This window comes from Pungitius pungitius, chromosome 18 (assembly GCF_949316345.1).
Source record: "Pungitius pungitius chromosome 18, fPunPun2.1, whole genome shotgun sequence".
Lineage (NCBI taxonomy): Eukaryota > Metazoa > Chordata > Actinopteri > Perciformes > Gasterosteidae > Pungitius > Pungitius pungitius.
Window position 1 is genome coordinate 7,144,395 of NC_084917.1, and position 109,105 is coordinate 7,253,499.

At 43.3% G+C, this 109,105-nt stretch overlaps 11 protein-coding genes across 23 annotated transcripts; 5 read left to right on the top strand and 6 right to left on the bottom strand.

The window, feature by feature from the left end:
• The first annotated feature begins 530 nt into the window (after positions 1 to 530).
• Positions 531 to 17,554, top strand: LOC119226230 (protein FAM222A). 3 transcript variants are annotated; one of them, XM_037483909.2, is made up of 3 exons: positions 531 to 836; positions 8,636 to 8,804; positions 16,212 to 17,554. In XM_037483909.2, the coding sequence occupies exons 2-3, from the start codon at positions 8,675 to 8,677 to the stop codon at positions 17,552 to 17,554; spliced, it is 1,473 nt and encodes a 490-aa protein (XP_037339806.2). In that variant the 5' UTR covers positions 531 to 836; positions 8,636 to 8,674. The 3 variants fall into 3 exon arrangements, with proteins under 3 accessions (XP_037339806.2, XP_037339807.2, XP_037339808.2); XM_037483910.2 differs by having other exon boundaries at positions 8,639 to 8,804; XM_037483911.2 differs by having other exon boundaries at positions 531 to 618.
• Positions 17,555 to 20,125: 2,571 nt separating this feature from the next.
• Positions 20,126 to 22,149, bottom strand: LOC119226231 (glycolipid transfer protein-like). Its single transcript, XM_037483913.2, has 5 exons — positions 21,940 to 22,149; positions 21,514 to 21,572; positions 21,248 to 21,381; positions 21,002 to 21,152; positions 20,126 to 20,819 (listed from the first exon to the last, which is right to left on the bottom strand). Exons 1-5 carry the CDS (start codon positions 22,040 to 22,042, stop codon positions 20,637 to 20,639), a joined length of 630 nt encoding a protein of 209 aa, XP_037339810.1. The 5' UTR covers positions 22,043 to 22,149; the 3' UTR covers positions 20,126 to 20,636.
• Positions 22,150 to 22,216: 67 nt separating this feature from the next.
• git2b (G protein-coupled receptor kinase interacting ArfGAP 2b) lies at positions 22,217 to 35,137 on the bottom strand. 3 transcript variants are annotated; one of them, XM_037483905.2, is made up of 20 exons: positions 34,905 to 35,137; positions 34,236 to 34,369; positions 34,004 to 34,116; positions 32,949 to 33,054; positions 31,591 to 31,677; positions 31,355 to 31,485; positions 30,359 to 30,453; positions 30,206 to 30,251; positions 29,626 to 29,674; positions 29,447 to 29,519; positions 29,250 to 29,347; positions 29,022 to 29,133; positions 28,401 to 28,552; positions 28,157 to 28,309; positions 26,610 to 26,822; positions 26,358 to 26,453; positions 25,682 to 25,764; positions 24,929 to 25,084; positions 24,486 to 24,549; positions 22,217 to 24,288 (listed from the first exon to the last, which is right to left on the bottom strand). In XM_037483905.2, the coding sequence occupies exons 1-20, from the start codon at positions 34,954 to 34,956 to the stop codon at positions 24,079 to 24,081; spliced, it is 2,223 nt and encodes a 740-aa protein (XP_037339802.2). In that variant the 5' UTR covers positions 34,957 to 35,137; the 3' UTR covers positions 22,217 to 24,078. The 3 variants fall into 3 exon arrangements, with proteins under 3 accessions (XP_037339802.2, XP_037339801.2, XP_037339805.2); XM_037483904.2 differs by having other exon boundaries at positions 29,626 to 29,677; XM_037483908.2 differs by lacking the exon at positions 26,358 to 26,453 and having other exon boundaries at positions 29,626 to 29,677; positions 34,905 to 35,135.
• A 1,213-nt stretch (positions 35,138 to 36,350) lies between these two features.
• Positions 36,351 to 47,924, top strand: sgsm1b (small G protein signaling modulator 1b). Of its 2 annotated transcripts, XM_037484910.2 has the most exons (25): positions 36,464 to 36,596; positions 36,731 to 36,774; positions 38,494 to 38,569; positions 39,333 to 39,495; positions 39,686 to 39,838; positions 40,105 to 40,172; positions 40,260 to 40,402; positions 40,488 to 40,619; positions 40,767 to 40,891; positions 40,987 to 41,054; positions 41,149 to 41,312; positions 41,450 to 41,579; positions 41,898 to 42,024; positions 42,102 to 42,166; positions 42,270 to 42,415; positions 42,505 to 42,633; positions 42,730 to 42,903; positions 43,069 to 43,140; positions 43,556 to 44,764; positions 44,853 to 44,977; positions 45,107 to 45,189; positions 45,291 to 45,400; positions 45,489 to 45,585; positions 45,693 to 45,860; positions 45,974 to 47,924. In XM_037484910.2, the coding sequence occupies exons 1-25, from the start codon at positions 36,590 to 36,592 to the stop codon at positions 46,060 to 46,062; spliced, it is 3,867 nt and encodes a 1,288-aa protein (XP_037340807.2). In that variant the 5' UTR covers positions 36,464 to 36,589; the 3' UTR covers positions 46,063 to 47,924. The 2 variants fall into 2 exon arrangements, with proteins under 2 accessions (XP_037340806.2, XP_037340807.2); XM_037484909.2 differs by lacking the exon at positions 38,494 to 38,569 and having other exon boundaries at positions 36,351 to 36,596.
• A 539-nt stretch (positions 47,925 to 48,463) lies between these two features.
• Positions 48,464 to 52,208, bottom strand: srsf9 (serine and arginine rich splicing factor 9). Of its 4 annotated transcripts, none has more exons than XM_037484917.2 (5): positions 52,042 to 52,208; positions 51,031 to 51,331; positions 50,655 to 50,872; positions 49,347 to 49,519; positions 48,464 to 49,266 (listed from the first exon to the last, which is right to left on the bottom strand). In XM_037484917.2, exons 2-5 carry the CDS (start codon positions 51,186 to 51,188, stop codon positions 49,039 to 49,041), a joined length of 777 nt encoding a protein of 258 aa, XP_037340814.2. In that variant the 5' UTR covers positions 51,189 to 51,331; positions 52,042 to 52,208; the 3' UTR covers positions 48,464 to 49,038. The 4 variants fall into 4 exon arrangements, with proteins under 4 accessions (XP_037340814.2, XP_062414774.1, XP_037340815.2 ...); XM_062558790.1 differs by having other exon boundaries at positions 51,031 to 51,435; XM_037484918.2 differs by having other exon boundaries at positions 51,031 to 51,207; positions 52,042 to 52,204.
• A 616-nt stretch (positions 52,209 to 52,824) lies between these two features.
• On the top strand, positions 52,825 to 60,262 carry prodha (proline dehydrogenase (oxidase) 1a). Its single transcript, XM_037484912.2, has 14 exons — positions 52,825 to 53,481; positions 53,595 to 53,803; positions 55,003 to 55,037; positions 55,569 to 55,715; positions 55,831 to 55,895; positions 56,246 to 56,362; positions 56,474 to 56,553; positions 56,702 to 56,783; positions 56,983 to 57,075; positions 57,304 to 57,450; positions 57,600 to 57,775; positions 57,879 to 57,977; positions 58,223 to 58,311; positions 58,832 to 60,262. The coding sequence occupies exons 1-14, from the start codon at positions 52,936 to 52,938 to the stop codon at positions 59,020 to 59,022; spliced, it is 2,076 nt and encodes a 691-aa protein (XP_037340809.2). The 5' UTR covers positions 52,825 to 52,935; the 3' UTR covers positions 59,023 to 60,262.
• A 111-nt stretch (positions 60,263 to 60,373) lies between these two features.
• On the top strand, positions 60,374 to 64,121 carry gal3st1b (galactose-3-O-sulfotransferase 1b). 2 transcript variants are annotated; one of them, XM_037484914.2, is made up of 3 exons: positions 60,374 to 61,254; positions 61,872 to 62,014; positions 62,095 to 64,121. In XM_037484914.2, the coding sequence occupies exons 2-3, from the start codon at positions 61,893 to 61,895 to the stop codon at positions 63,242 to 63,244; spliced, it is 1,272 nt and encodes a 423-aa protein (XP_037340811.2). In that variant the 5' UTR covers positions 60,374 to 61,254; positions 61,872 to 61,892; the 3' UTR covers positions 63,245 to 64,121. The 2 variants fall into 2 exon arrangements, with proteins under 2 accessions (XP_037340811.2, XP_037340810.2); XM_037484913.2 differs by having other exon boundaries at positions 60,374 to 62,014.
• A 41-nt stretch (positions 64,122 to 64,162) lies between these two features.
• LOC119226705 (cytochrome b-c1 complex subunit 9) lies at positions 64,163 to 64,978 on the bottom strand. The gene is made up of 2 exons (XM_037484924.2): positions 64,688 to 64,978; positions 64,163 to 64,493 (listed from the first exon to the last, which is right to left on the bottom strand). Exons 1-2 carry the CDS (start codon positions 64,826 to 64,828, stop codon positions 64,443 to 64,445), a joined length of 192 nt encoding a protein of 63 aa, XP_037340821.1. The 5' UTR covers positions 64,829 to 64,978; the 3' UTR covers positions 64,163 to 64,442.
• Positions 64,880 to 67,082, top strand: zmat5 (zinc finger, matrin-type 5). Of its 2 annotated transcripts, none has more exons than XM_037484922.2 (6): positions 64,880 to 65,018; positions 65,549 to 65,722; positions 65,916 to 65,978; positions 66,080 to 66,160; positions 66,475 to 66,583; positions 66,692 to 67,082. In XM_037484922.2, the coding sequence occupies exons 2-6, from the start codon at positions 65,596 to 65,598 to the stop codon at positions 66,837 to 66,839; spliced, it is 528 nt and encodes a 175-aa protein (XP_037340819.1). In that variant the 5' UTR covers positions 64,880 to 65,018; positions 65,549 to 65,595; the 3' UTR covers positions 66,840 to 67,082. The 2 variants fall into 2 exon arrangements, with proteins under 2 accessions (XP_037340819.1, XP_037340820.1); XM_037484923.2 differs by having other exon boundaries at positions 64,887 to 65,018; positions 65,552 to 65,722.
• A 1,377-nt stretch (positions 67,083 to 68,459) lies between these two features.
• On the bottom strand, positions 68,460 to 81,362 carry cabp7b (calcium binding protein 7b). Of its 2 annotated transcripts, XM_037484920.2 has the most exons (6): positions 81,183 to 81,362; positions 80,598 to 80,708; positions 70,869 to 71,012; positions 70,632 to 70,744; positions 70,064 to 70,211; positions 68,460 to 69,975 (listed from the first exon to the last, which is right to left on the bottom strand). In XM_037484920.2, the coding sequence occupies exons 2-6, from the start codon at positions 80,704 to 80,706 to the stop codon at positions 69,848 to 69,850; spliced, it is 642 nt and encodes a 213-aa protein (XP_037340817.1). In that variant the 5' UTR covers positions 80,707 to 80,708; positions 81,183 to 81,362; the 3' UTR covers positions 68,460 to 69,847. The 2 variants fall into 2 exon arrangements, with proteins under 2 accessions (XP_037340817.1, XP_037340816.1); XM_037484919.2 differs by having other exon boundaries at positions 80,598 to 81,362.
• A 14,419-nt stretch (positions 81,363 to 95,781) lies between these two features.
• On the bottom strand, positions 95,782 to 99,765 carry LOC134107219 (uncharacterized). 2 transcript variants are annotated; one of them, XM_062558878.1, is made up of 2 exons: positions 97,462 to 99,765; positions 95,782 to 96,066 (listed from the first exon to the last, which is right to left on the bottom strand). In XM_062558878.1, the coding sequence occupies exons 1-2, from the start codon at positions 99,763 to 99,765 to the stop codon at positions 95,782 to 95,784; spliced, it is 2,589 nt and encodes an 862-aa protein (XP_062414862.1). The 2 variants fall into 2 exon arrangements, with proteins under 2 accessions (XP_062414862.1, XP_062414861.1); XM_062558877.1 differs by having other exon boundaries at positions 96,024 to 96,066; positions 96,597 to 99,765.
• Positions 99,766 to 109,105: the final 9,340 nt, after the last annotated feature.

Sequence of the window (109,105 nt, forward strand, 5' to 3'; positions counted from 1 at the left end):
ATATAAACTAAAAAAAAGGTTTTGAAAACAGATTTCACAAATATACACAGCCAATGTTGACCGACTATTTTGAAATTGTGCCTACATGTTAATTCATCTGAAAGAGTAATAAAACAGTGATAATATCCCACTTCGGAGGGGACTTTTGAGGAACTGAAAATATGTCTCTCGTAGTAATAAACACTACACAACCACCAGCCTCTCCGGGTGACTGCAGCACAGCTGGACAAACATCTACTGTATAGGGGGGGAAAAAAGCTTTTTCTCATATCGATCGGCTTGCGTTTGTGTTTCGATCGACACTCACCCGACTGTCTTTTCCCTTTAAATGTTTCCGCGAAACAGCAACGTGCTTACTTTGACGGGTTTTAGCATCGCGCCGGATGCCGCCTTCTCTGCCTTCCGATTGGCCGAGCCGTGGGAATATTCAAATGCGGCCTTGATTGATTGGTCCAGAGCCGGTTTCCATTGCGCCGGGGGGGGGGGGGTGTAGGGGTGTGTGGGGGGGGGGGGACTCATTTCCATTCCGACATCACTCATTGCCCGCACACACACAGCCCGTCCGAGCTGCCGAGATGGGACCCAGGCAAATACGCGTAAAGAAAAGCCCAATCGGAGGTATGATCTCTCCATGTGACTGCTGAATGTGTCGCGGGAGTACAGTCAACGGAAGCCGGCTCCATCGATGGATGAGCTTGCACCTCCGGAGTTTTCGCGAAATCGGTGGCAAGATTGCTTTTTGCAGAGGAAATACGCCTTCCGAGCCGGAGAACCACCAATCAGCCGCGGAGAAAGATAACCAAAGATAAACAAGCCTTATGATAAGACACAACTCTGTAAGGCTGCTATGTTTCTCCTTTACATCCTTCATGTTTCAATGCACTGTGTGTGTGTGTGTGAGAGAGAGAGAGAGAGAGAGGGGGGGGGGGTGGTGGTAACTGTAGCTGTGTAACTTATCGATAATAAGTGAGACAAATATTTAGTGTTTTTAAGATGCCACATTGTGTGGCGCATTGATTTGAAGTGCTGAAGTGGGGAAAGATGCGCACAGTGCGCACTAATGGAGCGTCTCGCCCTTACTGTAGATCAGCGTGCGTCTACTGCCTAATGCGTATTTATACGGGCCGGGGCCAACTATGAGGTTTGGCATTATATTCCCTACGTATAGTAGTTTAATTTATTGAATGGTAGAATAAAACCTACATGTATTCAACAGTTAAATAGAGGAAATATTATCCCGAAATCGGGTACTTCAATATGAGTGGACATTTGCTACAACAATCTGTAGTTTATTTTCTTTCTTCTGGAAACTACTCTGTGTTGATCCAATTTCTGTAGTCTCATCCTTTCCATTTGGCATTTGCGCGCAGTGGAAAGGTCGCTTTATATGTCAGCGTCTCGGTGGATGCGGGAAGTGCTTTGAAGTATATTATCGGTCATTCAGAGCTGAGTCAGAAGGTTTCCATTTCTATTGTCTAGAAGCCGGAGGTGGGATCATCGCACCTCACTGCACCGGTGGCAGCCGAGGTTGAAGGTTAGACGCAGCAAAGAGGGGGCCTATAGATTATTGGCCAGGTGTGAAATTCTACCCCGCATGCTTTTTTTCCCCTGCTTGTGCCAGATTCTTTATTACCAAGAGAGATGGGATGTCACAGCCTCCCACCGGAGGCAGAGGAGGAAAGCCTGCAAGCCCCCTTCTTTTCTCCTGGCTGTTTTTCTTACCAAAAGAGAAAAATAGCTCAACCCCCACTTGATTTATTTGCACTGTGAGGCATGGGACTCTCAGGAATAGGCTTATCTTTCTTTCTTATGATTTCCTTTAATCATATTCAAATTGTGGCTTTGGCTTTCCCCCAGGGTCATAAATTTAATGTTTTAGTGCCATTTCCCTCTTTAATCGTAAAGCATATTGGCATGTAGTCATTATAAAAGGTACAGTTTGGCCCTTGACTGCTCTGTGCTGCATGTTTTTCATGTCATGGCGTTTTAGACATCAGCGTCCTTCTTCAATTACAGAGTGTAATAAGTAACTTATATTTGGTATATATTTGGTTTGCACCTTTGAAATGTGCTTTGCATCGACCTGCAGTCGTTTGGGAGGCTGGTGAATTGCGTCGCGTTGTAAGCAGTCAATGTGCAGGTGTCCCATGGGGGTTTCCCTCTGATCTCGCATCACACCCCAGCAGTAATTCCAACTCGGCGAAGGGAAGGGATTTGTCATTCGGCCGCCTGCTTCCCTTTGCCTTCGCAGGAGCGTAGCTGAGCTCTGATTTATTGTGAAGTTTCCCCAGGCTCGCTCAATCTCCATGCCTACCGAATTACTGAATGGAGGAAACGGCTCTCCACGAGAATGACCTTTTCTTGGATGACTATTACCCGGTGCAAGGACGGATTAAGGTCATGCCTCTTTCTGCCATGTCACTAAGTACCTCATATTTAAGGCTTGTTAAGGGTACAGTGGGCTTTTCAGTTGTGGATTAGTCAGTGGTTTGGACTACTATAATGATGTATATATGGAACCAACTTCTGTTTTATAGAAACAACGTCAAAGGCTTGGATGCTTTGCAGTTTGTCTCGTACGGCCTTTATAATCACCCTTTTTATCTGCTAAAAGATGTCATGTGTCATTACAGGAAGCCTACCGTCTCTTGAAATCTGTCTAATTGGTCTTTTCAGTCTAATGGGATGAAGGGGGGGGAGGAGGACAGGGGGTTAAGGGTGGGAGGTTAAGGACCGGGCCTCCGAGGTCATCGGGGAGGGGGGCAGTACCGCAAGTTTATTTGGAGCTCCGGTCATCTCTGTTTTGTCTACATGATGCCACTCAGTCATTACTTTGAATTAATGATTAAGACTTCCAAATTGCATCTGATGCGTCATCATCATTTGCCCTCGACAGAACGGCTTTGAGATGATGACATTTTTAGTTGGTCCAGAGATCAAAGAACATTTTTTTGTTTTTTTCCTGAAGCATTTTGATGTTTCTGTGATGCATGGTAGAGCACGTATCATTAGGTTATCTCCCACATTGCAGGGAGCATTTTCTCTACAGTTTCTAATGAGTTTCATGTTGGCTTGGAGATTTTAATGACTTGAATCATTAATGAATGAATCGGTGACCCTTAAAAGCGGAACAATAAACAGCCACAGGACGGAGGGTTTAGTTTATTGTGAAGTCATTATTGGTTTCAACAACAGTTGATGAGAACAGGAGACGTGAAAAGGATTCAAACCTTATCTCTGAGTTGACCGACATTGAATTGAAAATCCTTTTTTCCTTTTTTTTTTTGAGAACAGCTCATCTTTCCACAAGACCTTCAGCTCCCTCTTTTACCATCTGTTATCTTTTAAGTCAAGGTTTTTCTAAAGATTGGACGGCATGGCTCTCTGACAGTGTGGCTCAGTGTGCATCCTGGGAAAAGGATAAGATAAGGCTCTGTTTACCGTCTAATGCCACCTTGGCATTGGACAGACTTTACCCCGTGCTGCGTGTTTCTTTTACCTTGGCAGCGTCGGTGGGCGAGGGCGGCTTTTGGTCAGTCCAAGGCTTTCTACTCTTTACCGAGGCTTGTTGACAAAGATAAGACTCAATTGTGCAGCCCGGCTGAATTTGTTCTCAGCATCTGAGTACAGTTAAAATCATTGTTATCGTCTTCACACACACACACACACACACACACACATAGCCACGTTCAATAGAGAAAAAATATTGACATTGTTTGTTTTTGATGGTAAGTTAACCTATATGATCATCGTTCTACCAACACCGCTGTTAAAGACTCACAAACAATGGCTCCACTTTAACTCCCTAGTAAATGATTCATTATTTGTCAGAACTGTAAACAAAGAGTCGTCCTGCTGGTCTGTGGCTGCTGCTGAAATGAGTCGTGAGGTCTCTGATCCCGGGGAGTTGGACTGTCATGTGTTTGAAACCATTTATTGCCGCAGTGAAAAGATGTTAAAATTCCATTCGAAGGTGACATTTTTTCACGGAGGCTTTCTTTGCACGCTAAAAAGATATTCAAACGGGCTTTTTTGTCTCTCTTTTTTATTTTGATTCCCCAAATAATGTTAAGCTTGACACAATATTCAAGTAAATAATGATGTTCAAAGTAGTAAGTAACAAAATACTGATTGATTGATTTCCCATGGATTTAAAATACATCAGCAATGGCATAAAGTCTTGATATTGTATGTATTGTATGTCCACTAGTTTGATTTCTACACACATTAGCCTTTTCCCAATTGTGTGTGTGTGTGTGTGTGTGTGTGTGTGTGTGTGTGTGTGTGTGTGTGTGTGTGTGTGTGTGTGTGTGTGTGTACATGTTTCAGAAGTGAAGTGAAGAAAATATGTGTGAAATGCTTTAGAGGCTGTTCAAACATATGAGTTGTTTTTCCTGTTCATTTACAGACTTTCATGTCCTCAGCTTAATTGTAACACACTTGTCTTGCGATGGCAGAAATGCTACATGGGAGACACTGAAATGTTAATATCTTTTTCCCAGACAGCCAGTCATCAAGGCAGGAGGATTTACAGCCAACTGAAGGCTCTGGACATCTGTTTGAATATTGCCCGGCGATTGTATTTACATACATTGTGTATAGGAAAGGCTTTTTAACACAGTTGTAAAACCTTTCAGCTAATCTTAATGGAAATGAGGCTCATTGTTATCAGCCGCGGGCCTCAAATGTTCTTGCAGCGTGGAGCAGAGTGGCTCCCGGTTGTTTAGTTATCCCGTATGTGGACCTTTGTGTCCTTTCTTTTCTTTTTCTCCACAGAAGGAGAAGAGAGAAATCTGGGTCTCTCTTATGTGCTGCTCTGATACCAATTATGCAAACTATTATAGAATTTAACCAGGCCAGCTCTTATCGGCTAATCCAGAAGTAATAGATTCTATTAAAAATGTATGAGGGGTTTGGGGGGGGGGGGGGGGGTCTGTGTGTGTGTTGGGGGTATATACAGATGAATCCAGCAGCTGCTGCAGCACTGCTGTCTAATTCTGTCTGTATGTCAAACTGCTTGTCTATCTCCATTACCTAAACAGGCTTCTACAGATCCTAACTTGAAGACAATATAAAAGCCATACGTAATATACAATTAATGATATACGGAGTGGATTGCTATTCAAGGTCCATGTCATGTTAATTCTAAGAGAAGCACCTCTTTTCATCTTCCATAATGGCCAATTGCTCTTTGTTAATCATTTATTTCCTCCTAAATTAGGTTTCTTTTTTTCTTCCTTTGTGCCCAATCCCTTTTTGCGCTTCCGCAGTTTCTCAGTGGAAGGAAGGAAAAACATTAGCATAGCACTCACATGCTAATCCACCCAGGGAGTGAAAAGGGTGCTTGTTCTTAGACCTTTTTCATTATCATCTAATTATTAACTGAGGATTCTGAGAACTGCTAACAGGAGCTGAGATGGTAGTAGGGAGGGGTGTGTGTGAGCGTTGGGTGTGTGCAGCCCCGGTGCGTATCTTTTTTTCTGTGCATTTCCTGTTTGTTTGAAGGGAGGCTCTGTTTGCAATTTCTATCTATTTATCTTGCGATGTCGCACAAACTCGTATAACGATTGCAGAAGGTTATACAGATTCTTTTGTCTGAGTCCCTGTATAATTTGGGGTATTTTTCTGGCTTTGATGGATATTATTGTGCTGCTGCATTGTGCATCCAAACAAGGGAAAAGAAAGGCATTACGCATAAATATAACAATGGTAGTTGATGCCGTGAATATCTTAACTAATTCAAATAGCTGAAGGGTGCTGTTTTTGCTGAACAGATGTCATTACAATTTAGTTAACATTCAAGGAATCAGCGATCTGGTTCGTCAGCTAAAGCAGGGGACACATTTGGGGTGGGGATGCATTTTACACACTGACAACGACATGGGAAGAGGTTTGAAAAGGACTTTTATCTGCCAAGACATCCACGGGGGACAGTTGGAGGGAGCGAAGCACACGGTCTTTATCTCCCTGCCAGGCCCTCAGTGGACCACATCATGCAGCTTATCAACGGCATGGATGTCGCCCGAGAGTGGAAATGATTAGACGTCCCCCAGATTAAACTTTGTGCTTTTTTTCCACGTTGTGCGTGTTCGAGAAGTCCTTGAAAATGTGAGCCTGGACGACCTGGAAAGTCCCAAAAAGCCGTTGGAGCAAATGTGAGAAGTGAGACACCTCTGTCACAATGTCTTGTGCACTAATTGGCGAAGCTGGTTAGAGGAAAGAGGAACCACTGACCACTGTGTTAAGGTTGCTGACCTAATTGGCTGAGTTCTACTGTATGATACATACAGACATTTTCAAGATTTTTTTTAAGACTTTGCAGTTGCCCTTATCGGTTGCATTATTGCAGCCACCCTGTTGTGAGATATTCTGATATGATATTGTAAAAAAAATAAAATATATATATATATATATATATATATATATACTGTATATATATCACTTTTTTAAAGAGCAGAGCGTCTTATTGTGGGCAGGGGGAATTGCATTGCTTGTTAACTTAGCCCAGATATTATCTTGCATTCTGGGATGACTTTGATGTCATATCTCTCTTCCCATTTCTGGGGTAATTATACTCAAGTTGGAAGCCAATTTTATGCATAAGTTTTCCCAAACTCCCTTTAAATTTAAATTTGAGATATTGGGATGAAAGCCACCATCATTATTTGCACTTTATGCATCATTTCTAACCTCTTTTTATGCTTTCATTTTTTTTAAGTCACTGCTGGCTTCTCTTTGAATTATAATGCCCCCCCTTGATGTATTTTATTCCAGCGGCAAATTATGGGAGTAATGGAAGGTATTCCAGTTCGCGTCTCATTTTCTGCTAGTGAAGGGATTTCCCCGGAGAAGCCTTTTCTCCCTTGTGTTCCTCCTGCATCTTGAGCACCTCCCCCTTGACAAATGTGTGGTAATGGAAAAGTTGTTGTGAAATGGCCATTATTTTCTAAATGGAATCTGACCAATTCTCAGGCTTTTAGCTCTTCAGATGTGTGTGCTCAGGTGAGACAGGTTGCACTGAGCATTTTGAAGTGGGCTTGTCACTAAGGGACAGATGTTGAGCGGAGGAGGGGGGGGGGGGGGGTGCACACCTAAAAATGGGAAGACTTAGGAAATCTTTATTCTTGTTGTTGTTGTTGGCACCTGAGTAAAATGAAAACCACTCTCTCCATTCTTCCTTTTGAGCAGAAGCTAATCATGTCTCGGCACCTCGTCAGTGAAGAATCTGTTGTGAAGTGTGAAGTTGACTCGCTTTAGCTGCCCTTTACACAAGAGATAGAAGTGATGTGACATTTATGTGCCGCTGTCCTGTTTTTGTCTTGTTGGGCGACTTCTGCATTGCCACCAAAATACAGTGTTTCTTTCCATATGCATTTTCTGACTCTTGCTAGCGTTACACGTTCGTGACGTGGTTTTGCATAGATTGAAAGTCACCTGATTCACACACAATAGGAAGTCTTTTTTTTTTTTGGTTGCCCATGGTTTTTTTTTTAGTTTTGCGGTGCTAGCATTCAAACTTGATGACTCTCTCACATAATCAAAGAGAATGTTAAATGTGATCACTGAAATATTCCCTCAATGCCCGGCTTTATCCCAAAATGATTGCTTCAATCAGCACATCTGTGGTGAGGCGCCTTCCCTTTCAGACTCATTTCCTCTGACAATTCGTAATATTGTAAACAGCGAAGCCCGTCTGAGGGAGTGAGCTGCATTTTGGCTTTCACTGCTGATCAATACCGCCATCAATTTACAGAAGAATAGACCCAGGTCTAAGGGGCGAGTTAAAAACTGAAACACAGAGCCCGAGGCAACAGGAGGCCCTGTAAATGATCAGTGTGATTGTACCGGACGGAACAAGGCTGATAACAGGAAGGAGCCGTCACGCCAGCTAGGAAGAAGGAGATGAATTTGTCATTAAATGACATGACTTTTTGGGAATGCACGATCTCAGCGGTTCTTACAGAGGCGCCGACTGTACATTACTATTCTATAAAGTACTGTTTGCAGAGTTTGAAATATAAAACCTGCTGGGGTAAGATGGAACAATGTATTGTGATTATAATAATTTTGTAGAATATAAAAGGGGGGGGGCTCCTCTGAGATTCAAGTGTTTTCTACCAGCAAGATTGCTGCGTTCATTCACATCCAACTAATGGCTGATGCAATGTGTTGTGTGTATCTCATATCATTTGATGTCCTCCCAAAATTAAGGTGGGCATCTACCCTCTGTCCAGTGACCTGGGACACCATGTGGCCTATCAAAGCTATCCCAAAAATCAAAAGACCAATTGGCTGCACCAGTTCATCTAATGTTGATGTTTTTTAAGCCACTCTAGCTGCGTCACTCAGTCTCAGTGTGTCAGTTGGTCCACCGCGTTGATCCACACCAAAATATCTCCCCTTCCAGCCATCGGATTGATTTGTCAAAAATGTTTCTTGTTGTTGTTGTGACAAAGTTGACATGTCTGTTGTTTTTTTGAATGGCTTTCACAGCAATGAACAACATCCCAATCAGCCTCAGCTGTATTACGTTCTAATGCCCCAGTTAGCTAATGGTGAACACAGTCCATGTGTGCCTTCTAATGACGTTAAGTGTAGCGCATGTAGAGTTGAAACCCGTTTCCCTTGATTCCAGCAGGTTCACCCCGGCCGTGTGCAGCCCTAGATAACGATCATGCTGGCCTGTATCCAGAGACGGCAGAATCTCTCGTTGCAGAATCTGGCCTGCGTACCCAGAAGCCTTGATGGTCCACCACCGGCGTTGCTGCTGTCGGTTCCACCACTGCAGCCGTGCACCCACAAAGGTGAGTTCGCACCGCGCATGCGAGGACATCCGCTACTGCACAGACACAACAGCCACGTTGCACAGTTTAGTAGTGGGATCTCCGTCCTGATCCTGACCTCTTGATCGAGGATCTTTAGTCGGTGCACGGTTTTATCGGCTGTGCTAATTACAGATGTCCCGGAGTTTTCTAGGATTGGAGATAATTGGCAGCCCCCTGATGATAACGCCTGATGTTAATTGGGCCACTAATCAGAGTGCATATGCATGCAGGTCAAAGTGGACTAAAATTACAGAGTTAATCAACTCACATATAGGGTAACTAATCATGATTGGTGCAGAACATGCTCGGTGCCTGTGTCGTTTGCCCTTCATCGTGACTGATTATATACTGCAGTCACTGAAAGGTTGAGTGGGTGTCTCAACCTAACGTGGACTGACATTTGCGATTAGATTTAATTCAATTAATTGTTCGAATGTGACTTGTTTGTAGATTTATTTAGTAGTATGAAACTAACGTCTTTATGTAGGTTACTTCCATGTTATGTGTTCTTTTTATTCTTCTGGACCTTCTAGATGAACATAATAAGATCATAGTAGCACAAAATGCTATTCTGCTGTGGCTTTAACCAATTGCTTCAAGATTTTGCTGATTCCATCACTCTGCAAATGAACCTTTTTTTTAATCAATTGGTCACTTTTAAAGATGCTAATTTTGGTGTTGCAGTCCGATTGTGTGGTGTTGTAGAAGCTGACGAGGATGATTGTAAATTAAATGAAACAGATCAGCTCACACCATGATCTCATACAAGTAGCTTGAAAGCAAAAATATGCAAATATTGACGAGTAACATTTCGCAGGACGAATTACGTCAATGTGGCTATCAATGTTAGCTTGGTCCGTATGCACAAGTCACATTAGTGTGGAGACCAGGGTTACCTTTTATGACTCATGTTGCCTGGCAATGTTTTCATGTTGTCATCCAGGATGTCTTTGTTTACGAATTCAATTTTCCGCTTAGTATCTGTTACACGGTAATTTCATGATGGGGTAGAAAAGTAAAAAAAGCACATTGTTTTTAGATCACCCTGCCATGGTCACATTTCACTGACACCCGCACACACACGCAGGTGTTTTGATTTATTCTGGGTAATTGGACCTATTCTCTGGTGGACATGTGTTCTGGGCATAGGTCAACAGTCTGCAATTAAGGAGAAAGGTTTTTGATATTTAACCTCAACATCCAAACAAAACCCCACCTCCAGTTTACCGTCCCCTTGGTTCTCGCTGCCTTCTCTTTATAAATCTACAGCTTTTCCCGTACATTGGTCCGAGAGATGCATGCATTCATACCCACTCAGGCATCGCCTTATTGGCCAAAATGAGTGAAAACAACTGTCTTGCCGAGGTGATGGACCGTGGAGTTAATTAAAAAAACTTGGAACATGGATCGCATTATTACTTTCTATAGTAGTATCCAAACAGTATGTATGCTATATGTTCCCATATGGTAAAAAAAACTCTTTATCTCCCATCTTTTTCCTCGGGTGAAATGCCTCCTCCATTTTTGCCATTAAATATTAATTGCGAATCAATGGAGCGCTTGTCTGCTAAACGCTGGAACAGAAGGGCCCGGTTGGCCTCAGGCAGAAGCGGGGGGTGCGTTTCTCATCCCGTTTACCTGCAGGCCCTTTCCACCTCCGTTTTTGGAGTTTTATGTACTGTGACTGTGTGCAGTGCAGCCCCCTCCAGCTCCAGCCTGACATTTCCAGCCCCAACCACAGGGAAAAGACCGCTGATGGGAGCTCGGCCCGTGTGGCCCGGGCTTCTTTATTAAATGAGTCGCAGTTGGATTGAGCTAAATAGAGACGGTCTTTAGTCACCGCTGCGCTCTCTCGAAAGCCGATTCCATTTTTAGCCATCACTAAATGGAAGGCCATGAAGAAGAGGACATGAAAGCTCTCAGGCCCGCGTGAAAGATTTCTGAGAAACGAGCTTTAGGAATTATGCGCTGAAAGTCAATGAGAGCCGTTCTCTCCTCTGCTGTCGGCTTGAAACCGGGGGCCACTAATGCTTTTTCCCACGCTGCCGGCCCCCGCGCTCGCTTTCGCCTCCGAGAGGGTCAAGTTTGCCCCGAGCTGGGCCAAGCGGCACAGAGACAAATGAAGAGTGACACTGGGTGCAACGGAGTACTCGCCCAGAGCCCCTTGGAGGACACATAACTAAGTGTCGGGCCCCGAGGTTACTCTGTTCCATGAGCACCCTTCATGTATCACTGACAGGGAAAGAGGGAGGCTTGTGAAAATGGGCTGAATGAGTGAGTCTATCTTTATTTTTTTTAAGGAATAGAGGGGTTAGTGTGAGATTTAGGAGCGTATACGCTGTCGAGAACTAACTTTAACCTTAACTTTTTAACCGAATGGGAGATAATTATTGAGGCAGCCTTATATGTTTGTTGACATAAAAAAAAAACGCTGCTGATACTGCATCTTAGTAGTTATAAAATGTATTGAACACATATTAACTATGAGTGAAAGGACTCTAATATGTGAGGAGTCACTCAGTGACCACCCCGTTCACTATCACACATTTACTACTGTATATGGTCTGCAAATTCTGAATGCTTTGTTGTTGCTGTTGGGAACAATACCTGGTGCCATAGCTGCCAAATTATGTAAATATGTCCCAGAATGGGAGAGCAGGTTTTATCTTCAGATTTTCATTGTGTTACACGGCACAGCATTTTAGCCGTGGGACTGAATGTTTCTCATTGAAATCCTCTTTGGAAGTACTTCACTTCTCACCTTTCATTTAAAACACACAGCCTTGTGCCTTCTAATGTATCATCAAAGAGCGCCATGATTTCTAACATAGCTTTTCATCTTTTCCATTGCATGCTTAACCTGTGGAGTTTTTTTTTTGAAAATGCAATTCACAGAAGTGCTTTGGCTATGAATCACTTCCATGGTGAGAATGTCAGTTTCCTCTTCAGATTTAGACTGTATTGAATGAACGTTTGGAATGTGATTGCAGGATGGAAATGACTAAAACAATCCATCACAATAGAGAACAATATTCATTATAATTTGCATATACATAACATGGTTATTATTAGTAAACCGTTTTGACTTTTATTGCCTGAATTGAGAGGGAGAACACAGCAGATGCTAGTTTTGCCATCGCTGCTCTGTCTAATCAACCGATAGTAAATTGCTGTACCTCGTCTCGCGGAGATGAATGAAGTCAAGGCCAATTAATTACATGGTCCTAATGACTGGGCGTATTGACCCGACTGGGTGCACAGAGGAGGTTGCCATGGCGACAGAGGCATAGGTTTTTAATTTGTTGTGAACGTGCTCCGTTCAGCCGCTGGTTATTTTGGTAGGGCAGAGTATTTTAAACATCCAGATTACTGGTGTGCTAAACAAGTATTTGTGCCTGCTGAGAAGCCCTGTTCTGTAATTAACTGCCAGTTGTCAGTGCCATGTTCCTGCTGAGGATTAGACTCTCGTAAACATGTTATCTCACTAAAGTGTTTCACGATAAGTCTTCAGCAAAACATCAAAGACCTGTGGGATTTTTCGCCCGGCTGTTTAGCCGACATGTATGGATATTAATGAGGAATTACTTCTACACTTTTTTTAGGTTTATCTCGCGTGGGAGTGATATGTGGTGGTCATTCTAATGGCTTTCTTATGTTAGCCTGGGGCTAGTTTTGCCCATAAATTAGTGATTAAATGAAACTGCTCTGAAACAATGAGGTCTGCTCTCTAATCTGGCTGGAAATAGCTTCAAGTGTGACCACAGGAAAAAGATTAGCCAGTTTAAAGTGGGAGAAAGCGTCGAGTGGGATTGTATGGGGGTGGTATCAGGGTTATGAAAGACCATTTGGTAAGTAGCCCATGTGTTTATCCCTCCAGAATATTCCCATGCTAACATTTGTATAATCTTCATAGCACACAAACACACACACAAACACACATAATAAATTAGGCCCGGTGATTGAGAGTTTATAATTGCCCCCCCCCCCCCCCCCCTCACCTAACCCTACCCCCAACTGTGCACGCCCCCTGCATGGAAAAAGGAAATCAGGATTAGGTGTATCCTGTGAAAGTGGGCCAGTTCCACTCAGCGGGCTGCCACAACAGTTGAGCAGCATGTTTAATGCATTGTGTGGAGCCCCTTTCCAACCGAGAAAGAGTTTAAGCCCGACTGGTGGGACCATTAAATCTATCCATCTGGGGCCGTAGATGACACATCATTGTCATTATGCAAATGTGTGAGGAAGAAAAAAATAAATATATATATATAAATATACAAGGCTTTTTTGATCCTACATAACCTACTTCAATCAAAACCCCAAAGTAGGGGAAAATGATAAAGGTCAACGAATTTGAATTTGTAAGCACCGCGTGATGCTTTCAGGCACGACTGTTTGCAAAAAGCGTCCGGTGTAATTTTCTGTGCTGTTTTCGTCTGCCTTGTGCACCTGTGCTCTCTGTCGGGGCTGAGGAGTGCAACGGCGTGCGTGCGGTCTGCAGGTCCAGGGTGATTAAGTGCTTAAGGTCAGCCCGCTAATTATCCCGCTGCCGCTCCTTTACCTGACAACACGTAGCCGCCAATTTCCCGTTGTCATGTCGACAGCCTCATATTTGTTTCCATTTTCCATTTTTATCGTGCACCACTGAATTTTGTCGGTACTACAGTGCCTCTCGGGTTAAACATGACAGGAAACCATTTTGCAAAGAGACGATGTGTGGTTGACCAATCACTCCAAAAGGGACAGACTGCTGCTCGAGGCTTGTTTTCGTTAACGCACAGAGGACGACCGGTTTCAGTTTCAATGTGCTTATAACTATGTGCTAGAAATCCACTCAGGCAAACCTACTTTAAAATTAGCATAAACGGTTTCACCTCCTAAAGGCAACATGATAAATGGAAACAGGTTTGAAGATTGCAACTCAGACATTTTCATCTGCTCTGACAAAATATTTCCTGGATTTACTGCCGCATATTTTCGAGCTGCAGTTCCAGATGTCGGAAAATGTTAAAGTGCCAGAAAGCTGACTGAATGTCATTTCTGCAGAACACTAATAAGTAAGAAGCCGGGGGTTTTGGCTGCAGTTGTAGTTTTATTTGTTTTCTGGATGAAGGCCAGAAGTTAGCTGTGGAGCGACAGTTGCACCTGTGTTAAAACGCACTCCCTTTGAGGCTGCAAGAAACCTCCTCAGACACCTGCGGAAAGCCATAGAAGCGGTACTTAAACGCCCCTTGCTAATTATCACTCTCGCTACGCATGTGCACGCATGTAGAGAGTTTGGGTGAGACGGCTCCTGCCTCCTTGGTTCTTCACAGTGCCAGCTTGTAATTAATAAACCACACCTGGAACCGTGTTTCCCAGGAAGCCACAGGAAAGGGAACGAATATTGTGAAGAATGACTTCCATGATGGACTTTTATTTCTGCTCACGCTTGCTTTGCTCGGTTTGAAGCCGTTTAACACCGCAGATAGCGTTGAAAGTCCTCAAGATCAAAGCGATTACCCGTGGTTGTAATTTAGAGGATGCTGCTGGTCGCGGTGCTTCTTCCATTTTAAAACGTTTCATTGGTACTGTCAGGATCAGCATGAATTATCCCTTTTTTTATGCATTTGCATCAGTAGTGGTCCTCAGATGATGGAAATGTGAACGCTGAGTAGGGAAGGCTTATTTACTAATTAGGTTGCCATAGCGCCACGTGAAGGCCTCCGCAGTTGGAGGTGCAGCTGTGTTGTGTCTCCCAGGTTCTGACAGGGCTGTAATCTCTGGACTAACAATACCAAAACCCCTGTGAAGATTTGTTAGGATTCAAAGTGTTTGAAGTGTTTATGCAACAGCGAGCCAATCGAAGCATGCAGGGTTGGAGGCCGAGACTTTACCGGAGAATGTTTGCTAAATGATTTGCTATCTTTGGTGACTGAGAAATATTGAGAAATATTCTCCCAAGCGGAAAAAGGGACAAGATTTATGAAGCGGCGTCAATGCTCATTTGTTCTCATCTAAGCTCCTTTCAGGTGGATTTGAAACGTCTCCTACATATCTTTTATTTATCGAATATTCAGCTTTTAGTCAAAGGCCAGAACCTGTTACAGCTTCTTTTTTTTTCCTGTTACCTCTTCCTTGCAGTTTGAACACCTCTCCAACAGACGTTATGCTTTTCCTACAGCAGCACTAAACTGCGATACATAATAAGCAGTGTTTTGCTTTGTTGTATTTCACTGTAGAATTCATTCATGCCCCTGGCACCATGGTGCTGTTCCTTCGGCTCCGCTGGGAGTTTGCTGGATGGGTTGAACACTCCACGTTACTTCTTTTCTCCATTTTAAACACCCAATTTCTTTCTTTTATGAGATGGATCTTGTAGATTGAATCATTTTCACAGTCGGGAGGCTCACTGTAGGGCTGAAATGAAATGAACTCCCAAATCAATTTCAAATGGGATCAACAAGTGAGCTCTCCCCTGCATAGCTGGAATTGGATTTGTTATTGAAAATGAAATGAAATGTTTTGTTTTTATTTTTATTGCAGATTACGCCCTTGTTCTTTTGCCCGCTATGATTTCCATCGATCGAGGTTAATTTCAGCGCCTTTTCTTTTTATGTCAGTAAAATTGTCACTCTGAAAGGTGGCGGTAATTTCTACCAGGTGATTTATTGTTTTTAAATGGGCGCCTTTTCCACCTTTCCTTTGTTGCCAGGAGTTAAGCACCCATGAAATTGCCCGAATAATAGTGTTTAAATCCAATCTTAGTTTGTCCCGTCAGCTTTCACACAATTCAATCAGCAGTGCTCTTGGTGATTGCTTTTTCCCTCCGCAGCAACTTTTCTTTCACAGTTTAGGCCCCAAGCTTTTACAGTACGATCGCTTCAGGTTCCTAAAAGCATAAAGTGACCCACATTTCAAAGGCAGGAAGTGAACTAGCGATGCGCAAATATTTACCAAATGTTACATTTAGCATTTTGCCAAAATGTGGAAATAAAAAAAATCTTGAACGATTCTTTTGATGAGGTGTTTTAAAAAAAGAAAAGCTTCTAAAAATATATTATGTTGGAGTTACTACAATAAACTTCCGCTTGGCTCTTAAATGCCTTTATGTCACCAAATAAAACTCATTAGAGCCATTACAGTAAAAGCAGGTCCCCCTTGCCAACTCCTGTCTTTTGATTTCCCAGTCTAAACCACATTTGGGTTGAACTATGTCTGAACAAATTTCATTAAGCACTGATCAAACAGAGCTGGGGGTGTTTCCTTCCAGAAAACGAGTTTATACGACAAGTGAATGTTCGCTATCATTCCCTAAAACAGTTTTTCGATTAAAAGGAAACAGAGAACACGCGATTTCTCTCGGCCGCTCTCGGACTAATGAATGGTTTCCGTTTTCTTTCTTCTCAGGGAAGCCAGCCTCCATGATTTCTCGGTACCCTTCTCCTGCAGAGTTGGATGCTTTTGCCCAGAGGACCGCCAAGAGCCCGCTGTCCATCAAAATCTTTCAGTCCGAGGTCCGGGTGCCACAACACAAACAGCTCAACAAAACGGTCAACGGGTTAGACACCACAGGCCAACACCACAGCCCCTACTCGCACCAGTACTCTGGAGGCCACCAGGGGCTGTTGGCCGTCATCAAAGCCTCTGCGGTGGTCAAAGGGCTGGTGAAGAACTCCGAGGGCAGGAGGACTAAACACGCAGGCGCCCATACCTCTCTGCTGCCGTACGATAATCCTCTGAACAGCGGCTACCCGGCCAGACACGGGCACAAGGCGTATCACACGGGCTCGTGTAAGCCGCGCGATGTTCCCGCTGAGAGCCTTTGTCCCGGCACGGGGGTGGCCTCCAGAGACCAGAGCCTGGCCCCCCAGTCGGAGCTGGCGGAGGTTCAGAGCCTGATGAGGCAGATGAGCCGAGTTCCCCACAGCCAGGCCCCGCAGCTGGGGGGGGAGGCCCGCGCCAGCCCCTCCCTGCAGGCCGTGGCTGCGGTGGCGCACTCGGACGCCGACTTTGCCCCGGGGGTGCCGCCCCAGAGCGGCCCAGCGTTCGCGGGGGCCGTGCTGCCGACGCAGAGCGCCGACGCGGCCAAAGGGGGCTACTTGGAGGAGGGAGACTACGCGATGTGGCAGCACAAACATCAAGTTCAGCTCCAGCAGCAGCAGCAGCAGCAGCAGCAGGCGCCCTATCAGCAGGCAGCAGTGAGGATGTACAGTCTGAGCAACGGAGAGTCCCCTGGAACCTGCCTCCGCCTGCCACGCTCCTCCTCCCAGCTGCCCTACAGGCCTCACCGGGAGCCTGCCGGCGGGCCCGCCCCGAGCCACGAGTTCCCCGTCGGACGGTACTACGCCCCCCTGTGGGAGGGCGTCGTGGCCGCCCCTCGCGGCGACCGTTACGCTTCTCAGGTGCTGGAGACGGGCGCGTGCGCGGCCAGGCTCAGGGACCTCGGGCCGCCCCACCCCCGGCTGCAATTCGCCGCGCCGGCGGGGCGCCAGCCGCAGCTGCACCCTCCCATCCCTCCCCACGCCCGGAACCAGACCTACGGCACGGACCAAAACCTGTGTTGCGGGGCGCGCGGCCCCAGCGCAGCAGTGCTCAGCAGCAGCCTGCAGTCTCTGGAGTGCCTCATCAGTGAGATCCAGCCTCCCTGCATCAAAGAGCGCATGCTGGGCCGCGGGTACGAAGCCATGGGGATGCCTCAGCTCCTGGAGCACCAGCAGCAGGCCCACATCCAGCTCCCCGTCTACAGATGAGGCGCGGCGGGGCGGCGCCGAAGAGACGAGCCTTTTAGGGATAATGGGAGCCCGGTCAGTTTAGATGTCTAGGAAAACGAGACATGCCTTTTTTAGTCGGTGCATTCAGTCGAGATGTGGAGGAGGCGTTGAAACGGTGAGCGATAATCATGAAGACACAGAGTTGATCTCGAGGACTCGTTTTTAATATTTTATACATGAAATGGCCATTCTATATGCCTGCTGTTCCTCATTTAATGCTGATGCTGAGCACTTAATCAGAATTTCCCAATATATTTGAACACGAACTGTATATTTTGCGGGTTAATACAAAACAAATTGCTGAACAGAAATAATCATCGGTGCCCTTCTGAAACATTTATTTGAAGAAGGGTCGTTCGTGACAGATTATTGTGAATATGTTCTATCTTTTTTTTCTTGTTTTTATACATACAATGGCTTATTTGAACATTACTCAGTTATGAATTGAACTTTTGGTTGTCTTCTCTTTCAGTGACTGTGGTAACTTCTGTAGAATGATGCAAATTTCCTGGCCTCCTTTTGAGGAAGATTTTGATCATTTGTATACAAATGTGAATTTATTCGGTTTTGTTAAGCAGCCATATAGAGTTATATAAGCATCCTGATTGGTTCAAAGTCGTCCTGCTCAGTATAATGTATTGGGATTGTCGCTTATCCAAACACAACAGGCCAAGCAAGATGTTCCCTTTGGTTGTGTTTTTGTTTACCTTTTTTATTTGAAGAGGACGCTTTGATGAAATATTCTCTGGAAGGTTTTGACACTGTTACATAATGCCTCGGTATAGATGAGTGCCATGTTGCCACCTTAATCATTTACATTATGTTTGTTGTTGTAGGGCTATATTATCTCTGATGGCGTGAGACGTATGACTGAGTCGTTTTCTGTGTGTCTGCACTGGTTATGTGATACTATTTATTTATGTCGGCCTAATGAGTCATATGGCAAACCGTCTCTATAATTATGAAGTGCAATTATTATATATGAACAGGTGCGCGCTCTCCGTGACGTATGTTGTTGAAATAACTACATTTTGCATTGTATGACCCTAATCCCTCAGCCCTTTTGCCTCTTCTTAATAAGGATTGTCAAGTAAATGGAATTTTCTAAAACTCAGCACACAGTTTGTGTTATTACATATCTTGTCAAACTTGCAGCTGCAAAGATGCGTTTATTGTATTCATGAATGTGCTAGTCGTGGAAAGATGATATTTTTCTGGTTTATTGCAAGGGGATCTAAGGCTTAACCACCTGGCAAGTCTCATTTTATAAAGATCTCTCTTTTCATGAGGGAGCTCATGTATATAATGTGATGTAAATCAGTTCTTTGCTGAAAGATATTGGATTGGTTGCCCTATAAGTGCAAATTTTGTTATCATAGCAAATTACGTTAGTCGCGATGGATGGCCAACGTTAGCCATTGATACTTCAAAATACATGTGTAAATGAATATATATAGGCACTTGCCTTTGCTTATATTACACTTGTATATATAAAAAAATGCATTATTTTCTCTAATTGATCCACAACAACGTTACCCAATACATTATGTAGAAATGGGCTTGCTGGCACCCAGCTATTAAATTGCTAATCTTAGACAGCTGCAAGCCTGCCAGCACATCTTCTTTTGCCTTATTTGTCCTCCTAAATTGGATGCTATAGCAGTAATGTGGTTTCGGTCACCATAGAAATATAAAACGCTCCCATCTCAAGTGGTCCATTACAAAAAAAAAGGTAGATGCTGTGAATAATGGCTTTGGATGCACTTCTGGGAATAAACTGCAATATTCAATTGATGACCTCATTGCATTCAGTTAAAAGGCTGCGGCTTTGTCGTTGAGGCATTGTTGTAAATGATTTTCCCATCTTGAGCCTACTTTGTCCTGTCCTCGCTTGGAGCTTTGCCATCTATCAGTCAGGCCAGACCAGACCAGGCCAGACCAGACCAGACCGCTGTACTGATAGACCTGCAGGATCACAGACAGGCTCCTCTGGCTCAGAGGCGATTAGCTCAGGCTCCTGTGGGAGAGGAACCAGAGCCACTTTGGCGTCTGGGACACTCTGCAGATAAGTCAGTCCGGGCAGAGGAAAAGGTTGATCCAGAGGATTCAGTGACATAAAGAGTGAGGGGTTTTTCTCCTCTTCACTGCAGTGGTGAAAGCTTTACAAGCAATCACCTTCAGGAACATTAAAACATGAATCAACTGCTGTTCGCAAAGACCGGAACTGTGTCTGCATTGCTTATAACGTATAGTTTTTACCATAAAATATTTTATCTAGTAGTTCGAACACAAAATGTGATTAAAAAGAACAGAATTAAGTAAACAGCGCCACCTGGAGTAGAGTCAATGAACTGTAAATCAATAGAGAAGCAACACAAATTCATTCATAGTTTGTAATCCACTCGCTGTAGACAGCCTCTCAATAAGTGTTCACTCACAAAAAGTTGCTACAATCCAAAACGTATTAACAAATGTGCACGTGAGGCGCCTTTTGATGCGATGCTTAGAAGTCTGTTGAGAGAAACAAACAAAACACACCCTGAGACTCGACACGGCCTGAGGACAAACGGGCTCTGCTCGCTTTTACTTTATTGGGAAAATATAATCAAAGATATTTATTGAAAACATTGGGTTTTTTTGTACAGTTAAAACAAGGCACACGTGGATTAATGCACAATGGAAATATGTACTCTTAATTGTTTTTGATTCAGGGTTAACAGTGGAGGAAACTCCAGGGCTCAGGAGCCAGACAACGTCACAACGAGAACAGAAATAGTTTCTTGTGATAACAATGTTCACAGTTGTGTTTTCTTCACTTGATGGGAGAGGTGAAAAGACACCTGCTAATGTCATAAATGAAGCCCCAATCCACAAGATACACAAAATCGTTTTGCACTATATATTAGATCACAAAACATAATCACCTAAAATGTTTGATTTTAAGGCCTGAAAGCCAAATGTACTTTTAGTATATTTAGTAAGATAAAATCAAATAAATATCACGTCAATGAGAAGAAAAAAAAAACCCATCGTATTAAACACCTGAGAGGTTTACCGTGTGTCAAACGGTGTAGTCCAGCTCGGCGTTCAGATGCGTGTACATGTCGTAGATGGCGTCCACAGTGGCCGTGTAATTACCAAGGAACTGTCGCACATTTGCCATGCAGTCCTCCTCTTTTACTTCCTCTCCTTTCGACAGAGCTTTGAGGAAGTTCGATTTGTAAGGAGCTGCATGTAAAGCTACCTGCAACGACAAACAAATACATTTTACCCGATTTAAATTTAAAACAAATGCATAGTTAAATGCAGGGGTACGGCAACAAGGTCAACACCTAAAATATAATACAGTGGCAAATAATGAGGGGTTTCACACAGTCCAAGATACATAGTAACATATTTCAAAAGGAAAGGTGATATTTTCCTTACATTAAAAATCTTTTGAACCACCCAGCCATGGTATTGCTTCAGTGCCTGTTCATATGCTTTGGTGACATTCACCCGAATATGGTTGGGGTTGTTCTCGTCCCTCTCTCCATCTGCCAAACTCTGCAGCAGGATCTGTATGAAACGGAGACCCCTGCAGGAGAAGCCCGGGATGATTTCAAACAGATGAGTGGCTGAAAGTTCAACACAGTGTGACGTCACTCCACAGTGAGATCAGGGAGTGTTCACCTTTTGAGCCACATCAGAGCTAAGGTTGCTCCGACTTTGGGCCATTCTGCCGGATGGGCTTCTCGCTCTGCCTCCACAATGTCCTGCAGGGTGACGTACTTTGCAGGATCCTTCAGATACACCCCACGAATTTTCTGAAATTGCATAATCGGATTGAGTTTAGGTGTACGGGGGGGGGGGGGGCATCATTATTGAAATTACCCCAACAATCTTATTTCAACACAACAGAGCACTAACAGAGGCACGCAAAACGGTCTGTATCTTACCTGTATATTGCCATTCACGTCCGATTTAATGACTGAAAATACGTTTGATCCCAAGCAATCTGGAAGAGGAAAAAAAAGAAAGAAAGGCAATAAAATATGAATGTACTTCCTTACAGGTGCCCAGCTAAGCGTGGAGGATGAATATACCCCCCCCCCCCCCACATACAACCCGCGCGGGGGGTGCAGAAAATGCATACAGTGTCTTGCACAATGGGGCCAATGTGCGCTCAGTTCAATGAGTAAACAAAGAGTTTCTCTATAAGCTGAAGCGCCCCAGCGGTCACCGACACCGAGCAGCTCCGCCGCTACGTGTGAAATGACCACACGCTGCGAACCGCGTCGCCCGAACACGTCAGCGAAGTAGTTCCCGTAACGCCGCGCGATTATAGACGTAAAATATATGGACATATATTTATATACACTCACCGAAAAACGTCGGAATATGCGAGACCGTCTCCAGGAACAACTTGGTGTCTATCGCCTTGTCGGGGGGCAGCTCTTGGAATCGGTGGTCCAGCAGAAGCGACATGGTTCCCGCCGTGCGAACAGCTTTCTGCCGGAGAAGGAACCCGGAACTCGTGCTGCGAACTCGGCCCCCGCCCCGTCGCTGCGGTCCCCGCTCACCCGCAGGTGGGACGGTGCGCGCGGGCGTGTTAAACCCGTTTGTTTGTACACAACTCAAAAACACGAGAACGGAGTCCGGTTGAGGTATGAAGTATGCTTTATTTGAACCTAAGGCAGGGAGGCAGTTGTAGGCTCTACAGGGAATGCAATGCCAAGGTTGAAACCAGAGGTGGAAAGTAACCGAATACGACTAACAGTTCACTTAAGAGTCACTTTTCATAAGGGGTTTTTATGTAGTTGTGTTGGGTACTTGCTCATTTCAAGGAAAAACGTACACTTTGAAATGATAAATAAAACATTTTTTTCATCTATAAGCACACATTGCTTAATACATTTCTGTGAGTAGTTGAGAAAGTAACCTTTACTTGGTCTGTTATGAAGCCCTATGGGAACCAATATTAAATGTAAATGATGTGGAAGGAAATGGGAAATTATCTGAAATGCTTACACAGTTTAAGTACAAAACGTTCTTGAAATTAATGAATTTGAGAGAAAAAAAATGCAAAAGGCTGTGCAACATTACATTGTCACAAAACAGTAGACCATGAGTAAAGTTGTGCTATTATAATATGTACAGACGAGGATTTAAAGGCAGTTAAATACCCGCCCATGATTGCTTGGAGACTATTTTTCAGTCCTTTGACAGCCTGAGAAATCTCACTCATTTAGAACTGGTCACTCACTCAAAGATTGAACTCTACTCCCCTCATGCAGCGTGTTCTTGGTTCTCTTTCCACCCCGGTTGAAACTTATCTGGCTCACAACAACGGGTGACACTTGAGAGCTAAGCTCTACCACAGGTACAGGACCTTAGTGGGCACAGTTAGTTAAACAGCAAACGTAAACCCCAGCCGTACGTTTGTGACCACAGGTAGCATCGAACACACTGGAGTTACAGCACCACACCAAACACTCACTGCCAGCTGAGACGTCCCAAACCTCAGGAGAAAAGTTAGTCTGTGAGGAGCATCATGTTAAACAAAAGCTTATGAAAATAAACATTGATCTGTGTTTTTTAGAGGTATGACATATAGTTTATAAATAGAATAGTATTTTGGGTTATTTTGATAAAGAATTACATGGAATTACATACATCTTATATATTTGCATAATGCTTTTAAAATTGATTCAAAAAGGGATTTCACACAGGGCCATTGAGGCCATTACTGTGACAACAGCGCGCACACACACACACACACACACACTATCAGAAGTATGGTTGTAACATTATAACTGCTGATACTTTCCAAAACAATAAATTTGGCTGCTGGATGGAATGTTTGCACACTCTTGGTACTGCTGGCCTTACATGGAGCTCAATGCACTGAAGAGACTTTCAAAACCACAGTTGCTCACTAAACAAACATTTGAACTCGAAGCAAGTGGTATAACTATGGTTCAAGATTAAAATACTGTCATTGCATCTTAAATATATTTAAAAACGGTTAAAAGGGGAAACTACGCTGAAAGGATGAAAGTTAATCTGCTATGACCTTGGAGGCCAGGTGTCTCGCGGCTTTTGTCCTCCGCGGCACCCCAGACACCCGACCTCAAGAAGCTCAGACGCTGACATCTATGTGGAAAAGCACGATGTGGAAGGCTCAACCTCTTGCTGTTGTCATTCTATACATACACAGTGGATTAGTGCTGGATTTTTGAACAGTTATTTCTTTGTAAGGTAAGTAATCATGACAAAATTCAGTCCTACGGCTTTAACAAGTTCACTCTATATGATGATCAAAAATAATGAGAAAATAAATGATTTTAATCTTCGTTTGTAGGTCGCAGCTTTTAAAAAAATATTTATTCACGGAATGTATCTGAAAGCTTACACTGATCAATAAGGGAAAACAAAAAATAGGGTTAACACTGACTAAATTGAAATGAGCAACTTATTTGATGAATACTTTTGGGCGTATTGGGATTGTCTTCACGGTTTAACTAGTTATTGTTTTCTTTGGTTGTCACAGTAACAAGTTGCTTGGCAGCTTTGGCAATGTCATAGGCGCACTGGATGACCTGCTGAGTGACCAGCTGGATGTCCGACGCGCGAGGGTCGTGCTCCGCGGCCTTCTGGCACTCTCCGTGGAGCCGGCCGGCACTGGAGGTCAGCAGGCACAGAGCGCCTCGCACCGTCTCCGAGGACGGCCTCTGTGAGGAGAAGGAGGGAGGATGGAGACTCAGCAAAGGCTCGACACGACCACCTCCGTAAATAAACCCTCATTGGGGTCAAGGGCCTTTGTGTGAGTGTGTGTGTGTGTGTGGGGGCGGTCATAAAACCAAGGTATCCAATTTCAGACATCCACTTTGGTTTCAAGCAAACAACAAATCCCTTGATTGCACCTTACCTTGGGGAACAGGGCGGCCATCTCGGTCACAGCCATGCAGATCTTTTCTGAGCACGGCAGGAAGCTGCATGAGGGAGAAGGAAAAAGGCTGAATGGGTGATCACTCACTCCTGGGCCATGTATAGAAACATCAATACATCGTGAGAAGAGGCATTTGCCAACAGTAAACACCATTCATGATTTGAATACCGGAAACTGCAGGTTTTCTTCCAATATGAAATGTCGTATTCCGCCGCATGGCCCAATAACACATTTTTTAGCAGTTGGGTGAGGTCACCAGCTGGGGGTTTTGCCATAACTTGGTTGATCAAAAAGCAGCTCGCGAGCAGAAAAAGTGTGGCCACCCCTGGTCTAAAATATGGACCTGGTCTCTGGGAGAATAAGTGAGAAATGGAAGTCGAAAGGTTTGATACTTCGCGCTCATAATATCAATCACAAGGTACCTCTCATGTTTGGTCTCCTGGGCGGCCCTCAGAAGCTCCTGTATGTTCTTGGTGATTTGCTCCGTCTTACAGATGACGTCCTCTGTGCATGGCAGGGTGGCGTCTGCCTCTCCCTCCTCCCCTGGCTCCACTGCTTCAGAGGCTGGAAGTGGGCCGCTGTAAATGAAAAGGCAAAAATATTTTACCACTATTTGACAACTCATACAGACACAGGTTTATGTACTTAGAAAATACAGATTATACTATTGGGTTTTGAAGTGTGAATTAAGCAAAAATAACTATATTGTGTAAAAAAAAATAGAAATGGAGTCTTTAATTTGCTATTGCAAAAAAGCAGCACTGATAAGGGCTGGGCATTATGGGGATTTACTTGAGACAGGTGCAAGTTAGATATTAGTTGATATGCGAACTTGGTCCTACTCCCTAGACTCTTCCTAAACATCCGTCAGAACTAATGTTAGTCAAGCTTCCTCCTCTTGTCATCACCTTCAGCATCAGAAACAAAGAAAAACGTTAACCTTTTTAAATGCATTTCTTCCTCCATTGAGTGAATACTTTGTGCAACACGAAGTATGAATTTAAAGAAACAATTGTTTATTCTTTAGACATTATTAAATGTGAGAAAAAATGAACTGACAGTTTCTTTGGGCTGTATGATTGGTGAAAACATAAAAGCAACAATTAGATATCGAGTGTTGCAATCAGTGCCATCTCTGCAACAGGTGGGTACAAAGTGTACACAAATGTCCTCACCCAGTGTCCTCCAGTTCGGAGTGGTTTGGCGTGGTGTCGTAATCGCTCTCCAGCATCATACTGTGAGCTTCCAGACTGCAGCCCTAAAGAGACATCAGCCAATTACAGTCAGTCAAATACAGCATATATTGGGTTTGGCTAGAACACACACGTTGTTACCACAGCAACTGTCTGCACATACAAATCAGAATCATGCATTTCCGACAGTTCATACCATCAGACATTTGGTTTGGAAGCAGATGAAGAGGAAGAGACAACCAGGCCATCGTGGTGTAACGGCCTGCACTGCAGTGGATGCGATTAGTAGCGTATGAAGTCCTGATGTAAACTTTGGGTGCACTTATCAGCGAGCTAGGATTAACCAGCACTCTGCGATTAGCCAGGTCATCTATCTTTCAGGGATATTGGACTCCGCCATCTAATCATTCAAAAAACAGCCACCATCACTTCTTATGTGTCCTTTGAGCCAAAGCAGCTCTGTAGCCGTTCAGACAACCGAAGCAGAGGCACTGTTGTGCATGCAGGAAGGCAGGCAATCCTCGATAAATAAAGCAGTTTACAAAAGACACAGGTCAGGAGAGAAGAGACTGCGAAGGTGAAGCAGGGGGACAGTTTTCACCGCCCCCCGGGGTCTGCGTCTGAACCGAGGGCGGGGTGGGGGGCTTCTGTACTTAACCCTTCGAGACCGCTCATCCCACGACCAGGACAGGGAAGAGGAAGAGGGGAAGGTAGGGAGGGAGGACGCAGCCGTCCCCAAAGGACCCCTCCCAATCTAGAAAGTGGGGTCAAACCAAGTTCAGCATACTCTATTGAGATGCAATCAATCAATGAAATCAATGGGGGGAAAAAAAAGCCAGTCCCAAGCCAGGCACCATTTCTTTGTTACTTGATGACAATCCAGCTAGAACGTCGGCGGCGCCGTGCTTACATTGGTCGGGATGGGTTGTAAAACGACCCCGCCGTCGCGCCGACACGCCGCTTCGACCCGGTGGGGGTGTGGCCTTGGGGACGAGCCTGTCTCGTACATGGACATGGCGCGGCCTCCGCGGGGCGGCTGTCGACCGAAGGGCCCCCGGAGGGGTTGCTGTCCGCCGGGGGGTTGCCATCGCAGCGTTGTATTTTCAGTCTGCAGGGAGTTCAGCTGCAGAGAACAAAACGGCTGTCAAGTCAACTATAGGGTGGTCGGGGGGGTTCCGAGAGACATCAATAATAGAGTAGTTGCGCCTCTGGAAGAAGTGCAGCTCCTGTAGGTGGAGTTCTTATCACCTTTTGTTTTGGGTTTCTCTCACAAGGAAAGGTTTGATTCTTTGCTGACAGCCACCTCTGAAAGTGAACCCTTGAGAGACTGCTGCACATGGGGGTTGCACTTATTTACACCAGCAACACTCGGAAACAAAGCAAAGCATTGGGGGAACAATATTGGTTCTGTTTACAGTCAACAGTTACGGCCCATAGTGTGTGACTTATGTCGTCAAGAGAGCAGTGCGTTGTGATGGCACCGTCTCTCAGCCAGACGAAGAGAGAATTATATTTGGCTCTGGAGAGTTTGGGTGGCAGGAAGAAAGCCAAATCAAATGCTGCCTTCTCCCATAATGGATCCATAGATCATCAAGCTTGTTTTTTATATTAACAATATATTTTCTCAGGTCCCTAAGATAAAAAGTTGGAAACATTAGGTGCTCAGGTATTGAAGTGCCTATTAGCTGCAACTAAACAACTAATGCAAACAAAGATCAGATCTTTGAAGTTTTAATCTGTAGTTTGAAAAAAAATAAAGTATAAATACATTCAAAGCAGAAGGCAGAAAAGGAACTGTAAATGTGAAAAATAAGTCTTTCCAAAACAAAATAATGAATTTAGTGGAAATATATTTTGTGAAAAGTGAAAATGTTGCCAGGCTTTGTGTGTTTCTCTGAATAACCAGGATGCGGTTTCCAGAAATCTTTACCTAGAAGGATTTCCATAAAAACCCTAAACAGGACTTTATTGAATTTAACTGGACCAAAATGTATTGACACTGGTTTTGTGTTGCCTGTGCTTACTACGTGCTTTGTGGAGGCGTCGCAGATCTAATTGAATGATTGTTTTGTAATGCTGAGTATACCATTGTTGATTATTACTTGATATATTCAACTTCTGAATCCCCCCTCTGGTTTAGACTACAAAGAACTAGGACACCAGATCATGTATTGCCGTTTCATCGGGCAGCAACGCAGAGGAAGTCCAAAGATGACTCATAACAGAAACGTAACCACATCCACTCATCTACTCAAAATCTAGTCTTTTATGCAACTACATATTGATATCCATTATTCATACAGAGTTCTGAGAAGAGAAGACGTTATGTCTGAAACCATTAGAGGATCTAGTCTAGAGCAGACTCAAATTTAAAACTAAATGTTTTTGATCAACAAATCCTGAATGTTGCATTTGGTGCACATCATCCGCAGTACGAATCCCGCGCCGTTTACACACCTTGCTCTGCATGCTGCGCAGCTCGTCGCTGAGGTGACAGTTGACTTTAAGGAGCTGTTGAATTTTGGCCTCTGAGGCGTTGAGGGCGCTCTTCACCTCCAGGAATTCCTGTACTGTGATTGGTCCATCGGAGAGGTCAGATGACTCAGAACTCTGGGGAAGAACATGTCACGCGGGGGAGGCATTAGATCCGTTAGAAAACATGAAGCGGAAGACTTTCTAGTTTATATCTCAAGTCATTAACCTTGGTCCTTCTATCATTGCAGATGTCCCCACAGGTGGCCTCCTGCACCGGGTCCTCGTCAGATGCCACACTGTCGTAATCGGGCTGGTCATTGTCCTGGCTTTCACTGTTATGGCAACTGTCTATTCCCTGAAGGATCAGCTCCACACTTTCTGCCGGCACATCGGCAGGAGGAAAAAAAGCATTAGAGATCAAACAAGCCCTGCCGGCTACAGGCTGCTGGATATGGCAAATAGCTTATTTGCATATTTCAATTTGACTGAAAACTCAAAAATCTGCACTAGCTCGCAATCAAAAAGTGTGGGATGTTATCTGCTATCATTACAGAATCTTTCATTAATAAATCCGTATTTTGGTACCTATCTGTACAATTAAATGTGGTCTACATTCCAGTTGTGACCTACAGAGCTGAACCATATGGTCAACATTTATATGCAAAATTCCACACTGGCCTCCTGAACCTTGCAACAACCAATTCAAGCTGTCTTCAAAGTTTATTCTCAGTATTGTCTTTGGTGTTAATGCTAATGAACACATTTCACATAAAAAATGAATAAAACAAAGTATATTATCAAGGTAAATCAGATCTGCTCAAAACAAAAACAGAAGTATACTCGGTACCTTTGGGACTGTCGCAGGAATTACCCCACTGCCGCCGTTTAGCATCAGTCAGAATATCAATAACCAGGGTGGCAAACTCATGAGCACTAAACCTTGCCAATTTTTGACGACCCTGTGGGCATAAATGGATCAAAACATATAAAAGGACAAACATATGGCATCAATGTTGAGTCCACTATCTAAACAACAAGTTAAAGTTGAGATGCGGGTGCTGGTCCGATCACTCGCCTGGTTTCTGGTGGAGGAATATTCTGGATTGACGGGCAGAAAAGGCACAACTGTGGTGTCCGTTACCAGAGTGCTGTGGTTCTGCGTAACCAACCACACTGAAAACAATTTAAAGACATAAATATAAGATCTAAATCAAAATGTAGGCATAAACAGAATTATTTGTTTGCATAACTTTAAGATTCTTGAAATTTCACCTGCGTCTGTTTCTCTTCTGTCCACTTCATCGTAAACATCCATGGCGAGTTCTTCAAACTGATGGTTACTTAGCTGGGGAAAAAAATAACTCAGAATTTCCTTCACTTTTCAAATACCGGATTAAAAAATAAATACATCGGACTCTCAGAACCTTGAATCACGTGTAAAAATGTCTCACCGACTGGAGCTTCTTCTTTGCAGCTTTTGCAAACTCTGACAAATCCAAGCTGCTGAGAGCAAACACAATGAATCCATCATTTCCCCGGCATCAAGGTTCCACACCAACAAAGAGAGGAAACGATGGCAAAACATACTTACTTATTTCTTATCCATCAAAAGAATGCAGCGTTGGATATGATAAGCATAAGATTGTAATTATTTTAAGTACAACAAATAGCATGGACAGGTAGCTAGCTAGGAGTCAGTCGGAGCTTACTGTACCACCATTTGTCTTACTGTGTATTAAAAGATCTGCAAAACAAGGAGGTGCGAAACAAAATCCAAATATGACTTCAACTAGAACTGCCACCTTAAACTAGTCGAGTCTTAGTTCACTTCAATCTCTAAATGTCAACGTTATACATAAGAATTCTCTAGTTATGAGTCAGAAAGTGTTGTGAAAGGTCACAGTATCTTTTGATCACCCAAAATCTAAATGAGTTCAACCGGATGCAAATAGGAGAGATTCCCTCCAAGCTTCCCTGATGTTTCGTGTTTACAAGAGTGTACAAAGACGGGCAGATGAAAATATCTGTTACCTGTCTGCCATCTGTGGAATAATGAAGTGTTGTCCGTTTTTGTGATCTACAACAAAACAAGAGTAAGAGTAAACAACTGCAACAGATTAAAACATTTTTTTAAACACACACACATCAGCTCTACAATGCCACTCAGCAGCTATCCTTCCTTACCTGGTCTTCTACCACAAAGGTAAAATGTTAAGCGGTCAGTGAGCTCATATTGGATCTCCACCAGCCTCTCTGCCAGATCCTGATGGCCGGCTTCTCTGCACACATTAGGAACAAACGGTCACGATTGAGGAATAGGCCTCTGTTCAGGCTACAGGGTGCTTCAGGTCTGATCCCTTTAAATGAGCCGGGTCAGAAATGAGAATAGAGCTGGAGCAGGTGCGTGGCTGTTGCCTGGGACTGACGAGTCATCGTGTTAGACACCACCAAGCCTCTGCTAAATCAGTAACACTAAACAAATATCTTTTTTTTTTTTTATGTCCAGGTCTTGGTTCCAACTTTTCAGAAACTAGTTGAGCTAATTCGGTGGGAAAACGAATGATTCGTTCCGTCCTCCTTTGCCTTGTCTGGTCGGGCTCGTATTGAATTTCTCAGGCCGACGGGCTGCCACTGGCTCACAGTGCAATGCTCATTGTTGTGCATAGCACGCAGAATACTTCTGCTCCCGGGGTAACTGGGCGTTTTCTAGCAGCTTTTTTTAACCTTCTGTTACTTCCCTTTTCAGTCAGAATATACATCATTTCCTCACAGCATTGAAATATATTAATAGTATGTCTGCTATGCGCGCAGTTGTTTTTTCCTCTGGACAGTACAACAGTGTTCAACCTGCAAAGGATGTGTATCGTTTCCTGCCACTCGTGAGCTGGGCTGTGTCTGTTCAGGCGATGCCTGCAGCCACACTTAAGGTTAGTCATGCGAACAGTAATGTAATGTTTTCTACATAACCTCACAGAGAGATTTAAATACAGTCTTCAAGCCCATAAGATCTATAATGCTGCACCTCTAAAAGAACATGGTGTTCTTAACTTGACACAGTGTTGGTCTTAATTGCCTACTAACCACTGCTTATACCTGGTCAACAAATCTAGTAGAACCAAATAAAAATGATAAAATGATTCCTGATCAGCAGAATTAATAACATGGCCCGTTTTTTTTCACCTTGCATAATCAATGGGGGTCTTTCCACTGGAGTCCAGGGCCCCGGGATCAGCTCCATAAACCGCCAACAGTTCAGCTTGTAACATTTGGCCTGCTTTTGCTGCTATGTGTAGTGGAGTGTTCCCTTTCTCCTGCAGTCCCAAAAAAACAACACAATGATAACGCGTCAGCATTATGTCACCGTTAACAATGCAACCTCACAAAATATGTTTTTTTGCTTATTCCTGGACACCCACTGGATGGAAGAAGTTGGCCTGTGCTCCCAGAGATAAGAGTCGTAGGCAGGTCTCTAGATTTCCAGTCCGAACACTGGAGTGGAGTTGCTGAAAGGAGAACAACAAGTAGTTTGATTGGATCATACATAACAGATCTGATAGTAACTCTCTCCTGGCAGGTCTCGCCATTCAACGCCTGCAGCTCATCCAGAATGCAGCAGCGCGACTGGTCTTTAACCTTCCTAAATTCTACCACACTACTCCACTCCTCTGCTCTCTTAACTGGTTACCAGTAGCTGCCCGCATCCAGTTCAAAACAGTGGCGCTCACGTACCATGCTGTGAATGGATCGGGTCCAGTCTACATCCAGGACATGGTCAAACCCTCCATCCCAACCCGCACACTCCGCTCTGCAAAGCTGCTTGTTCCTCCCTCACTGAGAGTAAAACACTCGACAAGATCGCGACTCTTTGCTGTCCTCGCTCTGAAATGGTGGAACGAGCTCTCTGATGACATCAGGACCGCAGAGAGCCTTCACATCTTGCGACGCAAACTAAAGACACACCTCTTCAGACTACAAATCGGCTAAAAACACTAACATATTGTAGCGCTTAAATTATACGTGTGATGGCTCTTATTTATAGCAAGTTGTTGTAAATCGGCTTATTTAATGAAATTGCACTTTGTTGTTTCCTGTTCTTTTGAGTTTGTATCCTCATGGTTGAAATGCACTTATTGTTGCTTTGGCCAAAAGCGTCAGCTAAATGACATGTAATGTAATGATAGACCCGCCCAGAAAAGGGTGACAGATGAGATTTCCTTGCTGGAAAAAAAGAAGTTTGATGATTGCAAGTATGGGGTTTTTATATATATATATATATATACAGTATATATCGTAAAAGGTGCACTGACAACATGTCTTCTGTGCCTACAACGTTATGCATTTCTCTCTTAGTCAAGCATGAATGATTATTGAAATGACCATTATTACTATGTTTATAATCCAGAGCTAAAATCTAAGAAAAGACATATTATCATATATGACAAAGCCCTAGCACGACCATTAGATGAAAATATGAGTGGCAGTATGCCTCATCAACAGTGAATCTATCAATTAGTAGATCTAACCCGCTCTGAAATTTATAGGAAGTTGTCACATATGGGGTTTAAAACAACAAGAAGATATATTATGCAATGGTAAAGCAAGTCACTGGAAAATGTGCCAATGTTGTGGCTTTATTTTACCATGACAATAACAGTTAGGCTCCAGAAACTTAAATGCCTGGGACGATGTTGGGTTATTGTTACATATAAAAGTGATGGAAAATGAGGAATGTAGAGAAGTCAACGTGGAATTAAAAAATAGAGCCATTTCTTACCTTGCTGAGGTCTTTTGCGGTAACACTGTCATCCTCCCGACAAGGCATCCGATGGACGTACACCAGCATCTGATATTTGGCCTTGATGAACTCTGTCTTGTTGGGACTGGAAACAACAAGACTTGCTCACATCTAAAACCAGGAAAACTGACGTTCTCAGCTGTTTTTTGACAATGTGAAAAACATCAATGAGAGACATTGGAATTGGGGATCTCCTGGTGTCTAACGTTGAAATCAAACAAAACCTCTCCCTTTGAACAAATACATTCTGTGTATATATTTATCTGTTGATCTCGGTAAAGACAAATGGGAGGGTCTGACTCTAGCAAATTACACAACTCTGCCCCAATAGTTCAATCAGAAACTACACTCCCCTGCGAAGGGGACTTGTCTTTTTAAACCTGCAACTATCCTTCAAGTGCTAAATTTAGGTCAGACGTCTCAACTGTCGAAACACAGCTTTATTTCCTGAGTCACTGAAAAAGGCTCTTATAGCTCTGTGAAAAAGTTCCTGCGATGGAAACCCCCCCCCCAATAGAAAAGCCTGGGTCTTGAATCCTCTGTTAGCTGCCTCCATTTGGTGCAGTCCGTACTCTGTTTTCTGTCTGCAGATTGGATGCGTTTACTCCCAGTGTGACGGTCGGGTTCAGCGTGGCTGTGTTTACATGCGGCCGACTGTTTATCTTCACTGCACTAGCCACACCAGACCGACCCAAGTGTTTATACCAGGCAGTGGATGACTACATCACATCAGGGTTTTTTTTCAGTACATACTGTTTGTTTGAAAAGGCATTTTGGAAAAACTAAATGTGTTTGTTGATTGTTTGTTTAAGTAAAAAGCGTTGGCTATAGCATTTACTGAACATTCATTGGGTGGTGTGTTTCCCATCTGCATGTGACCAAGTCCCTTCATTCCTTAAAGTTACTTGAGAATGACTGGCCACGAGTCGTGTTCATCATGGTACAAAGGGCCAATTCTGCATGCTCACTGACCTTAACCGCGAAAACCAATAACGCCAATAGAGCTTCATATCAAGGCGCACACGAGCACTTACTGAACTCTGTCCTGAGGGTTGGCTTTGCGTCTCCCCCCCATTGACGAAGAAGGGTCCAGGAGGCTATGCTCCCATATGGAATTAGCTCCATTGCCATACAGCGTCTGCACCATCTGAAACGGGGAAGACAAACCCCTCCATTCACGTTCACATCGTCTACTATCACAGTTGTGAAACATATCGATTCTCCACACGTGTTGGGGCTATTTGGGAGGTGCGGCTGTCTCCTCACCTGTAACTGGCAGGATGGCCATGGAGAATGCCTCAGGTGCCGGACCTGAGAGCTGTGTCGCCCCAGACCTCGATGGATGCTGCAGCACTCATCGCAGATCAGCACCCCCCTGTTGACGGAGGCCCAGCGTGGCTCTGGAATAAGATTTAAACGAGAAGGGTGGGGGTGGGGGGGCAGTTATCTCAATTCGTTCATTTTAACCACACGAGGATATTCACCCAGCAACGTCCAAAAGACCTCAGCTGCTTCCTAGTTCCATCGTCACATCCCCCCCCCCCAAAAAAAGTAAATCACAAATGCAAACCAGGCGTGCGGGTTTGTTGCGCGACAACATTTTAGCTAGCAAAAATTAAGTCTCAGCGCGCGAGCCAGGCAAATTAACAAGCTAATGATTCGAGGGCGAATCGAGCGAAGCGTTAAGACGCAGACAAGCTGACGTGATTAACGCCGCACAGACTAAACACAGACACGACACGTTTAATAAACAGGGTTCCCACGGGACGGCGGGGAACCGTATAGCCTCAAACCAGGTCCTGACAAACACCCCGTGTAGCTCGTCGCTTTTTGTCGGCGTTGACTGGCGGCTTAGCTGACTGGACGTAACGTTACGTTGTAGTGAGGGCTAGCGGGTTAGCTAGGCAGCTAAAGCTAGCTCGTCTGACATCATACCCGGGGCACTGCAATCAGCGCAGACCTCTCTGCTCCGCACTCGCTTTGACATCCCTTTTTAGAAGTCCCGAGGCTCCAGGAAAGACAAATATTTCCAAGATACTTTACGGCACAGCTTGACGGGTATATTTTTTTTAAAACGGGATTGCCCGCCCTGGTAGATTGCATTCACCGACTCGGGCAAAGCAACTGGGCTCGTCTGCCCCCCTACTGTTGAACAAAGCAGTGCCGTGTTCCAACACTCAGACGCCCTCCTCTGTGCCTCCTTGTCCACTTCCGTCCTTGTTTCCTTGACGTCCATCCTATGAAACTATATCGTCGAACCAACTCACAAATAGATATAGCCTATTTGCTAAGTGTATTGTGAAGCGTAGGTTACTGTATGTGGATGAAGTCTAAGTAGAAAAATTAATTCACAAAGTTCGCTTTTACATACTGTGTTAGTTTTAAACTGTTAATGTGCTTTTAATTTCACTAGTCAGTCCTAGTCAATGATTGTTCTGGGGTAGGTAACATACTAATATTATGGAAATATCAGACAGAGAGTAGAAATGTGTTAGAGTTTAAGAAGTATTCTAATCCTTTACATTAGCAAATGTATATTCAGCAAACTTGTTGTTTGTTGTATGTATGTTGTATCTCATATATGTTGGCTTTCTATATCAAATATTTTCATTATTAAGATGAAGTTATTTAATTTGTCTGATTAATTTTTCTTAGCTGGCATGATCAAAAAACGACCTTCCAGTTTGGTTATTGAATCAATCAATAATAAAATGTTTTTCTATTTTTTATATATGCAGGAATGTATAAACAATGTTTAGGTGTGGGGCCACACATACTCTAATTGTGTCTCAATGAAACCCAAACAAAGGGAGAGACAGCGAGATCCTCCTTGTGGCAGTGGCAAGCAATGGCAAGTCTGTGGCAACTCTGTGGCAGGCAGCGGCAAGTGAGTGGCAAGTGAGTGGCAAGTGAGTGGCGATCCCAGTAAATCAGTGGCAAGCTCGTTTGCACGACAGGCCAGCTGCCGTAAATATATTTTATTTTATTCGAAAACACGTGAGCCCCCCCCCCCCCCCTTCTCTAGCTGAGTTTCTTAGAGCAGGGGGTGGGAGTGTCGTCACTTGCCACTGCCTGCCACGGAGGAGGATCTCGGTCCTGCTGGAGATGGGTGTCTTTATTGGCATGATCACAATGAGGAAGGCTGTATTGCCAAAGTTTTTTTACCATATAAATAGTGGAAAGTATAAGATGACACAACCATATCGCGAGGTGGCTTTTTATAAACATATAATGCGTCTGTTATTCTCTTCACTCCCTGTTTAGTAACTGTGCTAATTAATCATTACCTGTAACCCTCGTGTATTAATCAGCCTCTGAATTATCATTCAAACGTCCCTTTACGTAAGCGTTACGCACAGTGCAAAAAGGGACCACGGTGTGCAGAATAAAGGTGTCCCCGTCCCTATCGCTCCATGTGTACGGCGTGCAGGCTACTGTGACTTTAAAGGGGTGTTGGTTCGCTGAGAGGTGACAGATGGGTTTCGTTCCCTCTGCTAAGAACACATCGCGCATCTCGCAGCCTCTTTCTTCCCAACCAGCAGCGTTGTCCTCGTCGCTCTCACGGAAACCTCCGCAGAGGAAAAGCCGTGCGTGTCCGCCGCTGCACCCTTCTCGAAGCGATGGGAGGTATGCAGGGCCCCTCTGCCGACGTTGTTATTTTTTCCCCCCCTGTCGTGAGCCTGTGACCAAATTATTTCCCACACTTTGCGCCTCGCACAGCATGTTCATTCTGGCTTTTGTCTTTTTTTCTCCCGTCACAGAGGCCGAGACGCGTCAGAAACTGCTGCGCAATGTGAAGAAAGAGGTGCGTTGGATGTTGTGCACTTTGCGCTTATATCCGTTTATGTTTACAGGCGCTGTGTTTACTAGATGTGTGTGTGTGTGTGTGTGTGTGTGTGTGTGTGTGTGCGCGCGCGTGTGTATGTGGACATCGCTCACAAGGTGTGAGCCACGACTACGCCACAGGCCTCTTTATCATAACATTTTAACGATTGGACCATCGTGCTTGTGTAATGTAAGCGGATGCAATTAGGCTGCCAGGGACATGGCATGACTTAAAGGCTATACAGACGTAAGATGATGATGATCGTGATGATGCTGATGACGATGGTGATGATGATGATGATGGGGGTAGTGAAGATGATTGTATGTTAGGATGAAAAAACTGCAAATCTTAGGAGCTGTGTGCATCATGCTTTCTTTCAGCATCCATCCAAATCGTTTTTTTTCATACACTGGATTATATAGACTCTGTCTCTCTCTTTCCATCTGAAGAAATCATGGTTAAACCGTGTTCTACAACACACCATTTTATTCTTCTTCGAACTGTTTCATTCATTGCCATTTGCAATGCAAAAAAAGTCCAACCTAAACTGGGTGATTGTGACTGAATTAGGATCCATTTGGATATTAATCTACATCCAAAATAAGGACAGCACACCTCGGACTGTTCCAAACTGCTCAGTGACTCCCCGACTCCCCAGAGGGAAAAAAACATGTTTTATTCATTGACGAGGAAGAGCGTGCTTCCATTCTGATCGTGTCTGTGCTCCCCCTCACCTGTGACTCATTGCCTCTCCAACATCCGTGTCTCTCTACTGGATCCTGCAGCAAGGAGGGGCTCAGCTGAGATACACAGATTTAAAGCACAGACGGATTTGTATCGGTTATTTTTTCTTTATGAAGAACAGGGAAACAAACATGTTGTTGCCATCCAGCATCTCTGCAATTATGGGATTCTGCTCTTATACAACATAATTCCAATGTGAATCAAGAAGGTGCAAAGATTATAATCTTAATTTCTGATAAGACCATTAAAGTAAACTCTTCTCTCGTTCGGTTATCCAGCACAGAGCATTGCATCAAATTCAGTCAGTTTTACAATTCAGTTTTGCATTGCTTTTCAATACACTTCATTACTTTGTAGAACATTTGTTTTCAAGGTACATTTGTAGCAAGCATCACTTTCATTAAAAACTCAATCTCTAAAAGTGTATCGATTAAGTTCCCCAACTTAAGTCCACTACTAGATTGCAGGAATCCACCTTAATGATGCAATATGAAGAAAATATCACTATCTGATAGTGGCGGCCCTGTGCATCATATTTGTAACATCCCCAGAGGATCAGTTGTAGCCGTAAGGAACAACGTTTTGTCAGATCTACAAACAAAATCATTTTCTTTTCACGCTATAGTAAGTTATGAAATAGGAAATCAAGCAAATACAGGACTTAAAAACCTCTTTTGTAAATAGTCAGATACTCCAATGTTCATGGAGGTCCTGTGGTCGAGTAGTGCATGGCAGATGTTAAGTAGGACACATGAGTTTATGGACTAAATTAATATTTTGGTCTGTATGGTTGCCCCATGAGTGTGTTGTGGGACTTCACTCCTCACGTGTTGCTCATCTCGACCTAGTTTCACCATTAATTATTGTTGTGCTTCTTGTTCGTACTCTCTGTGACCTTATGTCACCGTGTGAAACAAACAAAGTGTTGTCTCACCATGTACCTTTCTCTATTAGGTGAAACAAATTATGGAGGAGGCCGTAACGAGGAAATTTGTGCACGCAGACAGCAGCCACATCATATCCTTCTGCGGTAAATGTATTTTGTGATTACATTGGACAATAAGCCATGTTCCAAAATTCAGGGTGTATTCTCAAGGCCTAAAATAAATAAGAGTAAATAAGAGGGAGTCATTTTGTGGCATCATTTTATTTTGTCCATCTTAGAAACCCTCTTTTTGGACTAAAATCGTTGTGTTTAGTTTGGGAGACGATAGCACAGGACATGCTGACGTTAATCAATCAGCCACAGTAGTTGTTACTACCTCATTGACATGTACCGTGCAGATGGTTGACATTAGTCCGCGTCAAGTCGTCACTTACTACGAGTTCATCATCGGAGGGAAAAGCGGTTCCCTGCTGTCTGTGCAGGCAATGGAAATCCTAGCAATTTATTTTCATAATTCCATTATTCATCATGTCCATTCATGTGTAATAAGGTGGATGGATGGATACGTCCCAAAGTGCGCAAACACTCTTCAAAGGTGTTAATACAAACCGGGAGTGAGGCGTGTGTGATTCACATCCCGCATATCCTAGCAACGCTGTGTTGGCCAGATTTCTGTTTCTACTTGTGCAACCTATGTGCTTGCTTTTCATCATTTATATAAACTCAATTTGTTCATTAAAAAAAGATTACAACTTGAGGCTTTCACAAAAAGGATATTATATCTCGCTCATGAAATAATAACAAACTCAAAGGCAAGTTTACTATTCCACCTCAGGGTAACAAAAACATGAACAAATCTTCTTTTTAAATCAAATAATGGTTGATGTGTGTGTGTTTGTCCGTGTAGCTGTAGTGGAGGCCTGCATGCTTCATGGACTGAGGCGACGTATTGCAGGTCTGCTCTGCAGTAACAAGGTTGCAGCACTCTTCATGAAGGCGGCAAAAACCTTTTTGCCTGCTGAGGAACTCTGCCACAAGGTCCAGGAGGTGGAGCAGCTCATCGAAAACAAGTGAGATGTTAGCTTCCGCTTGTGCAAGGCTGGTTCGCAAAATCATTAGATGCATTCTGTTTCTTTAGGTATGCATGTATGTCTCCCCTTTGTGCTCCACTTTTATGTGCTATAACGCATCCTATCGCCTTGTCTTGTCTTAGACGTCTGTTCCACATCTCATCCCGAAGGTTTCTCCTCTGTTTTTCAGCAAGCAGAACAATTCTTCACTCAGTAATGACCGCAGTCGTCAATCCAAGTTGGCCAACCTTTCCCCTCAGGCCCTGAAACACCTCTGGATCCGAACTGCACTGATGGAGAAGCTCCTAGACAAGATTGTCCTGTACTTGGTGGAAAACAGCGGGTATTGTTATGTATCATTCAATGCAATTATAAGATAAAATAATTCCTGTGGGTGGTTGGATCCTTCATTCAATACTAAGATTTTGCATTATTTCTCTGTAAAAACTGATTCCTTTACAGATATCAAATTTTATTATGAGCTTTAATCCTCCCAGCTTTTCTCCTATTATGCACACATTCCATATTGTGTGGTCAAAGCCATTGTATGCCAATGGAAGTTTGGGTTATTGGATTATCCTAAAATGTTAGGAATATTGTCTCCTGCAGTGCCTTCTATGAGAAGGAAGCCATGCTGATGGATCCTGTGGATGGACCAATTCTTGCATCTCTATTGGGTATCTATAAACCGCACTAACCTGCTCACGCACCACACCGCATCGCCGTATCTGAGCCAATTTCAACGTGTTGACCTTGTTTCATAGTCGGGCCGTGCGCCTTGGAGTACACCAAAGTTAAGACTGCGGACCATTTCTGGACGGACCCGTCCGCCGACGAGCTCGTGCAGCGGCATCGCATCCACAGCGGCCACTGTCGGCAGGATTCGCCCTCGAGACGGCCCGCCCTGGTTAGACAGCGAAAGGGCTTGATCAGATAATCCGCTATGAACAGGCTGTGTGCGATACACCTGACGTGTTCTTAACCTGTGCCAGATCCAGAAGAGACAATCCAGTGGTAGCATGGACGATCGTCCTCTCATGTGGGTGAGGGACTATGTGGAATCACTCCACCAAAACTCCAGAGCCACACTTCTGTTCGGGAAGAACAACGTGCTGGTGCAGCCGGTGTGTGTCCTTTCATTACGTCTTGAAATACAACAGTAACACAATCCTTTATGAGAGGCTTGTTTCATTTTCCCCCCGGGACTCGGGTGCATCTGCTCGAGTATGGCGGACGTGGCGGGCTTTCAAAGCTCTTGCTTTTGTCTGCAGAGAGATGACATGGAGGCCATCCCAGGCTACCTTTCTTTACATCAGACTGCAGACGTCATGACACTGAAATGGACACCCAATCAGCTGATGAATGGCAATGTGGGGGAGCTAGATTCTGAGAAAAGGTTTGGCCCATAGAACCCAATCAACAAAACCAAACTTATTCCAAAGTTATTCCATAGTTTACTCCATGGCTCCTATTTTCTCCTCTTTCTATCAGTGTTTATTGGGATTATGCCATGACAATTCGTTTGGAGGACATTGTGTATCTCCACTGTCATCAGCAAGGTACAGTAATTCCCTCTCAATGTTTGAAGCGTCACCAAAAAAGGAGTTGTAAGAGATTTTCATCTTGTTTTTCTTATTTTGTTTTTGAATCCAGTGAACAGTGGGGGGACGGTGGTTTTGGTGAGCCAAGACGGGATCCAGCGACCTCCTCTACATTTCCCCAAAGGAGGCCACCTCCTCCAATTCCTGACCTGCCTGGAGACCGGCCTGCTACCTCACGGACAGCTGGACCCACCACTCTGGAATCAGAGAGGAAAGGTCAGCGGGAACCGAGGAAACCAAAACACATCACAAGCATCTTGTTTTGCGATCATTTCCGCATTAATGCGGCATTCACCTCCATCTACGACTTGTTATGACAATCTGTGCTGAATCATTGTCATTACACTTTACAGGGAAAGGTTTTCCCTAAATTGCGAAATAGGAGTCCACACGGCTCATGTGATTCTGTGTCTGACAAAGACGAGGATGAAGCAACCGATTACGTGTTCCGGATCCTCTTTCCTGGCAATCAAATGGAGTTCAGTGAGTGTCTTTAATCTTCCTTTTTTCTCTCCCTGTCTTGATCTAATAAAACATCACCAGGGAGCATCCTCGATTACATTTCTCTCTTAATTCTGATACACCGATTAGACCCTTTCAGTTTTCCTCAGTCATATATCATATTAATATCTTTCTACTTTATTTTTCTCTGTTATTAAGCTGCTCCATGTCATGTCCCTGGTTTTGCCTATCTAGTGCTATCCGTGTGTGCCTTTGTGTCTGTTGTAATTTCATTGGGTTTCACCTAACTATGATAATGACAGTAGCAAGAGTACTGATACAAGCCGTCCCGCTGTGCAGTGGCCCTGGAGCTGATGGACCAGGGCGTTACTCTGTGGCAACCGACGGCCAGGAAGTCCTCGTGCTCCTCGTGCTCACAGAACGGCTCCTCCGATGGCTCTCTGCCCAATGGCTGTAACCAGGAAAGGTAAATAATAATCTAAGTCCAGGCCCAAATATAAATTCTGATTGATCCAGTTGAATGTGCCGTTCCTTTCCTACCAGGGCACCCTTAAAGCTCCTTTGTGACACCATGAAGTACCAGATAATCTCCCGTGCTTTCTATGGTTGTAAGTACAAAGAATTGTCGATTAACTTTGATTCACTCTGGGAAGAATTGAATTCCCAAGGAAATGAGCGCTCAACGTGAGAGCTTTTATCGTTCCTGTCCAGGGCTCGCATACTGCCGCCATCTATCCACAGTTCGTACGCACCTGTCTGCTCTAGTCAACACCACAATAGTTGACCCGGATGTGCCCTGTAACGCCCGAGGAGGACTCTCCGTGGAGGTCTGGGGCCGGTTCCTCAAGGACAGCTCTGTAAGATTTACACTGCAACACCTGGCCATATCATTTATTTTGAATTAAGTAGACTATTAAATGGTTAACATAAAAAAATCCTTGTTTAGGCGTATGAGGAAGAGGAGATACACAGGCTGGTGTATTTTGGCGGTGTTGCTCCCTCACTGCGCAAAGAGGTCTGGCCCTTCCTGTTGGGACACTACCGCTTTACCACGACTGAGAAATGCAGGCGGGAGGTATTTCTATGATCCGTCACACCTTCGGACTGTAAAGTTCACATACACGCCGCAGAGGATGCTTCCATGTGTGTTCACGCAAGGGTTGGGTTTCAGATTGATGAGCAGATGCGCACCATGTATGAGCAGACTATGAAGGAGTGGAAGGGCTGCGAGGCCATAGTCCTTCAGAGGGAGAGGGAGAAACACGCCGAGGCCCTCGCCAGATGTTTGTCCGGAGCCAGTGTGGAAAAAGGGCCAGTGCAGCGGGACGCCACCATCAGTACAGATGCAAGTTTGACCTTTTGGCATAAGAAGTCCTGCGTTATATAAAATATATATATATAAAATGTGTACATAAAACACAGAAGAGAGCTGTTTAGAATATTCTGACATTCACAAGCGAGTTGACAGTCCTGCTTCTTCTCTCCTGTGTGGTGCTTTTCTCCACTGCAGTCGTCTCTAAGTAGCAGCTTAGATCCACCGAATACTCAGACGCAAAGTGATTCCATCTGCAGCAGCACACAGGTAATTCCTCATGTGTGTGAAAATCTAAACAGCAATGATGTTTAGATACATATATAGATATATACAAGAGCATACCATTGTTTTGTGTAATCCTACACTGCTGTTTTTCATTACAATTATAGTGAAATGAATGGCGTGGCCTTCATTGAGTTGCGTTCCCTTCCGTTTCTAGATGATTTGGTCATAAATCAAAGAAATGGACAGTGGAAGTGTGTGACCTTCATAATGGCGGTTGATGAAACGCTATTATTTCACTCTGCGAAATGTCAGCGCCTTTCCATCCCATCACTCTTTGGATGACTTTGTCTTAAAGCTTATAGTTGGTCTTAGAACACGTTTTCTTTAACATTGGTCCCTTTCATTGCTCCAGGATTCAAAATGCATTGCATGCTGACCCCTCTCCTTTGGTTGCCAGGTATCTGAATTGGTTGAGGCAGTGGATCAGATTGAGACTGAGCTCAAGGTTGGGGAAGGAGAAGCACAACAAAGTACTCCACTGAAAGACGTCACAAGTGGCGCCGCAGAGGGCCCCTCGTCCCCAGGTGTGTCAAATCAACATCCGAGTTCAGGAAACAGCCCCCTCGTAACAGAGGCAGCTGTGGGAGCTGCAACCCCTCAGCAGTCGGAAGCATCACAACGAGTCTCACATGAAAAACCTACACCTGGATCGCAGTCAGGAGGTGAGGACATGATGGAGCCGGGAGCCAAAGCGGAGATTTCGGAGAAAGAAATGGAGAACGTTTCAGAAGGTGAGATGGTCAAGAACAGCGAAATCAGTAAGTCGACAACTGACTCGAAAGAAAAACCTGAATTAGAAGAAAGAAAATCTGAGAAATATGAAGATTTCAAAGCAGGCGACACAAAAATGAATTTAAGAAGTATTCCAGAGAGCACTAATGTCCTAAAGCTAGAAACAGAGATTCATAATGAATATTTTCAAGCACCTCCACTCGGGCAAACCTTAACTTTTCAAGCACACAAGAGCAAAGGTCTGGAAGTGGAGCCGTTACGTCGTCCCTTAGCAGAAAAAGAGGTTAATCCAGATGGTGAAAGAGAGACGGAGATTTCGGAGAAATCAGAGCCAGCTTCTGAAAAAAAGCCCTGTATCACAGGACCAGAAACGAAGGATGCTGAAGGAACGTCCTGTGATTTGGCGGAACTCAAAAAAGACAAAGCCGCCGAAATTCCATTCGAGAAACCTGGTTCAAATTCGCCGGTGAGACAAGTGCTGAATGCCCTCCAGTCAACGTCGAGGGGCAGCCTTTCGTTACCGTCCCACTCCCGGCAGTCTCCGGACACGGCGGATTCGGACGACTCTCCTTCGGCCCTGCAAATGGACGACATTCCTGCGGGGGCATGCGTGACCTCCGATGACATCAAGGCCAGGCCTCTGGCGGGTCTCGCTGCGCCACCTGTCCCGCCCGCGCAAAGACGGAAGATGGCATCGGAGGACCTCGTCCTAGATGGCCATCTGGACTCCGCGTGCAACACCAGCCCCGAGGGCACCGACCCGGGCCTCTCCGAAGAGGAGCCCGAGATGGAGATTGCGCTCACTGGACCCGAGCCCGCCGAGGCGGTAGGAGACCCCAAACCCGACGTCTCCTCGGAGGATCCGACCTACTCAGTAAGCATTACGTGTGGCACGCTGACAGGTCTTCTTCCTTTTTTGTGGTCGCGAGCGCGCTAACCGAATTCTCCATTGTATTTCGCAGCAAGAAACACTGGACATGTACTTGATCAATTTGCACCGCATTGACAAAGACGTCAGGCGTTGTGACCGAGCGTACTGGTACTTCACCCCCGACAACCTGGAGAAGCTGCGTAACATCATGTGCAGGTAACTGTTGTGTGGCTGTGTGCTCAATGTCTGTGTGACGTTTATGTCCACCCGAAAAAAAACAATCACGTCTGAAACCCCCCTCTCCTCCCCCCCTGCCCCCCCCCCCCGGATGGGCTGACTTTGCAGTTACGTGTGGAAGCATCTGGATACGGGTTACGTCCAGGGAATGTGTGATCTGCTGGCTCCTCTGCTGGTTATTCTGGACGATGGTCAGTGACACTGTTTTTCCAGCAAACTCCTTATCGACCCTTTGCCTCCATGAGCACGAGGTGGCTGACAGTCCCTCTTTTCATGTGTGTGCGCTTCACAGAGGTCATGGCATTTAGCTGCTTTACTGAATTAATGAAGAGGATGAACCAGAATTTTCCACATGGCGGTGCGATGGACTCTCACTTTGCCAATATGCGTTCTCTTATCCAGGTATGTACATGCATGTGCACCAACTCGTGTGTGCATGTGTGCATTATCAAAAAAAAGACGTAAAATAAAGATAGTTTTTTATTAATAGATCCTGGACTCTGAGCTGTTTGAACTGATGCAGCAGAACGGAGACTACACTCACTTCTACTTCTGTTATCGCTGGTTTCTACTTGACTTCAAAAGAGGTTTACTTACTTTCTTATTTACTTAAATTGTCAGTAAAAGAGTATTTTCACTTTGTATAACAACATGCTGATCAAAATCTCACCTATTTCTCTCTTTTTTCGCACAGAAATGGTGTACGATGACGTGTACTCTGTTTGGGAAACGATCTGGGCAGCCAAGTACACCTCCTCCGATCACTTTGTCCTCTTCATTGCTCTGGCACTTGTGGAGATGTATAGAGACATCATCCTGGAGAATAATATGGACTTTACTGACATCATCAAGTTCTTTAACGGTAAGACAATATTAAAAAATACAAATTCCACTCACTATCGACTCATTGATAAACTATTGATTATATATATTACAAGGCAATTTAACTCTTGTATGTTACAATTCCCTTCTCAGAAATGGCCGAGCGACACAACGTTCCGCAGGTCCTGATGATGGCTCGAGATTTGGTCAACAAAGTGCAGACGCTCATTGAAAACAAGTGATGCTGCAGCTGTTTTGTGATTAATCGTTTTAAGATACTAACACAACCACACACACACACAACAGTAATTTACCTTGAGGAACAGAATACATGTAAATCCAATGCAGTGATTGTTAAGTACTGAAAAGACAACTGGTCATTATTTTAGACAACTTGTTTTCAGTTGCTCCTCTCTGTCTTTGAAGGGGTTGCAACTGTTGCCAGTGATTTTCATTTGAGTTATTGTTCATCTCGTGAATGTACCCTTGATGCTTCAGGATGTGATTTTATTTTGCCTTAAATTGAACTGTTTTTTCAGGGATACAGCAACCAAATTTCGTCACGGTATTGTTCTCCTGAGAGGGTTGATTTAGTTAAAGAGCTCTCGTGATGCACTTGAATATATTTTTGACATTGCTATTATTTTCGCTGAAATTGTGTACATTTCCAGTAAAAAAACACCGACCGGCATTATCAGATGATTTGCTTTTCAGAGGAGGTTGTGTCCAGGTCGTGTGTGTGCGGTTTGCGTCTCAGTAGCCATTCGGAGGACACACGGCGGTGGTCCTGTTCCTCGGTTTGCCTCGTGGTGCCCGCAGGATGTCCAGACCGGACCCGTGAACTCTGTGAAGCCTCGCATGTTTGCACATAGTTAGCATCAAGTCCCTTTCCTCCGTGGACAAACGGCCATACTGGTGCCCCAGCCGTCCCCGACCTCCTCTATGATGCTGATTCACATTCATTCATTTCCCTTCATTATTACCTCAGTATCCCCGTGTCAATGTTGAAGAGGAGCTCTGCATGCTAAACACTAAAAACTCTCAGTTGAGGCTTAATTCAGTACCACAGGTTCACTTTAGCCCGGACTCTTTCCTCTGGGACACTTTCATGTAAAGCTAGTGCGTACACAGAAGGCAGCCTCCATCTCCATGGGCCAGCCTGTTTCCTTCATTCATTCGAAAGAGCAGTCTCCTTGTGTTCGGCTTGTTAAATGGTATCCGGGGCTCCGTCTTTAGCCAGATTGAAATGGTCACCAGATGTATCAATCGTACACCTCCTCACGCAGTTTCTGTGCATTGTGTCATAACAGCGGCACGCATCTTTCATCTTGTCAAGGCGCTTGTCCGGCTTTCACTGTGGAGTAAGTGCAGAGAGGTTGAGGTTATTACATAAGCGGTCAGTTCAGTGGTAGCTATTCAGTAGTATGTAGCCATGCAGATCATTTTATTTTTACGTGTAAAATGTTTACACCGTCCTCCGCTGCTAATCCAACACCGTTGAAGGTAATCATTAGTTCTCCTGAAAATTAACACACATTGGCCAGGTGTATTTCCAGAAACAATGTGCTGGAGACCTCGATGTCCTAATTGGTTTCACAAGGTCTAATAAAGCCTAGTGTGGTTTGTGAATCTGATCTACCTTGCAGTAATTTTAGATGGATTGAAATCTTCTAATCTCGACAGATGGATACAAAAATACCTTCATGGCTAGAGACCAGCATAAGTATGTCAGAAAATATGATATTTTGGTTCCACTCAGTTAAAAAATAGCCATGACCCACCCATGTTTGGTTCACTGTGGCTTAAATACCGGTGTTTTGACATCTCTGCTAATGTGTCTCCACATGATCTTCTAAAACGTGCCCGAGTATTGCTGTTTGTGCATTGCTGTGTTTGTTGTCAGAAGATTAACTGTATACAAAGTGATAATAGTACATATTTATTAAATGCAATACAATGTCTGTTTATGGGCTTTATCGGATTATAATGGTAAGAAAGATAAAAATGTGCCATTGGAAATAAATATATATATTTTTTTTCTGTCTTCTCAAATTGTCACGAGGTATAATTAATTTATTGTGTATTAAAAATATTATATTTTGCATCCCATGTGCCTCATGTATATTTTCACACGTGATATTTCCCTACATAAGTCTATGTGGTCAGCACTCGTGCCACATTCATCTTTTGGCTTTTTGGTTCTTTGTTTCATTTTGTTCGATCCGAGCAGCGTTTCTTGACGTGCCTGTGGTGGTAGAGCTGGAAAACAGTCCTCATTCTGTGCAGATAAAAAAGTTTAGCAGAACGTGAGACATCATTCTCTAGCTCTCCAATCTTATTTAGGTTGAATAGGCTGTATGTCAGGATATGTGCAGAGACCATTAATGTGGGATATTTGACAGTTAATCTTCAAATGTAGACCATGCCTTCAACAAAGTCAGTCAAACCCTTGTTTGAAATAGGCCATTTTCAGAAAGAAGACATTTTGGAAGAACAATATCACACCTGTAAATAATCCAATGAATGAGCTTTGAGGCTCTGATTCTGCATGTGGCTCACTTGAATAAAAGTGTCACTGGTGCGGCAACATCTACCACCTCAGTGAATATAGTAATCTACAAAAACAAGTTTCATGACAGGGAATTAAACTGCAGTAGAAGTTTGCATTTTATTGGTAAACAAAAAAACACAGTGAAGACCTACAGGCCACCTCGTCACAGGTTCAAACATTAAAGTGAAGCTCAGTCAATTTGTGTCACTACACTTAAAAAAAGGTTCACTAATTGAATGGGTTTCAAATTGGAGTAGAGTATCTTCAAGCTACCCGAATGCAAAACACCATATAGGCCGTTGATCATTTAAAAAGCAGTATGAACCGTAGGCAGATATCTGCAGAATTTGTTTTGAACAATAAACATTACCATTGCTGTCAAGGTTTGACATCACAACCCAGGGTTTCTTTATAAAAGAAACCGCCAAAATGTTATATTGTAGAAGGAAGAAATAAAAACTAAAATCAACAATCCCAATTCCAGATAAACAAGGTGATTCACAGAACAATGAAAAAAGAAATCCAAGGCATTGGGGAGAAGCAGGGTGACAATGGAATGTGTGTAGAAAGAAATAACAACGATCATATTGAACGAGGAGGCCTGTTGTTAAAATGAAAAAGAATTACAAAACACTTTCCCCAATTCCTCTAGAAGTGGTCGGTGATTCTACCGATAATGACGTGGCGGTGGGCTGTGGTGCTGCGGCGGGTGCCTCCTGGGGGGTGGACTATGGCGAGACATAGAATGGCGTGGAGGTGACTGGTAGCGCGCAGGCGGGGATCCTCGGTTGTGAAAGGGGGGCGAATAGCGACCTCTGGATCTGGAGCGGGAACGCGAACGGCTAAAGCTCGGAGTGCCCCTCTCCTCATAGACGCGGATGTACGCGGTCTCTCCCTGAAAGAGGAAAATAGTTGTTAGCACACCCATTGCTTTCGGGGCCCTTAGGTCGCATCATCATCATCACAGCGACTCACTTGATGTGAACGGAACTCTGTCCGATCCAGCCTGCGCAGCGCGTACTCCATGTCCTCTCTGCGGAGGAATTCCACCACGCCCTCTCCATCCCGCTGCACATCTGCAAAGCACACGTCTCCAGCCTCGCGCATGTGATCCTTCAGATCCTGCCAGCTCCCAGTTGGTGGCAATCCTGGAGTGGGGGGTGGGCAAACTTATTTTCTTGCTTAAAATGAACTGGCACAGACACATTTTGCCCTTGAGACAGAACTGAGCTAAAGAACACCTTCACTAGCAGGTTTTAGGGCACCTTTACAAAGCGAACACTCAAGTCATTTAAATTGAAAAACTCAAAATAAGACATTGGTCAATGGTTTCGGCAAACTAAAAAAAATCTCCTGATGTTGCACATCCATAAATCTGCTCTAGCATGACCGGCCCGGTCAGGCAGCTACATACAACGTAGACTTCAGAAGTGTTTGGTCATTTTACAGCTTATGTTAACATGCTTGTACAAACAAGATTTGAAAAAAAGGTAGCATGCTACGAGTAGTTCTAATGAATGATAAATAATACAAAAATCACACCTACCAGTCACTATAGTTGGTGTTTGGGATTATGCAGAAGACATGAACCTTTTCAGTTTACTATTTGTTTTTTTCGTGACTTAAGGAGCTGACTTGACCCCATCCACTCAGTCCCCTTGTCCTCGAGTCCGCCACGACAGAGAGAAACATATCTGCCTACGATTCACGATGCCTTTCACTAGTCTCCTTGTCTTCCAGTCCGCCATGAGAGGGAGAGAGAATCATATTGGCCTACGGCTCATGACGTCTTGTGCTAGTCCCCTTGTCCACCATGTTGGAGAAAAACATACCTCCCTAAGACTCATGATGTCCTCTACTAGTCCACCTTGTCCTCCAGTCCGCCATGAGAGAGAGAGAGAGAATATATCTGCCTACAATTCATGACATCCTCTACTAGTCCCATGTCCTGTGGTCCGCCATGAGTGAGAGAGAAAATGTCTGCCTATAACTCATGATGTCTTTTACTAGTTCCATTTTCCTCCAGTCCACCATGAAAGAGAGATATCTGCCTATGACTCATGACATTCTCTACTAATCCCTTGTCCTCCAGTCCGACATGAGGGAGAAACATATCTGCCTTCCGACTTGTGGTGCGTTTTACCATTTCCCTGGTCCTCCAGTCCGCCGTGAGAGAGAAACACGTCTGCCTACGACTCTTACGTTCACCCTTCTACCAACCCCCTTGACATCCACGATACGGAGCGAAATATGACCTGGCTATGACTTGTGACGTCCACCTACCAGAGACTATGACCCGGAATTCAGATCTTCGAGTAGGGGGTCCAAATCTTCCCCTAGGTCCTCCTCTATCTCCACCATCGCCTCCTCCTCCACCAACTCCTCCTCCACTTCCTCCCATAGGGCCAAATTTAGCACCAGAAGATCGAGGATACTCCACACGTAGCTTGGAGTCTCCATAACCATATCCATTCCTTCCATAGACAGCATCGTCCGCATCCCTAGGAGAAGAGAGCAAAGAACTCCTTACCAACATATGCTTGTGGACAGGTCTCCATCCATTTCCTGCCGCCAGTCACTGGAGATGATTTTATACCACGTAAACTTAAGTTCTCCAAGCGAGATGCGATTTGACTTGGCAAAGATCTTCTAAACTCACCGTGGATCTTCAAATCGGACAAAAGCAAAAGGAATAGTGCCTCTATTGTTCTTCAACTCGATGTCACGGATTTTTCCATATTTGTAGAAGAGATCCTCAATGTCTCTCTCCTGGACGTCCGCGGGGAGATTCCCCACATAGATCCGGCCATCTGACATGGTGGTGGAGATATTGGTACTGCTGAGAGAGAATGGAGGCACCGGCAGACTTGATCACTTCTTTTTTCAAAAATAGCGATGGATGTGGTCCTTATCTTAATCCTAGTTCCAATCCAAATTTTTGTTCTTCTGCCTTTCAGTTCCTTAATTTAGAAGGAAAAAAAAAATCTAAACCAGGACCGCAGACATGAGAAAATAATGAGCTCAAGGCAAAATGGCACGTGCCTCTCGGATCCGAGCCTGGAAGCTTTAAAAACACAGGTTAATGAATTTCAGAGATCCTTAAAAATTCTTAGCGGTACAATATTGTTAATAGTTATGGTATTATATGACGTTAATTTTTTTACACCCTGTTCCACATCAACAAAAATATCTGGTTTTCATTACCAAGCTATACCCCGACATGTTACTATATATTTAAAAACACTCCACTGATAATTCCCCAAACAAATGCATATTTGAACGATAAAAGCTGTAATAGGCTACGGCTAAACTAGCCCGCAGCTCCCCAACTAGCTTAATTTTATTTAGCTTCGGTTGCATTCGATTGATCGCTTGCAATACGTTTCTGCAACGTGAAGCTAGTAAGAAACGGAAAACATGCCTGAAAAACCGCTTGATGATTGTAGACTGAAAGCCAACGAAGGACTAAAGCCGTGTCATTCAGTCCAGAAACTACGCTATGAGCTTCTTTGTTGGTAATGTACGGTCAGCTAGTCAGGCTTACGAGTCGGTTCCAGCTAACGTTAGAATGTCTCAATTGTTCGCGCGCGCACAAACACACAATACTAATATTTTGGCAAAACACTTTACAAGTATTCTGTTTTAAAAACACCTAACAAGTTGTGATTACCTTTCAAAACAAGTAACGATTTCTTCTTTCGTAGATTTAACGCTAACACTTCGCACGCCGTGTTACTTCCCTGTTGGTTAGCGACATTAGCATGTAGCTTTGCGTCTTCTTCTACTTCCTATTTCCGGCGGACGGTCGTGAGTGTGAGTGTATTGCCGCCTCCTGTCGATAGGAAAAGGAACTTTACTTTTCGTTCTTGTCTTCCCTCCCTCCCTCCCTGCCGTGAGCCTCCAGAGCCGCTTCTGAAAGGTCGCGTCCTCAAATCGATGCTCGTAATGTTCTTTTCTTGTCACATAATCTCTGTGCCATGCCTTTAAAGTCCTTTATTTTGCCTTTGCGCTGGATGCATCATGTTCTGGTTGGTTCTCTAGAGAAATGTAAGAAAATAAGTCCCTGGGGGGTTGTTACACAACAAGTTACATAATAGTAATTTTTCTTCTCATTTAACCACTGATGAGTTATGTTCTCGGATTGGAATATAAATTGTATATATATATAGTAATTGTTACATTTAAATGTCATATTGTTTCGCAGTTATTGCATTCTGTAAAAAAAATCTGCATCAAAAGTGAATTCCCTAATGCTGTAAAAACGAATGTGTCACTAAGCCAGGGAAATGCAACTTCAGTAAAAAACACATGATTATCATACATTCTGATTGCAGATTGGTAAAGAAATATTGCAAATAAAAGTTCAATTGTCAAAAAAATAAACATGCAGCCGGGGACATATGTCTCCCCTAAAAGACCATTCTGGTTTGGATGATAAAGCATGGAATATGTTTTAACATTCATGTCAGTGAAATTGGTGAAGAAGTTAAGAGCTGAAACCAAAAGCTAAACCATACGATGTAATCACCATTTATTTGTGAAGAACATACACATAAAGTCATGAATGAAAATGTTACCAGTCGGCTACATTGCCAATGCGTTGGTCTGTAACGCGGCTTTGAGGTCGAGAACACGAGTACGCGCATCCACGGGTGCTAGGCGGCGCGCACCTCGCGCACTGTCAGAAACCACCGGCACGAAGAGAGGCGAGCTCGCGACTTCCGGCTGTGTAAAGCCGCTTCAGATAACAGGGGGGGGGAAAAAACACAACAAAAACATGTTGTACCCGAAGCTCGTGGCATCTCTTCTCCGCTCAAACCCGCGAAACAATATCCGCGTGTCGGCCGGAAGATGCCGGACCACGGCGGCGTCCCCCAAGAGCCGGGACGAGACGCATCAACGCATCGCCGGCTGCCCCGTGGTGGAAGCGGCGCCTGTCGAGCTCATCAGCGGCACCAGACACGCCGAAAGCCCGCCACGGAGCGCGGTCCACGTCGACTTCGAGAACACGCAGGAGGCCTACCGGAGCAAAGGGAACGTCGAGCTGCTCCGGAGTCTGCTGGTCTTCAAGCTGTGTACCATCGACGTCCTCGTTGAGAAGAACAAAGAGGTGAGCGGTGTCTTTTTTTTTGTTCAGAAGTAGTTCCAAAAAACTTTTTTTCTCACCACTTTTCATGCTTTAATAGTTAGGTCACTAACTTGTCATCCCCGTCTGCGTTACAGCTGATGGATCTGACCAAGAAGGTGCTCGGTCAGTGGATGTTTGAGAAGCTGATGAAAATGACCTTCTACGGCCAGTTTGTGGCGGGGGAAGATCACAACTCCATCAAGCCTTTAATTCAGAAGAACCGGGCCTTTGGAGTTGGGGCAGTTCTGGACTATAGTGTCGAAGAGGACTTGACACAAGAAGAAGCTGAGAAGAAGGAAATGGAGTAAGTGACATCTTCATCTGCCAGTAGTCTCCTTTGGGATTTACATTGTATGACATGCTCTTACTGACGCCTAAAAACATGTCATGTAATGTTAAGTTTTCAACTGTTAATCCCATATGTGTGCAGCATGAAAACACATTTCTTAGTCATGTAACTCGTTGAGTCAGGTTTATTTGTACAAGCCCACAATCACATGGCCCAAAGCAATAGGGTGTGACCCAAGCCATGCTCTCACAACAACATGTTCTTTAAAACAAACCCACTGCTAAAAGTAAGAAACTAGAGGAGGCCGATACCACGGGGACAGAGCCACACCCCTTCCATAGCTCTGTGTTGGGTAACTATTATACAGTCAGCGCATCACGGGTTGTTTGGCTCTGGTTTAGCCAAACCTGACATAGGTGTGTAGAATATTCTCGCTAAATGTCCAAAACCGCACTGATATTTGAATTAAACCGTGTTGAAGGTCTCCTCGACTCCACATTAATACTCTGTTAATTATTTTAGGAGTCTTTTCATTCCATGCCTCTCTAAATTATCTTTTGACTCCAAACATTCCAATAAAATTATTCTGATATGACTCAGTTCTTATCTTATCACTTTAGTTCTCCAGCCTCCGTTTGGCTTCTTATCAAATCGACAGGAGTCATATTATCTTCATCATGGCAGACTGTAATAGAAACCTAATAATGCCCGTTCTCCATTGGTCGGCTGGGAGAGCCCCCTCTCCTCTGATTGGTCGAGAAGGGGGATGTACCTTCTGGGTTTCTACATAGGCACATGCTCAAACCGAAGTGGTACACAATGTTCTGAGGAGGAAATGAGCTCGTTTGTTTCAAACCACAGATCATCTGACTAGGCGCAAACATTCACATGCCGAATTCACCAAAACATATTTAGGATCAAATGTTCTTGATCGAGGCCAAACTTGTAGGGCCCACAGAGAAGAACCCTGTCAGTTTTCTTTGACCTCACAGGTTTCTGATGCGTTTAGAAAAGGAGATAATTATTATAACTGCTTCAAAAGGTCACACGCTGGCGTGCTGGCTGGTCAACTAACTGATTCCAAACTACACAAGGGGCGTGAGAAGTTATAAAACGCAGTGAAAAATTAACTTTCTTCATTTCTTTATGTGTTTTTTAGGCAACTTCATGTTTTTGTTGTTCTCTTCTGATGTCAGTCTCTTCTTCTTTTGCAGTGCATGCGTTTCTGAAGCAGAGAAAGAAAGCTCAGGTTTGTTGATCTCTGGGAAATAAGCAGTTTGTTGAGTGTCATGCAGTCAAACTGTTTTACATATGTGTTCAGCGCAGTGACTCGTTTACTCTGAACTGAACGTGAGACAGGTCTAGTCAAGTGTCAGGGTTGGTATGTAGTTATGTGTCCGTGTGCTCTGCTCCAGAGCGTACTGGTTGCATCTGGTTTTATTCGGGTCTCAAGGGTCCATCCACAGACTACAGGGAGAACACACTGTTCACATAACGCCAGCATTTCATTCCTACTGCTTTCTCTGGTCCGATTTTTAATTTGTGATCTGGTAATCGATGATCATGGAAACCAGCTACTATAGTAGCGCTGGCTACCATATCCTTTGTGACCCTTTGTCCTTTGTGATGAGAAATACTGTTTCATTCATTCAGTTATTCATAATATATACATGTATATCAACTGAACTTGAACCATGAGGGCTTGTGATTTACATACAACGATCAACACAATGCAGCTTGCCGGTTTGAAGCAATTCTGACCTTCTTTAAACTCCACAAGTGGATCGTCGTGAGAAGAAGTACAAAGCCCATCGCCAGTTCGGGGACAGGCGTGGAGGGGTCACTGGTGCTCGCACATACTTCTATGCAGATGAGTCCAAGTGTGACAAGCAAATGGAGACGTTCATTAACTGCATCAGAGCCTCTGGTAAGTAGGAGTAAGCAATAACAAGTTATTGTTGTAACTGATATTATGACACTAAAACTCTTGTGTAATATAGATGGTGTTGAATAATCCACATTTAATGTGTTATCAATTTCAGGGGGAGCTTCAACAGATGGATTTTCAGCCATCAAAATGACTGCTCTTGGACGCCCACAGTTCCTTGTAGGTTTAACTTGATGTCTTCAATATCAACGGAAGTCATTATCGGGAGTATTCAGACAGCGGTGTGAATGGCTTGTGTTGCCAATCACCAACCACATAATTGGACAGTTATTACAGGTCAATTGGATCAGGAAACATTGGCCATTCATTTATGTCTTTCAGTTGTTCATAGGTTCACATCACTGTGTTGTCGCTGCTAGACTGAAGAGTGAAACTGTCAGGGCCCACTGAGGCAAAAATGACAAGAACGAGCCAAAGATGAAACCCTGATGTGTCTGTCTGACCACATCCCCACATGCTTCTAACACAATGCTTGTCTCATTGAATTGATTTGCTCTGTGTTCGAACAGCTCCAGTTTTCAGAAGTCCTGGTTAAATGGAGACAGTTTTTTAACTTCCTCTCAGCGCAGCAGGGAAAATCTGACATGACGGTATTGGATCAGAAGCTGGAGCTGGAGCAGCTGAAGGTACGTCTTCAGCGAGTCCACGTTCTCTAGATGTCTTCAAGCCGTCATGACACCAAGCACCACATTAATAAGCAATACTCTGTTTCAAATCACTGAAATATGTTTTCATAGGAGAGTCTAAGCGCGATGGGTGTTGGAGCCGTGGATGACAAAGAGAACTGGTTTACAGGAGAGAAGCTGGGTTTGTCTGGGTAAGAAAGAGAGTCACACACTGCTGCAATGTGCTCCAAGTTTATTCGTCTCAATAAAAGGACATCAACTGATTCTTGAATCGTTTAACCATTAAGAAAACTGTGCTCGCATCATTTTAACACACACGTCGTCACATCTTATCGGCAGAACGATCGACCTGCTGGACTGGAACGGTTTAATCGACGATACAACAAAAATCTCCAATCTGCTGATGGTGCCAAACCTTCAGGTGAGTCGTGTAAATATGAAGTGGCGCCAAGGACTCTGACAGGAAGAAGGGACATTTTTCATCTTCTCTGAATGCTGGGACCTGTTCAATAAACACACAAGTTCAAGCAAACGTTAAAGATTAAATTTACTGGTTCATCCGGGTCGTAAAGATGCCTTTGTGTCAAAGAGTTTGATGTTTTTGTGTGTTTGTTTTGCAGACGGGGCACCTGGAGCCTTTGTTGAACAAGTTCACAGCCGAGGAGGAGAGGCAGATGAAGAGAATGTTGCAGAGAGTGGACGTTCTGGCCAAGGTAAAGATAATTAGAGCAAAAAGAAATGTGCGTCTTGTGAACCGTTTTGTTGTTGTTGAGGGAATACGGAAATCTTTTGTATTGCAACTGCAGACTTGATGAAAAAGGGAATCAAATACATCCGCATTGTGCTTTCTGACGCGATGGGCCCTTTGTTTGCCACACATTAACCAAGAGTCCCTCACAAAACCCTGCACGCCTTGAACACTGTTTGGGTGTGCTCTCCAGCATGCCGTGGAGAACGGGGTGCGGCTCATGGTGGACGCCGAGCAGACGTACTTCCAACCAGCGATCAGTCGACTGGCCCTGGAAATGCAGAGGAAATTTAACCGGGAAAAGCCAATCATTTTTAACACTTACCAGTGTTACCTCAAGGTGAGACGACAGCTGGGCATCACGACTTTTGCTGTTGATTATTCATCTCTACGAATCCTTCCTGTTTCTCGGATGCGATACCAAAATCATATTTTATGGATTCGGAATTTTGTCCTTTTATTTGTGTTTTTTTTTTAAAATGCTGGCAGGAAGCCTATGACAATGTAACTGTGGATGTTGAGCTGTCCCGACGGGAGGGCTGGTACTTTGGTGCCAAACTGGTTCGTGGGGCCTACATGTACCAAGAGAGAAACCGGGCCAAAGAGATTGGCTACGAAGACCCAATAAACCCAGACTACGAGGCCACCAACAGGATGTATCACAAGTACGTCTTAAATTGTTGTTGTTATTATTATTATTATGAAGGTTGCCTGTGACTTCGCTAGAAAACGCCTGGATCCTAACAACCTGCCCCGATGTTTGTCTAGGTGTTTGGAGTTTGTGCTGGAGGAGATCGATCAAAGCCGGAAAGCAAATATCATGGTTGCTACTCACAACGAGGAAACGGTGAAATACACCCTTGAGAAGTACGTTCCCTCTCAGGCCTCAGGCTAGAAACGATTCCCAGCAGATTGTAATTTGAACATACACAAAGCCCTTAAACCCCTTGTTCGCCGAGGATTATTTCTTAATGGTTTAAATAAATGCCTAGCAAGGGAGACTTAAGAAATTGTGAGCAATTACAGGTTTTAGAGAGTGAAATGGATGGAATGCTTCACTGTTGTTTTGTAACAGCCCTTTGACATGGATTTCTTTTTTTCTGTTTTCCCAGGATGAATGAGATGCGGCTTTTACCCACAGAGAATAAAGTTTACTTTGGACAGCTGCTGGGGATGTGTGACCAGATCAGCTTCCCGCTAGGTATGTTGCACTCAGCTCGGGTCCTAAAAGCAAACAGTCAGTTATGAAATCGGTGAACATGTGGCCAAAGCGTAACGTAGTCGCTACACGCGTGAGCTTTTCAACACTCCGACCCCCTGACCTCACAATTGGTTCGTCCAGTCTATGCACATAATGGGGAAAAAACAAGGAGTCCCTCAATGTCCAGAGCTGTCTGCATACCAAATCTTATGTGGTTTAATTCAGAGCAGAAATGCATCCTAACCCATATAAATTTAATTAAAATGTATTTTGTATAAAACAAAAAAAGCATCACACATGTGTTCATCATAACTAAAACAAAAAAGATAATAATTGAATCTACTGCAACATTATTTGTATTTAACATTGAGTCACTTTCTTCAGCTTCCTTCCTCCGTAGTTCACTTTGTGATATTATATAGTCAGCTTTGAGAATATGTTGATAATATGTGGAATTTGGATACAAAGCCATCGGGAATTGATCGAAACACTCGTTTCTTTGCTCTTTTCTTGGAAAAAGGTCAAGCAGGTTTCCCGGTCTACAAGTACGTTCCATATGGCCCGGTCAACGAGGTCATTCCTTATCTGTCTCGCCGTGCTCAAGAGAACCGCGGCTTCATGAAGGGATCCCAGAGGGAGCGCAGCCTGCTGTGGAAGGAGCTGAGACGCAGGGTGCTGGGGGGGCAGATCTTCTACACGCCGGCCTACTGAGTCGCAGCACCGCAACGTCTGAACTGCAGAGCATTCACTTCTGTAAAGGGGGGGGGGGATTAATGTCCTTCTTCGGCTTGTTGGGCTGGGAAGTGACGATTTGCCTCAAAATGTTGGTGAGTTAACTAAAATAATGTGATCGTAATCCTGAGAATTTAAACAACATCTGAAACTTTTTTTAAAGCAAATGTTTATGCCTCTGAACATGAATCTTCTCTTTTAATATACAGCATGGCGTTTTGTTCTGTAGAGGCAAGGAGAGAATATCTTGAACGTATGGTTACCAAAGGGGGAGTGCTTGTATATATATCTTTATATATACATTTATAGATCCTTTGTATGTTTTGATGTTGATCTCTGCTGAATGATAAGCTAAACTGGAATCAATCACCCTCTGTACAACTAAGTCTACTTTTGTAACTGTTCACTCCTCTGACTGACTTTTAGCTTATTTATTGATGATGCCATGTGTCGAATTACAATCCATCCATTAGCTAATTATTTAGCAGTATAGTGTTTTTGGTTTTTCTGTTGATATGCAAACAAGCCAAACACCTGCAAGGTGTGAGTGACTATTTGCAGTAGCTGACCTTCATTTGGCCTCAGACCCGACAAACCTGCCGGCTCAGTACGAGGCTGAAGTGCTCAGTGTCTGACCCACTCCATGCTTTTAATGCTTGACATGTGCCAGATGGTCCTGACTTCATATTTTACTGACATCCAGATCATCTGCTGTTTATCAAAGAACAATAGCAACAGGTGCTCAAAGCACAAAGGCAGGAATTAAAGGTGTATACATTTTCCAAAAACATACCCCAGTTACTGGCTTTCTGAAGAAAGCTGCACAAAAAGAACAGGAATATCTACATTGTTGCATAAACTGTGTTCAGTTTCATTGAGTTGAATGGAAGTCATGGAAAACATCTTTTGAATTGAAATGGTTTTAATACTGGAAGACAATACTGTCAAATGGCCTTTCAATGCCCGTGGTGTGGAGGAAGGAGTTTGTGTTGTTGAAGCTATTTGTTTTTAAATTGGATTTTAAAAATGAGGTTCATTTACACTGTTACACGTGGGTTTGATTTAAATGCATTTCCTGATGTTTTTCTTTGTGTTTGGTTTTCTCATCGCTGCTGTTTGAGTGTACTATATTTTGTACAGTTATATAATATATGTAATCATTTAACGCAATCAAATAAAGTTAAAATAACATTAAAATAAACCTCTTTTTGCAACTGCGGCACTTGAAGCTGGAAATTTACTTAAAGGTTACACATGATGACTAAGCTCACATTTCATCATTTGTTGTGTCATCAGACATGATTCAGCCCAGCAAGAGTCAACAGCAGCTCAGGCACCACCTGGGTCCAGGTATCTGGAGAATAAGACAAAAACCGCCCAACAACGCAGCCGGCTGAGACCAAGCAGGACCCCATTGGGTTCGCTCTCGCTGCTATTATTAATATTGTTATCCTCAATACGCTCAACGATGTGATGTACACAATATGCTGTGTGTATTCCTGTGATGCCATCCTCCTACATTATTTAATTTAAACCATTAATATGAATTGTTTCATTCACATGAGCACACAATGGCTTTATGTTTTAGCTACATATTTATAAAAACTGTTTAAAAATGGGTGGACCCGTTTTCTTACAACTAGACCAACAAGTTCTCCCAAACAGGAAATACAACCAGTGCACCCCTCATATCCTCCATATCCTCATTCTCTGATCTGCTGCTGGAATTAATGGGATCCAATCCAGCATGGAAAAATTGTAGCCATGGCAACTAGACGTTGGTAGAAGTAAGCAGGGAAGTTTTTTGGTGAAAAAATGTACCTCAGTCAGACTTAGAGATTCAATTTGTATACATAAGATTTTTTCTCCAGTCTATTGAAGCATATCCAATGCAAAATGCATTACTAACTGAATACATAAAATAAAATAAATAAACTCTCATTTCTAAGCAACTTAAGTACACTTTCAGAAGATAAAGAACCTACCTTTCGATATGATGTGTCACTCTTAACCTTGCTCAAACAAATATATGTTTAACAGCGGTCTATTTTACAAAACCACTTCAGCCCCTGTGGGAAGAGAACGTGCCTCTGATTCCCGTCACACCTCACAGCCAATGAGACACCAGTTCAGGAAGTGTGTACAGCGTGTTGAACAATAGACCGCTGTGGATAATCCTCACTCCAGCACTGCAAACGCTGTCATCTGCAGGTAAAGAAAGCTTTTTTTCTACAGTATTTCTCCCCGACAAACATCTACCGGGTGTATTATTTATTATAGTCACATTTTGTTTTGATGATCAAAATAAGAGTTGAATTCTTTACCGAATAACGTCAACAGAATTGTTATTTGAAGGTCAAACATGTTTAAACACGTTGGCTGTAATCAATTTTTTATTTTTTATTTACTAAAACTACTCCAACAGGCATACATAGATGTATGATAGTTCATTTTATCAAATTTGAAATACGGACTACACAGATTTTTTACCTAAATGTATCTTTCCGATGCTGTGTATCATTAAGAGAATTTGAGCACTATAAACATGTTTAAAGTGTAAACATGGGTGCTCCATGTTTCATTTGACAGGAAGAACAATTCTGCAGTTTTATTATTGAGGGAGAAGGAGGGGGTGGGTAGGGATGAAGGAGGCGAAATTTGTTGTTTGATACGTAATTGAGATCCCAGTTTAGATGTATGGAAACATACTATTGTAGGAGGAGGGGTCACCACGGTGCACAGCAAAATCCTGCAGGGTGCGTGTCCTGATTTGAGCCTTGCTGTGATCTTCTCCTGCATAAGCGCATGCTCTCTTTTTGCATATGCAGGTTAACGCTTCGGCGATAACAATGTCGGGCGTCAAAGGGAACAGGTGCTCATCGGTGGTACGGAGGCTGATTCTCTGGGTTTTACTGACCAACGTCTTACTGGTGCTGTACTGCTTGACGAACTCACTCCAAGGAAACAATGGGTAAACTTTTTGAAATAAAGCATTATTTATTGAGTTTAAGTCACTTGATCTGTTTGTTCATCCTTTTATTTTATTCTAAGGAGCTTCCAGCAAGCCACGTGTCCTCTAACTGTGGCAAAACTTCTAAAGAAGAATGTCAGCGTCCCTCGTCACAGCACCAAATCAGGAGAGTGCTCCCCCAAAGTGAACATCATGTTCATGAAGACCCACAAAACCGCCAGTAGCACCATGCTCAACATCCTCTTCCGATTCGGGGAAAAGCACAAGCTGAAATTCGCCCTCCCCAATGGGCGCAACGACTTCTTCTACCCGTCACCTTTCCGGTGCTCCCAGGTGAAGGACTACAGGCCCGGGGACTGTTTCAACATCGTTTGTAACCACATGCGCTTCGACCATCAAGAGGTGGCCAAGCTCCTGCCTCCGGATGCTGTGTACATCACCATCTTACGTGACCCGGTGGCCCTCTTTGAGTCGGCCTTCCACTATTACCACCGAGCGGTTCCTCTCACCTGGAGGATCGACGGAGAGGACAAACTGGCACGGTTTCTAAACAGTCCTCAGAGCTTCTACAGCGCAAACGCTTTCAACGCCTTCTACCTTAAGAACTTGCTCCTGTTTGACTTTGGGCTGGACAACAACCTCGAGGCCGACGATCCCCGCGTAGCCAGGATTATTAATGACTTGTCAAAACGTTTCTATCTGGTGCTCTTCGCAGAATATTTCGAGGAGTCTCTTGTCCTGCTTAAGGACACGCTGTGTTGGACCACGGAGGACATCCTGTATTTTAAACTCAATGCTCGCAGGAGCTCATCCGTGTCTCACCTGACCCCCGAGTTGAGAGCCAAAGCTTTACAGTGGAACAAGGCCGACTGGAGGCTTTACCAGCATTTTAATGCTACCTTCTGGGCCAGAGTGGAGGCGTACGGGAGAGAAAAAATGAAACAGGAGGTCAATGAGCTGAGAAGAAGAAATTCTGAGATGAAGGAGATCTGTATCGAGGAGGGAGCGGCGGTTGAGGCCCAAAATATTCAAGACAGACGTTTCCTGCCCTGGCAGCCAATCGGAGAGGCTTCCATCCTGGGGTACAACATGAAGAAAAATATTGATCCCAAATTCAGGACAATCTGTGAGAAAATGCTCACACCTGAAATTCAGTACTTGTCCAAACTGGGCGTAAGCCTGTGGCTCACTAGACTCTGGGGTTGGTTAAAAGATGCTGTTTGGATTTAATTCAAACATTTAGAACATACCAAATTCTCCTGTAACATGTGGGTATGTTTTTCAGTACCTCTATAATGTCATTTTCGATTTGTTTTAAGAGAAGAATTCATATTTTTTGCTTTGTGGAACATGGTGTTTTTTTCACCACTCCCAAATAGGTAAACAGGTGGGTTACGCAATACCTCCTCTTATCAATATTAGTTGGCTGTTCATATCTTCATATACTGTATTATTGTGCATTTTAAATCCTAAATGTAAAAGCTTATGCCTATTTTTTTGTCCTGTACCTGCAGCAATAACACTAACAAACACTGAGGTCCTCAGTGGTTTTTATGTTGTCTGTAAAACAATTATAACGTGTTGCCCAGAGGCCTGATCTGTAGGTACAGTTGGATTCATTTGGATCATAGCGGCCTTGTGTCACCTGGTCATGGCAGTTTATTTGTCTATATACCCGTGACAGTTTGATATTGCAAGTCACATTTCTTTGTGTTCATTTTTGCTTGATTTATTTATATTTTGGTAAAGGACAAAAGCTATATTTTGTCAATTATTACACTCTGCTGAACCATCCACCTTGCACTCTTCATTGAAAGACCGCCTGTCTACTCACTTTGACATCTGATTCAGCCTTTTCAAGAGATATTATAAAACCTATACACACACACACACACACACACACACACACACTGATGTCTCAAAAGGACACCATGTCCATTGTATATTTTTTTAAAAGCTAGCAAACAAGCAGTAAGCAAAAAACATCAGTTTTAAGACACACAACTATGCAAAGCCCATTCCATGTCTAACCAATTGACTCAATGCATTTCTATATGAAGCTAGTGACACACTTTAAGATGATAATGTGATCAGGGTATGTGTCTATTTCAAAACCAATTTGTATAATAAATCAAAAAGGCTGGAAAATCTGTATGACATTAACACTTTTAATTTAACAATTTACTATCAGTGGGGAGAACGAAGGCTTTACACAGGACAGCAAGAAAGGTGGTGACAGGAACCATCGCTCCTTCTTCGGGGGGGGGTCTGGACAGTCAGCGGCCGCAGGTCACACCGGAGATTGACTTGAAGAACACTGTCCACGTTGATGTGCGAGGTTCAGTCGTAAAGTTATGGAGTCCAGGAAGAATGGATGATGGAAGTGTGACAACAGTAGCACTTCAGCCCTGGGTAACCCCGCGGTGTCCTATTCTTCCGCTTTGTTCTCGTAATTGTGTTGGATGTGTTTCCATAGTTTCTATAACAAGACACAAAGAGGATGACGTTACGTGTCACATATAAACAGATAAGTTGGGGTGTCTGGAAATAAGACGCAAACCCTTGACAAGTCAGGTTAGCTTAGCTTAGCTTAGCTAACGTTAGCGCCGCTTCGCCCTCTGCTTACAAGGTCAGGATTAAACGAGCATTACATCACCGAAAGGAAACACTTACCCCACGATTCATTTGCTCAAAAATCGCGTCCCCACCTTGGTCGAAAAGTCTTTCAAAGAAGACTGCTCCGACCATGATGGTTATGGCGAAAGTGGACGTTCTCCTGAAGAGCAGATTGTAGACGGACTTAGCCAGCGCCATGTCGGTGGATAGATCTAGTGCGCAGGACCGGAAGCTGACGTCACTGTTTGTCTGCCCTTCCGCTTCATATGTTATCTGGTAGTAGGAGATCCTGTGCCTTTTATTTTTTTACTTTATAACCAACGTTACACTGTTCGCATCCTCCTCCAAAGCAAACACCACAGAGGAGGTCGCCCTGGTTTCGCCAATGGTATGTACTCGTTGATGTTTACATTTAAAATAATGTTACACATTGTGCATTGATGCAACGTTAATACTAAGCATGGAAGCTAACGTTAACAATTCAGATTGAGAAAACACTACTGATAAATATTTAGAGAAGTTAACGTTAGTTTACGCGTTCACCACTGATTTACCGGGGGACGTATTTGTTCGTTTACATGCTGAGTAAGATTCTAAACCGTTTTGTACCTTTCTATCATAGAAATCGAAGTCGTACCTGAGCACATTAAAATAAGTGCATCGTCTCTACTAGACCAGCAGGGGGCAGCAATCAGCCTTTGTAGATGTGAGACCGTTTAATAAAACTTGAAACCTTTTGTTGACAGTGGCGCAATCAAAAGTGACTAAAATTACAAAGATGACGCATTGGACTATGGGATACTGCTGTGTTTAGCATGTATTTGATTTTTCTCATTTTTAGACACAACTAATACTCCATAGTCAAGCAGCGAGTGCTTATGTTTATGCGTCTGTTTGTGCATGCTTCTTCTCTTTCAGCAGTTTAAAGGGTGACAGTATCCTGGTTTGACCACATAATCTGCACCATGGGGAAGCGATACTACTGTGACTACTGTGACCGGTCCTTTCAGGACAACATGCATAACAGGAAAAAACATCTGAACGGAGTTCAACATCACAGAGCTAAAAAGGCCTGGTATGACTACTTTAGAGGTGAGAAGTTTAACACTAGTCCTCTGAGATGTGCTTACATTAAATGGAGTTACACGCTATTGTTCCATGGCTTGTTTTTCTTTTTTTAATTTACAAATGTAAAAATATATCAATCTTATTTATTGGAGTGCTCCATATTTGCTCACTTTATGATGGGATATATATTATATGACACAATTATTTTTCTTTTTAGATTCTTCAGCCATTCTTTGTGATGAGCAAACAAAGAAACCCTGCAGGAAATTTCTCCAAAAAGGTAACCGAATGGGTTTTAATATATTTTTATTTAAAAACCAGGTATCTATCAAATGCCCTTCTATTAATAATATGTTCCATGGGTATTCTTTTTGTCTTTAGGAATTTGTGATTTTGGCCCAAACTGCAGGTTTTCCCACATGTCCGAAGACGACATGTTTGATTTAAAAAGACAGGTGGAAGGTAAGCTGTAACCAACAGGTGGGGCTGTCTACCGAACCAAGATCCCACACATTAACTGCACACAGCATTTGCATTTTAAATAGTATTATCTAAATGTTTAATAATGAGGTTAACACTCACAGATGTCACACAATATCAACCAGAGGAATAGCTCAAATGTAATTCAGGAGAGTGTGAGGATACCAAGCACCTCCGGCTAGCAATTTCTTGAGCATTTCTTTTATATAAAAGAATAAAAGTCTCAATTGTTCTTTTCTTCAGATGATTGAGTGAATTGTGAAATGTTGACAGCAGTGATATTGACTTTCTTTCAGATGAAAGACGGCTCCGAGAGGACTATGTGGACAGGAAGTTGCCTGGGCGAAGTATAGAAGACTGGCTCTCCAGATGGGAGAAGAAGCAAACCACCCTCGGCAGCAAAGGGTGTGCTCTTTAATTTTTTGTTTCAATGCTTTTTCATACATATTTAGCATTTCTGATGGTTATTCCTGTTCATTTGGAATTCATCTGTTCTATTATTTATCCTTGCAGAGATCTAAAAGATAAGGAAGACAGCGAAGAGGGCCCAGAAGAAAGTGACCTCCCTCAACACCTCCTCTCCATCCCTGTCCTCCCACCCTCTCTGCTCCCTCCTCCTCCAGGCGGATGGAAGGTCAAAGGGACCACGGAATGGGGTTGAATGATATTCACTGTGGGATTCAAATCACCGCTCAGTGGGTGTGTCACATTAATAGAAGGAGGAATGCTACAGAATACATGGCTCCCGGAAAGGAGAATGAATTCAGGATTTCTGTCCGTTTTACCCTGTAAAGGATGCCCTTGAAGATCTGCTCCTAGTAAATGTTTATTTTTTTGTATTCACTTTTATTTGAAACCAATGTCCCAGCTGTAAACCGAAAAAACAAAGACCAAGCTCCTTTTTAATGACTTTGTTTTTTATTGGATTACATGCATCTAGCCAACACTTACTAGTGTATTATAGATGCATTAACCTCTAAATGTGCATTACCTACATAAATTAAAAACCACCAGCTAATCTCAATCTAGACATTAAAGATTCTGAGTAATGTCACATAGCAGGATTATGCAAATGGAAACTGGAAGGTTCGAGGGACTTTTATCAGGGAAAAGGAAATATAATGCATTACTACTTAGTGGTACTTGGATTAATGTAAAGTCCTTACAATTCAAAAATAGATTTAACATCAGATTCATTATTTTTTTTAAACTGGGGAAGATTCTTACGTTACTTTCAAGTGAAGGCATGAGAGTTCAGTTTTTACTCTGAATGACAAAGGCACAGGACAGAAGACATCCACAGTCCAAATAAATAACAACCATTGACACAATCCTTCAACACAGTGCACATAAATCTGCTCATTAAACACTGAATATTACGGTAATTGCTTATATGTCTTAAGACCAGTTTTGACACAAGATTATACATTCACACAAAACCCACACGGTTCACATGAAGAGGTAATGTGACGTCATGTAGGCAGCTACTACAAACAAATTCAAATATCTGATTTATTGCCAGAATGATACAAGCCGATTCATACATTTCCGCTTGTGATATAACTTTGATAAACGTTAAGATAAAAAAAGCACAAAAAAATATATATAGCATTTTGTAAAACCTGTCAATTCTGACGTATTTGTTAAATAAAACATTCTGAGAAATGAATCCTAACAACTCAGAAGAGTTAATGCGAGTTCACGGCATTAATACACACAAGAAAGAACTTCTATCTGAAGGTCCAGCCAACCTGGAAATGACATCAGAAACCTGATATTTTTAGTAAATCCTTTGCATTGTCGTTTTATACAAAACAATATGCTTACATTCATAATAAAAACATGTTGATTTAATGTATCACTTTTCCAAGTAAGAAAATATAATCATGTCTTTTTAAAACACTATGTTGTTTGGTGGCCAATGTAAAAGTCAGAAAACAACATTTTTCATGATATGTTAAATTATTGTTCACAGCATACTTCAAGGTATTTTTTTAGTTTTGAGATATTCTGGGCGTCCACAAAAATCGTCATTTCCTGGAAAATGTCCAATTCTGCATGATTTTGATATTTACTATACAAATTGCATAATTTGTTGAATACATACACTAGCGTTCTAAATTTGATTTCACACACACAGAACACTTAGTAGTTTAATGTACATGCAAGTGTGTTTTCCTGTGAAATTTGCTTTAAATATTAGTTTGTTTTGTCAAAGCTCTTAACTTTTCAAGGTATTCACAGCTGGTAACTCAAGTCATGAAGCAGAGATATTGTCTCCCCCTGTTTCCATTTGACTCGTTATTTTGACTCACTTTGGTTCCTAGATTCACAGATTCTAAATATTGATGTAGTGTAAGTAGTAGTATCGCTGGCACACTGAGTATCAAACATATTTTACTCACTGTGTGGTCATAATTTGTCTTTTTCAATAAATACCCCTCTGCAGGATTTATTTTTACTCCTAATCCTTTATTTTATCTGGACTTTACCGTTCACTTCAGTTAAATGAATAAACGGTGGTTCTCCAAGGCTCAATCTGTGCACAAACAATTAATACAAATCCGTGGGACCATTTGACTTTTCTCCACAACATTGCGCTTAAGGGTTGTAGGTTGTGTCCTTTTGTAATTCAACCCTTTCTTTTCCATCCTTCTTTCACCCTTCAGTGGGTCCTTTTGCTTTTTCACCGTTCCTTCCAACCGGTGGGATCTCGTTTCCATCGTTCAGCAACCGGCTGGTGTTGTTTTTGAATGATGTGACTTGGTTCCCTGCATTAATGGGTCACCAGGACTTGTTGGATTATAACATGATCTTCTATAAATATAACACGTTGTTTTACTCAAAATCAAAGACGTCAACATCAAGGTGTCCCTAAAGGAAAAATCAAAGGTAAAACCAAAGACTTTTTAATTGGGCAATCTTTCAGATATTTTAGACTGGATCAAAGTCATGAACTGACTGCCTGATATTGCTTTTATTTAAAACTACACTGTTAGCACGGCTAATATGTTGCAGAAAGCTTTAAATACCCCGTTTAACAGATTGTGTTTAGAATTAGTGGGACTCCTGTCTTGTGAAGGTTCAGATCCCAGAGGATGTTTAGTCTGCGGAGCATCTTCATCTTCATCATGTCGACTTATAAGACACACTTTCCTGAGGAAATGGTCATTTATTGTTATCTAACCAGGGTATTGGTAATTTATAGTTAAGTCATTTAAAGCTACTTAACATGTAGCCCATCAACGTGTTTATATTGCATTCATTTATTTCATTATTGGGTGAATTCTAAACGACATCTTCTAGTCAACGACAGTAATATGTTTTGATATATTAGACAGAGCACAGCTTTTAGCTTACTACAGCACGGACTTCTATCCTGCTCTCCCATCTCATTTCTTAGAAAACAGCATCATTTTTACTAACGACGTATTCGTCTTTTGATCACTAATCAGCCCTTGAAATGTTTTTCTTTTTACCTTTTTTATGCTTTGCTCCACGGTCACACAAAGCCACCGCGAGACGTCGTTTTTGTTCGTTATGGGGAGAAGCGGTGAAGAACCATCCTGGGTGATGGAGTTGAGCGGAACCGAGCACAGTATTTTTTGGTTTATGTTTCAATGTCCACTGTCCCTTCTTGAATCTCTTTGTAACCAGCTGGTGCGGAACTTACTTCATTCCTCTGCGCAGCATTTGATTTGCAGCGATGAGCATAACGCTGATGATAAATGCGATGGCGAAGGCACAAATCAGGCTTTTACGCACACAGGTGTGTTTTTCCTGTTGAGTTGGGCTTGCTGTGGAAAGATTTAGCAGACATGTTAGCACATTCTGGCTTTAGCAATGTCTAAACAATGTGTGAAATACATGTTGCATGTGACATACTGTCAATGTCCACGTGGGACTCCGGACTGTTCAGGTGGTTCTCCTCCGTCATGATGATGTTCTCGATGTCTTTCATGGTGAGATGGTCACGGAAAGTGTCGTACAGGAGTCTCTTGAGCTCATCCACCGTCAGCTTCTGCATGTCACACTGGGGAGACACATAAAACGCAGAGAAAGGTCAATCAGCAGAGGAAAAGCCCCTCAGAGGGTTGCACGGGGGGTAGCTGCTTGTGACGTTTACTTCATTATGGAACTATGGAATGTAGGGAAATCCATCTTTATGCGCAATACTGCATGTTGCATAGTGTATTTGTCAGAGTGGTGTATTAAGCCGAGGCCATTTGGAAATGACTGAGGCATGAATGTTGTGCCTAATGTGGGAATCATTTTAAGTGACCTATTTAAATGAGTAGCTTTTATATCGGTAATTTCTATATTGTCATTTAATTGAAACAGATGGTGTCACGCATCAACGGAAAAAGCTAGCAGGGAAACTTCAAATAGAGAAAAGAATGGAATAAATGACAGCGTTACAGACTTGATCGCGCATACTAATGCCAACGTATACCTTCCAGAACACTGAATCAAAGTCCGCTCCGTGGAACTTATCAGGCATCCCAGCAGCAGAGAGTTTAGGTCCGAGCAACGTGACGAATTCATCGAAGCCAACTTGGCCGTCACCTGACGAAACAGAAACAAACACAAACGGCTCACTGTGCCGCTCGCATGTTGGATTACAAGCAACTTTCTGACAAAGACACACACACACACACACACACACACACACAAAAAGAGAGAGACATACCGTCGATATCAAGTCGTTGGATGATGACCTCTAGCTCCACCTCGTTGGGCATGTAGCCCAATGAGCGCATTGCCATACCCAGTTCCTGCTTTGAGATGAAGCCGTTCCCATCACGGTCAAATACTTTGAAAGCCTCACGGATCTCTGTTTGAAGAGAAGAGGGAAGTAATTATGTTGGGGCTTGAGAGGGAGGAGCAGCATATTAATATTTACAATTTCACACCGTGAGCAACAGCTGGCTCAGTCGAGAATGTTATTTGAAGTATGTATACACTGTTGGTATGCAGCGTTTAAGGTAACTTATAGCCGCATTGTGTGTTTGTGTTGATTTTAAAATCCTGTGCATTTTAAGTTAAAGCTCAAAAGCATGAAGAAATCTGTTCCTTATATAAAATAATTACAGGGAAGCACGATGGTGATGAAACTTGGTGGAGGGTTTAAGATGGGCCAAGAAAGAACTGCACTGGCCATAGTGGGCCTCCTACTTTATTTCATCACCTGACCTGTCATATTAAAATAATTATCATTTTTAAGTTGAGATCATACGTTATAAATTCCTTGTTTGTTACAGATTTAAACCACGAGAAGCCTTCACAGCTAACACCCGGTAAAATAACACCATAATTGTTTGTGAAAAAAAGGCTGCGAGCAGGTTCATGTGGTGATAATTACAAACTCAGACGTGGGTACAACCTTTGGTAATTACTCCATACCAGTGGCAGCTGGTGGAAAATGTTCTGGGTAATCGAATCAACTTCAGCAATCATCGCAGGTTGATTTAATGAAAAACAATTAAGGCATCAAAAACACATCACTACTCTGCAGTTAAATATTAAATAGGCCTATTTATTCCAAAATTTAAAAAAGTAGTAAATAACACTTACTTTCTGTGACCTTCAAGGGCAGTTCAGTATAATATAATATATATATGTAAATATATTCCATCAAATAATAATCTGTAAGATATAATATATACTGTATATGTGTGAATGGCGATTAAACCCGTGCTCTTTACTCCCTCCAGAACGCACAAGCTTGGACCAGAACCAATGTAGCCTCAGCTTGAGTCGATTTAAGGACGCTGATTGGATGAATTGTATGTCACACATTTTTTTATTTGATCAGCAACTGGCTAAAGAGCTTCGTAGACCCGCCTCCTGCATGCAGTCCTGAGACTGCTCGTAGCGCAGCTAGAACACGCATGAAGACCCAACGTGCACATGACATTTTTGGGCAGATATCATATTTTACAAATATGACTAGGTACATTCGATATTTAAAAAACACAGATGTTGACATTTTTTAAACAATTAGATATGATCTTTTCTTTATTTTCGGGCTCGAGGCGAAGGCGCTCCAGGTGGGGCGACGCCCCATTTCCATCCATTGGCCAGCTGCCACTGCTCCTCACACATTGCCATTTGGCATCCATCCTCACCATGCATCAGGGTATTCTGTTTGAAGTCGACCGTCAAAGGCCCCAAACCGCTGTGGCTCTTTTTTTTGATGTACATCCTCATATATACAAACCTCTTCAATGCCGGCTCAATGGTTACATATCATCAGAAACAAACAAGACATGCAGTTAAGGATATGTCACATTTATTTTTTTATGTATATGAAATCATAGCAAAATATAAAAGATACATGAACACGCTAGAGTGAGTCATGCAGGTGATCAAACCTCAACGTAAGCTAAAACATGAACTCACGTCTACATCCAGTTCTACTGCTGCTGCTACAGCTTCTATGGATCTACGTTACAACCTCCAAAGGAGACATTTTACTGGCCGCTTCTAGAATCGAGAAACCTGGCATGGCGGGATGTGATTGGGAAAGAACCACCTGTAATTTGTATTCAAAACTCACAAGTGGACAAGCATCTATCATCCATCTAGTACACATGAATGACTGCGAGGCCGCAGTTTACAAATGAAGCCAAAGTGGCAGAATCTGTCCCTGTGGGCCGATAGAAGTGTTGCAATTCATTATTTGGGGGAGGCATTTGGGTCTTTCTGAAAAAGTGACACCATCAAACCTTGACACAGCAGACACAACATATTTGTCTGAATTACAGCCAGCGGTGCTGCTTGAGTTTCTTTTTTCTTTTTTATATTTCAGCACCACCCAAGAGTCAATGTCGTGACCCCTGGCTTCCAGGGACAAATGATGAATTCTCTGAGCCAGCTGAGCAGTGGTCGGACTACTGATGCTTCCCACCACGAGAAGAGAATATGGGGATAAACAATGTCTCTGCTTCTCTGAAAAGGACAACTTCATCATAAAATCTTATTTATGACCTGGTTCAAAACATTGAATTTAAATAATTTACTTTCTTTAAAGCAGTATTTTTGGCATTACTCTTTGATATCCAGCATTCCCCATCACAGTAGCTCAGCTCGTTTACATAATTGAAAATTAGATTTAATTTTCATAAAAGATATTATTGACTCCTGCATCTCGCATATCGTTAATCTTAAAACGAATCATCATAGTCTTTAGGTGACAATAACAGAGCGTAGTGCACATATACCAGATACATTTAGACCTTGCTACACTACATACACAATGAGTCTGCACATGATGCTACACAACCACTTGAACATGGTTCAAATATGTTCTTGAAGAAATAAATGTGTTAAAAAGGGTAGTTGATATAAAACAAGTATCTCAAAAGTAAGAGACTGCTCTTGTGATGTCTTTGGGAGACTGTGTGAGGCTTGCGACATACAGTATAGTCACAAAAAAGACCACACTCGCTGTGTGTAAATCATTGATAGATCATCGATAAGATATATGCATTGAGTTATGAGTGCGTAGAAACATTTGTCTAAATGATTATATGTATATATTTCATCTGATAATGTGCATTCTACACATCTGGTGACGGTTGCTGCATTGTCTGAAAAATGAGTCACGGCTCCACAGAGGAAATATTGTTCCAGCATTTTATGGCACAACAATATGTTTGATGTAATGCAACGTATCCTGTGTTACAAATGCTAGAGGATTGGATCGCATCAGGCCAAAAGCAGATGACAGATAAATATTACAACAAACCCACGTCTGAGTTTACTCAAACAAAAGGGATTTGACCAATTCATCAAATTTTGACTGACTATTGACTGATGGTTTCATGGCAGGTTTGACCAGCAGCTGCCAATCAACCGGGATGCTAATTGCTTCCTTAGGAGCAAACAGACGGGTTGATATGTACTGATTCTGCAATGTTTGTTTGTTTTAGTGCATTTGACCTGATTATCACCTCTTTCTTTCACTTAGAATCTTTTAATTTTTTTTAAAGATTTGCACAAATCAAGCAATGAAAAATAAACAGTAAACAACAATAAACATCTGGGCTTATTTGAAGCCTCTATATACTATCAAAATCATCTAACAAAATCTAACATAAAATGAAATATGCATGAGACAGACAGCACAAGAAAAGGAAAGAAAAATGTGAAACCAGGTGTTCTCCTCATCCTTCTCAGCTCTCTGATTGCTTCTTGGCTCAATCACAGACTTGAAGAAACTTTCAGGAGCTGGTGTACAATTTGTGAATAAGCTTGAATTTACCGGTTCCAAACATCAAAGAGCCCCCTTTTGCCAACCCTGAGATCCAAACCCGAGATTTACAAGTCTGCTGACCTTCCGGGGGAAGCTTAAAACAGAACATGACCAGCAGAGCGATGGCAGAGTGATTCATGCCGGTCGTTGGCGCGGCTGAAAACATCCGTGAAATTGGTCCGTGACGAGCACTGATGCCAAGAGGCCCGGCGCTGCGCGCTGGCAGGGAGCCGTCGCCACTGGCAGCGGCGGAAAGGCCATTTAAACTCGCTCACCTAAATAATTGGGAAAATCCCAAATAATGGCTTTGAGCCAGAAGAAAAGTGTGGGAAACAAACGCAGCCTTTTATGAGATGACAATGTTGTGCTTCGCCTTGAGATCATGAACCTCCCATCTAAATTTAAAAAGAAGCTAACCAGCTATTGGGGGTTATTCATGAGAAAGAAATGCCATGTTGTAATTAAAAGATACCACATACAACGTAAAAAAGGTTCAATGTGCATAACTTTGAAATATGTAACTTTGACTAAACTGAACTGTTAAATGAATGGTGCATTGTGCACATTTGGGTTCTCTTTCTGAGACGACTTGTTTCAAGACTGCAGACTGATATTCCTCATTGTGACTATTTCTTTAATTGCGTTTGTCACAGATTTGATTTTGATTTTGATTGGATTTCAAGATTTCGAACTAGAAAGGCAAAAATAATGTTCGTCCACCCTGGGATTTGTGATTGCTTGAAAATGTGATGACTTATTCCTTAGCCCACGCTAAACCCTTCCACAATCTATCATGCAAATTAGGCCAATGGTCCTTTCGTAATGCTTCTGAAAAATAAAAAACTAAACCCAAAACATAACTTCCGATAATAGAAAAGCTGCAAAACATTTGTCTTTTAAGAAGGTCTCTCCTGGCTTTCTGCCTTATCGCTCGCTTGCCAAACTGTCTGTGAAACCACAAGTTCTTGTGAATTTGCAAGGACTGTTCACTGGAGGGAAAGTACATAAAACAGAGGCTGTCGGCATCAATCCAATACGTCTCCGAAGCATTGAAGAAGACAAGAGAACGCGAGAGGTTACTCGAGAGGTTAGGGAGTTGTCTTTATAACAAAGAACCGTGTTACCCTTGAGGTTATCCTTGGGGAAAGTAGCCCGACCGTGATTGTCCAGTTCGCTACAAGGATCCCTCTTCACCCTCCGTAACGATGATGACATGGCACAGGAAGCGTAATGGAGTTAATGCAGCAGGAGGTAGATGAAGAGGCCTCTTTGCTCCACAGGAACGGAACAGAGGAGTGTAGCAGCAGGCAGTCTGCAGTCTGCAAAGCCTCTGAATGTGCACGCGCGGACATAACTCACAAACACCATCCTCGCAAAGCCCTCACCTTAATAGACATACATAGCTTGCGTCAGATGTCAAATTCAGTTGTTGAGCTTCTCTATTTTCTTCGGCAGATGACAAAAAAACAGATTCAGGTATCTTTTGCGTCAATCCAGGATGCAGCTTCTTGCTTTGATGGAAGGGAGGTACGTAAAGAAATAGGTGCCACGTCTTTACAGCGACCTCGAGTCCAGAGGAAAAAAATAAACATTTATTAATTAAGTGAGACCTACTATGACTTATAGTGTCCTAGTAGATAGATAGGCAAGAGATAGGGGGAACCAGCTTTTATGGTGTGAAGAGTCCAGGTGAGATCATCCAAGCTAACAAGCCTGCAGTCAACCAACTCCCTGCTGAGGTCGGCCATCACCACCAGGACGGTGGGAGGCGCCTCGCAACTGTTCACAAAATGGGTTCATTCTGTTAAATGGCAAACTCATTCTGGTAGTTAAAGAAAATGTGCTGGAGGAATAAAAAAAATCTTCCCCGGGAAAGGAATGAGAATCTTTTCATTAGATAAGAGTCCCTCCCAGGTGGTTATGATGATAGCGATATGATGACACCCGTGACATCCTACTCTGTGATGTTGGCGGAGGGGAACCATGTGAATCACATTTACCAGAGGCTACAATGAAAAGACTGCCGTACAACTGAGAGCGCCGTGAGAGCAAAAATAGGTCTATGCGTCATACAAGTACTGTAAGAGCACTGCAGGTGTAAAAAAAAAAAATACTATCACATGTGTATCTTCAAATCTAACTGATGTTTCTGTCCTAGTATAAACCCCTAAAATCTCACATTATATAAAGTCAAAGAGGGATTTATTTAAATGTATATGGTGCTACATTTGGAATTGGGTAACTAGTAGCTTCATATGCTCTCAGACCTCTAAGACCTCGCTTATACACATTGGATCGACTCACAAAAAATGGATAAACACGTTCTGTGTAAACTGAGTTAGTCAGAAATACAATATTATGATGCACGATGCACTCTACAGTACTGTGTTGCCCCTGTAGAGGTTCTTATAACAACACAAATAAAAATGATCCGTCTCCCCATCCTCCAAGGGTCCCACACATTTACACCTCATCTTGCTAATTCGCAGCCTCTTCACATCTTCACATTTACATACAACACACCGGAGACAAAGAGGACGTGCTCCACAAGCCGTGCATTTTAAAACAGCTCCTCGCGTTAAAATATTTTTTAATACTTCCACTACCTGCAGCGCTTTCACAGTCTGAGATGAAATTATGCTACGTGATCCTCTACGGGAAATCAAATAATTAAAAACAGCCAGAGCTTGGCTTTATTACCAGCGGGGACGGCACGTGGTCGCTGTCGCTCCGATAGTGTCACAAACCGTGCAAGAAGCGTTCCCAAACCCAACAGGTGTGTAATTGAGATCAAACGAAGGACGGCTTCAGAAGATGGGTGCCGTCTGAGCGAGGATGTCGTAAGACGAAATCCTGATCAAATAGATGATTGAAAAGTAGACGGAGGCACGGGATGGCGATCGAATAGGTCGTTGACAAAGAGGAAAAGGGGAGTGTAAGGACACTCAGAATGAAACATCTTGTAACAGTGTTAAATTAAGGCTGTTTAAAACCACGATGGTGACAACCTTAATGACCACACGTCTGTCATCGACCACAGAGGAAGTCCTGAACCACGGCCCGGTGTGTACGTGCCACGAGTGTCGATGATCAACCTTGTAGTTCGTTAGTGTGCCGACAAATCCAGAAATGATGACTTGGTGATTGTGAGTCTGACCTGACTTGCAAATATCCCTTCGGAACGTGTAAAGTATTACAATTAAAAGTTACAACGCCCTGACATCTGTAAGACAGCAACGTAAACACATACATGGCACACCTGGTCTTTTAAAAATGTTGCAGAAGAAAACAAAAAGAAACGAAGAGAAAACATTCCATTTGAAAGCACAAAGACAACAGCTTTGCATACAAAGTGGAAGACGGGCTACGATTCGCAACAACGTCTGACGTCTGGGGATTTCTCCCGCTGGCTGTGATCTATTAATACTGTTCACATCCTCCGCCGGTGATGCACTGAGGAGTGATACAAGCTCCATGAGACCTCCACGAGTTTAACTGCCCGGGAAGTCATGACTGTTGAGCCATGAAACGAGAGTCTTATCAGTTTCAACAACATGTGCCGTTCGAGTGTCCGCCAGCTTGATGGGAGCCATGACATGTGTTTTAGTAATTGTAATATCGACACTAATATATTAATATGGTTTTATATAATTATTATATATTCCTTGAATGGTGTTGTTAGATTTTTACTGTAATCAAGTCTAATCATTCCAAATATTTTAGTCTACTAACTATTAACACACAAACTACATGTCCATGCCCATAATAACACCATTAAACATTGTTCTTTTTACTTTGGTGATTCTAATTATATAAGGTAATGGAGAAATTCCATTGCATTTTGGCTAAAGTATCATAGATGTACTCAGTGATCCCAGTGGTTCATGTATAATTGGTTAGCTTTGGCTGTAGAACGTGGCTTTAATATTGCGCTCATTAAATGGGAAAAAACCCTGCACAGCATAATGTTCACATATTTAAATAAACGATGCTCAGTGAGTATAACTCTGTCTCACAGGGTAAACACACACAATCTATGGGTGTGTTGAAAACAAACCACACAGCAGGTTACTGCTGCGTCACTTTTGTGAATATTGGTGCAAAAAGCACATTTTCCTTAAACTGAGAGAAATCCTTTACACAGAGACTTCGCAAGAACCAAGCGCCCCTCGGCAACAGGTACATTATTAGAATAACAATGGTTTAAGCTAACCTTTTTTTTTTGGATGGGACATTTTAAAGTCTCAAATCCGGAAGCATGGGCCTTTTACACTTTTGACAAAAAAGTGTGTGTACAGTTGCTGGCTCAGTAGTAATGGTTTGAATACAGATCAGGCTTCACCTGCATGACACACGGGTGAAGGAGAGGAAGCTTTGCCACTGACCCGCCCACCCGGCAACCATCTGTTCCAAAAACATTCCCTGGAAACCGCTGGTCCATTAAGAGCTGTGAGTTAGTTCATCCTGTGAATATATAGCCATCAGTCACAGTGATGTGTTAAAGCTGTGCTCTCATGTGATCCCAAAATTATACACACACCTTGCTGAGAATGAGGTATTATTATAACCGTAAACATGGTGTGGGAGAGTAATTGCATCGGATGAGCATCAGTGAACTTCTGCCTTAAAGATTTGAGGGATGAATGTATTGTTTTGGCTGTTTTTTGGACACCCGAGACCAACAAAAAAAAGCTGTTTCATAAAGAGCGGACCGTCCGGAGTGCTGTTCAGCAGCTCCCACGCTGTGTGCGAAGGTGGAGCAATTCTAGCGTCAAGGGGGGTGGGGGGCTGTTCACTAGGTGGGAGGTTGCTGATTCAGTCGATCTGAGGACCTGCGATATGGAAGACCTTCACCTGGAACTGTTCTGCCTCCCTGCACGGCTACAGGCAGCGTTCTCTAACACGCCGGCGGAGCGGCTGGGTGACCAAACACAGAGGCCCGTTGACCCTGGCCACTGCCGAGGGGTGAGGCCGTGTACATCAAGCAGCGCAACCACTGGCTCAGTGAATACAGTAGCGCTTGACTTGTCCGTCTCTGTTCTGTGGGGAATACTTAACAGAGCTACAGAAAAAATATTTATCTATTACTTGGAAGGCTGTGTCGTAAACAACTGCAACCGGCGACCCTGGGCGTGGGTGTTGCTCTTGCTTTTGTTTTTCCCCCAGCCAACCTTTTAATTAAATGTATGCCGTCATTGCCGATAGCGGATTTTCAATGTCAAACGGGTGGCTCAAAGGAAGGGCAGGCAGCCACTTGTGGGCGCGGGCAACCTGCAGATAAAAGAAAGGGAAATGGAATTCCTTCTGAATAAAAGACTTGGTGATATCAAATCTGATGTGAGTTATCTCTTCATTGTAGCGCTCCAAATCCTTGGCAGTGGTGCTTTCTCATTGAGAGGACCATTTGGCAAAACAGAACCTTGTTTTTAATGGCTATGCACTTTGGTTTCCTTTGAAAGGAACAGCCATAAAGCTCTAATGAATTTGGATGGGCTAATGGCAACACTTGCTGTGAATGGTCTTTTTTTTGTTTGAAGCAAAGACAAAATACACAAACCGGAAACAGGTGAGAGGATTTAATTTGAGCCCAAAAAGAATCAATATCGTATCTTATTTGTGACTTGGGATATTTTTTAGAATTTGTATTTGAATCTGCTTTTTTATTGCTTTTGAGATTTCCATTAATCACAGCCCATTTCCTCACAGGTGCACAGGATTTCAAAGCCCTGCCTCTTGACTCAAGCACAAATGTCTCACATGGAATCCAGAGCAATCAATGCTAACAGGTGCCACGCTCACAGCCAGGAGATGGATGTGTCTCAATCACAAGTGCATAAAAATGTGTCATGTGTTAAGAACCTGGCGGGTGCTGAAATCAATTTATGACCGTTGTTAGATGATGATGTGATAAAAAAAAACAGTTCATTTTGGAAACCAGGTTTGAAGAGATTTATATAGACAGTGTGTCGATATGTATTCTGGATTTTTTGGAAACATTTAAATCTTTAATCATAATGTCGGTTCACTGCTCGGATGTGTGCTTCAGGAGAAATCTGGAGCTCTCCAGGGTCCTCAACCGGCTCGTCAGGTGGACGTTGCACATCTGTAGATGCAACAACTCTCTAACATTAACAACAAGCACATGCGACGCACGAGACTCACCTTCCACCTCATCCTCGGGCAGGATGACGGGGGTCCGGTAGGACAGGACATCTGGAATTGTGCAAAGTCCCTTGTACATGAACCTGGTGGTCACGGCGCGCACTGGCATTTCTGCGAGAGAAAACCAACTGTGTGGCGATCCTCATATATCCCAGCACACAGACCCGTTGCCACTGTGTTCGATGCGCAAAATCTCAGGCAAATGAAACAAGAATCCCCCCCTTTTACCTCCCCTCCTCTTCTCCCCCCTCGTGCAAAGTTCTACCCTCGCTGTGTTTTCTGTTTTTTTGTTCTTCCAAGGAGAATAAAAGGATGCCTCAACGAGCTGCGGGATGCAGCCCGCAAACCACCGCAGCAGATTATATGGAGATATTAGGAAATACCATTTATATTAAAAAAAACTTTTACTTCATAACCTGTTGACCGCTAAGATATCGATTAGCTCAATGGAGTCAAACAGAGTAACAGTCTACTTTGACTTGTTTTTGCGCCAACGACAAAAAAAAACCCGTTTAAAACAAAGACGATACACAAATCGAAACAATTTCGACCTTTTTTGCTGTTATTGTTGATGATATTTCCTACCGAAAATAATCGGCTTCACTTTTCTCCGTCGCGCTATTTTCTTTTAAAATAAAAGCGGATCGATGAATTGAACACGAGCCCCGGTTGTAACGACCTGCGGATCAGTCTTTGTTTCCTAGAGAGCCGCTTCGAGGGATTCCAGGGTGACCCCCCCTTCTCATCTGATACAATTCTAATGTGAGGCAGTGATCCCCCCTCCTCTTTCTCTCTCTCTCTCTCTCTCTCTCCCCCCTCCCTCACAAAGGAGCGCTCAGGCACACACGCACGCGCATTCGCGGACACGCTGCAGCTTCTGTCCATTGACCGTTTCCAAATTATAAAGGGATTAGCCTCATTTTGTTAAAACACGTCAGAGTTGCAAAAATACATTAAGAAAAGTATGAAATATTGCGTGTTTAATAGCCTCATCACAAAAACGTAATATTCAACGAGTGAGACTTTGAGCACTTTGCCTGCTGGAGGCTAAATGGAAGGTGAGGGAACTAATAACTGAAAAATGTAATTAAGGCCGCAGGCAATTTATCAAGTAGGTTTCAGGCAGTCAGTAAACAACTCATTATCAAACATGAATTCAGTAAAAATTTAAATCTGAGCTATGGTTTTGAAAAGCCTAAGACAGCTGAACCAATAAGGTTAAATAAGTAGTTTAACAGCTGATCTATAGAGAATAAGTTGAACACAGCATAAATAACTCAAAGCATCCTGACTTTTCACTCACTCGTCGATGCATGTTGAGCGAACATCAACACGTCTCCTTCGAATCTTGTGACGGACGAGGATTTATACAAACAGCAAAAATAACAATGTAGTGGAGGACATTTCTAAATCTGCTCATGAAATGACCAAAAATTCCAGTGAGCAAGCCCACTGAAAGGGTTACAGGCAGCCCATTATGTATTGATTTAAACCCCAAGCAACCCTTGGAAACCACTCCCCCCCCCCCCCCCCCCAAAAATGTTGAGGATTCCTGCATCTTGCATGGCCATGCCCTGCGTCGGTATCTTTCCACCATGGTTCATGGCAGATAAGTACGGTGTGTGCTGAGAGAGCTGCATGTTTTTCAAGTGTTTATACGACTGACAGGTCTATTCCCGTTGGAATGAGAAGGGATCGTCTGTTTCTGTTGCACCTGAGCCTCCTGCTGGCTCTGTATTCACGAGGAAACTCAGAACCAGAATAACAGGCTTTGTTCTCCCTCCGATCCTCCACATCATGATGGATGTGTGATGGCTCCGGCTCAAAGACTTTAATCATTTTCACACATTCTTTCAAGCTTTGGTAAAACATGACGATATCCAGTGAAAGCAGAATAGGATTTCAAATATCAGAGGGTAACTCTGCATTTGTGAAACATATTGAATGTATTCATCATTTACATTCATCTGAGTATATATAAATCCTAAAAAAAAAGACTACTTTTAATAATAAAACAACTGAACCAAGATGCCTTCTCATTCCCTGGAGAGGCTGGGAAAGCTTCTTAGAGCAGTTTTCGTCAAACTCCTCACCCCCAAACCTACCAATAATATTTGAAAGAGGAATGTTAGAGTTGCCTCTGCATTGCGGTTGATGGATGCGACTAAAAGTTTGACGCAAACAGATGCCTCCGTGGTTGGAAATGGAGCCAAAGTGGTCGTCCACCTGAGGGCTGACACTAGTTTGAGACCACCCCCGTCCTGACATCCATCTTTACATCCTACTATCATCAAATTAAGCCTGCAGGGAGGACTGACAGGTTGTCTACAGAGGCAGCAGAGCGGAAAGCAGGCGGCTAAGAGACATCGAAGCCGTAGCTGCAGACACCCTGGAAGTCGAGATGGGTAATATTCGGCGCTGGATGGAGGAAAACCCCTCTGAATTCAAAGAGCGAATATATATATATATATATATATATATATATATATATCCAGTTAGCCCGGTAAACGAGGGCCCGGACATAAGAACCATGAAGGCAGCAGAGCAGTTTACAAATATATGTCCGGGATTACCTTTCTGAGGCGGACTGACCTCTGACTGACCTCTGACTGCATTCAGCCATTTTATCTATTTCCCCCAAATCCATACTAAATTAATTCAATATATGGTCAAGAATCTGACAGCTTTGTCTCAAACATGCAAGAGAAAAACACAACACAACAAAAAGCCGGCAGAATGACTTGATATTCATACGTGGTTGCGTGTGGATCTAGTTAGACGTCCCTCTGCCTGGAATGAGGTTCATGTTTATCTTAAGGAAACACGGGTCAAATTCTAAATGAAGACATTACAATAGCGTTGCCCCACCACGGCAAATGCAATCTACGGAACTAACAGTGCAGAAAGAAGTTCCAAAAATCTCATCAATGTCACCTACATCTAAACAAAACAAGATTAATTTGGGATTATTGATTGCTTTCGTAATTGAATAAAAAAAAACCCTGGTTTCAGAAACTACAGACACAATGTATGTGAGCGGAATCGTAACACAGAGAGTCAGATTCCAAATGAAACTTTCTCTGGGTTTTCCATTTGCGTCTGAGCTCCCAGTCAGTGGAGAATTAAGTCTAGTCAATTTTATGAATAAACGCCATTTCACAAATATTAATAAAGGAAGAATTCCGTAGGGAAATTTCACAGGGAGCAACAGATGCAAATGGAATTTAGGGTAGGCAAAGAAGATGAAGAAAGAATAATGAGAATCTTTGTTTTTGCAAATAATACATTTTCGTCCGATGCTGCTTCTTAAATTTCTGTTAATGGGTTAAGAAAAAAAAATACCAATTAAGATTTAAACTGTTCTAAATGTTCTGAATCTTAAACATTAGATTATGTGAATCGTGAGTTCACCCTTCAGAGTTAAACTGAACACACCATTGTGGTGAAATAACGTAAAGATGTCACTCTCCTCTGAAAGATGGCGTATAAACAGCGTGTCGGGTTTAGAGGAGACACATAATGTGTGTTTCTTGCGTCCCTTTCATAGAGCAGGCTCTTAAGATGTCAGTATTGTCGATCCATTTCTTCTTCCACTTATCTTCTTTAACTGTCCTTCAAAAAACACATCGGTTCCGATATTTATTATTCCGTTATATATTGTTGAACTCTTTTCCGCTCTCACCATTCTGAGCTGCGGGTGTAATTGGCAATTAGACATCGGGGGCGCGACATTATCTGCATTGCCCGGTGAGTCATGAATATTTCATGGCGTTACCGCAATTCGCATTCACCAGGAGCGCCTGCTCCGGCTCGGTCGGCTTCCCTGACACCGATCCGCCCCTGGTCCGGGGTGCGACCGCACCGCGCCTCCAGGGGTTTAATGAACTGGCTGGTTTGAGGGCGGTTGTGATGTCGTCACGCTGTAAAACAAGTTCAAATTCAAATTTGATGAGGAAAAATGCAGATTTTGGGATGTATTATTCATCTGGTCCGAATGCTGACTCCATGGAGCCGAGCTGCGGGACGTCAGGCCGGACTGGAGCATCTGCTCGGGAACTGAATGCACTGATGGTTTTTAGTGAGCAGACCAGCAGACATTAGGGCATTGTCTGCAGCTTGTGTTACTGTTTCATTCTCCTTCACGTCTGTGACAACAGATGATGATGGATTTCCTAAATGACCTGTTGCCGTGGCAGATGGCATGCTCTGCCATTAACGGCAATGGTGAGAATTCCCCCGGCATCCTGCTGAAATATTCATCTTGAATCTTCATGACCAATATCAATGTAACTCATTTGTTTTTTTTCACCCCGAGGGACCAAATCAGGGCCAAAAGAGCACATACAAGCGCTCATTGAATTTTCACATCATCATGTATTCAAGTGATGTATTAAAATATAATGAGGACATCGATTGCTGAACCGCTCTGAATATCTGGGTCCGCACGTGACAAGTGTGCGGAGTCTGACCGAGGGCGATACGGACTCTCTCTCTCCACTCGCTCTCCACTTCTGGTGCTAACGGCATATTGAGAAGCAGATTAGGGATTCCCACAGCCTGGCAAAGAGATGGATGATATTGGCGCGTCCTGACAAACAACAACAGATCTCCGGCAGACTTGACTGTGTTTCACATAAGTCCATCGGTCACAATGGATCATCAGCTCTTCTCTAACTGTGTCTGCTGGTCATTAGATGCTGAGAGTGAACCAAAGCAGTAGTCTGAAAAGCAATTGAAACACACAATTACAGAGTCGGTTATTTGTGGGTTCATAATTACTGGTGAATTAAAGAAGCGACCATTTTATCATATGCACAGCGTTTGGTTCATTTTTCAAAAATGTTGAGCAGAGGATGGTTTAATTGGACGGGTTTTCATGTAAATAAACAAGACGCCCTGGTGGACAACATTCTGACATTGTTGTGCGTACGTTTACGTCCAATAGGAATGATGCATTGGATCAGTTTAAAGGCCAGCAGAAATGAATAAGTCACAAAGCGTGGTTTAGACAAACCGCCGCTGGTGTGTCTTCAAGAGGACAGAGTGTCGATGCTGCTTCTAGATCTCTATCCTAAGCCCGTCCATTTAATCCCACAATCAGGAGAACATGTCTGCTGCCACCCAAGCAGACACAACAACATCTTGACGGGTGGAAAACCACTTTAAGGGCCTCTTCATCAGATAGGTCTCTTGGGAGAATCCAGCTTTTTCTTGCTGTTTTCTTGCATTTATTGTATTTGCTTGTTGCACTTTCCCGATATCATGTGCATTCTGTTAAGTAAACGTTCCTCTGCATACATGGGACAGTTACAGCGTTTACTCCAAATAAATTTGGATTGTAACTCATTCCACAGACGACAGGTAAGTTTCACTTGAATTATCTTGTATAAAAACTCACTTTGCTTTTATTGTGGGCCTCTGCTGAAGCAAAAAGTGATGTGTGTGTGTCCACATAACAAATCACTGGAGAGATTATTCCATCAATATACCGTACATTTTACCACAAGGACTTAAATGATTAGACTTTGAGTAGCTGAATAAGAAGTCCATCTTCATAAACCACTGCATCAAGCAATGAGATATTAACAGCATTTAATGACCTTCACCAAGAGAGAACATTAAGTGCCCATTCATCACAGACCCCGAACACATATACGAAGCTCTGCGCTTTTCACTTGACATAAATAAATAAATACGTGAATTCTCCCGATAGATTAATTGTGCCGCAGCCCAACCCCAAGATAAAATGTCATAAAACGCATCGCTTCCTGGAAAAGTTTTACTCAAACTATAAGTGCAAATGAGGCATAAATAACATAACTAATCTCTGGAGGTGTGGATAAAGCCTTGCAATAAGCCCATTTCTTTGTATAATGCGTGTATGTTCACAAAGCATTGGACCTGAGACTCTCTTTCTCTCTGTCTCTGTCCGCTCATGGAAGCCCTCGGGCGCATCATTAACCACGGACAGTGACACGGTGGTCGGATGGCTCGCCGTTCTCTATACACCGGGGGGTGGCCATCAATCACCCCTGACGGCTGCTTGATGGGTTATGACGCTAAATATGCTGTCATTTGCCCGGCGACATGTGACACGTGACTCATCGTACGGCGGGAAGATGCATGCGTGTTGGCTTTGTTTCACACACTCTTTCTCTTCAAAAATCTCTCAGCAGTCATGTTGTGATTAATTGAACTCCAAGGAAAAGCCACATGAAGCTCTGTCCCTCGTTGTTGTGACAGGTCGAGAAACACACTTTTTCATACAAGCTGCTCTTGTTTTTTTTGTGAGGTTGAGCAAAATGGATCCCTTTGTGTATTTTAATGGTTTTACGTTGTTTACCTCCTCCTAATTATAACCCCCTCTTTGACATTGATGCCTCCCCAAATAAGTGACCTTGAGGCTTAACCCGTTCTGGGTCTTTTTCTTGCACTAAAGTCAATTATGTTGCCGTAATGCATTACGGTGGCATTCCCCAGACCATCAGTCATTGTCTGCTCAAGCTGGTTGCACTGGCTCGTCCTCCTCATCTTCTGTCCCCCTGCAGGCAGAGATCTGTGTAAAGGCCGTTACTATCCCGTGACTCACTAACCAATCCGGGAGAATTCATCTTGGTAGAGAAATCTCAGGCACCGTATTTTCAGTGGGGTTGTTTTTTCCCGAATTTTCGATGAATGAACCGCCTAAACAAATCACACACAGTGAGTTAAAGAGAGGTCTTTTATTCATTTCTTGCGGCTTCTTTCTCACACTCTGTGTGATGACATCACATTTAGCTGTTAGATTTTTTGGAAAAGATTAAACAGAGAGAGAGCATCTGCAAAAGGAGCATTGCGAGTCTAGTCACAACAGCCCTTTGGAAAAAAAGGAATCAATACTTTTCCTCTGACCAATTTTACAGTTCTCCACGTCGGTTGCATCTGGAGTAATAAAGCTGTTTTCTCTGCACATCCTTCAGTCCTGGCTGTAAAGACACTGGAGGCAATGTGAAGGCAATACAGTGGACAACGGACACGGCAGCGTTTGATCTGCTCGATCACGACGGCGCAGAGAATTCAACAAGTAAAGGGTTTTGCAAATTAAAGTTTTTGGGGCTCAAACATTCTTGCAGTGACTGATGCTTTGGAGGAGCTTTTGTTTTCCGCTGTAAGAGCAGAACCTCAGCTACAAGGTAACACACAACATTAGGAGGGGACTTCGAGGGGACCAAGGGCCAGACATCAACCATGTCTCAAAGGAAGGGTTCTTGAACAGATGGTTAATTTATACGGGGGGGGGTCAGTCGTAATCCTTCCTGCCTTCTTCTTATTCCTCACGTCATGCAGGTGCTGTATGTAGACAGGTGGTGACTAATCACCTGCGTTAGAGCGCATACAAAATGCTGGAGTTTGTCATTGGAGAAACAGCAAAGGTGAACCAGACTGTGAGCAATACTTAGGACTGTTATTTGAATCGGAGCTGGGATGTAAATCGGCAGTTCAAGGGGTGCACATGCGATGTATGATGTAATACTGTCAATACAAAAGAGTTAGCGGTGCGCCAATAAAAAGAGAATTAAAAACTCCACAAACTAACGTAAACAATGCAGGCGTTTGCTCAAAAGCTTTATGAGGCGAGAAACGGTGAATATTAAAAAAAGACTCTTTGTTTCCAATCAAAGTTCCACGGGGCACATTAAAGTCTGTTCCTTCTTTCCTCTCAGAGAATGAGCGTCCTCTGGCAGGATTTCCTAATGAAGCAGCAGATGCTCTCATTACAGCTTCCTTGGTTCTAGCGACCCTTCAAGCCGGATAACTGTCGCCTCCCTTTCAAGTTGTCCAATATAAAACAGACAGATGCTCCGGCGCCATCCGTTTGGAGGGGTTTCCTGGGAGGTGCTTCCAGGTTGACGAGTTGGACTGTGGAACAAACTGTCACCCAGGTACCTCCGTGAATGTTCTTCCAGGAAACGCTCATATCAAGTGTGGGCCACATTCGACCATGTGAACGTTCCAGGGAGGACGGGGCAGATTGAAGGAAGTTAAAGGCCCACCGCCTTAAATCATCTCTCCTCATAACACAAAATGGACTAAAAGTAGTTAAATTGTTTAATAGTATGTGATAATGTGGCATACATACAGCCATGCTACACTTTTTGATTGAAAGTTGAAAGCTATAAAGCTATTATTACATTTTTTAAGGCTTTTTTTCTTTTTCTTTTTGTGATCTAATTCTTCTGACTGAATCCAAACTCTCTGCCATGCTAAAATGTGAGCGTTTTAGAAAACTTGTCCGATGTTATAACTTGTTTCTCAGGAAAATGTACTATCTTGGGTGAACAACTTTCTTTAGATTCCCTTACATTTGACTAAAACATTAACAATAGAACAAAATAGAAAATCCCCCATCCCATCCATTCCCCACACTGCTATAAATTCTCTATTTCCCAGCTACGTTTTGGGGCTGAAGGGCGGCGTGTGGATATGTTCTTGGGGAGCTAATGAAGAGAAATGAGGAGCAGGTGTGCACACGGAGACACAATCAGGTGAAGAAATGCCAGGGATCTGGTGTGGACAACTGCTGGACTGGGCAGCAAAAGGGTTTCTGCTAGAACTCAAACAGAAAAAGCTTCGTCGTGAAAGTGGGTGCAACAATATCTGCCATGAGAAAGTCTAGGTGACACCAACCCCAAACTGTTTTCAGTTTGATTTGATAAATTATACATTCAAATAAATAGACCAGATGAACTTTACCTTTTGGATTGTGTGTTTTGTGTAAGTCAAAAAGGTCTCTGTTTTAATGCTTAGTTTGGATGTCTGGTCAACTGCATCAGAGCCTCAGGAACTTTCTCTGGGCACGTTGAGCATCACTTCTCTGGGGAGTAAGGCCATGTGAAGGATGGAGATTGCAACTGGATAAAGTTGAGCTCATCTCCACACGTAAGGTTGCTGAACTGGAACAAAGCTGCTGGAAGTGGATTGATGTGAGTCTTTAAGGATTACTGTTAGAGGAGCTGGATGCATTGTAATCAAGGGGCGTCTAAGGGTCTGAAAAGGGAGCTCAATCAATGCGTTCTCATTCAAAAGTTTGTATAGCTGGTGAGAAAGTTTTCCTACGGAAGTCCAGCTGTACTTTACTGCCCAACGTGACCATAACAACAACAATTACCCTTTTCTGTTCTACAGGTCAAGGTCCGTTTTGCTATTGTTTAATGCAATACGTGTGTTAAACTAAGGGTGTTAAGGCCTCAAAGTGGTCAATGGGCAACGTCACGGTGGCCGCGTCTTTTTTAATTATACAGTCCTCCCAAATAAAGTATGTGTTAGTGCAGTAATTCACACAAATATCAATCTTTCTCAGTTAGTGTACATTAAATAATACAATTGAACTGTGGCTTTGAATGCCATTGTTTACTAAACCTAAAAAAGACACATCTTTTTTCCACTTAATACAATATTTGTTTGGGTTTGTTTGTTTTGAGCCATTTTACCACAATCCTTTTTTAGTAGTAGTAGTGAGCAGCTCCTCTATTTAAATTGTCTATTTTGGGAAAACATGATGGCACATGACATAAATCAATTGTTTTGGCAAAAAGCAAAGGTGCCATTCATCTAATTAACGGAGGCTCAGTTCTGCGCGAGTGTCCCAGTAGGTCAGGAAACTTTCATTTTATAATTTCCAGTCATTAAAGGAAAGTACAGTTACAGTAAAGTGCACGGAATGCAGGCCCACTGACTGCAAACACAATATATTAAATATAATATATATTAAATGTATGGGGTTGGTACACAGTTTTGAAGTAAAACTTTTCTGACTCGCATAATAACTTTCCTTTGTCTGCCTGCCTTGAAGGGTATGTTCAACTAAATGTCTTTTAAATAGTCATATTTGAATTATTTCCCCTTAAATGACCATCTTCTCAGAACTGAGTGATTAAAATTGCCTTTCACATTGCTATTACCTCCTTGGTTATTAGCACCATGATTTGATTGGCTGTTTTGGACGGACAGAGACAGTCCCGATGTTTTCATTTATGGCCTCTTATCACAGTTCCTAATCACGTCCTCTTGATGCCGATCTCATCAAAGACAAAAGAGTGAAAGCTGTGCTTGAAGGACACGGACGTCACAGTTTTACTCATCTGCTGTCAAAGGCAGTATCAAGGAAACTTGACTCTACAACTGGATATAAAACAATTATTTGATGAAAATACTTTCATAGTAAAAACTACTTTTTGATTGTCTTTTCCACAACTATCTGACCGGCGGAACAGAAACACCTGTGTCTCCACAAGTTTTTGGATGGTTTCTGTCAAAAAAATGTCTCAGAAAGAGAGAAAGCTTTGTCATCGTTTTGGAGTTACACATGACCTTTAAAAAAAACGTTTCCATTAATTTTCTTTAACTAGCCGTGTAATTGCATACTTTGGGTTTTCTTTTATCTTTCCTTTCTAAAGATCTCTTTCTCTTTCAACATCCCCATTTCTTTGTTAAACAGATTTAATTGGAAAATGAAACATTGTGGAGAATCCGGTGTTTGAATCCAAACAAAGGCGATATTGTGCCGTAGCATTTGATTAACCTCGTCCTCCCTTAATTGTCGCAACTTTCAATCTCCTCTCTCCATCTGTACACTCTTGCCCTTCAAGCCAAAGACAATCTGCTGTCATCTCTCTCTTCATCAGCAGTTTCTGCCCAGCACACTTTGCCCCTTTCTTAATCTTCAGCTTGAGAACTAGAGGATACACTTGAACCTGTCGAGCACCCTTAGAACACATGGAACCCTTTTTTTTAAGCCCTTTGCCAGGAGGTCTTCGTTTTTATTAGTTTTACGGGATTAAAAGGTTCTGGACAGGCGTCTCCTACCTACGGCATCCACTGCTGCGCGGGAACAGAAAGTTCATGATGTAACTACTCCTTTGAGAGACTGTCTTGACCCAAGAGAAAGATAGTTGAACCTGTGCGACACTGAAGTAGCTAGTTTGAGCTGAAAGGAGGTTGCAGACTGGCTCATAATCAGATGCAAGAGAGCCAGAGGTGAGGGAACTATTTATGAGCGGCACAAACTAAATGCGTAACCTCTTTGAGCAGGTTTTTGGTGACAGTGTCTCAGAGAGGGGAAAAGATCTGAGATTTTCGTTCCATCTGAGAAATGACTTCTGTGAGAAAGTTCGTATGAGCCTCTGGATCACGTGTACTACAGACTGACAGTTTTCTTTTATTTTTTTATCTTGTTCAAAAAGAAAGGTGTGCGTCACTTCAAGTCCCGGTGGGAAGCAGGAATGGATCTGGTACAAACAACTTTGTTAACGTTATGCTGAGAAACTATATAGCAGGCGGTATGTATACTCACAAAGTTGTGTGTTGACCTACATTCATCGACGCCTCATGGGAAATCTCAATTGTGTATTTGGAGAATTAGGTCACGAAACGCTTGTATCTTACCCTGCAAACATCAGAGGATGAGCAGAATAAGAAGTTACATAAGTTTGTGGTCTCAGGGCAGCAGACGTAAAAGGCAATATCGTACGCTGTATTAAACAATCCAGCACTCAATGATAGCAAGCTCCTGAGGGCATTTGAAAAAACCTGCCAATTAGCAAAGGATTGATAAGAAAACTCCACAAAACCTGACCTAATAAATTATTAAAGTTTTTTTTATCAGCTCCATGGCAGAAACCCCGCGACTAAATAAAGAATACAATGATATTGTATTTATATATTTGTCAGATATAATAGTTATTATGAAGATTTGCAAGGTAATGCTTCTAAATGAAGAAAAATGAGAGGCGGTTCACTTGTGGTTATTTCTTACGAGTCAGAATCCTGTGGGTCTGATTTATGTTTCTGAATCACCCTCCAATAGACTCCCAATTTCGTGGAAATTAAAAAAGAGTGCCTCCTTTTGAAATGTAAATTGGGTATGCAGATTTAGGATGAATCAAAATCGGCCTCCCATGTTGACAAGGAGCGAAATAAGCTTTTCATGAGCCATTAGGTCGATGCCAGTTGTCGACTCCAGACTCATTAAGGATCGCACAACAACTCCAGGACAATTCTATCTGCATCCAAATCAAAGCTTAGCCAATCAAGTTATGGGCTTCAGATGTGAATTTTTAATCAGAGCTGACAGTTTATGTCTAAATGAGAATAGTTTTCACACAACATTACAAGATTTTCCGATTATAATTAGTGGGGATTCTACAATGAATCATACTCTTGGAATGTCTGCATACACTTGTTTGTTTCTACCACATCTCTCCCCGCAAATTGCCCCACATTGGCTCAGATCATCAAGTCCCCTCGTATAAAACAAAGATCTACTTTTCAACGCGACACATCTGTCCCGTGATGTATTTTCTGAACAACAAGGGCCTTTTTGCGCCCACTTCGGGCGTATTTGTTTCGCACTGTGAGGTACAAACATTACAGTTACTGCAAGAAATCAAAGATGACGTCGCATCGCCGACTCAGCGTTCACATTCCATTGGTTAAACTTCTCTCTACATTATGTGGTTATTGGCATCAGGAGCAGCAGTAGCAGCAATAGTGGGCGGAGAAAGGCGCTGATTACCGTAAGTACCACAGCGAGTGCTTTCTGTGCGTGGTGTACAATGGACGTACATGAGGCCCTGAGTGTCTCAGTTGCTGTTGACGATTTGCTGAAAGAAAAATTAAATTCCTAAATAAAAAAACATTTTCTTGTTTTAGTTATTGTAAAAAAAAAAAGTTATTCACACGTTTGTCATTGTACTTTCACATGAAATGAACAAGCAAAAACAAGGTCAAAGTCAATTGGTTTGTTCCTCTGTGAAGGTAAACAGCAGCCCCTTGTCTACGGGTTTACATTAGAAAGAGCGTTCCAAACGAATAAGCTATCAGGCAGTGCTAACAATGACTGTCATCTGTGCGACACACTTGTTATTCCACTCATGCACGCCTGCTTTCTGCCAGTCAGCTCAAAGCAAAGTGCCAAGTGAGTTCTTCTGCATAAATCTATCAGCAGGGGGATCTTTAAATGACATCTGTCTGTCTCAGCTTGACTGCAACACTCAGTTGTACGTTCCCCAAATGCTGCCCCATATGGTGTTGCCATAGAATAAAAACAAAAAATAATAATTCTTTAATTTTTTAGGTTTTGGGTAAAACGCTGTGGCAGGAATTTGACAATGTTTAAAAGATGAGCATTTGAGATTGATCACCAGCTGGGCTGACCTTGGCCTTGCACACTTCTTGTACTCAAGGTCTGCAAAGAGACCCGTGGACCCTCTCTATGGAGTCACCTGCCACAGCAGTAAATCACGCCCCCTTCTCCCGGTCAGACAAAGGGTGAGGACGTCGATGAAAACAGAAATCTCTAAAGCGCTGATGTTTCTCTGAAGATGTGTCAGGTAAAATCTCTCTCTTTACTAATGAAGTCCCAGTGCGCCGGGCCTCACAGCTGCAGGTTTCAATTACCACAGTGAAACAGGACGGTGAATTCCCGACAGTGCCGGCAGACACATGTGTAACGCTGCATCGCGAACCCGAGTAATATGCACCGGCTCTGGATGAGTGGAGATGAGGTAGAACATTTGTCTATATGTTGATGACTTTGGGAAGTTTCTATCTAATTCATAGCAAGACAATTTATGCATTTATGTATTTATGCATGAGTGATCCTCTCTGTTCATTTCCAAGCTGAAGGTTTATTTGCTGTTTTTGCTTATGAATCACTATTTTTTTTGCAACAATCGGGCCCATTGTGCATTCAAATTCTGCTCTTGTACATTTTGTTTCTGCGAGTAGAGAAGGATTCCTCTGCAGTGCTTTATTGGTTCAACGGTTAATTTAACACTACTTTTTCGCCTGTGTTTCTCGGGCAAGTGAGCTGCGGGACTTTTTTTCCCTTTTGTTGGTTTATTCTTGTGCCCGTGGGAGTACAGATCAAAGCAATTCTGTAGATTCAAATGTATATTTGCGTCACACGGCGGCGATGTTTTGCACACAGAAGCAGAGATGTCAATCTCAGAGGCTGGTGTGTGTATTTAGTATCGATGACGCTCTTTGTGAGGTATTGAATGTTTATTGTAATACATTTGCACCTTGTTGTGGAATATTTCAATAAGCTCGGTAGAAGAGAATGATTTGTCTAATAAAACGGAGTCTTGATGAATGATCAAAGTTGCAGAAAGTCCATTTATTGCTTGCAAGCAGGAGGTCAACTACACAGGGACGTATCACGGTGCTCTGTGGAGATGGCGTCTCCGAGCAGTGAAAATGCTGAGTTCTTATACACACACATGAAGGTCATTTCTAGTGGTATGCAGACACGAGAGCTACTGAAGCCTGAAACTCTAAACCACCTGTGAGATAACACAAATGAAAAGTTACAAATCAAGCAGGAAAAGAATCAAGGCAAAGATGGGAGTAACAGGGTTCCTTTGTTCGAGCATTCGGGTGAAGGCCAGTTTGACTATCCTCCTTCACATAGCTGCAAAAGGCAACTTTTGGGTCTCCCTTTTCTTCTCACATTGCTTCATTACAGACAATAATCAATCTTTTGGCATAAGATTATGTTATAACATATTTTACCATTACATTCCACTCTTTTGATTATTCTTTAATCACACATAATATTGCAAAAATATGTTTTTGTGAGACCAAGTCTCAGGTCGTTTAGCAAGCAAATATGAAACAAAAGGAATGAACACAGAAACATGAGAATATAAAAATGTCACTATGCGTATGTATCGAGGTCGTAAGTGTTGAGGTCGACCAGGGAGTCAGAGTCACTGTTGGGGTCATTGTCAGAGTCATGTCCAGAATATGGAATTAACACAAACAAAGTGACACTTGCAAATAAACACATGGTTACACGAGTTCCCCCCAGTCGTCTAAGGGGGCTCCATGGCCGTTGCCGTTCCATGATAAGGGAGAACCACTCTTTAGATAGCTGATTACAAATCACAAAAAGATGCTAAGATACAATGAAACTGAAGCAAGCAATAATACGAATGAAACCGTAGTGACACAAACGACTACTGTGTCTATGTGGAGGGGTCCTGGTCGTGTTCTTCTTCTTGTGTTGGTCCGTAGGTACACGTTGGTATGTGGAGTCTGCCAACCTTCTTTCTTGTGAGGCATCCGCGTTGTAGACAGTCAACACAGATCACAATGCACTGTGTGTCTGTCGGTCAACTGCCCGTTGTGAACCCGTCCGTGGTCACTGCAACGGTGGTGTCGGTTGATTGACACTTGTTGTGTGGGTAGGGTCGCTTGAGCCTACTGCTGGTACTGGATCTGGAACCTTCTTGCAATGGGATGCGTGGATCCAAGTTGCCCTTTCAGCTACTTTGACAGCTGTTTGGGTGACAAGGAGAATCTGGAACGGTCCCTGCCAGCGTCGTGCTTTCCAGTTCTTTCTTCTGAAGTCTTTCACCACCACAAAGTCACCAGGTTTTAGTTTGTGGAGTGGTCCTTCAGCTGGTTTCGGGAGGGCGGCTGCAACCTGTTGTCGTATGTTAGACAGAGCAGAAGAGAGTTGTGCACAATATGTTAACATTTCATGTTCACATAGCGCGGTTGAAGGGAGTGGTGCCGTCGGTGCCTCGGTTCCTACGTGAGGAGGAAAACCAAACAATATCTCGAAGGGACTCAGGTTGCTTCGTGTTCGTTTTCTCATACGCATGTACATCAACACTAGAGGCAGGGCTTTTGTCCAGGGCAGACCTGTGTCTGCACAGCACTTTGCCAATTTGGTTTTGAGTGTGCCATTTTCTCGTTCCACAGCCCCTCCACTGGCTGGATGGTATGCGCAGTGTGTTTTTAAATCAATACCTAGGTATGCACTTAATTCTGTAATGGCCTCGTTGACAAAATGAGAACCATTGTCGCTTGATATTTTAGCCGGAATACCCCATCGAGGAATGATTTCAGAAATCAGGGCCTTGGCCACTGTTGCAGCGGTTTGTTTGCTTGATGGAAAAACCTCAACCCACTTGGAAAACATGTCTACCATCACCAGACAGTGTTTCTTACCTTCAGATGGAGATAACTCCACAAAATCCATCATAATGTGCTCAAAAGGGCGGGTTGGTGGTGGGTGTGCAGCCTGGCTGGACACGCCCACGGGCCTGCCTACATTGTGAGTAGAACAGGTGACACATGCAGAACAAAATTTTTGTGCATATGCTGTGAACCCTTTTGTAAACCACGTCTCATTAAGTGCACGTAACATTCCACCTTTTGACACATGGTCTAACCCATGAGTCAACTTAGCATAATGGGCAAAATAATGTTTAGGTAAACACGGCTTGCCCTCGGGTCCAGTCCAGAGGCCGTTGGTGTAAATACAGCCAGATATGGACCAAAGCCGTCTTTCATCAGGGGTGGAGAGGGACTGCATCGCTGTAAGAGAGGAGGGAACTGACACCTGAGAGCACATGAAAACAGAGGAAGCTGGGAGCGAGCGCAGAGCAGCAGCTTTTGCAGCCGAGTCTGCTCGAGCATTTCCCCGTGATACATCATCTGTATTAGACGTGTGGGCTGCACATTTACAGACAGCAATTGCTGTGGGTAGCAAGATGGATTCCAACAGTTCAGCAATGAGAGTGTGATGTAGGATGGGCTTACCGTCCGATTTAAGGAAATTCCTGTGTCTCCACAGTGCCCCAAAATCATGTACTACACCAAACGCATAGCGAGAGTCAGTGTGAACTGTGACTGTTTTACCCTTAGCCAGTTTACAGGCTTCGGTCAGAGCGATGAGCTCAGCTGCCTGGGCTGAGAGGTGACATGGCAGAGGACCTGAACACAGCACACCAGAGTCAGAAACAACAGCAAAACCAACACAATTTTCACCAGACTGAGGATCGCGAGAGGCGGATCCATCCACATACATTACCATGTCGCTGTTAGTTAGTGGAGTGTCCACTAGGTCAGGACGAGGAGTGCACTGAGCTTGGAGCTCAGCCAAACAGTTGTGGTCCTCCCCATCCCCAGGAATAGGAAGTAAGGATGCAGGGTTAAGGTTAGTACAACGTTTTATTGTGACATTCGGCATGTCGAGGAGACATGTGTGGTACCGTAAATAGCGAGCCGCAGAAAGGTGAGAAGATTTCTGTTCGATGAGAATCAAAGAAACCGCGTGCGGAACGAGCAGAGTGAGTGGTGCGTAACCCACTATGTCACGTGAGGCAGTGAGCGCTCTTTCAGCCGCGGCCACAGCGCGCAAACATTGTGGCAGTCCTGCAGCGACAGGGTCGAGTTTTGCGGAGAAATACGCAACCGGGCGGAGTTTATCACCATGTGGTTGTAGCAGCACAGAAGTCATGCAGCCCTGTCTTTCATCTACTGTCTGAGTAAATGGCTTATTCGGGTTCGGCAGTCCAAGAGTCGGAGGAGTTTGCAAAGCACATTTCATTTGTGTGAAGGCCGCATGACCCTCTTCAGTCCAGATTATTTTGTCGTGTGCTGTAAGATTTTTTCCATGGATTAGGTTTGATAACGGTTGTTCCATTTGTGAGTAGTTTGGAATAAATGATCGACAGTATGAGCACATGCCCAAAAAGGACATCATTTGTTTTTTGGTGTTGGGTTTCGGTATCGATACGATCGCGGCAATTCTTTTTGGGGAGAGGGTTTTTCCTTCTCCAGATATGTCATGACCTAGGAAATGCACATTTTGAGACACAAATTGTAATTTAGAAAGGCTGGCCTTGTGGCCTTCCTTTGCTAAATGTTTGAGTAGTTTAAGCGTGTCTGTCTGACACTGCGTCTGAGTAGGAGCTGCAATTAAACAGTCGTCAACATACTGCAGAAGTGCAGAGCCGGGAGAGAGCGTTAAGCTCTCCAAGCTTTCTCTGAGCGCATCATTGTAGATTGTGGGTGATTCGGTATAGCCTTGACACAAACGAGTGAAGGTGTATGGCTTACCGTTGAAGTTGAATGCAAACCAAAATTGACTGTCTTTGTCGACTGGCACGCTGAAAAAGGCATTTGACAGGTCAACAACAGAAAACCATTTAGCTTCAGGAGGAATCTGAGCTAGGATTGTGTAAGGATTAGGAACATTTGGTGCCCGTGCATGAACAGCCGCATTTACTGCTTTTAGGTCCTGCACGAAACGCCATTCTGTAGGCTTGCCAGCATCTCTGATTTTTTTTACTGGAAATATTGGCGTCCTGACCGGTGAGTCTGGACATGGAACTATCACTCCTGCCTCCAGGAGCGAATTGAATACAGGTGTGATACCGTCAATGGCCTCTTGTCGCAGGGGGTACTGGTGTTTGTGGGGGCGGAAGTCAGAACGTGGAGTGATGACGACCGGTTGGCAGTTGTTGATCAAGCCTACGTCATATTTGTGTGCCGCCCAGAGTGTCTGTGGAACAGAAGCAAGAGCGGGAGAAATCGATGTGGGATTTGTTAAAAATGTTTCAACTTTGTCGTTGTGCTCATAAAACACATAGACAGATCGACGAGCTTGTGTGAGAAATACACAGTGAGTTCTGTAAAACCCTGTAGATGCGGAGCGCAGAACAAGCGGATCGATTGTCTCCTCCCAGTCAGTGAGAGATTCACACTGAGCCACAAATGGTCCCAAATCCCTCCATTGGTCAAGGCGTCCTTTAGACAGTGAGACATGGGGATAGGAGCCGGGAACTTGAAACAGCTCTTTCTGCGTGGAAGACAGAGAAATAGACACAGCAGATTTACAAGTTGACCAGTACAAAGTAGAACAGGCAATTGCATCACTGAGGGTCTCAAAAAATGTCTCTTCAAAAGAGTCGTCTGGACCCTCTGACACATATGTTGTGCAATGCAGGTGTTCAGGGTTCATACGGTCTGCATGAGGAGAAACCCGTGCTTCACCAGCCTGGCTTAGCCTCCGAGCGTCATCGATCGGGATCCACCACTGATACACAAAAAGAGGATTAGAGGGAGCCTTTTGCATCATTTGGAGTGCGGCTCTACGCCTAACCACTTTAAGGCCGTCTGGAGATGACGTCAAACAAATACCATAGGTACACATCAAGTCTCTGCCCATCAGATTTACGGGACAAAGTGAAGAGAGTAAAAAAGAATGTTTTACTTTTATGTCAGGTTTTAGGTCAGTCTCGTCAGAGTGTACACTCGTCATAGGTGTAGTAAATTTTTCTGTCACAGTCAAACCTGAAGCCCCTTGAGAATATACATACCGCCCACTCATTTTTTGATTTGGAAAATGTTTTTTTTTTAATTACTGAATGAGTAGCCCCGGAGTCTACTAAAAACGTCAATTCTTTCCCTTCCACAATTACTTTTGTAGTTGGCATATCTTTGTATGCATCTGATGAAAACATAGCATACGTGAGTGGTGGTGGTGTGGATGTATTCCGTTGCTGTTGCTCTAAGTGAGAAATGATGCTGAGCAAAACAGCATGTTGTTCTGCAGTGTGCGTGCGAGGAAGCAGATCTTCATTGCAGCATTGTGTGTGTGTGTTTATGTGGGTGTGCGTGCGAGGAAGCAGGTCTTCATTGCAGCATTGTGTTGGTGTGTGTTGTGTACTTTCCTGTTTTGGAGAGGCAGCAGTCGTCATCCCTTCACACGTGCAATCTCCCTCACACACACACCGTCAGTCTGAAGTGCCGAATTGTTGACCACCTCTGTCAGTCCCGGGGTGGCGCTGTCGCCCACGTGGCTGACGTGCCTGGTTAGAACGGTAGGGGCAGTCTTTGTACCAATGGTCTGTTTGTCCACAGAGGAAGCATTCGTCAGGCTGCATATCTCGTGGTGCTCCTCCTTGGAAACGCCCTCTTCTTCCACGATCCATTCCCCAGCCTCGTCCTCTCTGTTGGCCCCTCCCATAAGAATTTCCGGATGGGTGGGTGTCTCGTCCTCCTTCTGCACCCAGTGTCATCTGTTTTACGGCTTGGAGCATCGCGAGTTGGGCTCTCTCCCCAGTCTGCTTGCTGCGTTTGTCTTGACACATTTGATTTTCCACATGCATTTTATAATTGTGTCGTGCGTGTTTTACCACTTCTGTGAGCCTTGCATCTTCCAGACCCACGACAGAGTGTTCTGTGGCAGTTTTGACGTCGGGCAGAAGCCCGTTCATGAAGGCGTTCTTGAGATGTGTTTCCCACACGGTCATGTTGGTTAGGTCCGTGGGCTCCTCGAGGCCGCTGTGAATCTGAAAAGCAGCCACAAGACGCTGATAGTAAAATGTCACATCTTCGGCTTTACCTTGTTTTGTGCTGTTGATGAGTGCCATGTTGACAGCCGCTGGGAAGGCCGCAACCACAGCATCACAGATGGCTGTTATGAATGTTCTGTAGTTGAGGTTTGCCTCATTGCTCCAGTCGCGGTGCACTTGGTGGGAGTCGCAGCCGGCACCAGTGACCACTGCTCTGATTTTGCTGAAGTCACTTGGGCCCACATGTTTGACCAGCAGGCGGTGGACCTCAGCTCCGGTGGGCATGAATTCTTTGCAAAACGTCAGGAACTCTTTTCCAAAAGCCACACCATTTTTTATGTTGGGCAGATGGGAGGCAGCTTGTTGAATGTCCGCGGAGGTCCAGGGCCTGAATACGAGCCCAGGTAGTCCATCCTGTGGCCGTAGAACTTGAATCATGGGGGCTTGAATATAAGACCCATCCAGTTTACTGTCCATGGTGGTGTTAGGACTAAGAAAATCCACAATTCTTCCGGCTGTGCCCCTCCAGGAGGATGGGTCGTGGATTGACCATGCAGAGTCCGGGGTGGACTGGGCTGTGGGGTCAGCTTTGAATGGGTTGAGGGGTGAGCATGATTTGACGTCTGCACCTCCCTGGTCTCCCAGCCGGGTTTGACTGCGTGTTACAGTTCTGCCAACCGTTGGATTGGGGTTGTACGGTGGTGGTGATGATTGTTGTTGGACTGGAGGTGGTGCAGGAATTTGATAACACGTGTTCAGGAGAGGACCGCCTGCCCCTGTCAGGGATGGATACAATGGAGAAGACACACATGGATTATTCTGTGTTTCTATGTCAGGTTTTTCAGTTTTTAAACACGTCATTTTCTTCATCATTTGTTTTCTCTCCCTACATTCACATTCCATTTCCCATTGTGCCAGACATGTCTGGTTTTTCTCTATTATTTCTAAGTCTTTCACTTTGATTTTTTTACCACTTTTCAATTCTTTCAACCTTGCTTCCAAATCCCCTCTTAACATTTTAAGTTTAGCGGCACTCAACGAGCCGTTTTCTGGAAACCCAAACTCTTTTGTCCAGTATGGGAGACACTCTGTACATGTTTTCCCGTATTTCTGCTGCATCATTGCCACAATCGGACCCCACGGTTCCGTGTGTTTTGCGGACTGGCCACCCATCTTTTGCTGGTGTGGACCCTACCGGTTTACTTATTACAATACAGTCGTCACCGTAAGGCTTAGTTTCTTTATACAAGGAAAAACTTTTGCAAAAACCCCAGTCAAAACTCACGCTACGATATTGCCACGATCTTGTTCTAAAGGTAATTCAGTAAAACTCACGTTTGGTTGTCAATACCAGTGATATCGTTCTGCCTGTTTCCAGCGTAAAACTCACGCTACGATATTGCCACGATCTTGTTCTAAAGGTAATTCAGTAGAACTCACGTATGGTTGTCAATACCAGTGATATCGTTTCACCTGCTTCAGCATAAAACTCACGTGTGCTACAGCCACGGTCTTATTCTACAGGTAGAATTCACGTATGGTTGTCTATAACAACGGTCTTGTTTTACCCGGGTAGTCAATAGCGAGTGTTACGATCTCGGAGAATTTGTTCCGAGTGAAATCTCTATCGTGCACAGTCCTACTTCTTCTACTTGTAGTCTAGCGAGTGTTACGATCTCGGAGAATTTGTTCCGAGTGAAATCGCCATCGTACACAGTCCTATCTACCTTCGCATAAAATAATGCATCAGAAATATCCCGGAATCATGTACTCAAAATGAAATAAAAATAAAAATAATAAAAACAAAAACACCCAAATGTTAAAAAATAAATGTAGGCCTATATTCCCCAGACTACAACAACCACTTGATCAGTCATCCTTTTCCGCTATGTTCAACTCTTACTGTTACTTTATAATTGGAATTTCAACTTCTTACCCGAGTCTGTAGAAATTAATTCTTTTTCGCTGGATACACGTGACGTCAATCAGGACTCCTTCGGTTTCCGCCCGTCCTTTCTCTCTTGTCTAAGGAGGTATGAGGCAGGATCATCAGCTGGTGATCCTGGAAAAGGCCTTTTCTCCGGACGGTCCCCCGGAGCCTGACGGACAGTCAGTGAATCCTGTTCGTGACGCCAAATTGTTGTGGAATATTTCAATAAGCTCGGTAGAAGAGAATGATTTGTCTAATAAAACGGAGTCTTGATGAATGATCAAAGTTGCAGAAAGTCCATTTATTGCTTGCAAGCAGGAGGTCAACTACACAGGCACGTATCACGGTGCTCTGTGGAGATGGCGTCTCCGAGCAGTGAAAATGCTGAGTTCTTATACACACACATGAAGGTCATTTCTAGTGGTATGCAGACACGAGAGCTACTGAAGCCTGAAACTCTAAACCACCTGTGAGATAACACAAATGAAAAGTTACAAATCAAGCAGGAAAAGAATCAAGGCAAAGATGGGAGTAACAGGGTTCCTTTGTTCGAGCATTCGGGTGAAGGCCAGTTTGACTATCCTCCTTCACATAGCTGCAAAAGGCAACTTTTGGGTCTCCCTTTTCTTCTCACATTGCTTCATTACAGACAATAATCAATCTTTTGGCATAAGATTATGTTATAACATATTTTACCATTACAACCTTTGCTTTCTGCATGTGCAATTAACTCTCCCTGCTCAACAAATGCAATACTATTGAGTTCAGTATTCAGCTCCCACCTTTTATCTACTCAAAGTCCCCCTCTCCTGCGGATCTGCTATCGCTGAAAAATGCCTCAGGACAAGGACTGCTCCTGATATGTCACCAGCCATCAGTACCCACAGGGGGGGGGGGGGGGATCAGATGCTTTGCCAGAAATCCCACTCAGCGCAGATTATCTGGTTGTGTTTGAGCTGTACAGACTCGGGTCTATAACTCGACTCACACATTGATCGGCCCTAATCAAAGCAAGCTAAAGATTATTTTTTTAAGACGCAGATTCCCAGTGTGGATGTGCAGAAATGCAGTGTTAATATTATGTTAATAATGTCAATGCTATTACCATTCTAGCTATTATTTATAAACTATATCTATATATATAGAAGTGTTGTATATATATGTACATTGAGCAGATATGGAAACTCCAGTGCGATATTACAATGGGGCACCTTCCCGACTCATGTCCGTTAATGTGGACAGTAACATGTAGCCTGGTTGGTTGATGCGGAATGCAGGTTTTAGCAGAAATGTTCATAAATCAGGAACACAATGGTTAAACCATTGAAACAGCAGGTGATAATCCCTGTGTTTTTTTGCTTTAAGGGGGAACAGTGCAAATAAAGAGATCAAGGCGCCCAGGCGGCTCAATGGGCTGAAGTTCAAAACCATTAATCTGGAACATGGGTTTGGTTCTGGCTCAACTTTGTTCGATCAGGTTGAATTCTCCATCCTCCAAAAACCATAACGATGAATCAAATAAATACCAAAATATTAGGAACTAAACAACATTTCAAAAAAGACAAATGTTTCACATGCATTTGCTGGAAATGCCATAGCAATTTTTGTTTAACTTGTCTTGTGACGTTTGCTCCCTGGCCTCGTAAAATACCTTATTACCACCCTGCAGAGGCTGTGGCAAGGCCAACGCCAGATCTCATTGCAAGTCATTGAATTAAGTGGCAATTTCAGGCCATCGGAATGTTATGTAAGTGAGAATTCTCTCCTTAATCCAAGCATGCAATTCTATGAATACCAATGGAAAACTCCCGTCTGGATAAGCCGTTACATCTGTCTCTCTGTCTTTATATTACTTTTTTTCATGTCTCTTCTCCATCCGCCTCCCATCTGCTACCAAACGTGTTCCTCCTTTACCTGCGTATTTATTGCTTATTTAACATGAAAAGTTAACTCCCCAAACTGTTCACTCAGGCACATCTTACAATGCAAACAATGTTTTTTTTCTTTTTAATTATGCAACCTGCAGGTGATTAAATTCTTCTCCTACTGCCCTGCCAATCAGGTATTGTCTAATCGAAGTAGGGAGATTTATGTGGGGACAGCAGCTGTCTGAATCAGATACATCATCACGTATGGAACTCTTCTCATGAATAGTCTGGTCTTTCAACGCAGTCGACGTATTAATCTCGTCCATGCACTTGGGCTCTGAGAGATCGCTTTCCAGGAGCGGACCGCTCATGCAATCATGCAGATTGCATGAGCGTAACGGGAGCCATTTGGTATCGTGCCCTTGAATCACGACACACAGATGCCAGCGGTATTTAGGGTCGTCTTTTTAATTTGTGAAAGTGATCCGAAACAAAGACTATGAAGAGAGTCTTTCCAAAGAGCAATAGGAACCCAGAGTCCTTGGAGGCTTATGGTAAATCTCCTCCTCCTGAAGTCAAGGGCTGTAGACTAATGGGTAAATGAACCCTCTTTGTTAGTTTTATTTTGTTTTAGAATCTCTAAATGGCCTCCTGGTGATTTGTGACCTGTGGTGAAGAACATGATGGTCCGAATCCAATGTGTGCACAAAACACCCCCCTGTTTCATTGCGGTATCTTTCAGCTACACATTTCAGCACCGAAGAAGAAAACCTTTGAGTAGCGTTGACGCATAACACTGTACATTACATTAGAGTTTGACAACTCTAATGTAATAATACTTGCCCCTTTTTGTCACTGTGTTTGGTAAAGTCAAAATCACTGTTGGCAGAATGGTGATCATTTATCAACGTGCACATTAAGTCAAGTTCATATTGTTTTTAGAAGAACTAATACAACTGATCTTATTACCACAATACAAAAAAAATCTAAAATGTGTTTCCTACAGCGCTCTTACTTCACTACATCAGGCACAGATTGTCATGTGGACATTTGACAGAAGGACCTAATTGTGGACATCTGTTGACATGCTGGCTCTCGTTCTTGTATTTTACTGATCGAACCTGTCAGACGCACGTGGATTCGTTCTGTGCCCTCATCCACTCCGTTTCAATCATTGGGGGAATCAAAGCTAACCAACAGGAAGGAAGTTAACATGTTGACGATTTACTCGCAAACACACTTTGCATTCAACTGCTGGATTCAAAGCTTTGTTGATGTGGCACAGGATCTCATCTCATATTTCTCATGACTAATGTTTCTTCAATGTCTATCTCAGGCTCTGACTGAAGGAATTCCTCCCCTTGAGAAGATTTAAAAACCACTCATGACTGCGCGTTCATTAGGCGACAGAGAGCTCTTTTCCTCAGCAGGGGCCGTTAATCCAGATTGAAGCCTGAGGAAAGCCACCTGCTGCGGCTCAGTTTGCACAATCACGCAGGTTTGTGTGGTCGCGCACGCGGCCCGACGTTCTCTCTCGGCGCCTCTTGGAAATGCTAAAAGCAGTGTGGAGAACCCATTCTCTGTCTGTCACCTGTTTGAGTGAGCAGTACGTCTACCCAATAACCCGCCAGCCCAGCACGCCTTTTATTGGCTTCCCTTTGATGTGACAGAGTAACACGGGGAACCTTGTAGCTGTTGCCTACAGATAACACACAGTTTGATCTTTTGCAGCTGAATATCATGTGAATTGTTTTTAGAAATAGTACAACGCAGCTTTAAATAGTTTAAGTGGTCCAAACCTCGATTCAGAACCGGGTCTGGATTTTACAGCCTCAGTACATTTACAGACACTGATTGATCTCTTTTACCAAACCTTTTATATTTTGAAAGGTATTCTCTTTATAAATGATTACATTTTATTTCATCACAATCCGACATTACATCGGGACACAGTATTACATTACATTACATTACATTACATGTCATTTAGCTGACGCTTTTATCCAAAGCGACGTACAATAAGTGCATTTCCACATAGATACAAACTCAGAAAACAAGTAACAAGAAAGTACATTTTTCATCAAATAAGCAGTTACAAAACATGTTATGTACATAATTTACTAATGACTCAATTGCAATTCGATTTCGGAAATTAAGATGATACAAAATCCCACAATGCTGTACTATATTACAATATTACATAACAGCATTATATGGTGCATATTATGACTTAATAAAATGAAACAAATGAGCTAGAAGTGAAAAAGAAATTCCTCTTCCTCTTTTTGTCATTAGAATATAAGAATATCAGCGTCCTCCTGCAAATGGCGTCATTGCTCCTCCCAAGGTGAACCTGAGCTGAAGTCTAATCAGAGAGAATTATTAAAGATTTCTTGAGTGAGGTTGCAGGAAGTGTGCTCTGGTTAATAAAAGGGCAATGCTTTCACATCAAAAGCACAGTTTAATAAAGACTACATTCAACATCCTCCTTATATGTTCATTGTCTGGGAGGGTTTCATGTGTAAAGCATCCTGAAATATAACTGGATGTTTATTTCTTCTTTGTTGCATTTTGCTCACGGTGGTACACGCATGCTGTCGTGTTTCGAAAAAAAATGCAGGACACACTTGTTTGTCAAACCTCTTTTGAAGCTCGCTTTTGACGAGTGAGCCCTTTCATAGAAGTTGCCCCTGGATGCGCTGGATGTTCATATGGCCCAGATGTAATTTTGTGTGTCAGAGGGCTGTGAGTCAGGGATCGCTGCACATTTCTCCCTGAAATTTCTTCCCGAATCTCATTTGAAAACAGCTTCAAAGCACCACAGAGCTGCACATGTGCCGACTTGTTGGGGATTTTAGACGCCAAATGTTGCGGCCCAAGCCTCTGTGATTGATTACTCTACTCCTACCTTGTTTTTGGATCTACTCCCGGCATCCCAGACTGTGACTGAATCATAATGACCCTGTTATTCAATTTAAATCTGTATTTGCATCAAGTACACAACATCAGACAGAAATGGCAGCGAATATTAGCCGAGGTTTGTCAACACAGGTGAAGCTCTCTAAAGACACTCGATGAATTGGACTCTTGTTTCATCTCTCTTGACAGACATTTGTCACACACCCAAGAAGAATAAGAGGAGCTGGACATCACTGTGGCCACACTCACCTACACTCAGGCCTAATTTACTTAAAGATAATCACTTCCTAAATCCCATCCCTCTTATATTGTAATTCAGGAACGTAGGGGGTTTGAAACAGCAAACAGAAGCATGGTCTTGTTGTATAATAAACTTTCTGCAGCTCTCAGGTATCAGCTGATGCCCATCATTTTGGGCTGCAGCCATCGAAATCCACCGACTTTGACCGCAATGCAGCAGGTGAACATTAAAGCTGATCACACCCTTCTCACGGGGCGGCGGGACACGGACCCGTAGCCCAACACAACAGGTCTTTAATGAAGGCGCCTGGGATGTGACAGCGGAGCTGCTCGGGTGCCCCTCCGTTCTGCTGAAGCCCATTTAGTCTCTTCACGCATTCAGGAGAATGAATTCAGGGATAAAGGAGGAGACACAGGTCGCAAACAATGTTGCAGAGGGAGTGCAGAGCAGAAGGGATGGGGGGGGGGGGGGGGGGGCGGGGGAGTCTTCTCAACTTTTAAGTGAGAGTCAGCATTTTTCAGAGGGAGGGCACAGATTGCAAGGATTTCCTCAAGGTGAGCATACAAAACAGCACAGATCCAGGGGGGGGGGGCTCTGTAATTTATTATGCGCCAGGAAATAGCTATTTTTTTTCCTGTCTTTTACTAAAACAACAATGAACGACCTTTCTCAAAGCATCTGAATTTATACAGGTGTTACTTTCATACAGAGTGTCTGAGTTCATTCACAAGTCAGGGTATTACCCGTGAAAAATGTGTTTTTCAACAGATTATCTTTTGTTTGTTTTAAATATTAACCAGTGTCCTTTCAAACTTCAAAGTGCTTGTCTCTACGGAACGCTTCCTGTCCCTCGTGCAAAAGGGGAAGCGCAGCAGGAAGACAAGGACGAAAGCGGTTGAAACTCCCTTGATGGACAAAACTCTTTTGAAGCTGCGCCGGACACGCGGCTGTTGATACTTTGCGTCACATTACCAACACTTAATCCATTACAGCGATGTTTCATCAGCAGCAAACAACATTTTACACTGTATTTGTAGACAGCAGAATGTTTTAGGTTTGCTCAGCCACAGAATGTTCAAGGCTTGGGTTTGACAAGACCTGCCTATTACTAAAGAACAACCCAAACCTGACATTCTTTGGCGTATTCGTCCTTTTCTTCTTTAATAGTTCCATACATGAAAGACCATATTTTCAATTCAGGCAAATAGTGTATATTTACTGGCAGGTACCGAGGAGCCGTGCGGTTACTAACACTGCACTGACCTTGGCTCATGACAAAACATCTTTATGTAAGCTTAGATAAGTGTGTTGTTCACTGAGGTAAAAGAGCAGCTGTGAACTCTGTCAAGAAGGTGTTTTTAAGAGAAGCTACTCAACCCACTGTGTAATCGCCTGATTGCGATTATGATGAATTT

Excerpts from the sequence above, each read along its gene's own strand:
- LOC119226230 (XM_037483909.2), top strand. The coding sequence starts at position 8,675 with ATGCTGGCCTGTATCCAGAGACGGCAGAATCTCTCGTTGCAGAATCTG. Across the intron at positions 8,805-16,211 it reads GCAGCCGTGCACCCACAAAG|GGAAGCCAGCCTCCATGATT; the intron begins GTGAGTTCGCAC and ends CTTTCTTCTCAG.
- LOC119226231 (XM_037483913.2), bottom strand. The coding sequence starts at position 22,042 with ATGTCGCTTCTGCTGGACCACCGATTCCAAGAGCTGCCCCCCGACAAG. Across the intron at positions 21,573-21,939 it reads GCATATTCCGACGTTTTTCG|ATTGCTTGGGATCAAACGTA; the intron begins GTGAGTGTATAT and ends TTCCTCTTCCAG. Across the intron at positions 21,382-21,513 it reads ACGTGAATGGCAATATACAG|AAAATTCGTGGGGTGTATCT; the intron begins GTAAGATACAGA and ends ATGCAATTTCAG.
- git2b (XM_037483904.2), bottom strand. The coding sequence starts at position 34,956 with ATGTCAAAGCGAGTGCGGAGCAGAGAGGTCTGCGCTGATTGCAGTGCC. Across the intron at positions 34,117-34,235 it reads GGCCATCCTGCCAGTTACAG|ATGGTGCAGACGCTGTATGG; the intron begins GTGAGGAGACAG and ends TCCCCGTTTCAG. Across the intron at positions 29,134-29,249 it reads ATTCCTCCACCAGAAACCAG|GGTCGTCAAAAATTGGCAAG; the intron begins GCGAGTGATCGG and ends TTATGCCCACAG.
- sgsm1b (XM_037484909.2), top strand. The coding sequence starts at position 36,445 with ATGGGTTTCGTTCCCTCTGCTAAGAACACATCGCGCATCTCGCAGCCT. Across the intron at positions 40,403-40,487 it reads CCTCGAGACGGCCCGCCCTG|ATCCAGAAGAGACAATCCAG; the intron begins GTTAGACAGCGA and ends AACCTGTGCCAG. Across the intron at positions 45,401-45,488 it reads ATATGCGTTCTCTTATCCAG|ATCCTGGACTCTGAGCTGTT; the intron begins GTATGTACATGC and ends TTTTATTAATAG.
- srsf9 (XM_037484917.2), bottom strand. The coding sequence starts at position 51,188 with ATGTCAGATGGCCGGATCTATGTGGGGAATCTCCCCGCGGACGTCCAG. Across the intron at positions 50,873-51,030 it reads GTCCGATTTGAAGATCCACG|GGATGCGGACGATGCTGTCT; the intron begins GTGAGTTTAGAA and ends CTCTTCTCCTAG. Across the intron at positions 49,267-49,346 it reads CAGAGTTCCGTTCACATCAA|GGAGAGACCGCGTACATCCG; the intron begins GTGAGTCGCTGT and ends TTCCTCTTTCAG.
- prodha (XM_037484912.2), top strand. The coding sequence starts at position 52,936 with ATGAAAATGTTACCAGTCGGCTACATTGCCAATGCGTTGGTCTGTAAC. Across the intron at positions 55,896-56,245 it reads TTGGACGCCCACAGTTCCTT|CTCCAGTTTTCAGAAGTCCT; the intron begins GTAGGTTTAACT and ends GTGTTCGAACAG. Across the intron at positions 56,363-56,473 it reads TGGAGCTGGAGCAGCTGAAG|GAGAGTCTAAGCGCGATGGG; the intron begins GTACGTCTTCAG and ends ATGTTTTCATAG.
- gal3st1b (XM_037484913.2), top strand. The coding sequence starts at position 61,866 with ATGCAGGTTAACGCTTCGGCGATAACAATGTCGGGCGTCAAAGGGAAC. Across the intron at positions 62,015-62,094 it reads TCACTCCAAGGAAACAATGG|GAGCTTCCAGCAAGCCACGT; the intron begins GTAAACTTTTTG and ends TTTTATTCTAAG.
- LOC119226705 (XM_037484924.2), bottom strand. The coding sequence starts at position 64,828 with ATGGCGCTGGCTAAGTCCGTCTACAATCTGCTCTTCAGGAGAACGTCC. Across the intron at positions 64,494-64,687 it reads TTGAGCAAATGAATCGTGGG|AAACTATGGAAACACATCCA; the intron begins GTAAGTGTTTCC and ends GTCTTGTTATAG.
- zmat5 (XM_037484922.2), top strand. The coding sequence starts at position 65,596 with ATGGGGAAGCGATACTACTGTGACTACTGTGACCGGTCCTTTCAGGAC. Across the intron at positions 65,723-65,915 it reads CTGGTATGACTACTTTAGAG|ATTCTTCAGCCATTCTTTGT; the intron begins GTGAGAAGTTTA and ends TTTTCTTTTTAG. Across the intron at positions 66,584-66,691 it reads ACCACCCTCGGCAGCAAAGG|AGATCTAAAAGATAAGGAAG; the intron begins GTGTGCTCTTTA and ends TTATCCTTGCAG.
- cabp7b (XM_037484920.2), bottom strand. The coding sequence starts at position 80,706 with ATGCCAGTGCGCGCCGTGACCACCAGGTTCATGTACAAGGGACTTTGC. Across the intron at positions 70,745-70,868 it reads CCAACGACTTGATATCGACG|GTGACGGCCAAGTTGGCTTC; the intron begins GTATGTCTCTCT and ends CTGTTTCGTCAG. Across the intron at positions 69,976-70,063 it reads GTCCCACGTGGACATTGACA|CAAGCCCAACTCAACAGGAA; the intron begins GTATGTCACATG and ends ATCTTTCCACAG.
- LOC134107219 (XM_062558877.1), bottom strand. The coding sequence starts at position 99,765 with ATGAGTGGGCGGTATGTATATTCTCAAGGGGCTTCAGGTTTGACTGTG. Across the intron at positions 96,067-96,596 it reads GGAGTTATCTCCATCTGAAG|GTTGCAGCCGCCCTCCCGAA; the intron begins GTAAGAAACACT and ends ATACGACAACAG.